This window comes from Colletotrichum aenigma (assembly GCF_013390185.1).
Source record: "Colletotrichum aenigma strain Cg56 chromosome Unknown KSG_Cg56_contig10, whole genome shotgun sequence".
Lineage (NCBI taxonomy): Eukaryota > Fungi > Ascomycota > Sordariomycetes > Glomerellales > Glomerellaceae > Colletotrichum > Colletotrichum aenigma.
This window is the reverse complement of record NW_023500916.1, coordinates 3937880-4073908: the sequence shown is the minus strand read 5'-3', so window position 1 is coordinate 4073908 and position 136029 is coordinate 3937880. Positions and strand designations below refer to the sequence as shown.

Sequence of the window (136029 nt, the reverse complement as noted above, 5' to 3'; positions counted from 1 at the left end):
AAGGCGGTCGCCGTAGTGGTGCTGTAGCTCGCTAATATGGAGCAGTATAAGCCTTCCCGTCTTCGCGGAGCGGGGCCACCGGCTGGTGTCCATAAAGCAGGTCGCTGCCCCGGCTGGAGCGAGGTCTAGTACGGCTGGGTCGATATAGGGCCACGCCCCAGCCAGAAGGCTGTCGATGGTGCCTAGCGGCCGGAGCACCGTCTTCGGCAGGTGGCGCTCATGCCCGGTGAAGATATACCCACCAAGCCGGTCAAGTACTGCAACAGCCTCAGAGTGTGCGAGGTCTAGGCCGCGCTCGCCGCCAGCAACGTAACGCCGTTCCATCTCACAGATAGCAAGCTCAAACAGGCGGCAGTAGGCTGACATGATACGGGGGAAGATTCCGACTGGTATAGACCGAAAGATGTGGACATACGACTCATGCTCTGTGAGGAAGAAGCGCATGAGTTGGAAAATAGGGCGAATAACGTTCTCGAATGTGCGCTCAACGCTGTCCATATGTCGTATATTGAGTGATACAACCTGCTCCATCCGGTATGCTACCTCATCCTTCTCGATAGCGATGTCCAGCTGCCTACGCTCTCGCGCAAATGGCTTAGACTCCTCAGGCTGCTCAGGCGTGAGGTCGCCACGGATACAACGTAGCAGCCTCTCCCGCCTGTCTCTTGTGTACGACATGGCGGATGTGTGTGACGTTGGGGCTGTTAGCGCTGCTGTCGCGTACCCCTTCGTTGCGAGGAGGGCGCTGGCGCTGTGGCGCACGCTTCTCTTGATGTTGGAGTAGCCCTGGAAGTAGCCGAACGACAGCACGTCTGCGCCCTCATTGCGGTCGCTCATATTCCCCTGTATAGCGGTGTAGAGCGAGTTGAGGAAGGCGGGCGGCTGGCTGGATGAGAAGTTTCCATACGTTGGGTGGAAGGCCTGCGGGTAGAAGGTGTAGTCGCGGTTACCAGGGTACTCTCGCGCCACCATGTTCCGGTCGGCGAGGAGGCAGCGCGTCTGCGAGCTACCCGACTCGCTGTTGATACAGACTGCAAGGGCGTACGATATAGCACTGATACTGCTGAGATCAAAGCGGGCGTCGAGCTCTATAATCATCCTCTGCAGGTCCCTGCTCTCCCTGAGCATCTGCTGGTACTCCCGGCCGTCCACTGCATCGCTGTGTGTTCTTTGTTCATCGTTAAGAGAGAGCTCTTCAATGTCCTGCTGAACATTTCCATCTCTAGGGCCCTGCTCCCCGCCCTCCTCCTCCTCCTCCTCCTCCTCCTCCTCATAGGGTATATGCCTCTCGCGCGGCAGGTCGTAGATGCTATCGCTGACCTGAATCTCGATATTCGCGCCGTAGTCATACGCGTGGAACGCCGGCTCGTGGCGTCGCCAGAATGAATTGTGGTTGTGGTTGCTGGCCCAGACAGCCCAACCGTCCATGAACTGCTGCTGGAAGACCTGCCACTTAGCTGAGCTTATACGCTGAGTGCTCTTTGTCCCCAACCGCCAGCAGGCCTCAACCCCCTCGCCAAGCAGCTGCGGCGACTGGAAGACGCCCACGATATATGCAGCCAGCTCGCGGGCTAACCCAGCCGGCATCCCGCTCTTCTCTGAGGCCGTCTGTCTCTCGCGCGGGCCCCCGCCCCTGGAGGTCGGCTCGTGCGCCACGGGGTGCATGACGACGAACCAGACCTCTCGGGTACCAGCCTTGGCGACCCTGAACGTGCGCCCGGTGATATCGAACGGGATGCCGCCGATATGCTTTGCGCTATAGGGCGCTGCGTATGACTCAAGAGAGAACTCGATGTTGTCGAAGACGGGCCCGTCGCTTTTCGTGATGGGGCTGCGTGGCTTGCCGACGATGCTGAAGAAGTCAAGGAAGAACTGCGGGAAGAAGGCGTCCGTGGCCTTCGCTGGCGCGCTACCTCCAGCGCGAGACCCAAAGTCAATAGTGTGCTTCTCCTGTAGCATCTTGATAGCATCGGCTGGCTCGAAATCACTTCGGAGGACCTTTTCGATGAAGCGTCTAGCTGAGGAGAGGGGTGAGAGGCGTTAGCATATTCTTCTCATAGCTAGTTTAATTCCTTCCGCATATATACCTCGGAACCGGTGGTGCCCTGAGGAGTGGTCCACAGCCCAACGGTGGCCGTCCCACCCATTGTCGCCTTCATCCTCATGTTGGCGGGTTGAGTCCTGGTTGTGGGCGAAGGGATCGTTATTATGGTCCAGGCTAGAGGTATCCTCTGCATCGGGTAGGCCATCACTATCTACTAGCGACTCGGTGATAACATCTCCCTCATAGATTAAAGACATCTTAATGTAGCTGCGGTGGGATGCTAGGTGTTACTATTCACGGTCTTGGGTGTGCGTAATGTATGTAGGTGCTAGGTGAGGTCTCTTGTACTATACTTTCTAGGGATTCTATGTAGGACTACCTATATATCATCTACTAGGAGATTACTTACCAACCACTTATCTATTAGGGTATTGACTACTGCTTGTTGTCCTGCTCCCCGTGTAACTCTCACCCACTATAAGTCCAGGAGGGCAGATATGCAGCATGTGCCGCCTGTGTTTTATCGGGGAGAGTGGAGGAATCCTCTTTCCCTCTTACTAGACTAAAGCCCTATTAAGACAGCTTGATATCATGTCAATAAAAACAAAACCTCGAATTGGTCTGACATTCGTCTGCCTAAGAATGTACGGTCTGCACAAATGCCCTCCCGGGCGTGAAGCTGATGATGACGACCTCAATAAGGGATGGACTGGGGCACATCTGGAATTGGGGGCCCACTTAGTGTGAAACTAGGCAACCTTCTTTGTATGTGCCCGCCGGGCGCAGGTATTTGCTGAGGCATCTTCTATTGGCTATGTTTCAAACGGGCAGGCTTGCAGCGTTCTTCAGAACAACTTTCCCAAACGAATTGTCTATGTAAGGTATGCAAGGGATCCCCAGGCCTGCAGACGCGACCACGACTGCTACTATACTGCTGCTCTGGCTGGTTTCCTAGCTCTAGGCCCCAGCTTCCAGCGTGGAACTGGTTTCTGGCTGGCGGTGGTCGCTGGCGCCTTGGGCGAAGGCAGAGGGCGCCACTGTTGATGTGACGGCGGCGGCGGGGAAGGGGAGGAGGGGGAGGAGGGGGAGGAGGGAATACTGTTACGGCGCCTGGGCTGTGAAACACCTCGAGCATCGTCGTCGTCATCATCATCATTGCTATTGTTGTTGCTGCTGCTCTGTTGGCGCTGGCGCGCAGACTGCTTAGTGGTGATGGCGGGCGCGTCCTGTGTCGGCTGGTCCTCGTCGCCAGGGCAGTCCAGCGCTGCTGCAGATCCGTTGGAGGGCGTGAGGTAGGCGTTTACGAGCTCCTCCACCTTCTGCTGGGTAGCTTGTCTAGCTGCGACGTCCTGCTGGCCGGCGAGCTTGAACAGATTGGCGCAGAACCCCTGCACGAGGGTAGAGGCCTTGGCCTGGCGCTCGCTCCTCCTTGTTGCGCACTCCGTCGTCCACAACGGGCGTAGCGTGTGGCCCTCCCTGTCGGTTGACTGACGCACCATCTTCAGCAGACGCGCCCACGCCACGTGCTTGAAGCGCTGCCCGTATAAGCCGTCTTCGCTGTCCTGCTCCTCATCGCCTATCGCGTCATCATCCAGGAGTGGGAGCAGCTCCGGCGCCCGGAACTCGGCTAGGTTGTCCCGTACGAAGTCCAGAATACGTCGCTGGAGCTGTACTGCTGCGATCGCGGGGAAGGCCCCGGGAGCCCAGCCCCTATGGGAGGCGAGGTCGTCTAGCGCTATCGACAGGTGCTCCCGGAGGAGGGGCTTATTCCTATCCTTAGGCCTGACGTTGTCGACAGCTGCAGCTTGCTCTGGACTGATCCAGCAGATCACGTGGCAGAGCACGCGGACGGCTATCTGGATCTCCGTCTTCTTGCAGTGGAGGATACGCCTTAGGTCGGGGAACGTAAGCACCAGCGAGTTTGTGATAACATCATGGACGAGGTGGTAGGTGTGATCGTCCATGTTCGCAAGGAACCCGTCGACCCGTGTACGTGCTTCAAGCCCCGCCTGCTGCTGTCCGGACGTGTAGAATACGCTCGTAATATCGGGGGCGGCTTGGCAAGTTGAGAGCCTGTCCCAGTCGGCGGGCGTGATGTAGACCTGCTCGTCCGCGGGTAGGTCGGCTAAAACGCTGAGAACCTCGTTAAGGGCATCAATCCAGTACTCGTCGATGCGGAGGCTAGCAATCCACTCAAAGTATGAAATATTGAAGGTGTCTAACCCCAGCCTTGTGCAGCACCACTGCGTCGTGACAGGCCGCCATCTCTGGTGGTTCCACAACGTAACGAGCCTCCGCGTTGGGAAATGCTTCTCGCCGCCGAGGCGGAGTGCCTCGACGACGTGCTGGTCTACGGCGGCGTCCTCCCCGCCTAGCTGTCCGTCTGCCTGCCCTCCTATGCAGGCGATGGACGCAAGCTGCGTCCAGATCTGCCCGTGATTGTCGGGCAGGCTTGGATCGCGCCTGTTGACGCGGAGCTTGACGTTCAGGTCGCGCGGCAGGCGGTCTTTGGGTTTCCATGTCGTCCGTTAGCCTCTTGTGAACACAGGCTCATGCCTTGAGCTTGGGGGCTATACCTTTGTCATACAGCTCGCACGCCCACCATAGGTCGGAGCCTGGTGCGCCCGTCTCCTTGACGTACTCGCGGAGCGCCTGGATACGGTGCTGGCCGGCCATGACCTCGGCCTGGCCCCCGCTCACTTCGGCCCAGCGTAAAAAGGAGAGCTCGCAAGGACTGTCGTTATCATCGTTGTCGTCCTCTCCGTCGTCCTCCTCTCGCCCCTCTATGCCGCCACCGTCCTGCTGCATAAGGCTGACTGCCTCGGCGCTGCAGAGGACGGTGATCCGGTTCTCCGGCGCCCGCCGTTCCAGCCCGCCGCTCCTGAATGCGTGTAACAGCTCCTGGACGTGGGCTGCGTTAATAGGGCGGTTCCTGCCGACGCTCCAGGCTGTGTCCAGCACGTCGATGGGCATCCTGGCAACGGCGAGGAGGAAAGGTCGCGCCCGTTCTCGCGCGGACGATGTTTCTGTAAAGGGGGAGCTGATCTCATCTTCTCTCCTGGCCCGGACCCGCCTCCTCAGCCCTGATGCTGATGCCGCTGTTGCTGCTTTCTTTCTATCGCCCTCATCACACTTCCTCTTCCGCTTGTCGCTGAGCACTCTGGCCATTGCGGTGATATGCAGTGTATTTTTCAACTGCCGCCTGATAGCCTGTGCTGGCTGTTCCTGTTGTTTCTTCGTTAATTTTCTTGTCTTTCTTGCCCCTGGGGGCTTAGGGATAGGTGGTTAAGGGGGTGGGGGTGCTTGTGATCAGATGAGATGTGTGCACAAATGAGACGGGAAGATGGGATGATGGATGCTTGGAAGGGGTGCGTATTTGGCAGGGCGGCCGGATGCGATTGGTCCGAGGCTGCTGTAGTACACTAATCTTCTATGTTTTTATATGCTAGGTGGGGGACGGCTACGCAGCAGAGGGAGCTGACTCACCCCACCACAGTTAGCGTATTCACGTCCGGTAGCAGCAGCAGCAGCAGCGGCATAACTAACCTCAGGTCATGCTGTAAGGTAATAAACAGATCAGGCGTCGGAATACACCTATGATAGGTGGTGCTATGAACACTTATACGCACTATTAGTCGCCCTCTGGATAAATAGCTGTCCTACCCCCATAATCGCACGTCTTTCATACTCAGGATTGGCGCCCTTAACTGGCTGGGTCACTGGCTGTGCTAGCTCCTGGGACGCCCTGGGTATCTGACGAGTCTAGGGCAATAAGGACAAGCTATGCCTGCCTATACTGCGTATGCTCCCTCCTGTTTTCTAGTTGAGGAACAACTCTGGGGAGAGGTGTTGAACATAGGGTCTGTTGTAAGGTTGGAAATACCCTCCTTAGAGCTGAGGTATCATAGCCCAACCTATGTATGACTATAACTAGAAAGAGAAGTGGTAGTGATCCGGCTACTTGTTTATACGTAATGATATGTAGATATATTTAACCTGCAGTATAGCGCGTCTTATGTTAACCTTTGCTCCCAGATCTTGTCTAGGTGGCGGTGTTGATGATCATACCCTGTAGAACAATAACATTCTAATGTTGTGATAAAATTTCTTAGAAAAAATGTTACCTGTTTATATGATGGCCTGTTTTGCCTGTTTGAGTTCTAGATCACTTTGCTCGCTCCTATCTAAACTATCCCATCTGCCCTTATCCTAGGTAGAACGTTATGCGCAGGGCTATTTGCGATTTGCTTCCCCAAACTCATAATTTCACAGTGATCTGCTCGGCCGGTTGGATACTCAACTAGCTATTACATAATCAACGGCTGTCGGGCCCTGGCTTATTCCGATGGAGTGGGTCGGGACCAACAGGGCCCCGGACCTACCTGAGGTCCTCCCTTGGCTCTCCCTTGCCCATTAACGATGAATTTGCGCTGTCTGAGTTGCACATCTTGCTGTATACCATAAGTAAACATGCTTCCTGTCACCCTTTACAAATGTCTATATACTGACTGAGGCTTTGCGCGGATATCTGCTTACTGGTGCCCTGATATACTCTTTATCTAGGACGATGGAGTTTGTGATGGTTTATCCTATGGTTAGCTGGCCTTCTTGTCTTGCCCCTGCTTGACGCGTTGGTCTCACTCTTAACGCGACATTATACATTAGTCCGCTTCCGGCCAGGGTCTTACTTCTCGCGGACAAACACGCCTAGACCAAACGCGTGGATAGCCAAGGATATCTAACCCTCTTCTATCTCCTACGCGTCCCCCGTTTTCTCTACCCTCAATCTCCTCTTCCTCTATTCATCTGTTCATCTATCTATCGGTGAATATATCTATTGCTACTCCTGCTGAGGCTGTTTATATATATCGTGCTCCCTGTTGGCCAGCTCTATATGCTTACTAGGATTGTCGTTCTATGCTCTATACTATCCTCCTCCTTCTAGGGATTTTGCTATCTTTCGAGCGATTGTATTCCTCCTCTTGGGATAGACAGGACCGGGCTGAGTAGCAACTCATACAGGCTCTGGGAGAGCCATGCAGGTAGGCACATCTTCACTTGAGCGCCTGCGGGGGTTAGCAGTGGGACTAGCCTGCCTAGGCGTCTAGATATCGATGCTAAGGAAGATATAGGTAAGTAAAAGCATAGAAACTTTTACGCTTTCCAAGCGGACGCTGTTGAACGAAGCTTTATGGGAGGCTATCAAACTTCCTAGCATCGGCTGGTTGATGCCCGCGAGGGCGTGGCACTTTCTATGCCCCCAAGGGCATGAGCTGATTGATGCCCCCGAGGGTGTGGCACTTTCTATGCCCCCAAGGGCGTGAGCTGGTTGATGCCCCCGAGGGCATGGCATGGCACTGGTTCCTCTATCAACTTCGCTAGCCTAGTTCACTACTGCTGCTACGACTATCTATTAATCTAACTGTCCATCTTAATACCTTGTGTACCTATATATGTGTTGCTTCGTTGAAATGTCAATAAATATGTCCCGTTTTTTTTCGTTTTGCCTAACCCTACCCTGGCCCGACCCGTCCCGTGGGGCCGCGCTACTCAGCAGAACTGTTGCTGCCTCGCCGCGAGACTGCTGCTGAACTGCATAAGCTCTTGCGCGTAGATCATACCTGCTATCTGCATGCTATGCCCCGCCTGTAAGTCCTACAGGCTGTCCTCAACCTCATCTATCCCCTCTTCTGATCCCACGCTAGCGTCATCTCCACCCAGCCGTCCAAACGACTTGTTTAAGTAGCAGTTAGCGATGCTGATAGCAATATGTCGCTATATGCTCATGTTAACCCAGCATCCCAGCAGTCTCATGCTGGTCTGCTGCATGATCTGCTGTGCTCTGTCTGTCGTCTATATTCGCTCCTCTTTCCACGTCTAGTCGCCCACACTTATGCTCTTATCACCAGCCTCATCTTCATTTGTACTATGATTATTACTATCCCTGATATCTATATTATTGCTATTTTGCTCTTCTGATTTTTTTTTTTTTTTTTTTTTTTTTTTTTTTTTTTAACGCCATGGCGGCAAGGGCGCAGCCGCCCTTGCGGCAGACCTCCCGAAGGGTATGTGGCGTGGAGGGCCGCAGGATCTAGCTATCTACTGTGTAGTACACGCCTCTTCCTAGCGTCCTCCAGATCTTGCCCGAGGGCCACTATGTGTTCTATCCGTCCCTAGTTCCCACTGGTGCCCTAGTTCCGTTATAGCAATCTGCTGTCCTGATAACTATAGGTAGTCTGTTGTTGAGAGGATAGGTTAAGTCCTATCTATTAGTAACGCGGGCAGATCTTCTGGAAGAAGTCTGTCACGTCAAGGAAGGCCTGGAAGCCTTCATAATCGGTGATTAGCCCCTTAAAGTAGCGCTCTAGAGAGCCTATAGGTCCTAGAGGCTCCCTTCGACTATAAGGGTGGAGGATAGGCCACCGTTGCCTCCTCACTAGTGTCTTACGGCAGTAGACCAGGTGGTCTGCCTCTTTAGCCTCCCCGCAGGAGCAGGAAAGCAGTGCTTCTGTGTGGTTAAAGCGTTGATGATACTGTTCGAAGTCTCCGTGGCCTGATCGTGCTGCTAGGAGATGATGAAGGGTAGCTCTTGGTAGAGCTAGTTCAGGAGGGCAGCCAAGGGTGGCCTTAAGCCCCAGCTGGGTATAACAGGGGGGTGCCTCTTTCTTCCACCATTTTCTATGCTGGTGTTGTTTGCGTTCTTGAGCAAGCCGCTTGATCCCTGATAGGGTCGGCAGTAGGCCTCTGGGGACTGGCAGCGTTGTGCCCTCCTTAGCTAAGCTGTCAGCCTCCTCGTTTCCTTTTATCCCTTGGTGCCCTGGGGACCAGTGGGTTTGTATAGTATATATCCTGGCTGCTGCCTGGATCTCTAAGAAGGCAGCTTGTGAGGAGTCTGGGATGTTGCCGCGTATCCCCTGGATGACACTGGTGTTATCAATACAGATATGTATAGGCTGGCCTTGGGAGGTAGGAAGGGCCCTTTGGAGCCCTGCCCTCGCCCCCTCTGCCTCGCCATCAAATACTTCTGCAATGCTGAGACGGCCGCACCCTTGGGCTATCCGTTTGTTTCCGCGGTAGATAACAAAGCCGAATCCCGTAGCCCCATTAGTGGCTTTAGAGCCGTCTGAGTAGATAATCGTATGGTTATCTGGCACAGTCTTAACCCAGTTCTGAAACGCTTTAGCTGCCTTCTCCTTATCCTGGCCAGCTGTAGGGTCTTTTGATCCTGAGAGGTGCTGTGGCTGTAGGAGCATCGGCCTTGGGCACTTAGGTAGGAGGGCTGCTGTTCTTTGAAGCCTTGTTTCCTGCCGCCCTAGCTGTGGAAGCCTAGGGACTAAGGGGTTGTGTTGGTCAACCTTCTGTAGGCGTGTGGCAAAGCGTAGGCGTGCTGCCTCAAGGGCTACTTTTGCTGTAGGCAGGCCAGCATCTCGGAGGAGGCTGCTGGTTGGTGTAGTCCTCCAGACAGGCAGGATAGCCCTTGCTGCTGCTGTGATAACCTTTCTAACACTCCTAACCAGGCCCTTCTGCCTCGTACTGACAGTAGTTACCTGGTTAGTGGTGCTGCTGCTAACTGCAGTGGTGCTGCTGTTCCTAGCTGGCTTACTTAAGCCTGCATACCAGGTCTCAGCTCCGTATAGGACTGTAGGAAGGACACAGGCAATAACAGCTTGGCGTGCTGCAGCTGCTGGGAGCCCTCCTTTTGTGTTTGATAGGTGCTGTAGGAACTGGGCTACCTTCTTTGCTGCCGCTACCTTTGTATCAACATGGTGCCGGAAGGTGAGTTTCCTATCGAACCAGACCCCTAGCCATCGTACAGGCTTAGTTGAGGCCTTGATAGTTAGGTCCCTTGCCTGTATATCTGGTAGGTTATTTGACTGGTTGTGTTTCCTGCTAAAGTGGATTGCTTCACATTTAGCCGGGTCAAATGTAACCTTATTATCAGTGCCCCAGTCTAGGATCTGAGTTATCTCCTGGCTAAGGGCTGCAGTGTTTCCCTCCAGGGAAGGGCCAGTAGCCAGCAGGCCTATATCGTCTGCATAGCTAAACCGTAGCTTCTGATCGTCAGCTAGGATATCGGCTATATAGCAGAAAAAGGATAGGTGATAGTGGCGAGCCTTGCGGCAGTCCGCAGGATAAAGGGAAGTCCTCTGTGGTAGTATCCTCTAACCTTACCCGGGCTGTGCGGCAAGAGGTGAAGTTGAAGATCAGTCTAATCAGACTACTAGGCCAGCCCTGCTGTCGTAGCCTAATAGTAAGTCGATTTCGTAGGACAGAATCAAACGCCCCCTTGACATCCATTGTCGCTAGAGTTGCAGTAAGCCCTGAGTCTAGAGCTCTTTCGATCTCATGGGTTAGACAGGTTGTCAGGTCGACTGCAGCCCTCCCTGGTAATGCCCCAACCTGCTGTGGGCTAGCAACTCCTTCCAGAATGGTGAGATATGCCATCCTCTTTGCTATCAGCCGCTCTAAGCCCTTGCCTAGGCAGGATAAGAGGGCTATTGGGCGCCAGGATCCAGCCTTTGAGAGGTCTGCTTTTCCCGGCTTCTGGATCATAACTACCTCTGCTTTGCGGAAGGTCCTAGGGAAGTAGCCTATCTGAACGCAGGCCTGAAAGAGCTGCTGTATAGGAACACCTATCAGGCCCCAAATGGATTGTAGTAACTTTGTAGTAATCCCATCAATCCCAGGGGTTGTAGCCTTTGTGAGAGTTGCCTGGCGTACTTCCTCAATGTTGACTATCTGCTGCCAGGGTATTAGACGCCTTGGAACTATAGGAATAGCAAATGGGTTCCCATGGAAGTCGTCTGTAGCGTCAAATCTCTCTAGTAGGGCCTTCCGTAAGGCTTGGGCTTTATCATAGCTGTTGTTAAAAGCCTGTCCATCTACCAATAGAGGTGGGGCTTTAACAGCTAGACCAGACTTACGCCAGCTAAGTATCTGATATAAGTTCTGGTTAGACCCAGCCTCCTCAATCTTAGCAGCCCAATAGGCGCGTTTTGCCTTCCTGACTGTGGTCAGAAAGGCCTTCTGCTCCTCTAGGATGGGCGGTGGTATTATTAGCCCAGGTTCTTGGGCTTGCTGACGCCTAGCCTCAATAGCTGCTTGGTGGGCCTCTGAGCACTCCTCTGTCCACCAGGGGGCTCCCCTGCCCTGGTTAGTCCGTCTCTTCCCTACAGCCTGGATAGCTGTAGAGAGGAGGCTGACTAGTTGGGTAGCTAGGGAGTCTATTTCTGCTGAAGTAGGTGTATCCCCTAAGGTAGGCAGGGCTAGGATCCCTACTTTCACTAGGTCGGCTAGCCGGAGTAGGGATGAGTCTGAGACCACAGGGTGGCTAGTCTGACACCTCAAGTCCTGGGTTTTGCTTATAGGTATGGTCGTTATAATAGCTTGGTGATCAGCCCCTGGATGTAGGTGTGGGCTGATGCAGGCCTCTGTAAAGGGGATATTTGAGAAGCTGAGGTCGAGTATATGCCCATGGGTATGGGTTGGAGCCCCAGCTACCCCAATAAAGTTAAGATTACAGCCTTCAGCCCACTCTGCAATATCGTCCCCTCGGTTCCGGCTTTGGGAGCCAGGTTCCCAGGAGGAGTGGCGAGCATTGAGATCCCCAGCAATAAGGGCTCTCTCCGGCGGTTGATAGCTTAGGAGGGTATTTGTTGTGTGGTTTGTGGGTTCACCTGGTGGTCTATAGACGTTTGCAATAGTAATGTCGCCCGCTTTGATCCATAGGATATCCCTTGATAGGGTAGGTCTTTGCTGCTGTATTTGTAACCTTAGACTTTTGTGTGTGTAGGTCATAACCCTAGGCCTTGTGTCCCTGCTGTTCCAGAAGTCAACTGGTACGTAAGAGTTATAGCCTGGGTGTGTGTTGATTTGCATCTTATCTCTATAGCCTATCCAGGGCTCCTGGATCAGTACTATATCGATCTGATCTGCCCAGCAGAGCTCTAGGAGAGCTGTATGAGCTGGGCTGATCTTCCCCACGTTACACTGGGCGACCCGTAGTACCCGTGGGGTAGCCATTTTGAGCCTACGGCTCTGAGTCGAGATCGAGGTGGGTATAGGCATTAATAACGTTGTAGTCAGGCTTCTGTATTACCCTCTGGCTTCTGCTACTGCTTGGAAGCGGGCAGATAGGGCGGTTGGTAAGGGGGAGGGCTTCAGAGTCTTCAGCCTCATCCTCATCCATACTATTGCTGCTTCCAGCTATGCTAGCAGTATCTGCAACAACAATTGAGTCTTGTGTAGGTGTGAGGGGTCGAGGGCGCTTAGATGTAGTGCCCAGCCTGGCCTCTGCTTGCTGTGTGCTGCCTAGGGAGCAGGCCTGGCTAGCTAGGAGGTCATCTGAGGCCTTGCCACCAACCTTCCGGATCCCTCGCAGTTCCTTATAGGTAGGTATAACAAGTTTTCCATTAACTAGTAGCGGTCTGGCTGGGCCTTCTATTTCCTACAGTCCGCAATCCCTAACCTTTTCCCCAAAACAGGGAGAGAGAGTCTACTGGAGCCCTCTCAGTACCTAGGGGTCCTAATAGTCAAAGGGGTAGCCAGCCCCTTTAGCGGGCGTCCAGACCACCGGCTCGCCACCGCCCAGTCCTTAGCCACCCAAATAGAAGTTTGCACCTTAAGCAGGCCGCAAGGGCATATCCCTCTCTAAGCCTACCGACATGCGCGTCCGTCCTCTCGAGCCAAACACACCCCTTCTCAGGTCCTCCCCTACGTCCAGTCCACAATAGCGACACCCTACCAGCTTCCAAAGCGCGCGGCGCCATCCCGGCGCGAGCGGTGACCCAAGCGTTCCTCCCGTTATGCTGTGATACCCCGGGTACGATCCGAGTGAGGGCCGGGCCCGGAGGCCGGGCCCTAAGGCGATACCATATCCGACCGGTCCCCCTAGGGGCAATTCTTCAACACCCTCCTTCCTCCAGCAGCCCGAGTGCGAGTCGGGGTTGTTTCCTTTCTGTAGCCTGCTGCTCGAATGTGTTTGCTACGGCCCACTGGTTGTCCGAGGGCACAACCCCCCGGGCCAGCTTCCCGTTACCCGCCGCCGTCTCCGACCGTGCTTCCAGCCTCACAGCTGGTTTTCGGCAGGCCGACTATGTCTTGCCCTAGGCTGTCCTGAGGGCTACCCAGCCGGCGTAGCCTCCATCTATCCCATGACTAACCCGCCTCAGTGTCTGTCTGTCTGGAGGTATTTCCCAGATCTGGGAGGCGTGAGGGTGCCCTGTCTCTGCCCCGAGAAGCAGTGTCGGGTGGTTTTTACCTAGTTCCCTCGAAATTGGGCAGCTTCGCGTTCGCATTTCGGTTTTCGGTCTCTCGATATCTGTCGATTTTGCTGGTGTTTTGGTGGTTGGTGGCGCGTGTGAAAATTTTTGTGCGACGCCAAAATCCCTCACTTCTGGTCCGATCCCGCCCTTCCGCCGCACCAGAAAAACTTCGTGCGCAGCGCCCGCCACCACTTGCACTTGCGCGCCGTAACGTCTCTGCACTGGCTCTACCTTTAGAAAAGATAGGTTCCCAGGCGGCACCACGAGGAGGTTGCAGAGTCCGAATTTCGCCGCCCTGCTCTTCTGATCCTGCCGCTGCGCTGCTGGCTTCTGAGTCCCTCTGCCAGATGATGTCGTCTGCCTATATGAACGCGCTATACCTGCTGGCCTCATGCATAATGCCCTACACCTCCTGCCAGAACGGCAAGATAAGCCAAAGATACTATATAATAAGCTTGCTAACCTCCCTCAGGAGATATCAGTAGATCACCTTCGCCTGCCCAGTCATCTGGTATCCTTTATAGTATGCTGTGATGAAGCATAACATTTTGTCGTGCACTATGATATTACAGACGCCCCTATTAACTGTGTTGACCGTCTGCAGACCTGCAAGCTTGCTCGCCCACGCCAGCTGTCCGCCGAGCATGTGCAGAAGCATCCACAGTCGCTCGCAGAGTTGTTTAAACGTCCTACTAAACTCCTATACAGCTGACGGCTGGAATAGCTGGTCTGTCGCCCTGCAACTGTTGCCTAAGCTGCTGCTGGGCGGCGAAATTCGGACTCTGCAACCTCCTCGTGGTGCCGCCTGGGAACCTATCTTTTCTAAAGGTAGAGCCAGTGCAGAGACGTTACGGCGCGCAAGTGCAAGTGGTGGCGGGCGCTGCGCACGAAGTTTTTCTGGTGCGGCGGAAGGGCGGGATCGGACCAGAAGTGAGGGATTTTGGCGTCGCACAAAAATTTTCACACGCGCCACCAACCACCAAAACACCAGCAAAATCGACAGATATCGAGAGACCGAAAACCGAAATGCGAACGCGAAGCTGCCCAATTTCGAGGGAACTAGGTAAAAACCACCCGACACTGCTTCTCGGGGCAGAGACAGGGCACCCTCACGCCTCCCAGATCTGGGAAATACCTCCAGACAGACAGACACTGAGGCGGGTTAGTCATGGGATAGATGGAGGCTACGCCGGCTGGGTAGCCCTCAGGACAGCCTAGGGCAAGACATGGTCGGCCTGCCGAAAACCAGCTGTGAGGCTGGAAGCACGGTCGGAGACGGCGGCGGGTAACGGGAAGCTGGCCCGGGGGGTTGTGCCCTCGGACAACCAGTGGGCCGTAGCAAACACATTCGAGCAGCAGGCTACAGAAAGGAAACAACCCCGACTCGCACTCGGGCTGCTGGAGGAAGGAGGGTGTTGAAGAATTGCCCCTAGGGGGACCGGTCGGATATGGTATCGCCTTAGGGCCCGGCCTCCGGGCCCGGCCCTCACTCGGATCGTACCCGGGGTATCACGGCATAACGGGAGGAACGCTTGGGTCACCGCTCGCGCCGGGATGGCGCCGCGCGCTTTGGAAGCTGGTAGGGTGTCGCTATTGTGGACTGGACGTAGGGGAGGACCTGAGAAGGGGTGTGTTTGGCTCGAGAGGACGGACGCGCATGTCGGTAGGCTTAGAGAGGGATATGCCCTTGCGGCCTGCTTAAGGTGCAAACTTCTATTTGGGTGGCTAAGGACTGGGCGGTGGCGAGCCGGTGGTCTGGACGCCCGCTAAAGGGGCTGGCTACCCCTTTGACTATTAGGACCCCTAGGTACTGAGAGGGCTCCAGTAGACTCTCTCTCCCTGTTTTGGGGAAAAGGTTAGGGATTGCGGACTGTAGGAAATAGAAGTCTCAGCATTGCAGAAGTATTTGATGGCGAGGCAGAGGGGGCGAGGGCAGGGCTCCAAAGGGCCCTTCCTACCTCCCAAGGCCAGCCTATACATATCTGTATTGATAACACCAGTGTCATCCAGGGGATACGCGGCAACATCCCAGACTCCTCACAAGCTGCCTTCTTAGAGATCCAGGCAGCAGCCAGGATATATACTATACAAACCCACTGGTCCCCAGGGCACCAAGGGATAAAAGGAAACGAGGAGGCTGACAGCTTAGCTAAGGAGGGCACAACGCTGCCAGTCCCCAGAGGCCTACTGCCGACCCTATCAGGGATCAAGCGGCTTGCTCAAGAACGCAAACAACACCAGCATAGAAAATGGTGGAAGAAAGAGGCACCCCCCTGTTATACCCAGCTGGGGCTTAAGGCCACCCTTGGCTGCCCTCCTGAACTAGCTCTACCAAGAGCTACCCTTCATCATCTCCTAGCAGCACGATCAGGCCACGGAGACTTCGAACAGTATCATCAACGCTTTAACCACACAGAAGCACTGCTTTCCTGCTCCTGCGGGGAGGCTAAAGAGGCAGACCACCTGGTCTACTGCCGTAAGACACTAGTGAGGAGGCAACGGTGGCCTATCCTCCACCCTTATAGTCGAAGGGAGCCTCTAGGACCTATAGGCTCTCTAGAGCGCTACTTTAAGGGGCTAATCACCGATTATGAAGGCTTCCAGGCCTTCCTTGACGTGACAGACTTCTTCCAGAAGATCTGCCCGCGTTACTAATAGATAGGACTTAACCTATCCTCTCAACAACAGACTACCTATAGTTATCAGGACAGCAGATTGCTATAACGGAACTAGGGCACCAGTGGGAACTAGGGACGGATAGAACACATAGTGGCCCTCGGGCAAGATCTGGAGGACGCTAGGAAGAGGCGTGTACTACACAGTAGATAGCTAGATCCTGCGGCCCTCCACGCCACATACCCTTCGGGAGGTCTGCCGCAAGGGCGGCTGCGCCCTTGCCGCCATGGCGTTAAAAAGGAAAAAAAAAAAAAAAAAAAAAAAATAAGCTGCTGCTCAGTCCCCACCGTTCTGCAGCAGCAGGTGACTGCGCCAGCCGCATAAACAGCTATCTGTCCCCAGCAGAAACCTAGCTGTTGCGGTCGTCAGTGAGAAATGAGTACCTAGGCTTTATCTCGCTGTGGTCGTCTTTAATTGACAACTATAGGATAGCTGGCAGTTGTGACTGCATATCGCTTTTAGGACCGTCTGCCAAACCTAAATCCTCTGTCGCTGTCAGCTCTGCGAGCAGCTCCTACGTCTCTCAGACCAGCTTATATAGTGCGTCTGACAGCTGCCCTATTGTGAACCATACCCGCCTATATAACATACGATCGCTAACCCAGTTGATAACACCAGCTGCTGCTGTGTTATATTAGATGTGCATCCTATACGTCTGCGTCTCAAGAATCCAGTCTATCAGCATCAGCTCCACATCCTTATCGCTTATCGTCTGCGTTATAAACCGCCGCACTTTCGCCTGCATATGCTGGAATAAACTCTGCGCTACATCCTCTACTTTATCTTTCCCCAGAGACCTTTCCAGCTTAGCAACCTTATCGTTACGCTTGGTGTATGCCTGATGGATCACTAATATACGCGCTATCTTAATGATAGCTGAGTACTTCATTATGTAGTCTATGATCTGGACCCAGCTGCTATTCTCAGCAATCCCTATCACCGCAAGAGTGCTGAGAAGAGCACTGCTGTAGTCTCCGCCCTTCAGCTGGTGGTCCAGCATGCTGATGAGCATGTTGAGTGCTGTGCGTTCCAGCTTCTCCTGCGTTTGATGCCCCATCCCTATGCTGGCTGCTTCCGCCATCTGCTCGAATAAGTCCCACGCCTCTCCCTGTGACAGCGTCAGTTTATATGGCGGCCGCTTGTCGTCGTCTATTTCCTACGTGTGGAACCAGACGCATAACAGACTTAGCCACACGCCCTTATATCTCGCCTATATGTCGTCCTCTATGCGGTTGTCGAACGGCCTCCTTGGTTTGATGTGCGCTTCTGTACGCTGCGCCTCAAACAGCACGGCTAGCCTGACGGTATTAGGAGCAGACGTTACTTGAGCCTGGTCTAGCACGCGGTCGACCGTCGCCTATATCGCCTGAAGCACGACCTTATCTTTATTGATGGGAGCTGTTGTGTTGAAGAGTGCGCTGGCACTGAGCCCTTTTAAGTGCACCGCCCATCCTACACAGGCCAGCCACAGGCTGGGCTTAAGTCTTTCGTTAGCGACGCGGATCAGCTTGTTGTGGCTTATCTTCACACGTTCTGCTTGGACTTTCTGGAGATCTCAAACGCAGTCCACCGCCTGTTGAGCCGGGCTTCTATTTGGAGCGCTTTATAGAGACTTATCGGCTGTTTGTCCCCAGGCCACCTCGAACCATCGCTTGCCACGCTGGGATGCGCAGAATCTCTAACATTACACGCCAACTGTCCACAGCACGCTCCTGACCTCGCTCGCCTGGCCTCTCACATCGCCGCCTCTCTTTCGAGCATTAACCTATCTATATTCCTTGCGGCAATAGGCTTGGATCGTTTGAATCCGCTGGCATATGAAACTGCACGCATTGCAACAGATTCTGTTTGTGACTAGCGGCGCGATATGGGGAATCAGCTCTGTTGTGGGGGCTGGATACTGGATGTTACTGAGTTGGTCCTGAGTTCGAATAATTCCGTGGATTCCCGTTATATAGGCGTATATGCTGTTCCTCTCTGCTGGTTTTAAGAGCGGATGGCGCGTTCTCAGATGCGAAGCGACTTCGTCTGTAATAACTGCGTATTGACATTCTTTGCATACTGCGAGCGAGAAGTTAGTAAGAATCATAAGTGGATCTATAGCCTCGTCCAGTCTTAGAGTGCAATTATGAGCGAAGTTGGAAATTGTTCATATTTTCTAGCAGAAGAACGTTGAAAATGTCTTATTTAACCCTTTTGATAAAGTATGCTAACTATTAGGTTACTATAGGTTACTATTGGAACAAAATTCATGAATTTGATGATTCAATTAGGTTGAAATAAGCTGGCGCTGGTGTTATCTGGATCATGGTGTCTCCCTGGAATGCTTACATAAGTTAGTAGTTAATAATACTGTTGTTAATTAGTCTGGACTGAGTGGGTCACTGTCAGCAGTTTAAGATCGTTCAAACCTGGATTAAATATTTATCAATTCAACTGGGTGTTCTATAGGCCAGAAACTCGGTCAAAAAGAATAACTCACTGTTATCTTCAAGTGCATCTATAATACAGACATTTTGGGCGCAGAAAGTTCAATAAATGATACTCGGCAAGATTTCAATGAATCTTACCCCCAGTCTTCGCGGACCCACTCTTTTTTGGGTGGCAGTTTCGATGAATGATACAATCATTCATCGTTGCCAGTATGTTAGGTGATGTCGTCTGCCCATATGAACGCGCTGTATGCGCTGGCCTCGTTCATAATGCCCTGCACCTCCTGCCAGAACGGCAAGATAAGCTATAGATACCATACTATAAGCTTGCCAACCTCCCTCAGCAGATACCAGTGGATCACTTTCGCCTGCCTGGTCGTCCTATACCCTTTATAGTACGCTATAATAAAGCATAACATCTTATTATGCACTAGTATGTTGCAGACGCCCCTATTAACTGTGTTAACCGTCTGCAGACCGGCAAGCTTGCTCGCCTGCGCCAGCTGCCCGCCGAGCATGTGCAGAAGCATCCACAGTTGCTCGCAGAGTCGTTCGAACGTCCTCCCGAACTCTTGCACGGCTGACGGCTGGAATAGCTGGTCTGTCGTCCTGCGACTATTGCCTGTGCTGCTAAGTCCCCACTATTCCGCAGCGGCAGGTGACTGCGCTAGCCGCATAAACAGCTATCTATCCCTGGTGGAGACCTAGCTGTTGCGGTCGTCAGCGAGAAATGAGTACCTAGGCTTTGTCTTGCTGTGGTTGTCTTTAATTGATAACTATAGGATGGCTGGTAGTTATAACCAGATGTCGCTTTTAGGACCGTCTGGCAAAGCTGAATCCTCTGTCGCCGTCAGCCCTGCAAGCATCTCCTACGTCTCCCAGACCAGCTTATACAGTACGTCTGACAGCTGCCCTATTATGAACTATACCTATCTGTATGATATGCGATCACCTAACCAGTCTATAACGCCAGCTGCTGCTATGTTATATTAGATATGCATTCTATACGTCTGCGTCTTGAGAATCCAGTCTATTAGTGTCAGCTCTACATCCTTATCGCCTGTCGTCCGCATTATAAACCGCCATACCTTCGCCCGCATATGCTGGAACAAACTCCACGCTGCATCCTCTGCTTCATCCTTCCCTAGAGATGTTTCCAGCTTAGCGACCTCGTCATAACGTTTAGTGTATGCCTGATGGATCACCAGCATGCGCACCACCTTAACCACAGCTGAGTACTTCGTCGTGTAGTCTGTGATCTGAACCCAGCCGCCATCCTCAGTGATGCCTATCACCGCAAGTGCGCTGAGAAGAGCACTGCTGTAGTCTCCACCCTTCAGCTGGTGGTCCAGCATGCTGATGAGCATGTTAAGTGCTGCGCGTTCCAGCTTCTCCTGCGTTTGATCCTCCATACCTATGCTGGCTGCTTCTGCTATCTGCTCGAATAAGTCCCACGCTTCTGCCTGTAACGGCGTTAGTTTATACAGTGGCCGCTTATCGTCGTCTATTTCCTGCGTGTGGAACCAGACATACAGCAGATATAGCCACACGCCCTTATATCTCGCCCATATGTCGTCCTCTATGCGGTTGTTGAACGGCCGCCTTAGCTTGACGTGCGCTTCTGTACGCTGCGCCTCAAACAGCACAGCCAGCCTAATAGTGTTAGGCGCAGATGTTGCTCAAGCCTGGTCCAGCATGCGCTCAACTGTCGCCCACATCGCCTGAAGCACAACCTCATCTTTATTAATAGGAGCTGTTGTGTTGAAGAGTGCGCTGGCACTAAGCCCTTTTAAGTGTACCGCCCATCCCACACAGGCTAGCCACAGGCTGGGCTCTAACCTTTCGTTAGCGACGCAGATTAGCTTATCGTGGCTGGTCTTCACACGTTCTGCTTAGACTTTCTGGAGATCTTGAACGCAGTCTACAGCCTGCCGGCCTAGGCTTCTGTTTGGAGCGGCTTGCAGAGACTTATGGGCTGTCTGTCCCCAGGCCACCTCAAACCATCCGCTCGCAGCCTGAGTTAAGAAAAACCGCTGGCATAGCACCCCTGTTATCCACAGCAAATCCCTAACTGTGGTGGCTTTCTTGCGAACATCACCCCCCTTCTGCTAATCATTCTCCTATCTGTGTTCTGCCCGACAATGCTCCTATATGTTTCGCACGCGGCGGCAAACATAACAGCATGCGTGGCAGCGTAAACTATCTGTTTAGGGCGGTGCGATATAGGCAACTGGCTCGACTGTGGGGTCTGGGTATTAGAACGACTCCAAATCGGCCTGGCTGCAGATGATGCTTAGGATGTTGCCGACCAATCTAGCCACTTTTCCCCTGGCCTCGGCGGTGATTAACCGATAGTGGTTTCGCAGATATACTGCGACTTTGTTTGCTACTACTGCATACTGACATAATATGCATATCAGAATAGAATACTGCGCGTTATGGACGAATAGCTCCATATTTAGCTATACGGATGGCTTGCTTTGGTCTGCTACTATTAAATAATTCCTCCTGTCCTCTTTTTATAACCTCACCTTCCTGCCCCTTAATTCCACATACTTTCTCCTTGATCTACTTTCAACCCTGCCTGCGTTCCATCGGTCGGTCGGGCTCTCTAGCCTAGCTGAATTCCCTGTTATATGATTAGCTACTTGATGTGGGGTTTAGGACCACATCACAAAAACATCTACTACCCTATTCACCAATTTCTAGACTCATATTGTTAACTATAACACTGGGAACTAGATGGTTAGAATCGCCTTCATTCAAGCTTTAATTGCATCCGACTTTCATGTATTTTACTACTGGAAAGCTCAACAGCTTCTACGCTGCTAGAAAACAACGGCTTCTACTCCCTGTCTGCATGGACCCACTTAATTTTTGGTGAGGGTTTCAACGGCTTCTACTTGAAGCCGTCGTTGCCAGTATGTTAGGGTTTTCAGTCAAATTCTTCGCATCACGTCCGAGGAATGTGCCACGAACCTACTCACCGGTCTGGTAGAGGTTTCCGCTATGAACGAGAAAGACGGCAAGTTCTGGAGTTGTATTGACAGCAAGGGATCATTGATTGAAAACAAGCCCACTTGGACTGCTGATCAAATCCAGCAAGTCGAGGAGCATACATGGAAGATCGCAGATACGGCTGTTACTTCATCCCCTTCCGAATGATTCGCTTGATTTTTGGAAAATTTGATTTCTGTCACCGGCTACATAGCTTTCCGGCGCGGCCGTATCAATCACACGAAGATCCCTGAATGTTGTCCCACAACCTGTGACGCTTCCGACTTGATTTCCATTATCGGGGGCTCTCCCGTTCACTTCTGCTTGAGTGAAACCAGGCTTCCAAGCTGGCGTAGGGCGATGACTGGTGCCATGTGTCATTGCGTCGGGTCCGAGTTTACCAACGCTATGAATGTCAGCGGAGAATGGCAAACCTGGGTACAGGAGGCCAATTGTTATAGCCTCAAGCGCAGCAACGTTAACCCGTCACTCAGATGCAGAGAATATGGCGCCGATCCGCGAGGGTTCTCAAAAGTTCCTTTGATCTCGATTATTCCTTGCCGATAATCGAAATGAGGGGATGGATCATGTTGATCCACTTCACTGAATATGGGATAACTGTTAGTGACGACACCTTCACTAAGTATCACGTTGCTTTACGGTTGCAACCCTTTCATGGTTCGCCTGCAGGTGCTTCTGGGGCTTCGTGGGTCCAATATCTGGTCGGCTAGCCTAACGACATATATCCAGCAATTGTGATTTCAGACACTGTTTTCACAAGTGAGTCTATTGCAGTCTATTCGCAAATGCCAAAGTACTTTAGGTGGGCTTCGGCAAGGCTGCACAAGACTTAAAGCGTAAACTTACTTAGAATACTAGAAATTATACAGGGCGAGATAAGCTAAGGCTTTTTACCAATGAGGTCTAAAATAGGAACGGGAACAGATGGACCTAGCCGAACACTGTCAGCAGGGCATCTCCGTACTCCTCATAAGATGAATTCATCTTCTCAATGTCATAGTCATTCCAGTAGCCCCCTCCTGCGACATCGTACTGCTGTTCCCATGTTGAAAACCTTCCTTGTGCTTGGTCTGGGGTTACTCCTTGTGATGGCTTCGCATCGTTTATAACCCACACCAAGGGGATTACCTTAGCACCAAGTGTTGTTTGCCAACTTCCCGGATTGTTGCCCGCTCCTCCATCATACACTTGTAGGTAAACCCGATCGAACAGGCCGGCCTCAGCAGCGTCAATCTGACTCTTTATGGTGGCCCAAAAGCCACTGTTTGTGTATGGCGCGATGGAGTACCGATAGCCGATCGTGCCGAGAAGCTGAGCGAAGCTAACAGTGCTTGCAACATCATATACGCCTTCGTCGTCGTTGTTGAACGCATCAAGATTCCATTCTGTCTTCAAAGTTTGGAAACCCTGATACAAGACAGAGTCAGATCCGGTTCCATTGCTGTTGATAAGGCTCCGAATATTCTGGAAGGTGGTGTCGTGGGACACCAAGGATATCTCGACTCGGTTGATGTGGGTAGTTCCTGTTTTGAAGGAGCGGATCTTTTCGGATAACGCTTCTCCTCCCACGTATGATCCGGCTGTCACTACCGGAGCATCGACAGCTTCTCCAGCATCTCCCGTGGAGTAATACACCAAATCTCCAGTTTCAAGAACGCCAATCCTGAATATGAGCAACGTATCGAATCCAGCGGTTTTCAAAGCTGATGTATTAGATTGAAGGACGTCTTTGAATAAATAGATGCTCTTGACATTGCCATCAGATTGGCATAATGCTTTAAGGGGAGCAAGAATCAACGCGAAAACTACATATATCCGCGCGTAAACAGTCGCTTTGACAAAATCGCGCATTTTGACGAGGTGGATGCTATTGTTCGGCGCAAAGGAGAGACGCAGGACAATTGGCAGAGTCGCTGGGCTCCAACACGCCCTTTAAGTTTTTTGTAAAGTGCCTGCAAGTTCGGACTTTGTCAAGCCACTTAGCTAACGTTCCCTTGCTGTAACGTAGCAACAAACGTTCTGACCAAGGAAGCAGCCAAGAAAGTGATGATGATTGATTGACCCCTCACCGACAGCATTTGGGCGACATCCACCCCCCAATGTGGGGCCGAAGACTTGCGAACATGACCTGAGCGGTTTGGGTGACTCGGAAATCCTGCACAGGGATTTAGCAACGAACGGAGAAATTTCGTGGCATCTTTAATATGCTGGTCTTATAGGAATCATTCGGGGAGCTAGGCCCGCCAGAATGCACCGATCGTGGCGTGCTAGTTCGGAGATGCAACGTGAGATTTGTCAAAACCCCGCGGCATGATGTGACCTTCCGAGAATGGCCGTGTGAGCCGAAGACCCCCAGGCCATTGCATCAAGTGAACATGGTATCTCATCGTCAATTAGCCAAGCCATAACGATGATGGAAACCGAATGGCGGAGAAGCATGGCAAGTACCAACACCAGACCGGTCAAAACTTGGCTGGTCGGAACTTCAAGCTGGTCACTATTCCGACGCCACTCAACCACCAAACATGGTCAGCTAATGCCGTTTGAACAAGAGTGAGATTTCTTTTCTAGGATGACGATTGCATGCGATAGGCGTTTGAACTCGTGGAGCCTCCCAGTATGCGCGGTGCGACCTGCGCCAGTGAAGTCACCTGCGGTCTGGTTTCGGATCGTTGTGTGCATGCTCGCGATATGTAGGTGGTTTTCAACGGGTAGAGTGCGCATTCCCAGTATCAACTTTTCAAAATGACGCTTTGATTCATTGTTAACTTGTGGACGAAGGGATGACCGAGGCTTGCGGTCCTGAGCATCAGCTAATAACTGATACATTGCAAGGAAAGTTCCTCGAATGATGATGACTATTGAATCAGGGTCAATGATTAACGCGGGCCTCCAAAGCATAACAGATGTTCCAACTTGCGCGTAGAAATTTGTCTAGCCTTGCTTTGATCTTTCAGGTTGTGACATTGCATCGTGGAGCAGGCTGATCACTCCCAACATGTGAAATGACATTAAATTAGACCCCAAATGTCGCGATTTTGAGCCATGAATTGAAGGATGTTTCGACACACATTTGCTAAAGTATTGGGCTGGTAAAACAGAACAACAGGTTTCAAAACTTTGGAAGGTTGCTCCTAGCAAGACAAGCGTCTCACAAACAACACAAATCCAGGCATTAGAAGACTAGTTGATCTTTGCAGATGGAAGCGCTATCTATGGTTACCATGCTCACTTTTGATTCCAGATTGCTTAACAGGATACAACAAAGACCAGGGGTGTATTAGCATGCATTTGACATATCTTTGCCGGAGGGGTGCAAGTCAACTTGAGATCCATTGTGAGGATAACCAGACATCATCACCACAAAGGCGTAGTCGTTCCATCAACCTGTTATCGGCAAATGTAAGTCGATCACCCTGGACAGTCATTTGAACCTGCTAAAAGTAAAAGCTCAAGTACAAGCTGACTTGGCCTCCTGGTGTAGTCAATTTCGCTGGGTGTGAAATTTTCAAGTCGCGCCTTCCTTGTGCTCCTTTTGGGCCTACCTCCTTCGTTCCTTCCACTTTCCTCTTGGCCAACTCACCTGGCCCAATCTCGAAAATCTCTGCAACCCTTCCCACAAAAACTGTTTCTCAGTTGTTCTGCATCTATGCCGCCTCCTTCCCTACTCAGCAATCCGTCGACTGTCGCGCGTCGTTCGCCCAGGCCCGTGAGCTCACCCTCGTTGGCAATTATCGCCGCCACCTTACATTCCTTCGCTCTCTATCTCATTCAACTCGCTCCCAAGGTCCAGCTAGAAGCCGGCGTCAGAACCGTTCGCTGGACAGCATCATAATACGACGGCGTCTCGGACAAAACATCACGGTCTCTGATATCGCCTGCCATGTCGCCATGTACTACTCCCACCTATCCCTCGTCCGAATCGCATCTAACCAAGAACCACAGACGTCAAAGTATCAGTGTCTCGCCGACAAAAGGATGCCTCTGTCACCCCGGCTGTCAGCCCTCGTCGCAGTCCCCGTCATCGCGTCACTAAGCCAGAGTACAACATCGGCAGACTTTTCAGCAAGACGAGCTACTCGCAATCTCCTCCGAAGGCTGCCAAAGACACGCCTTCCTTGAAGAAGGAAGAATCGCAGAGTCCTTTGAAATCTGGATTCATCGACGCCGAGCATCAGAACGCCCCGGCCAGGGATCTCATCACCATCAACTGTGTTTGTCGGAAGCCGAATGCTGGGAAGCCTTACCTCTTCACCAAGTGTGGTCATGTAGGTCTGCTACCGAGCTCGCAACATCCAGCCACTAACTCGGATAGGCTGCCTGCCAATCCTGCCTGGACAACCGTGGAACCTGCTGTGGCAAGGTGCAGAACGTGCAGCTCAACTACCAGGCTGGCGAGTCAAGCTGCGTTATTTGCCGCGAGGATGACAAGCACATCTGGTGCGTGTTGATCTGCGGTACGTTTACATCCTGCAATCGTTACTACCATGTTCTGACATGTCCCTTCCACAGGTCACCGATCCTGCAAGCAATGCTTCGGAAACATCTCCGCTGACCCAAACCTTCGAAGCTGCCCGATTTGTCGCAAGAGCTTCCAAGTGGGATACATCGTCGCTGCCGATGCCGACCCGCTTCACTGAGCAACGTATCCACCCGAACACCTGGCTTTATTTTCTCCTCGAGATCGCTGGCTCTTTGCGCGAGTGTCTCGACGCGTACCAAAATCACGACATCTCATACCTTACGGATGCTTTTTGCCACTATGTATACTTTGCTCATTCCAGCGTCGGCATGCGATGCATTTTTGAGCGATTTGGCCTCGAGGGTTGCTTTTGCATTTTTTTTCTGTCAATGGTGTTTCAAACCATCTTGGGCATCAAGCACGGATTTGGATTGATTGTTCCAAGGCTGGCTGGGGAGAGGTTGACAGGGTAATTACACCTAACGGATTTCATGCGGGCAATTGTTTCTTTGTTGTTGTTGTTGTTGTATTTAACGCCGTGGCGGCAAGGGCGCAGCCGCCCTTGCGGCCGACCTCCCGAGGGGTATATGGCGTGGAGGGCCGCAGGCTCAAGCTATATACTCTACAGTACACGCCTCTTCCTAACGTCCTCCAAATCTTGACCATAGGCTACTATGTGTTCTATCCGTCCCTAGTTCCCGCTGGTTCCCTGGTTCCGTTATACTCGTCAGTTCCTCTACGAGGGGGGGGTTCGTTACTAAGGCCTAGGTTCAGACCTAGGCCCTAGTACCGCGGGCAGATCTTCCGGAAGAAGTCTGTCACGCAGAGAAAGGCCTGGAAGCCTTCATGATCAGTGATTAGCCCCTTGTAGTATCGATCCAGAGATCCTATTGGTCCTATAGGCTCCTGTGGACTAGAGGGGTGGAGGGTGGGCCACTGAAGCCTCCTCGCTAAGGTCTTTCGGCAGTAGACTAGGTGGTCTGCCTCCTTTGCCTCCCCACAGGAGCAGGTAAGCAGTGCTTCTGTATGGTTAAAGCGTTGATGGTATTGTTCGAAGTCTCCATGGCCTGACCGGGCTGCTAGGAGATGATGGAGTATAGCCTGTGGCAGGGCTAGTTCAGGGGGGCAGGCAAGGGAAGCCTTAAGCCCTAGTTGGGTATAGCGGGGTGTTGCCTCTTGCTTCCACCATTTTCTATACTGGCGGCATATACGTTCTCTAGCTAGCCGTTTGATCCCTGACAGGGTGGCTAGTTGGCCCCTAGGGGCTGGCAGGGTTGTGCCCTCCTTGGCTAGGCTGTCTGCTTCCTCGTTCCCTTTGATGCCTTCATGCCCTGGGGACCAATGGGTTCGTATGTCATACATCCTAGCTGCCTCTTGGATCTCAAGGAAGGCCGCTTGTGAGGAGTCTGGGACCCTGCCTCGGATCCCCTGGATAACGCTGGTATTATCGATACAGATGTGTATAGGCTGGCCCTGGGAGGTAAGGAGGGCCCGTCGGAGCCCTGCCCTCGCCCCCTCAGCCTCCCCATCAAACACTTCTGCTAAGCCGAGGCGGCCGCAGCCCTGGGCTATACGTTTGTTCTTACGGTATATAACAAAGCCAAACCCTGTAGCGCCATCAGGGGCCTTAGAGCCGTCTGAGTAGATAATAGTATGCTTATCTGGCACAGTCTTAAGCCAGGCCTGGAAGATCCTTGCTGCTACTTCCTTCGTCTGTGTGACTATAGGGTGGTGAGACCCTGGGGGGTATTGCGGCTGTAGGAGTGCTGGCCTTGGGCACCTAGGTAAGAGGCCAGCTGTTCTTTGGAGCCTGGTCTGCTGCCGCCCTGGCTGTAGAAGCCTTGGGACCAAGGGGTGTTGTTGGTCAACCTTCTGTAGGCGTGCAGCGAAGCGTAGTCGCGCTGCCTCAAGGGCCACCTCTGCTGTTGGTAGGCCAGCATCTCGGATGAGGGCACTGGTTGGTGTGGTCCTCCAGACAGGTAGGATAGCCCTTGCTGCTGCTGTAATAACTCTTCCAACTCTACAGGCTAAACCCTTCTGCCCTGTGCCGACTATACTGGTGCTGCTGTTCAGGGCTGGTCTGGTCAAGCCTGCATACCAGGCCTCAGCTCCATATAGGGCTATTGGGAGGGCGCAAGCAATAGCTGCTTTTCGAACTGCAGCTGCTGGGAGCCCCCCTTTTGTGTTTGTAAGGTGCTGTAGGAAATAGGCTACCTTCTTTGCTGCTGCTACCTTTATTCCTACATGGTGTTGGAAGGTGAGTCTCCTATCAAACCAGACCCCTAACCATCTTATAGGCTTTATTGAGGCCTTGATAGTTAGGCCTCTGGCTTGGATATCTGGTAGGTCTGTTGTCTGTTTATGTTTTCTGCTGAAGTGGATTGCCTCACACTTAGCTGGGTCAAAGGCGACTTTATTTTCTGTTCCCCAGCTGAGGATACTAGTGATCTCCTGGCCTAGGGCTGTAGCGTTCTCTTCTAGCGAGGGGCTAGTAGCTACTAAGCCTATATCATCTGCATAGCCAAACCGTAGCTTCCGATCATCAGCTAGGATATCAGCTATATAGAGCAGGAAGAGGATAGGGGATAGTGGAGAGCCTTGCGGTAGTCCACAGGATAGAGGGAAGTCCTCTGTAGTAGTGTCCTCTAGCCTGACGCGGGCTGTTCGGCTAGAAGTGAAGGTGTAGATCAGTCTGATCAGGCTACTAGGCCAGCCCTGCTGTCGTAGCCTGACAATAAGTCGGTTTCGTAAGACGGAATCAAAAGCCCCCTTGACGTCCATTGTTGCTAGCGTCGCGGTAAGCCCTGTATCTAGAGCCCTCTCAATCTCATGGGTGAGACAGGTTGTCAGGTCGACTGCAGCCCTCCCTGGTAGGGCTCCAACCTGCTGTGGGCTGGCAACCCCTTCTAGGATAGTGAGGTAGGCCATCCTCTTTGCTATCAGCCGCTCTAAGCCTTTGCCTAAGCAGGACAGCAGGGATATTGGGCGCCAAGACCCAGTCTTAGAGAAGTCTGTTTTCCCTGGCTTCTGGATCATAACAATTTCCGCATTGCGGAAGGGTCTAGGGAAGTAGCCTACTTGAACGCAGGCCTGGAAGAGCTGTTGTATAGGCCTAGCTACTAATCCCCAGGTGCATTGTAGCAACTTTGTAGTAATCTTATCAGTCCCAGGGGTTGTAGTTTTTGTCAGAGTAGCCTGGCGTACTTCCTCTATGCTAACTGTATTCTGCCAGGGTATAATACGACTTATAACTACTGGGGTAGCAAAAGGGTTCCCAGATAGGTCGTCTGTAGCACTAAATCGCTCTAGTAGAGCCTTCCGCAAGGCTTGGGCTTTATCGTGGGTATTGCTGATCGTCTGCCCTCCCACTATTAGAGGCGGAGCTTTGACTGCTAGGCTAGACTTCCGCCAGCCTATAATTTTATATAGGTCTTGGTCTGTCTTAGCCTCTTCGATCTTAGCAGTCCAGTAGGTGCGTTTCGCCCTTCTCACAGTTGTTAGGAAGACCTTTTGCTCCTCTAGGATAGGGGGGGGTATGACCAGCCCAGGTTCTTGGGCCTGTTGGCGCCTAGCCTTAATAGCAGCTTGGTGGGCTACTGAGCATTCTTCTGTCCACCAGGGGGCTCCCCTACCCTGATTAGTCCGTCTCTTGCCTACAGCTTGAATAGCTGTATGGAAGAGGCTGACCAGTTGGGCAGCTAGGGTGTCCAGCTCTGCTGGGCTGGGCAGTTCCCCTAGAATAGGTAAGGCTGCAGCCCCAGCCTTTACCAGGTCGATCAGCCGTGGTAGGGCTGACTCTGGGACTGAGAGCTGGTTAGCCTGGCGTCCCTGTTCCTGGGCCCTGCTCATAGGGATAATTGTTGTGATGGCTTCGTGGTCAGCCCCTGGGTGTAAGTGTGGGCTGATATAAGCCTCAGTAAAGGGAATATTTGAGAGGGTTAGGTCGAGGGTATGCCCGTGGGTATGGGTAGGGGCCCCAACCTCCCCAATAAACAGAAGATCATAGCCTTCCGCCCATTCTGCAATATCGTCTCCTCGATTCCAGCTAGGGGACCCAGGTTCCCAAGAGGAGTGGCGGGCATTAAGGTCCCCAGCGATAAGGGCTCTCTCTGGCGGTTGATAATCTAAAAGGAGGCTGGTTGCTTGGTTTATAGGCTCATCTGGCGGCCTATAAATGTTCATAATAGTGAGGTCGCCAGCTTTCACCCATAAGATATCTCTTGATTGGGTAGGTCCTTGTTGCTGTATTTGCAGCCTTAGACCTTTGCGTATGTAGGTCATAACCCTAGGCCTTGTGTCTCTACTGTTCCAGAAGTCAACTGGTACGTAGGAGTTAAAGCCTGGGTGTGTATTAATCTGCATCTTATCTCTATAGCCTATCCAGGGTTCCTGGATCAGAACTATGTCGATCTGATCTGCCCAGCAGAGCTCTAAGAGGGCTGTATGGGCTGGGTTCCTCTTCCCCACATTACACTGGGTAACTCGTAGTACCTGTGGGGTAGCTGGCCTGAGCCTATAGCTCTGAGTCGAGGTCGAGGTGGGTGTAGGCATTAACAACGTTATAGTCAGGCTTCTGGGCTACCCTCTGGCTCCTGCTGCTGCTTGGGAGTGGATAGATAGGGCGGTTAGTTAGGGGGGGGAGGGCTTCAGAGTCTTCAGCCTCATCCTCCTCCATACTGCTGCTCCCAGCTACGCTAGCAGTATCTGCAACAACAATTGAGTCTTGTGTAGGCGTCAGAGGCCGAGGGCGCTTGGATGTAGCGCTTGGCCTAGCCTCAGCTTGCTGCGTGCCGCCTGGGGAGCAGGCCTGGCTTGCCAGGAGATCGTCAGACGCCTTCTCTCCAGCCTTCTGGATCCCTCGCAGTTCCTTCCGGGTTGGAATAGTAAGGTTTCCGTTAACCAGTAGGGGCCTAGCCGGACAGTCTACATGGCTTGCTGGGAAGGGCCCATGACAGTTAGCGCACTTAGGCCTAGCCAGGCAGATCCCAGCCTCATGAGTATCTAGGGGTTTGCTACAGTTCTCACAGAGGGGTTTCCGGGTGCAGTAGCGGTTTGAGTGAAAGCCTTGGCAGCCAGGGGAGTGTCTTTTGGGGGCATGTTTTCTTGGGGGAAGCAGACGGGCAGGGCCTGACTGTCCAAACAGGCGGAAGCCTTCCTTAACCCCTTGAGGGAGGGCGATAATCAGGCTTTGCGTAGCTGTGGCTATATCAGGGCTATCCCGGGTTGGGCGCCAAAAGAGGGGCCTTTGCTTTGTCTTCAAGAAGACCTCTTCCTCTATTTCAGATTCTATACCAACCCTACTACCATCAAGGCTAGTAAAGTAGAGGGGGCAGAATGGGACGATATACTGATACCACTTAGTAGGCACCTCAACCTTCTCAGCTGTAAGGCAGTTTTTGATCTCAGGGGCTCTCTGAAGAAGTAAGGCCTGGATCTCCTTATTCTGGGGCTGAAGTGAGAAGCCTGTAGCAGTATGGCGGACCTCAACTAGGTCTTGCGGCTGTAAGTTAAGCTCCTTTGTTACCACCATCTTAACTGAGTGAGGGGCTAGGGTTCTGGAGGTAGGGATGTGTTCTGTAGGGAGCCGAACTAGTAGGCGGAGGTCCTGGGTCTGTTTAGGCTGGCGCATGCGGCTGGTGTCCCGCCGGCCCGTTACTGGGTACAGCCTGGGGCCGGAGCCGGGGCCGGAGCCGGGGCCGGGGCCGCTAGCGTTAGAGTCGCTGGCTGCCTGGGCATATGTTTTTCCAGTGCCGGGTCCAGGGGTGGGTCCGGAGATTTCTGCGATTGCAAACCGAGTAAAGGTATCGATAAGGTCCTGCGCCGTAGCCTTCAGTCGTGCTGGGGCCGTCCCAATGAGGGCATCTAAGCCTTTGGCGAGGAGGTCTAGGGCCTCATCTCGGAGGGCCCGACCCTCTCGAGCCTGCTGGAGGGCGGCGGCGGCCGATCGTGGCCCCCTTCCCAAGGGCCGGATAGGGGGGGGCGTGAGGCCCCTCGGTCGTGGAGGTAAGGAGGTAGGGGGAGGAGGGGTCCGGGGGAGGCTATGCATAGAGGATGAGAGGCCCCTGGGGGCCCGCGAGGGGCCCGCGGCTGGCTGCGAGGCCATCGCGGGCGAGGGTTCTGGTTGTGTGGGATGGGTTTGGTAGTGTTAGTGTTGATGTGGCGGACCCAGCGCGGCACTAACAGTGGGTGCCGGTGGGGTGGTATGTAGGAGGGAAGCTGCAAAAAAAAAAAAAAAAAAAAAAAAAAATTGTTTCTTGCCAATCAGGATGTTTTTCTTTTTCGTTCCTCGGCTAGTTTAGAGGTTGCAGGCCTTCCCGGCCATAGATATCAAGGAAAAGTTATTGATTTTATTCGCAAGTATCCTTTCGCCCTCTGTTCCGCGACATTCCTTTGCGTACTGGCAATGATCTTTCATCCTACTGGCGGGCCATTGGCAGTTCAGCGGCTCTTTTTGACCGATGTTGTCTTTTCTAGCGAGCGCTTGCCTGATATTCTGTTACGAGAGAAGGTTTATTAAAGTCATACCTCTTCGATATATCCAACACTTGTTTCAGTGTCGCGCCTTCGCACCCTTTCATTGAACGGAGAATGTTTCCCCTATTGACGTCTTTGTACCGTCTGAGGCAATCATCTCTCACCTCATAAAAACACAGCTATGCCAGCATGCTGTAGACGACAACGTGGGCTCGATGTTGGCTTGGCTAATTGCACAGCACCATATCAAGATCAAACTTCGTCATTTCATTCCACATTCACATGTCTGTAATTTTAGTTGTATCAGGTGTCTGCTCGATGCCTTTCGTTTCCCTTTAACTTCGTTGCTGGAATCCTGCCGCTATGATACTCTTTGGCGGCTCAGGAAGTGATTTTTCACTGACCGAAAGACCACCGTCCTTCTGCTAGCAATGTTTATTCCCTACTAGTACCCAAAGGCCTCGGATATTCAAAGAAAGCAGCACTTTGAAGTTAATTCCTAGTCAATTCTTCCAAGGTGATCTGTGATGAGCTTCAATCTCTCGCATCCTCACTCCTATAGAAGGTCTCGTCCTTAATGTTCTTCTTTCCTTCCGTACTTTTCGCTTATGACGTCCTCCGTGTCTGCTTTCCGTCTTCCTTCAGATGCGCTGGTAAAATCGAAACCTGTCTTTTTTGCAGCGCAGGCCTCTCCGTTTCCGACATATCCAAAATTCCACTTGCTTCTTGGCCCAGCCCAACGACATGCCTTTATAATATCGTTCGGCCACCGCAATGTCGGAGGAAATGTCCTGTGGCTCCATAAATGGGCGCAGGGGTGAAGCTTTCTCCAACCCTTGGGAGGGTGGGATGGAATCCTTTTCGTTCCTGGGGCCTTGAATGCATCGCTGGATTACCCTATTTGAGATGTTTGCATCTGTACCAGTGGCTAATTCGTCCATCTTCGCATCAACCAATTTTTCCAGGAGAAAGGGAATACCAAATGATTGCCTGGCATTTGGTAAGCGGATTTCTTCCCAAAATGGCTCTTTGCCGAAGTTGCCTACCTATCTTTCCGACTACCACGTAATCTTTGCCGGCATTTCCTGTTGTTATTTCCGTGCAACAGAATTGACCATAAATTAAGAAAGAACGAGTTGGATTAAAGCTCAGTCATTTCTATTTGAAGTCCCTGTACTGTTGCACAGTTCCAGGGGCCCAGGTGGCTTCATGATGTCTCACTTAGGGGAACTGCGGCCTTTTAATTCCTCCGATAATCGACACCACCGACACTTCTGACGCCAATCCTAGGTGGTGACTGTTGTGAAATTGTGACATCCAGAGTGTGACATCCCGAGACATCATGATAAACCCCTGCGTTTCCATCTGAGCAGCCTGTCGATCCTATTTCGGTAAGAGTTAAAGGCAGCCAAATGCGAGCGATCGTAAGGCAGTAAAACTCGCCGACAACCTAGTATCACACGCCATTTTCTCTCAGTCATACAATGGTTAGGGGGTAATCCCCTGTGCGTAGGACTACATGGCCTCATCATTACATGAAGTCAAAATTGTTCCGAACGAAACGACGCTCCTTCTTGAGTGTGGATCAAATAAAACACTTGAGACCAGAGGAGTCTAACCTTGGAGAAGGTCGTTCCTATGCCCCGTGAAAATTGGTATTATGTCGATACACAGACCATCATCAACGAGTGTGTAGAAGCTTTATGTCCACTTGCTGGAGGGTGCCATTTCTCGATGGGGACGTTTCTCAGCAACTTTGGGTGGTTTCGGCACTGTGTGTGGTAGGCGAAATGGGTCTCATTGATGACCATCCCAAATCGGAAAATGCTTCTCTCTTTTCACGACAACCAACTGCAGAGATTATAGAATTTTGCTGCGCGGGGTCAATGCTTTATGCAGGGGACTTTTGCAAACTGCACGGGTGATTATTAACGAAAACGTTTGGTAAGACTGCAGATCTTGCCTCTAGGAGGCTACCAGTGCGTGTCGAGCTCTTAGGCTTAGCGTTCTCGCAGAGGCCGGAACGCCAGCCAAGGCCAAGTTTTCTAAGTTATCATGAACATCCTATGGTCAACGCAGTGATCGGAGCATCTTGACTTCGGGTTCATAGGTAGTGAAGCAATCAGGATGAGTTCTCTGATTTGTTTTGCGAGCAGTTGAAGTTGGTCCCATTTTCTTCCGGCGGAAAGAGCTCCAGCTCATCGTGCGTACTACGTACGACGTCCGGGCTGTACATCCCCACGTACCTTATGTTGCGGGTGATCATTAGAAGAAGATGATGAAGAAAGGTGTTGCAGATGGGACGGTGCACTCACAAATTAAGTCAATGACAGATGCCGGGGTATGACTGACATCTGCTAGAGCAGCCCCTGAAGCTTTTCAGGTCCTTGTAATGGCGTTCGCTAGGTCGCTCGGCATGGTTTGACGACAGGCACCTCAAAGATTTGAACTTGTCAAGGCCTGCTACGAGCGATAGTCAGCATGGCGAACAACAAGAAATGTCATCGAAGGCCGTTTCCAAAGCAAAGCGCCTGGTCTGGATTGCTCGTGACGCAAAATTGAACTCCAATGTGCTCCTGCTCGGATACGTAGCTGGACGCCTGATGTGCCACTTATGGTCTTGGACCGCAAGTTACGGACAGCAAGAAACGCAACACCAACGCCTACTCGCACTAGCGATACGGGAGGCCTCTAGTCCTGCGAAAGCCATACCGTCAAAAGGGCAAGTGAGCATGTTAGACAATCACATAAATGAAGTTAATTGGGCAAGTTGGAAAACATGTAAACTTGAAACGTTGTCTTTCTCTGGACATTGTTGCTTATTAAGTCATGGGATCCAATCCTGATATTGATAGCACCGCTTCATAGTTGTGACTGACGCGGTCGACCGCAAATATAGACGCTCATGTGCAGACGCAGTCTAGGGAAGCTGTAACTGGATGTGGCACTGCTGGTCAAACAAGAAGAGAGAAGAATACCGGCTTCGAGATAACATACTCTCGCAATCACCTCGGTTCAAGTGCTATGAGACGGTTTAGAGGATAACTAAAAAGCGTTGGACTGAATGTGAGATCTAAACTATTCACTGTACGCTTGCCTAAGGGGTTATTGGTTCTGTATTAAGACGAAATCTTGTGTAAGATAATCACCTGTTGCCGCAATAACATGTCATAGTCAAAAGGCAACGAACATCGTGTTATTTGATTGTCTATTGTCAGTACATCATCAGATGTTCCATTTAGGACGTGTTATTTCAGGTTATTTACACCTTCCAGTTGAACATGACGCGTAAGGTCCTTCCATGGACACAAAAGGAGAACGGGAAACGGGAGAGAAGATGCTGTATTTTCCATGCTTCGGTTTGCTTCCTGACATGAGCATGCGTCCTTTCGACTCGAGGGCATAATTGCGCTGCATCCTAGCCTGGGCGTCTTTGCGCGGCCTCCAACCGCGATTTGGAGCTAATGGAGACTCAGAGACAATCTGGAAGAGCCTATGACGGCTTCCAACCCCGTTCCATGGATCACGCACCTCTCCTCAACCTTTCAGCCATATGTTCCTCCTGGTCGTCTTCGGTGATTTCGCATTCTGGCTCATACTTGTCATACCCCCGAAATCTCACATCCGCAGCTTGCCAAGTCTTAGGAAGGTTGCTCTGCTGCGAACTGTTCAATCTTTTCGGGCTCGAAGCGTCAATTTGACGAGTTGGGGCTTGCGCAGCACAACTGTCATGGTCCCGATTTAACGACACATTGAACCTTTCCAGCGTGAATTGCCGCGGCAAATTTGATGATAGGCTTCCGTCCGGTAAGAAGTTCTCTTTGAATGGTAGATCGACCGGGCGCGGAGCTGATTGTTGGAAACAGTCGCGAAGCACGCCTATTTTTGAAGTATGTTTTTCGTATTGATTTTCGTTCAGTTTCTCGTGAGGGGAGCTTTGAATCGATGCGACCATTTGAGGACGCAGTATTCTCCAGGTAGTTTCCTTGGATTGCAATGTGTCTTCATCGCACCCGGCAGAGTTGGAGAGGCTTCCTTCGGCTTTGATATCAGGAGCGAGACGCTTCGGCAGATTTGGTTTCAAGCCGGCGACCCGTTTCTCACGTGCATTGGGATTCTGTGCGGCGTGAGACCTGATCTTCGTGCGGAAGAGTCGCGCTTCTTTCGGGTGGGAAATGGACAGAAACTGAAAGACCTGCTGACCAGACTCGCTCGTCGATTTCTTCTTCTTCTTGCTGGGAGCTTGGTGCTGGTACTCGGTATCTGGCGAACCTTTGCTTGAATCTGGCCCCCAACTCTCGTTGCCGTTTGTTCGTGTTTGCTGATAGTTCTCTGCTCCCTTTGTTTCATTCACGAACAAGGCATCTCTGACAGGATCGAAAAATGGTCGACGAGACGTTGGACTCTGCCTAACGATCTGGGCCTCCATGATGACCCTGCGTAGCGGGGGGGTGCCAATCGGGTTTGTCGTCTTCGCATAGCTGCCTTCGTCGTGGTCGTGGAAATTTGTTCGTGACGTACTCCGAGTAGACGGATAGATCTTGGCCGGCACGACAAGCGGAGGCAAGATTCTTTCATTAAAATTGCGTACGCATTGTGATTCTTCTGACCAAGACAAAGGGCGCGGCAGATGTCGAGAATTCCCCCCGTGCTCCATTAACAGCGTGTCTCCACTTGTCCGTGGGGATCGCAAACCAGGTAAAATGACGGAGTAGCTGAGGGGTAATGGGCCGGGGTGCTGGCTCTGAGCAAAACCGGACACTGCCAAGGTTGCTTTCGTCGAGCGAGTTTGTTGGTGTGACCAAAACGATTCTTTGAACAACCTGAAGAGCACAATATTGTTCGAGGGATTCTGGAAGTCTGCCTCCCTGTTAGACGTGAATGGATATCAGCCACCAGAAATTAGAAGGGAATTAATCTTGGGTGATTATGCGCTCACTCAATGACTGTGAGACTTGACTGACTGAGCTGTTGCAGTTGCACGTCGCCTGGTGGCTCACCAGTCGAAAACCGTGGCACCCCTGATTGGGCTTCAGTTGCATCGACCTCCACGTTTTTTCGGGTGAGTGCTTGGTAAAACTGCGGAATCACTGCAGGCTGCAGCTCCTTCGTCTCATGTATCGTTCTACGACCTGAAGTCTCGGCTTATCTTATCTCAGTTGCTTGTGCATCGAGAGGAGAAGTGGTGCTCGCTTGCGGGTTGCACTGGCCATGCATGCATGTTCACGAGGAAGTCAGTTTTAGGGGTACACCGCCATGGGCGCAGCGTTGCAAGTTCAATGATGGATGAAATTTATGCATCCCAACGGTCGAATTTACGCCGAAACGAATCTTTAGAGCGAAACAGGACGTACGAGATGGAAGATCTCCGGTCGGCGAGCCTGGACACGAGACCGGGCACTGCTTTGCGCATAAGCTGCAAAAAAGCAATGGATCCCTGCATTTTCTACTTTCTATCCTGCTGCTCATTTGTCTCTGATCTCTCGCTTAAGCAAATTCATAAGCGCCAAGCGTGTGTTCGCCATTTCGGCCGGCATTGAATATTCTGGATTCAGCAAATGACTGTATTCGTACGGCATACTTGCACAAAACAGTTGACCCCCCTTTCCCATGCAGCTGAGACTTAAAGCAACGCCTGTCGTTCTGACGCGAGGTGAAGTGAATAATCGCCCGGTTGACACGCCAGGGACATATGGTATCCGGCCCTGGTCGTAGCCAGATGAAGGGGCGGCCCCGAATCACACTGCACGCCTTGGACAATATCCCCATTTCTGTACCACCTGGGTAGACGTTAAGTTATGCACAGAGGCCAAACGGGACCGTCCCCTACAAGCATGTGTCCTAACTGTTACGACCGCTACAGTTGGTCACTGTAGGATTGTAACTATATAATGCAGAACAGGGGATAATGACAGCGGATTTGTCATTAGCGAAGCTTTTGCTTTGTGCCACAGTTGGTTGCCCTGACCCGCTCGTAACACTAACAATTACAAATCCGCTAATTAATGTTACGGGTCCCCTGCTACGCGGGCTCGGCATGCAAAACTACTCAACACGGAAAGCACACGAGAATCTAAAGATCAAGACGGAGTCACTACAAGACGAAGATTCTTAGTTGCGGGGTAGAAGATTTATTCAATTGTTGGCCAAATCTGGGCACAAGCAAAGCAGGTATGGCCGATATAACCACCTCAGCCGGGCAAGTAAGGACGAACCAGTTCATTTTCTGGGGACCTTCGGTATTCGGTATTCAGTGGTAAGATGCCGGTTCCATACACAATTCCCCGGGTTTGTGTCATTCATCATGTATTCGGGTGCTCATGTGCGTGGCAAACGTCATGGCTACGCCGCAAATGGCCCAACGAGGCCAGGTTCACTTAGTTTCTTACAACTCTCGCCGGGATTCCTTACACACCAAATGGCTTTAGCACTCAACGTAGTTGCAGGGCTTCGCCTCAAATTAGGTTGGGTCTAGGAAACGGTGGCCGTGATCACAAGCTAAATTGAATTGCCAATTGAACACACACTCCGCGTTTGTTGCCTTCTAGGTGAGTTGTTCAATACGGCAGCTTTAGGTCCAGATGCGTCTGAAAGTCGTTGCCTGTCATCTGACAACTGCATATCACGAGACGTCAGCGTCAGCGTCAACGTCAGCAACGTCGGGTACGCACTTTAGGCATCAGGATCTAGCGATCAGATCCCAAAGTGTTTGACTGCTGCCTGGTAATGAAATTATTATAAAGACTAAAAGAAGACATCATTTCGACTATAGAAAAGCTTTCTAGCATGCCAGATACTCCATTAAATGAATAGAAAACCGCAACATCCCGAAGACTACCACAATGACAGTAACCGAAGTAGGGTGCATGGGTGTTAAGCCCGGTTTGAGCCCCATGGACGACTCTACACCAGAGGGATCGTTTCTCTCAGGAGCGTGCAGGGCTGTGACGGTTGCAGAGGGAGGGCCTTATCGTGCATTCTGGGGCACGGAGATTGAGAATCCATTGCTGTTGTGGGGATTCTTCGACTTTGACTCGGTTGAACACCATGAAGTGTTTGCGAAGCTGTAAGTTGCACTACAGGAAGCGCTGAAAAATGTTTGAGACTGATAAAATTGGGCCAATCTTAGCCACGGCGTCGAAATTGTGAAGGACTTGCCTGCTTTGCTTACCCATGGGGAGTTCGTTAAGCACTTGTCTTTCACGCCTTCTTCTTCAGTCGCGCTTCAATGCCCTGTGACCGAGCTCGTTCTCGTGCACTTCCCCGGAGATGTCTCTGCAGAGGTGAGGGCAGAGTCGACTATAAGTGTCAGACAAATTTTTGCAGACAACTTCCAAACGTGTGTTGAAGTTACTGCCGTCAGCTGGGGATGGAGCGTGGAGAACGACTTCCCAATAAGAGGTCAAAGTGGTGATACGGGTGCGGTTCTTGCAGCTATGATAGGTTGGGGCAGTGCTGACGGGCAACGAGTCTTCTACCAGACGGAGATAGGGGAGAGGGCGAGACTTGGTATGAACTCGATTCAGGGCGCTATCACGGTGACCGGAGTTTCTATTCGCTGCCGGTACTCAGAGAGGAAATAAGAACGACAGAAGAGTAATGATACAATAAGGACCTGTCAAAAAGGTCTATCTGGCGTATTTCAATTCCACTCAGCCAGGTTATATGCCTGTTTAGAAAAGCTGATCCAGTCACTCACTTGATTAATTTTAACCTGGCGACTAAAACCAGTTGATCGAGTACCACTTCATGTTAGGTCAAATTACTCTCGCAAAGTATTACGATGGGTTTTGGTTGTCAACCATTGCGTGTTCTCGAAGAGAGTCTGGACATTGAGAATCTGGAGTACCCCGAAGATAGCGAAAACGTGAAGAGGTTGAGGAACCGGTAGAGCAAAGGGCCACGCTACCCTGGAGGCAAATAGCCAGAAGACTTACTGAAAAGGGACAGTCGTGTGACCAGCCCCCAGTCATCACGCCTGGCCTGCCTTTGGGGAATATTCCGTCCTAAACGTCAGTCGACAACCCGGCGCCGCTTACCAACGGACCGCGGTTGGTCCAGTTATTTATCGAGAGTTGGAAGTGGTCAAAGAAATGCCGGTAATTACGGATGCAGCACCGAAACCGAGCGCCCTGACATAATTGAACCGTATCCACACCTAGTCGACGTAGCACGTATTGTGGTAGGTGCCGGCGTAGGTTTTCTTCATAACCTTACTGTCGCCCATTGAAACTGATACATTTCCCGATTACTAGATAACATCAGGTGGCCCATCTGTAGGTAAAACCCGAGGCACACTGTTGGGGCGGTACTCCGTCAGGCAGGTTGGGACTTGGGCCGCGGCGGGAGTGGGAATCCACAATGTCAAAGATGTTCAAATTGCGGATAGAATGAAGGAGTAAAAAAACAGGATTTATCTGAACGACTTGTTTATTGCATAAGCCGTGACGATTGCTCCAGACCGGCTCATAGGTGGCCCAGTGTTCTTCATCTATGAAGACCAGTGCATAGTAGGATGATTATCAAGCGAACTGATTTCAGCTTTGGACCTGTACGCGTGGCTTTTTGCTTGAGATCGAATGTTGTCTTTCAGATTCAGTCTGGCATGCATTGATTCACTGCCGGCCGTATCCACCACCACACGACGTGTGTTACCGGTCCACAACACCCCTTTGATTGCCAGACTTGCTGCACGAACTTCTTGTGGGAGATGGTGCCTCATGGTATCGTGCTGTAACACTCTGGGCCCAAGCATTTAGCACTCGTGTAACCCATGAGACGAATGGCACTGGCTGTTTGCGGCGCAAGCGAACAAACCCCGATGAAGCAAGTTTCCATCCATTGAAGCATACATGATCTTCTTTTTCTCTCTAATCCTTACGGGTATATTCATACCATCGAGAAAAGATTTAAAGCTAGATGTTGCGGTGAACTTATTAACAGCTCCAGTTCTGAGCCAGACTTTGACTCATTTCCAATCATGCTTCTTGTGTTTGTTTTGTACGCAGTCATCTCCTTTTTCGTCGTTTCAATCACAGGAAGAAGTCCAGGCAATGGGGCTTCAACTAATGGGCAAGCAACAATGGGTTCCCGAATGCAGACTCGAGCAGGCGGGCATCAACCTCACAACTTTACATCGCTTGGGACCACGGTCACCATAAGATCTCCCTCCCATGCCTCATCAGTCTCCCGCCCTATTCTTGTTCGCCAGACAGCTGTCACTCCGCCAATATACTTTCCCGGATCTGCCACGCCGCTAATGGAACAAGCGAGACGGTGCCATAACGAAGCCGACTTCCCAGGGCACGCTGATATTCGTTCCCGAAAGCAGGAGGATGGCGTCGCCGCCTTTTGCAGATCCGAGAAGGGCAGGACTATTCTGAGAAGGAGTGTACACGGCGCTGAGCCCTATCCGGCTATTCGATTTCGTCACTCGGATCGATGGAGAATCAAACATGATTTCAAAGTTGAATGGCAGCCGGGGTGCGACACGGGGGAAATTAGCCAAGACATACAGCGGCCGCTTGGTGATGAGAGTCCAACATGTTACAATCTCATGAGGGCAAATTACTTGAATTGTGAGTGTTTCAGGTGCGGTTTTCTCGAGAAACTCAGCTGACTTTCAATTTCAGGCAACAATGGCGGCGTAGGCGGCAGCGTCCAAGTCGGGTGTTTGATATACACGTATAATGGAGGCAAAGATGGCGCATATTATTAGCAAATGAATCAATCTGCCCATTGATGATGGACTTGGCACTTCCTAACATGGAAATTCTCTTCGCCAACTTTGGCTTCAAAACTCATACTGTTAATTTCAATATTTGTATCAGAACTCCAGACCACGATGAGGTTTTTAATGATTTGGCGATATGCAACGTACAATACAGAATCAAATCATACTCTTCCCCAGTAAAATAAGTCATAGCGAGCAAAAGAAAAATCTTTCAGCGATTGTTCAAGCCCGAAAAGCGTCTCATGAACAGGCCTTCAGAAGGGTGTAGCAAATCCACGCTGGGAACACTCTTAACCCCAGGTCTCTTCTCTATTTCCCATAACCGTCGAAGTCCTTGCCGCAAGCCACCGACGGTGCCATTTTCTGGTGAAGCGATCATCGTCATGGATGTCAGTATCATTCTTCTCACAGCCTTGATTCGTGCATCGTAAACACGATGACTGCCTTCAAAGCAAGCCGTGTCGTACTCGAGCCGTATTAAGAGCGTATCATCGTCATATGCCAGGCACTCCACCATCAACTTGAACTTTGCGCCGTCACTCCATACCAGCTGTGGTTCGACACCATCACCCCAAACTGCATTATCCCAAGGACCACATCTGCTCTGCTGCGTGTTGTTGGATCCATTACAGCGAGCATCGTGGAATGAAGTGACACAGTCGAAGATTGGGTGATTGGGAATTTGGCTTCCGGAATCGATGCCCAAATATTCCAGCAGCTGGTCCCACGGGACTGCGTGGGCCAAAGCACCTTGAGATGAGTCTTGAACGGTATGAAGGTAAGACCTCAGAGTCGACGTGGTATCAACATGATGTACACGAACTGGCAGCGGCTCCAGGAACAACCCCACAGCCTCCATGTCCGCTTCGGAATGCCGATTGAGGAAAGGTGCGCCCAATGTCACATCAATCTTTTCGTCCTCGATTGTGACGGCCGCAGCGACTGCAGCAATCAGCAACTGCTGTAGGGTCACCCGGCACTCTCGCACGCAGGCTTGCATGCGGTGCCATAGGGAGACAGACACGCGTCCCACGAGTGATTTACCCCGGTAATCAACTCGTTCAATGTCATTTCCCAGATAAGGATGGCGCTTGTTCTTCACTCCATCCAAGTAAGCCGACCAGAACGCGACACATGATTCGTCAGATGAAATCTGCCTGCCGCACACTTCTGGCGGCGATTTTGGGGGGGAAGGAGGAACCAATGGTCCACGATGATATTCGGTGGCCACCTCTTTGAGGACGATACCCAGGGTGGTGTAATCACACACAATGTGCGACCAAATAGCAATTATTGCATTGCGCGTCATTGTGACCCGGACAGGGGGCGACGTGCTCAGGTCGAAATTCCGATTCAATTCCCTGCGGATGTTGAGACGGCGCCGTCTGTTCACACGCGGAGGAGACAAAGACAAGACTCGCCGCAAGCCGAAACCGTCATGTTGCACATACCGAGATCGGAAGATGAGATGTCGTGCCAGCACAGCGTTCCATGCTTTAGCTAATTTCGGGCCGTCGATACTTGCGGAGTATTGAGCAACCCAGCTTACGTTGAAAGCCGAAGTGCCAGATCTTAGTTGATATTTTCTCCACCATTCTCTTTCGATCGGGCGGGGGTCAAAGGCTCCAAGCCAGGCATCATTTCTTCCCTCGGCCGCCATAGGGGGCAGGGACATCTTGTCCATCTTGTCAATTGCGGCTGCAAACTCCCGCAGAGTTGGGATATTCATTATCATTCGGAGCGTGATGAGAACTCCGAAGACGGATTTCAACTTGGCTGCTAGTCGCAGCTGCTGTAGGGAGTGCCCGCCTAGCTGTATGAAATTCGAGTCGGGGCCGATTCGAGGGGACAGAGCTTCGTTCTCCAGAATTTGAGCCCAGATGGCAGCGACAACAGCCTCTGTTCGAGTGGTTGAAGAAATTTCGTTTGTTTCCGGCCGATTTTGATGACAGATGCTTGAGTCGTTGACCAGTTGCACAATAGTACGATAGTCCACTTTCATGTTTGAGGTCATCGGAAGCTGACGAGTAACTAAAGTGTGCTTGGGTATCGCAAATGGGGGAAGAGCGTCACGAATAGCCATTCGCATTCCTGCGAGATCTCCACAATTTGTTTGGATCATACAAATCAGTTGATCGCCTTGAGTTGTCACAGCCACGGCGCTGGCTCCATGCTGCTGACCACAAGCACGTAGAATACGGGCTTCCAGGTCTTCAAGATCCACTCTGAATCCCTGAAGCTTGGTCTGACGGTCCGCGCGACCCAGGAAAACGATATCGCCGGAATCGTCCCAATAGCCCCGATCTCCAGTCTGGTACATGGACTCTCCCGACTTCATGAATGGGTCAGGAAGGAAGCGCTCGGCAGTGATTTCTGGTTGCCCGATGTATCCGATGGCAACCTGGACGCCCGCGAGGTAAATGTCGCCGACCACACCTGGAGGAGCCAGTCGCTTGCATTTGTCTAATATATATCCTGGTGGTTGGGTTTGGCTTCCCAATCGTGACTGTCTGGCCCGGTCGTAGTTGCTTGATCGTGGCGCCACAAGTTGCCTCTGTTGGCCCATACATGTTGTACACGGTCTTACTGGAAGCCCATGTGTCGCACACAGTCTGCGGTACTATTTCGCCGACCAGATACACAGTCCTTAGCTGTGGGAAATCGTCCGGGTCCAGCACAGATGCCAAAGATGGGGTAAGAATGGCACAATCAACAGCATAAAGATGATGTACACTTGCTGGACTGTCCGTCTCCCGCAGAACGAGTGTAGCTCCGTATGAAAGGGCTGAAAACAGTTCATGTATGGCACCGTCAAAAGCCAAGGACATGACTTGTGCAATCCTGACCCCAACGGATGCACCCAAGCGGACTTCCAGGTTTCTTTGGAAAGCGACAAGACCTCGATGTGTGCATATGACGCCTTTAGGCTTGCCGGTTGAGCCGGACGTAAAGCAGAGGTACGCCTTGTCTGCTGGTCGAGGTGCCGTCCTCATTGGAAAATGAAAATCATAGCACAACGTCGCCTCCACATCTTCCATGGCGGCGGCAACGTTTATTACAATTTCAGCTGCAGCCGGTATACTGGCAGTTGAGCGCTTGTCTGTAGATAGAAAAACCCGTGCAGTTGATGCCTCAAAAAGGGATTCGCGGTACCTTTGAGGATGCGATCTGTCCAAAGGGCAATAGATGCCTCCAGCTCGTAGTATGCCATAAATGGACACAACCCAGTTGACGGAACCATCTGCGTGCACGGCAACTACCTCTTGAGGTTGTATCACTTGAATAAGTTTTGAAGCGACGCAGCCAGAAAGTCTCTCTAGCTCACAATAGGTGATCGTTTGATCTCCGCACTCGACGGCGATCGCGCCAGGGTAATGTGTTGAAATGTCCTCAAATAACGTCACAAGATCGTCTCTGACGGATGGAACTGTCGTTTCGAATGACTTCCAGTTGCCCATCAAGCCCAAACTCCGTCCGCACGTCTGCAGCACAAGTTGTAATGACTCCAGACTTGCCTCGGTGCGGGAAAGTGACAAGAGCGATGCTCTGAAAATGCTTGCAAGTGTTTCCATCGCCTTCGTGGTATAGCGCTCAGCAGAGTATTGGATGACCATGCCACCTCCATCTTCTTTGACGATGGCGTTGAGAGGCAAGTTCGTTGTGTGTTTGTAAAAGGACTGTTCAACCCCAGCACCCTTGACCCAGGATTCGGGATTGGGTGTGAAAGCCATCAAATTTCCCCTTACTCTAGAGAATCCGTTATTTGGCGTGGTCCATGAAAAATAAGATAACCGCTGGATTCGAGCAAAAACATCCTCTACCAGCTTTCGAGATGAAGATTGCCAGTCAAGATCGACCTGGAGTGGCAATGTGTTCACCATGGGGCCTATTGTGTCGAAGATACCGGCAAGCCCAATGTTGCGGCCCGACACAACTGCGCCGATGACAACACTGTCCGAACTTGCGTAAAGCCCGAGGCAAACTGCCCAGGCAGCATAGAAGAAGGCGGCCGGAGTGACACCGCAGGACTGTGCTGCAACCTTAACAGCAGCATGATCGGTGGGAGCAAGTTCGACAGGAACCTGCATCTCGTCCCTCTTGCCCCAAACATTGTTGGTGAATACAGAAGCGTTTGGTGCATTTGCAATGAGGAGCTCATCGTAAGCTGTTGCTAACTTGATACTTTGCTCCGCCCAAAATAGATCTCCCTCGGCCTTTCGACTCAATCTCAATTCTTGTTGAAATCGACAGAGATCTACGTAGGCCGGCCCAGGGTGCGCGGGTACAGGTTTCCCGGACGCCATTTGGTGCACTTTCTGGACCAAGAGGCCGGCAGACCAGCCATCAATCAAAGCGTGATGAATCGCCCAGATCACAGCGGCTTTACTATCAGCTGGTCGTCTCGTACGGTAGTGTAGAACGGTAAATCGCAGGCCGAAATCGACTCCATTGTTGTCGGGCCAAGGCATTCCTGGCCCAGTTGCTTGAAGCAACGCGTTCCTGTAGGCTGTTCGGCTCTTTGTTTTGAACTCTCGCCAGCAAAGTCGAGGACGAATCTCCTGTCCATCGTCTGGGATACGGTACGCTGTTTGGAAAATAGGTTCTGCTCTGCAAGCTTTCATCCAGGCTTCTCTGAGACGGAAAATATGGCTCGGATTGTGGATCTCGCTGTAGTAGATTATGTTCGCTCCGGGTGATTCCAGACTCCCATGAACAAGAGAAATTTGAATATCTGACATGTCGCATACTGTATGGTTGCCGGTGCAGAACTCGTCTGTGAAAGTCAGGATAGGGCGTAGCCTGCCGGCGTTGGATTCCAAGGACTCGTCGATTGCGTTGCGTAAACTGGACTCGTTTCTGTTTTCGCGCCATAATGCAGCTTTTTCGTCAAGTCGACTTCTGCTGCCGACCTCCCGAAAGTGTTCTCTTGGTCTCGTGGGCTCGTTGTCGCGAATACTTGCATCGTGGCCGGTCCGAATTTGCGGGTGCTTGCCGTTGTTGCAGACAGATACTGGTCGGCATTGCCGCAGCAATTCTGTAACAGAGCCGCTCGAGAGAACACGATCAACGGGGACAAAGATATCATTCCGCTTGCACTCCATACAAAATCGAAGAGCAGCCATGGAGTCTCCGCCATTGGTAGTGAAACTCTGGTCCTGGAGGATCGATTCCACACCCACTCGCAACACCGTTGCTAGTAGTTGTAGGCCTGTTGTATAATCCATTCTAAAAGTTTCTGATAAGAAGAACTTCCTTCAGAGTCGTATTGCAACCTCGCGATATCAGCAGTTGAGCCTTCGAAAACCAAAAGCATGTTTTCGAATGGCTTTTCTGACACTCTCGCAGTAATCCTACCCGATTTGAGTCGTTCACTTCCGGACGCCGCCATAATTGCCACGAAACAGTGCTTTTTTACTGAATGTAGAAAGGGATGAAGGGACGATATCCGGCAGTCCGATGGTGCCACCGGAGGACTCTTCGACTGCCTAAACCGGTAGCCACGTTAGGTGGGTAAGCCATAAGGTTTATCAACTGGCCTTCGCCGTAATCGCGATCGCTCGATTCATGATTCCGCCTGTATGGGTGGGCTCGCGTGCTTGATCCCGTCCAAAATGTGCCAAATTCCCACATTAACATCTTGACGTCTAGATGTCTGCACATCGTCCTATCTTTGACAACAATTTGACAGAAACGTTTCATGTCCTTGACACGGCGGCGGATTCAGCTGAACCTCTCAAACAACACCACGAAACGGGTCTATATTTTTCGCCGCCTTCGGAATTGACTGCCGAGTTGAGTGGACTTCCCCAGCGGGAGGCCCCTGGGGGTTGCCGTCCTTGGAGCGCTAGTGTGGTCGTGGAAACTGGTAAAGGTCAGCCGTCTCGCCGTCAGGACTCCGGTAAGGTCAACAATTATCCGAAGCAGGCGCATACACTCGATACTACAAGATGCAAGGCTACATCAAATACACCAAAGACTGTGATGACAACAAGTCGGAATCCGCTCGTCTGCATGATCAGCACGATGTGCTTTTGCACGCCATGGGTGACCGAGCCATTCTTGCTCCCGTCGACTTCTCTCGGCGATACTTGCGAATCTTAGATTCCGGCGCCGGCGATGGTCGCTGGTTATTGGACCTGCGACAGTACTTGGACGCAAATGGAGCCGACGCTGGCACCTACCATTATGTCGGGACCGACATCAATCCTAGTCTTTATCCCAAGTCACCACCCCCACACATTGAATTTTTTAATCAGTCCATCCTTGAATCTTTCCCAACTAAGTGGCACGGGACCTTCGATATTGTACATCAGCGCCTAGTCATGGCGGCAGTGGCGCCTCCAGCGACAACCATTACCTCTGTCGTTGCCGAATTAGGAGGCTTGCTCCGTCCTGGGGGTTGGTTGCAACTTGTGGAGCTTGACAATGACTGTACCTCTGAGAATGGGCCGGCGTTACGGCGATTGTTGTATTATCACCAGCAGAATTCGGAAGCAGGCGGCCTCGGCCCAAATCTTTCGGTCCACCTCAAGACTGCCATGGAAAACATCGACCTTGAGAATGTAAAGCAGCATTCGGTAGACGTCTTTTACGGGGCGAAGAATCGAGGAGGTGAGGACCTCAAGGCGAAGAGTACTAGGAGTCTATCGCAAGTCGTAGGACCAGTTTTGGCCCAAGCCAGGGGTATGAATACCATTTTCTTACGTCACAACACCATGTCGAATTCATCTAACGAAAACAGTGGCTTCACCTAACACTTATATCAAGTCTGATGAGATAACATTGCCTTCCCAACTGCAGCAGGAAGTCCAGGAAGTCGGGGCTCGACTACGTTTTACTGTAGTCTACGGGCAGAGACGCATCACATCCTGACACATGTGGGCCCCAGGCAACCAAACCTAAGTTAATATCAACTATTGTACATATAAAGTCATTGCTGTAGGCTGTGAAATTTGTTTTCAATTTAGGCTTCATGGCACGAACTCGTCCGTCACGACTTGAGAGAAATTTCCTCTCGGTTCGTCTGGTTGTAACTACTCTCCCAGGTTCAGTTCTGGATAGTCGGGTACTTTCCATCCGCCTTTATCCTCCGGCATCAGTCTATTCACCATCTCGTTTATCCTGAGGAAAGATAGAGCTCCAAGCAGTCGATTGGCCGTCCACACGCTCCATGGACTTTCCAAGTAAATCATCCCAGGCCCGCTCAATGGTAACTTCTGGGCCTCGCTGATAAATGGTCGCAAAATCTTTTCATAAGATTGTAGGGCGGCACTGAGATTGTTCCCATGTTCGTGTCTGGTGATCTCACCGGCTAGGACGTAGGCGCCAACAATACCACATGCTGTACCCATGCCACTCATCGGACTTGGACAGTATGCAGCGTCTCCAAGCAAGGTGACTCTGCCCTGAGACCAACTTTTCATCTTGATTTGTCCTAGTCGTTGAGCATAAAAGTCATCAGTGTTCAAGAGTCCTCTAATCAGGCGTTCCGATTGCCATCCTGTATTTTTGAATGTTTCTGCCCAGAGCTGCTTTTGCATATCGATGGTGCCAGTGGTTAAGCCTCGCCAGGATGAAGCATTTCCCATAATTCCGAGGTATCCTTGAGCGGAAGGCCTCCCTCCTGTACGTATGGACATAAATCGCCGGTTCGGTACCAAGCAGGCCTGTGCTGTGGGAGTGTCGTTCCGGTCCCCGGGCATGCTGAAAAACGCAAAGTTCACCCCGGAGAACTCGAAGACCTCGCTGCTTGAATCCTGGCCGAAGGCAAGTCGTCGAGTCTTGGAAGACTGGCCGTCCGCTCCGACTACCAAGTCAAATCTCTCCACCTTCCCGTCAGAGAGCGTCACGCTCACGCCGTCTTCGAACTGTTGTATATCTGTCGCATACGTGCCGAATTTGTATGTCAGACCTCCTTGAGCCCTTGCAATGCGTGCTTGCTGAAGAGAAGCTTGGTATATCACGTCCACAAGATCACCTCGCATGATTTCATACTCGCTGGTAAAGGCCTGTCGGCCCTTGCCTGAGTCGTTCTTTCCAAACACAGCCCACTGCTTGCCAGAGCGGGCGTCAACAAAGGCGATGCCGTCCTCGGCAACGGCGCGAGCTTTGATGGCATTCAAAAGTCCCAGCTTCTGCATAACCGGAATACCCTGCCCACGCAAATCTATCTGTTGTCCTCCCTTGCGTAAAGTTGGCGAACGTTCGATAATCGTAACATGATGTAGTGGGTTTGCGCGAAGCAGAAAAAGCGAGAGAGATGGGCCGGCCACCCCGGCTCCTGAAATGAGTATTTTCAAAGGCATTTTGTCGGTTTTATGAATTGGAGCTATGTTATGGATAACGATGCCCTCGATCTGCCGTGTTCGGGCTTGCTTCTACCAAATTCCAAACTTCAGGGTCATTTTGCTGCCCATATGTATAGCTCCATGGAGCTGCCCATGCCTTGCTGTGAAATCTAGATCGTTTTCGTCATCCCATTTACGCAGCAGTTGAGACATGAAAAGTACGGGAAATAGCGTAATGCAGAGGTGCACAGTTGTCATCTGTACCTTTCGCCATGGACATCCGCAAAATGTACTTTCGGGTAGACGGACGTTGTGAAACCTTTTAGCGCCGGCTGTTATGTTGGCTTGACACAGACGTCTTGAGCTTCATATCGTAGTAATCATCTGCTGTCTGACTGAGACCGCATTGCGTGATGGCGCACAGGTGACAGCGTGGCGAACCTTGATTGAGCATTTGAGTTCATCTGATGGCTTCAAACGTGCGCAGGATCATACAGCAAAGTGCAATTCGATGTAATTCGACAGTTGATAATGTTCACACCACGAACTCTCGTTCTTAATATTGCTGATTCTCCGTTAAACGTGCACCACTGGATTCTTGCAGTCGTCACCACCAACACATTTTGCTCAGCATGGCACCATCCGACTCCAATATGCCAAACGGCACCAGCGATCGAAACAATACGGTGGAAAAGCTTACGTCTCTGAGAGGAGCTCTGTCAGATCTAATCAGCACATTGAAAGAGCCAGCGACGCAGGTAGAGCTCAATGCCACACTCCACGATCCGGAGGCTCTGCCGCATAGGGAGATTGGAACGATAGCGGCACAAGTGGTAGATATCCTAGATGACGCCAAACAGATGCTGCAACCATCGCAACTGGTTCTTGCAGATCACTTCATGGGTTTGTTCCCATCTTTGTCATTTACAAAGTCGTTACTGATCTGTCTTGCCTTAGGTTATTACCTGAGTAGTAAATCCCTCGTCGCTGCAGTCTCATTCAAGATTCCAGACATTCTTGGCCAGCACCCCGGTTTGACAGTTTCTCAGCTAGCGGAGAGCGCTGGGGCTCGTGAGGACCGGTTGCGACCTGTGATGAGATTGCTATACAACAACGGCCTGTTCGTCTACGATGCCGCAAGTGACACTTATACCAACAATTCGCGGTCCAATCTCCTGAAATCCGATCACTGGACTCAGTGGCATACCTGGGTGGAGTTGTATGCTACTGAATTCTATGACATGGCACGCGGCATTCCAGATTCACTACGCACTGATTCCACCCGCACCGCAGCTCAGATCAACTACGACACTGATGACGATATTTTTACCTATTTTCAAAAGCGTGGTTGGTTACCGCGGGTGCACCGAGCCTTCAACGCAAGTCAAATTGCGCAGGCAGCTGGGATTCTCGCCGACTACCCCTGGCATCACGTGGCCGACCGAGTGATACTGGACATCGGCGGCGGCGGTGGCGCACTTCTTGCTTCTTTACTACGAGAATATCCGACTAGTGAGTGGTCATCATGTTTTCCTTTCACGCGTTGGGGGCTAGTCCCGGCCAACTATGCCTCTCAACGGAAATGAGTTCCATCTGACCATGACCTTAGTGAGAGGCGGAATCTTGGACCTACCTGCCGTCATAGATCACACTCGACCATTTTTCCACTCTGATGATGGTCAATTCTCCGATGTCGGCGATCGTGTATCAGCAGAAGATCTTGTTGCAGGAGACTTTCTCGCCGGTCCGATTCCCCGTTATGAGGTTTACGTCATGAAGTGGTGTCTACATAACTGGCTCGATCCAGACGTCAAGAGAATTCTTCAAAACATACGCGATGCCATAGTAGTTCAGGAAAAGTCTAGATTAGTGGTGCTAGATGCGGTGTTGCAAGATGGGGCAATGGGGAGGTTGGCGCAGTATGGGGACGTACAGATGCTGATGACTGCTAAAGGACGTGAGCGGACTGAGAAAGAATGGAGGCAACTGGCTGAAACTTCTGGCTGGAAGGTGCAGAGCATATACATCCTGAGAAACGCCTGGGTTAGTGCGATTGAACTCAGGCCATGAACGAGCTATGTCTGAGAGACTTTGAAACCTCGTTTCGCAGCAACAGTCTACAGTTATCACATTTGAATTTCCAGCATAAGTCATAATGTTTGTGAAAGTTCCCCATGTCTACCTGGAACTTCAACAGGCACCGAAAACTGTGTGGGATGCAATTTGATTTCGGCATCCAGAGTGCGTCATGTTTGAAGCGGTGGTTGTCCCACAATAGTTGTTCAGACGATCTCGAACAGAACCTTATCCGCATGCGAAAATCTTAAATCGTCTGAAAAGAAACGGCACTCACACAAATTCTCTTCAATGCGGCAAGTATGGGGAATTCCGGACTTTCAGCGGTCATGGGGAATCCGTCAGTATTTTGACTTGCCCGAATAGGAAGCCTGGTCGTGAGATTGAGCCGGACTCACCTAGAAATGTCACGTTCTGTTTTTGAAGGCATAGCTCGGTAGTTCTGTGGGAAGAATTGTGGATGGAGTCAAACAAGATATGTCCATTGACTACAATTGCGTCGATGATGATCATGAGCCTTTCAGTACAGAATGTTGCAATCATATGCACCCTAGCACTTATCGCGGGGATTTTGGATGTTCTTTTCCGCAGAAGATCTACGCAATGGTCACGAACTCTACTTTCCAAGATAATCAATGTAAGTAGCCTTGGACTTGGAGTGGCAATCTAATTAACACGAAATAGCAATTTCTAGAGTTGCGGTTTCCCGTGTTGAATATCGCTGGCAAACGCACCACAATCCCTTCCTGTCCCTACGTGTGGCCAAACGGACAAGGAGATACTGCGAAATTTCTACACGGTATTGAGAATTCCAAAGATTGGAGGGAGCAGCATGGGGGCGTGTACCGCATCTGGTCTGGGATGCAGCCGGAAATGTGCGTCTGCTTTCCTCTTTTTTGGGGCATTACTTACATTTGAGTCCGCCAGTGTGTTGACAAGACCTCATCAGCTCCAGGAGGTGTTCAAAGATTCGGACAAGCATTCTAAGGCGCCGGCAAACAACTCTGGTTTCTACATGAACCAACTTTTGGGTCAGTGTCTTGGACTGATCAGCGGATCAGACTGGCGAGCCGTGCGCGGCGCAATGGAAGCTCCTTTCCAGCGCAACCATGTGGCCTCGCAAGTTGAAAACTTCCAGCGCCTTGTGCAGCAGCACTTTGCAGACTTACATGCTCAAGTCGAGAGCAATTTGGCGAATGGATTATTGCACCCTGTCAACGATCTGGCGATGCTGCCTTTCCGGATCATTGCTGAAATGGTATGATGTTTCCCGTTTGCCATTATTACATGTACCTGCCATCGACTTCCGGCTGGATCTCCGGGTCTAACGTACATCTCCCATCAAGTGGAGACGTTTTCAATGCAATATCCGCAGAAACAAAGACCAAGTTCTGACATGAAGTTACTTCCAGTTTTATGGTCGGCTCCCGCCTGAAGTTATCAAGTTGCTGGAAGACCTGGTGCCCCTTCGCACTCACATATTCAACGATCATGTCATACGAGGAGGCTTATACAGATTCTCTTGGGCTCGCTTCTTTCCTACTGCCGCGAATGCCGAAATCGCGAGGTTCAAGTCGTCGTGGAAAGAGTTCAACCAGATGGCTTTGGCATATGCGCTTCAGGAAAGGGGTCCGCCACCGCCTATTATCGCCATGTACGATGCTGTAGCCACGGGCAATATGAATGAGGACCAACTACTGCAGACATTGGACGAGTCCCTTTTCGCCAACTTGGACGTAACCGTCGGTGGATTATCGTGGGTGCCCGTCTTCTTGGCGGCCCATCAACATGACCAGGAGCGCTTGAGGAACGAAATCGACGCAGCGTGCAGCCATGAGAAGGATACTAAAGCATTCGCCCGCTACCTCAGCGAGGGGCGTTCTACGTTTCTAGCCGGCTGCACCCTCGAGTCAAGTCGCCTGCGACCTTTAGCTGCATTCACCGTTCCGCAAGCAGCACCAACTTCGCGTCGAATTGACATTGCGCCCGGGAAAGCATACGTGATACCTGCTGGCACCAGCTTTGTTGTGGATACGTACGCCCTCAACGTGCGCAACGAGGCGTGGGCACCTGACAATGAGCACTTTCGCCCGGATCGGTTTTTGAACAACACATACAAGGACACTCGGGCAAGACGATACTTGTTCTGGAGGTTCGGCTTTGGCCCGAGGCAGTGTTTGGGACGGTACGCCGCTGACTTGATGATCAGAATGATTGTGGCGCACCTCGCACGCAACTACCATCTAGACCTCTTGCCTTCCGAAAAAGGCACTGACTATAACAGTTGGTCGAGAAGTCAAGAGTCATGGATCACCCACCCTGATTTAATATTGCGTTGCGTACAAAGAACTCGGATTCACAATCGCTGAGATATAGCCGCAATAAAACGTCAGACTTCTGCAATAACCGAAGCATGTTCTATGATCCTCTTGCCGCAGTGTAGACTGCATCGCCCTCCAAATTCATGAGCTCATCACATGTTCACTCTGTAGAAGCTGCCCCACCTCCGCTGCACACTGATCACAGGAACCTCAACCTTCGGTCGGCTATGTGGTCTCTGTCACAAGAAGTTATGGGGAGTAGAAGCACTTTGTTGAATTTGATAGAGTCATCCTAGGTAGCTATTTTGATTTCCAACATGGCACAATTTGCCATGAAAAGTAGGCTTCGTCCCGTCATTGAAAGTGGACAATGACCGTCCGTTCCCGTCAGGCTGTAGGCGTTCACAACCGTACCTTACTATTGCCGTCGGTACTGAAGACTGCTGAAGGTGTCAAACTCAAATTCGTTACAACGGAAAACTTGGAATCCACGTACGTTGTCGTGTTAAACGTCATTTAGCATCTGCACCAAGGAGCAGGGTCGCCGCCGGGCCAAACGCAGCATCCGGCTCCACACTGGGCGGAGAGAACCCATCGGTTGCCGTTGCAGACTGCGATCTGATTGAAGTCGTTGGTGCAGTCATAGGCTGCGCCACTGCAAGAGCTTCCGATAGTCGCCGTGGCAGAGCTGACGGCGACAAAAGAAGCAAGAACGGAAACAACTTGGAGGAGCTGCATGGCTGCGATTTACTTGACAATGAAGTTGAGGAGTAATGTGTATGTAATGTGTGGCTTATGGAGATGATCGGTCTCCTTTGCGGAAACATCGCAGCTTATTTATACTTCAAAATGCTAGTGTATAATCGACAGCCTCCGCAAGCTTCATTGTAGAAGCCTGGTCTCAAACACAGATGGCAGGCTAGGCCCGCCCAGCCAGTATTGTGTACGTGGGACTTTTGCGGCAGGGGCAATTCTAGACTCTGGACTTTGAGTAAGATGCCGGGCTTGAAGGAATTGCACGATGCTACGATGACTGCCAGGAATTACCGTCAGTCCCTCAAGCAGAACCCAATGGCGGCCGATACAATCCCCGCAACATGTGGGCTATGTAGATGTAAGTGGAAGCGATCAACCACTTAGCACAAAGTCCCCTTGGACAACTTAGTGGGACTCAGGATGCCTGGATGTCCGTAAGCCAATAAAGATTCAGACACCGTAGTAAACTCAATCCCACTCACATGTTGTCATCGTTCACTGAGACCCCTGGAACCAAAAGCCCGGCAGAGTACGAAGTACACAATTTGTTCACCGCATACTTGCGCTTCCCATTCAAGGCCGAGCGTTGCCGCAAATATTGGGTGACATGAAAATTTCCACCTCAAGCAACGCTACTCTCATCCGTCGAGATCTACGGACTCAAACCTGGGTTGTTATATTAGATTTGAGCTGCACCCTTTCGCGCTTTCAAATCATCAACTCATTAGTTTGCCTCCCATGTTTCGACACCGGAGCTCCTCCTGTGGCTTCAATGATGAATGCTCAAGAGCTCGCATCAATTTCCACGCTGACTCTCGTACAAAGTGCGGGTCCTTAATAGGCACCTGTTCCGGCAGTGATCGGCACGTTGTGCACAAACAAGTCTGCGGTGTACTTCAGCAGGCAGAAGCGAACAAGACACGTACGTCGTGTTGCTTTTACGACATGATCCTTCAGGGCTGAAATGCACTAGTGCGATCCTACGGCCCGGCACATTCAAACCATGTCTACTCGGCAGCGTGCCATTGGCGGTTGCGGGGCTCAGTGGTGCGGGAGTTCCTGAATTGACCTGCGCCGAACATCCGACCGCCGAACACCCGACACAGCCTGAGCTGACATTTGGAGCTTTAAACAAAAGTACTAAACTGAACTCCACACAACCAAAGTCCCAAAAGCATGTCCATTCAACTGGCGATCCATGCATTCCATGCTAGGCACGAATAAAGATTCCCCTGGACGCTCGGATGCTCCGGCTGAGGTCTCGACGTCCAAACCCACTCTGAGACCTTTGATGACAGGTTATTAAATGTCAAATTCACCCGTATTCGTTGGTCGAGATTTGTCTGTTAAAATTGGTGTTTTTATTTTGACTTGGTTTTTGTTGTTGTTGTTTTTCGGAGAAGACGAAGCGTACTGGTTGCTATAATGACTGAGAACGTGTCAATTCATATACCCATCTACTTGTTTCGTCACCCGACTGCGCCCTCTGCTATCTCCCTCTAAGGAATTCTAAGACCTGCACCAATATATGTATTGCGAAATCTGGTGACTTGAGCAGCGTCATGAGCTCTGTTCTAAGTGCTTAATAATGATTCCGGGTTGCATTTTCCAAACTCTCATCGTCAATTTTTTGCCTCAGTCTTGTGTTGTTATTGCAGAATGAAAAGCCTAGATCGGAATCATATTCCCATAGTTCATAACTTCATACATCATACAGGAATGAGTTGAATGAGAAGGCCAGTCATTAACTAGCCATTTTCTGATTTTACAAGTGACACTACATAGAGGTTTCTGCTCATTAGAGTCGCCAAGTGGCATGTTGCCGCATGCACCTTGGAGCACGCTGATCATATATGTTGACATGCCCGACATGAAGCTCCACGCTAGCTTTTATGGGCTCTACAGTAGACGAGCGCAATAGGGAGAGCTGTCTAAGCCGCCGCGTGAGAGAATAGCCTTAACTGATAGATCAATCCATGATTTAATGTTAATCACGCACGAAATGATTGAGTCTGCGTTGGGTTAGCGGCAGTATACCTAGCCAAAGAACGTTAGAATCGTCTTTTAATCTATTAAGATAGCCTTAGGTGCCCAGCTAATTGTCAACAACTAGCTTTCGACTTGCGTACGGTTTCTTTTTAGTTTTGGTTTTATTTCTTTACTCTAGCTCTAATAACCTGTGAACAAGTATCTTCTCAGGGATAGCAGTATTAATCTTGGATGCAATGATCCTTTTCCTGCAATTACGGGGCACACAACATTGTCTCCAATTTTGCCCGGGGTCGATGTTCCACGATTTTGCCTTGACATGAGTGGCTCAATACACAAACCTGACGGTGTACCTTACCGAATAAAGGAAGCGTCGGGATTGGAGGCAGCTTTCAACTGGGTATTTCCTAATGCTGTGGCTGGTTTTCTTAGTTATATGCTGCTCACCTAAGCATTCTTGGCGTGCTCTAACTTAGATCAGCTCGTGAAGTTTCGCGCTTGAGACATCGAATTTGCGCCGTCGCCAACGGTCCTCGTACATCATCGACTAAGGTACATGAAACACTTAGCGCCCGGTTGAAAATTTGTGTAATGACAGAACGCCACAGGGGACCGAACTTGGTGGTTGGGGGAATTACGTATGTTCGTCTCTCGACGTATATGTAGGACGACACCTCCCGTCGCATATGTCCTACGATTATCCCGCAACCTTTCCATCTAAACTTCTTTACTGTGATCTCTTCACGACGCATCCCTTTCTACTTTACCCGAAGTCAGCCTAGAAGCTCATGCAAACAGCCACTCGACAAACGCCCAATACCCCAAGCTCAATCTGCCCGGTTCTTTTCCAGAATGAAAGCCGCATCGCCTGTCCCAGGTTTGCCGTTCGAAATTGTTTTGGCTATAGTTGGGGTAATTCAGGATGTCTCTACTCTAAGTGCCGTGTCCCAGACTTGTCACGATCTGTACGAGGCGGCGTCACTGCTGCTGTACCGAAATGGACTAGCCAGAGACGACACGGAAGTTCAGAGTAGCATCAATATCCACACAAACTACGACATTGAGGAAATTCCCCGCGACTATACGCTCAAGCCTTACGCAAATCCTATCGTTCTCTGGGCGGCAGCTGCAGATCCCGTCGTTGGCCTGCCGGTTCTTGAGAAGGTTTTGTCCCTTCGACCTTTGCATTTGTGGGCGACATTCCACCTCCCTGGGCACACCTGTGAACCACATTGGCCCTGGCCTACCAACACAGAAGAGCCATTGTCAGCTGGTCGTATCACGTCATTGCACGTCGCTGCCTCAGTGGGAAATTTTGCAACCGTTTATTGGCTGTTAGAAGACCATCTTTCGCGAAGTACGCCCGGTCTCGAAGTCACAGCCACTTATGCTTGCATGTGCCCATCTTCTCACCTGAATATTCTACGACAAAACCATGGGCTCCTTGATGCAGAAGACTGCCCCGACGCCACCCCTCTTTATCTAGCGCTGGCGCATGGACATATTGATGTGGCTAGATTATTGATCCTTTGCGGTGCCAATTGGTCTGGATTCACGGACGGCTGTCATGGTGTGACAGGCTTGATGATGATTGCCTCGAATGGCCAGGTGGAACTTTTGAAGTGGCTGTTTGACAATGGGCTGCTCACCAAGCAGGCTGTGGAGCACGAAGACAATATGGGTTTCACCGCCGAAGACTACGTCTGTAGTTGCGACAGCGAAGTAGAGAGGGGTGTGATGAAATCTTGGTTAACCGAAATAAGGACAGGACTTAAGATCGACAAGTCTTTAGACGTTTCATGCGGCATATCAGATTTGTTCTTGGGCAAAGACGAAAGCTCGCCAACGCAAAAGAGCATGACAAGTCCCGAAGGCCTCGTTGATTAGGATTGAATCCGAATGACTCAAGTGCTAGATACGGTAGATAGGACTTTGCAAGCCAGACCATAATTCACGCGGCTCTGTAGATCCTAACCCATTCCTACATGCCTCCCGACTGTGGTGATTGTAACAGCTCGCCGCCGTAGGGTATTGTAATCAACACTGCCCGCAACTTAGTAACGCACTACTGAAGTTACCTTAGTTGCCTGATCTCATCATATGTGCTGGGTATGATCATTACTGGCCGGCTCTAGTCCATCCCCGAATGCCAACTGTTGGACTCGGAGAATCTGACCAATCCCCTCCCAAGTATACAGAGACTCATAGTTAACTTTCCAGGCTTAGCTGCTTCAGCCCGATGTCCAACCGGGCTTGTAAAATACCTTTTTCGCAAGCCCTTGATTCTCTGCAGTAAATTGTACGAATGCGCAGTATAAGTTGCTGGACGTGTGGATGTGCGGAGGTTGTGAACTTCTGATCTGTCCGTAGACTGCTGCGTCTTAACAGCACCGACATCGGCTGGAGTCTGTGTGCTCCACCCCGCCGAAAGCGCCGCGCATCTGTTGTTATCATGGCTCCGCCAATCTCCGTGCTATGATTGGCTTTCAAGGCAAGGAGCCCCGTGCCGCTGATAACGCCCGGCTCCAAGATGACAGCATCAGGACCCCTCAGACCCATAGAATAGTTGTCCCCTTCTGTCTTTGGCATCATCCGCATCTTTCTGGCTTCCGTCACAATATTGAGGCCACCACGCGGGAAAACCTTGCGCGATGTCGGACAAGACCGTCACAAACGATATCGCGGTGGCAACCGGCCGTCTTGGCGGCAGACGTCCTATCACAAGACAGCGCAGGGGCTGTTTAACTTGTCGTCGAAGGTAAGTAAGTCTGCATATCTGGTCGTCGTCTGGGTGCGGTGCTAAAATTCTCAAGAAAAAAGAAATGCCACGAGCAGTACCCAGTCTGCAGTCATTGCCTTCGTTTAAACCTGGTTTGTCGATGGGAGGGGCCTCGCGAGGTGACTGTTGGCACGGAATCCTTCAAATCGACATCGTCTGTCAGCAGTGCCAACTCCAGCTTGAGCAGTGGCCCACATCTTGTTGATTTCAACCAACTGGGAGTTTATGCGTTGCCTAAATATGGTCCAAGCCCCTGTGGCTGGGCAGGAGAGGATGATTTCATTAGCAGCCGACGAATGATGCTCCGGTATTACACAACATCGTTGGTTTTTATGTTGACGAACAATTTGCATAATAACTGCTTCTTATCCGGTATGTTCCAAAGTGAATATTGTGAGTTCGATATTAATGTTGGACAGTCTTGCTACCAATGGCCTTTGAATGCCCCTCGTTGATGTACGCCTTGGCTGCTAGTTCATCAGCTCACTTGGCACTCCAAGATGACATCTTCCAAGTTAGGGCCTTGCAGCATCGCGGAAATGCGATGGCTGAACTTAAGAGCTCTATGACGAAAGGCTCACTCACGCGCGAAATGAGGCTGGCTACGACATTGGTCCTATGTTCCATGGAGTCTATCTCTTCTGGCATAGATGACTGGATACATCATCTCTCTGGCGCCGCTGCATGCCTCAATGAATGCAACAATATGGATACCGCTTCGTCAATCGATGGTCAAGCCTTAATCGGGGATGATATAAAAGCATTGTCCCAAACCTATGAGGGTCGATGGCTTCTCCGAAACTTTGCGTATCACGACATCATCATGAGTGTATCACTCAATTGCAACCCCCATCTTGCCGGAGATTATTGGCTCTCATCAGAAGACTATGATGTGGCGGACCCGTATTTTGGACATGCCGCAGAAATCATCCATCTAATTGGAGAAACCAGTCACTTAAACCAGGATTTCTCGATGGCTTCACAGGAAGCCACACTGTCAGGCAATACACTATCGGGGGTTTCCGATGCAACAGCTCTAATGGCAGATCTATGCTGTAAAGCAAGGCGCTTAGAGACGAAGCTTCAGGACTGGAAGTGCCCGTCTCAGTCACAGGACGCATCCTTAATCATCTTAGCCGATGCTTATCGACATGCTGCTCTCATTTACTTGTATCGTGTTCTTCGAAAGCACATTACCTCTCACCCGGAGTCGTTTGAGTCAAATTTATCAGAATCTGTGACCGCCATTTGCAAAATCTCCAGGGAAATACCCAAGGGTTGCTATGCAGAGACCTCCATGATATTTCCTCTGTTTATGGCCGGTGGTGAAGCGACTTCACAAGCGGAAATTGCCACAGTTCGAGAAGGATTTGCTTCGCTTAACCATCGTCGGCGGTTTCGCAACGTGGACGCGTGTGTTTCAGTTTTGGAGGAGGTTTGGATGTGCACCGGAGCAGGGTCTGGAAGATTTAAGATGGACTGGATGGATGTCGCAAGGACACGAGGCTGGAAACTTGCCCTTTTTTGAAGCCACAGTGTGATTTGGAATGTAAGTTTGCGCAATGCACTGCATCAAGCGGGCAATTTTTTGTTTCTGTACGTTTAGCTCCATGTATTTGATATGATATAACTGAAAATTCCCACAAGGTCTCGTAATGACTGGACGAAATATCGAGGTGCATAATTACACATGTATGTGGTAAAATGATCACAGGCGTGACGCACTAGCAGCACTTGAAAGTGACTCCAAAACCTCAGAAGCTGCTCGCTCACCGCTCCTAACCGCACCCTCCATATACCCCTTCCATTCTCCCGCAGTCTCGGTACCGGCAAAATGCAGGTTTCCACTTGGCTTTCTGAAAGAATCGCCACCGAGTGCGTCAAGAACGCCAGGCGCAAGAGACGTACACGGGCAGCCCCATCCGGACCACTCGTCGTTGACCCATTCATAAGCGGACATGCCAACAAACTGGTTATGAATACCTTCGTGACCAAAGAGCTGCTCTAACTGATTCAGCAACCTCTTCTCCCTGTCACTTTGTTCAAGTGCAGACCAAGCTCTGCCAGCATCACCGGCAAGGAAACATGTAAGCACGTGCTTGCCGTCGATTGGAATGCTGGTATCGCGAATGACGCTTGCAGGCCCCACGAATGATTGTGCGAGACCACAAAACCCCTTTTCAACCCAGAACGGCACTTTGAACTCCATCATTGCTTTCGTATAGTAGCCATAAGTCAGAGAATCGATCCAAGCCTGCTTGGAAAGCGGCAAGGGTGGCTCGAATGAGATGCTCTTGAGAGCTGGGCCTGGAATAGTTGTGATCACCTTGCGTGCTGCCAATACCCCTTTCTCTGTCTCAACCTTCACTCCTTGGTGACCATCAGAGATCACGGCACGGACGGGTTGATTGAGGCGCACTACTCCGTCAGGGAGAGAGGAGGCCAGGCCCTTGGCAAAATGCTGCGTGCCTTGGCGTACGCGGAGATGCTGGCCACCACCCTTGCGATCGGAGCGCATCTGCAAAAGTCCACCACCAGATTTGCAGTAGTTGAGGAAGAAAAGAGCCGATATATCGGTCGCCTCCTGACCAAGCATCGCGCGGGTCCATACATTGGCCGTTGCAATTGCAGTCTCGCTGGCGCCCCGAGAGCGCAAGTATGCGTCAACGGTGAGACTATCCAAGCTCGTGTTCGTTGGCTTCCAAGTGTCTACGGCTTGACAGTCGGCTTCGACCATGTCACGAACGGCGCTGAGGTGTTGACGAGTAATCTCATCAAACTGCTGGCGATTAGTATCGTGCCACGAAGATATGATTGGCATTCAAACGAGCAGAGGTCTTACCTTGGGAAGCTCCCCATACGGGAACGGCGAGCAAACTCCGTCAAAGTCCTGAATGACCACGTTGCCGTTCGTGTTCTGCTCAATCAACTCGGCCCCATATTGCTTTGCCAACGCATACATCCTGTGTTGGTTGGTGTCGTTGATCCATGCAGCACCAAGGTCAACTACTCCGGGCTGGCTTTGCTTTAGAGGCTGACTCCAAGTCTTTCCGCCAACGCGGTCTCTTGCTTCAAGGACGATGCAAGAGAGGCCGGCGCGTGTGATGTCGCGCGCAGCGCTTAAACCAGCGAGCCCGGCACCGATGATAACGACGTCGACTGACTCCGATGATTCCCGCAAAGTCGCTCTGTCCAAAGGCACCGAGGGCTCGGGAACTGCGATTACGGCGTCAATCTCGAACTTCCATGTCGGCATTGCCAGCTTAGGCACCGGCACGAGAGTCATTGCTGGCCGATGGCCGGCGAGGAAACGTTGGATGTGGCGAACGTGTTTGCGTTTGGTGCTATCATAGTCGACGATGTACAGTGTGAGCTTAGCAATGTCTTTGATAGATGCACCAGCAATGAGAATGATCTTGCGCAAGTTGAGGAGAGCGAGGTGGATCTGGGACTCGTAGTCGTCGGGGACTTGCCCGTCTACGGTCGAGCCGGACTGGCCGGCCACGTGAATAAGTTTCGATGATGAAGTCACAGTCGCTGGCGCAAAGTATGCCGACGATGTGTTGTTGAGATCGAGCGTGCGAATAGACGGAGCCATGATGATTTGGATGAAGGACCGCAGGATGTATTATCACCACAAGTTTCCAGTGAGTAATGAAGACGCTCAGGTTTACAACCTTAGGTTCGATTTCAGAAGGTGTTCGGCCCCGACTTTTGTACTTTTCCTGCTATTATCAGTCGTGTAATGCTGTTGAGATGTTGGCTCACAGCTTCGTTCTTGGCTCCTTGTCGCTCGGCTTTCCACCGGGCAACCTTATCTTCTTACCCCACTTCAGCGTGTGAGACCATTCATCTCTTTCACCGTCCCGCTCAAGACTTCACACCAGCCATCCCCGCATTTGGCCGAGCCAATGATTGAAATCTCACTGGCTGACGCCGGTTCTGGGATGTCACTTGTGGCGCCGGGGAAGTGGGGCGGCGCATCTGCACGGCGCTCCCGGCGGGGTGGGGCCTGCAGCATGAGATGTCCTCCGGTTTGTCCCCGACATGGACGGTACCGGCGATAAGCGAATCAGCCGATCTCGGTGCCATCACAAGTGTTCAGGCGCGTTCGTAGTATCGCTCCGGATGGGATCCGTTCATAAGACCCGGCCTGCGATGACCGCTTTGCGCAAGCCCTTCGCTTTGACGGAGGAAAGTAACGTTTGATTCTCACGCAGAGTTGACAGAACACTATGCCTTTCAAACCCCAGCTCCAAGACGAGTCGTTGCTCATTGGAAGAAACTTCATCAATGGCCATTGGGTGAATTCCGTCTCTGACAAAACGTTCAATGTCACAGGTGAGTTCATATATGCGTTTTCCCCCGCTGCTCCTACGGGCTACCAGAGAGTCCTGCCTTGCCCCCCATTCGCAGTGTTCTTCGGCAGCTGACCATGGATCAGATCCCGCTACGGGCGAGCTGATCGGCTCGTGCCCTGAGTCTGTGTCTGAAGATGCGGAGCGCGCCATTCTCTCGGCAGCTGCGGCGCTGCCGGCTTGGAGATCTCGATCCGGTCGAGATCGAGCGCGCATACTTCGTCGATGGTATGACCTGATCATGGAGAACAAGGCCGACTTAGCCACCTTGATTACTTGGGAAAACGGCAAAGCAAAGGCAGATGCGGCTGGCGAGGTGGTCTTTGCTGCAAGCTTTCTGGAATGGTTTGCCGAAGAAGCAGCACGAATCTATGGAGACGTGATACCCCACAGTAACCCAAACATGAGAGTGTCTGTGACGAAAGAGCCGGTCGGTGTTTGTGGCCTCATCACTCCGTACGTATGGTCTTCCGTTTGCACGATATGTTGAAGGGATTGTGCTGATCGACTGATGGAATAGCTGGAACTTTCCTGCGGCGATGGTCACAAGGAAGCTAGCGCCAGCATTGGCTGCCGGCTGTACTGTAGTGGTGAAGACTGCTGGCGAGACACCATTCACTGCCAATGCTGTCATGCAGCTTGGTCAACGGGCGGGTGTGCCAAAGGGCGTAGTCAACATCATCTCGGCCCTCGAAAACACTCCGGAGATCGGGGCGACATTGTGCCAATCTGAGATCGTCCGTAAAATCTCCTTCACGGGATCAACACGTGTCGGTAAGCTTCTCATGCAACAGTCCAGTCAGACGTTGAAGAAGATGAGCCTGGAGCTAGGTGGCAATGCGCCTTTTCTGGTGTTTGAAGATGCGGACCTGGATCTCGCAGTAGCTGGTGTAATTGCAAGCAAGTTTAAGTCATCGGGACAAACATGCGTCTGCGCGAATCGAGTATTTGTGCAAGTAGGTATACACAAGGCGTTTGTTTCCAAGTTGAAGGAGGAAATGAGCAAGTTCAAAGTTGGCTACGGCTTCGACGGGGAAGTCACTCATGGACCTCTCATCAGCGCCGAAGCTGCTCAGAGGGTTGCGGGTCTCGTTCACGACGCTGTTCAGGGAGGCGGCTGTGTCGAAATCGGAGGGAAAGCACGGCCGGATCTTGGTAGGTTTCCGGACAGCGATCCCAATACCAAGAATGGATACTCACTTCGCTCACCAGGACCAAATTTCTTCGAGCCCACCGTCATAACGAATCTTAAACCGAACATGAGGATTTTGGAGGAGGAAATATTCGGCCCGGTGGCTCCCATCTTGTCATTTGAGACGGAGGAAGAGGTGGTTGATGCTGCCAACCGGTGTGACGTGGGCCTCGCATCTTACATCTTCACCAACGACCTCAACCGTGCGACGCGGGTGTCGGAATTGCTGCAGTTTGGAATGGTGGCCTTAAACACCGGGGTCATTTCCGATGCAGCCGCTCCGTAGGCGTCCCCGATGCCGATTCTATTTTGACTTTTGGCTGACTCGGGATTAGGTTCGGGGGTATTAAACACTCTGGGATTGGGCGAGAAGGGAGCAAATACGGCATTGAGGACTACTTGACGACGAAAACTCTGGTGACGGGCAATGTGCGGGTAGCCCATAGATCGCATCTGTAGGGAGAAAGAGACGAAGTATGAATTGAAGCGTTGCTCTTTGCCTCGAGCTGATGATTCACTGTTGAGACCTTGACGAGAATTTGGCTGACGCAGCGACTTGACGGAGCAAAGGGTCCGCCAGAGGATTCTGTGGTTATGTCAGCAGGAAGACGGACGGCTTAGATAATGTCCGCTCACGTGATGGAGCATCGAGACCCACCGTCCGGTCCTTCCGACATTCGACCGGGCAGCCCATGCCGCAGATTTTCCTCAGGCGGCCGTGTTGGGAATAGTGTCAGGGGCACTCTGCCAAATCCGAGGATGCCTCACTTGAGTCAGCCCGAATCAGCTGGCATCACCCCAGTGCATCACGAACGCGAAACCGCAGGGCTTCGTCCCAAGTCCAGAACCCGGCGCCCATCATTGCTTGATACGGCCGACCCGAAGAACAAGTTGGGGAAAAATAGATGAGACCAACCTTATGAGAATAGATGAGACCAACACGGCCCATCGTCTGAACTCTTTTGAACAGTCGACAGCCGCTGCCGCCGCCCCCAGGACCAGGACCAGCCTGCCTACGGATATAGCCTCCAGGCGTTGCGCGCTGCAATGCAAACATGATCCCACGAGGAATGGGGGCGCGTCTGGACGTGCAACCACTGACCAGAGACTGCCGCCCTTACCCCCTATGCCCCCAATGCAATGGCCCAGCCATCTGCAAGACAAGACGCAAGACAACTGGCATCCAGACTTCAGTGGCCATGCAGACACGAAGAGGGACAAACAGAGACCGTCTTGGGCCGGCCGCATCGCAATGACCCCGCCAACAAATCGCGCCGGCGCTGGCCGGCGAGTGGTGAGCAGACAACACCTCCCCAGAATCCGACGCGACAGGGTTTATGAGTCCGCGGGCTGGGCAGAATCACAACTCGGCGATTTTTCTCTTACAAGGTCAATCCATCCCCATCGTCTCGCGCAAACCCAAAAGGGGGACTTTTCTACCGATTCCACCGAATCGAGACGGCGAGAATGCAGAGGATTTCAAGGTTGGTCCGTAGGGTGATCAGGCCCGTCATTTATTGGCTACGCGGGCGGCTAAAGCCTTCGCCCACCACCTCCTGGATCCAATCAATGACCATCCCAATTTCCAGTGGCTGCGAATGATGAGAAAATAACCTTATGCACCCTCCAGGGATCATGCATGAGTCCAGCGCGACCGACCAACAGGACTGCCCTACCTGAGGTTGTTATCTTGACATTTACCCGTGCGAAAACACTCGCCTCGCCCTACCTTGCTTGCCCTCATCCTGTCGCCATGCCGGACGAACATGGCATAAAGGGGCCACCAGCTCGTCCAAAGTTGCATTAATGTTCCCAACCGTCCCCGCTGCGGCTGTCCTCCATGAATCCTCACTTATCTAGCCCAGAATCCCCTTCGTTTTTGTCTCCTAGTCTCTAGAACACGTTTCTCATTCCACGCCAGTCGTTACTCTCACAAATTCCCTTCTCTTTGCAGCCAGCCAAACAAACCAAGGCGCAATGTTGCCCACACTGAACCCCACAGCGCCGGCCTTCAGCCCTCCTGTGTCGATCCCCCAGCTCGCCTCCCCTTTCATCTCCACATCCGGTGCCGCCTCCGATTCCGACCCTGACTTGCTCGGCCTTGACCTCGATCTGGACCTAGACTCCGAACTCGATGGGCCTCTCTCACCATCTTCTGAGGCCGGTAGAGTAGCTTCCGCACTCATCGGCGAGTCGCTCTTCAAGGCCGTGTTCGAAGCCCCGTCATCTCCGTATTCACCAGTCGTCGACGCCGACGACGACGATTACTTCACCCAACTCCCTTCATCTCCGCAAACCACGTCATCAACTCCAGGATCCGGCCGTGACATCTGGAGCCCGACTTCGGCCTTCCGCTCGACTTCTGAAGTCAACTCTCCTTTCTCATCAGTTGCGTCGCTTGCCGACAAGGAGACATGGTGCGCAGGCGAGCTTCCAAGCTCTCCGGCGGAGGCAGAGATGGCATGGGGTGAGGACTGGGCTCACGACGACGATGTTTACCTCGGCCAAGGCAGTAGCCCGGAGCCGTTCAGCACAATGCCTGCGCCTGCCGAAGCATCCTTGAAGGTCGCGCCCGCGGCGATGGCGCCTGGAGTCATACTTACTCCCATCCGAATCCAACAGCTCCAACAGATTCAACAACTTCAGCAGCAGCAATTGTGGCAGCAACAGATGCAATACCAAGTCCCAATAATGACTCCCGTCCTTCAGGCTCAGGCTCAATCTCAATTCATCCTGCCGTCCATGCAGTTCATAACTGTGCCCTCGGCACCAAGCACACCAAGCCCACCAAGAGTCGGGCTCGCTCCTCTTTGGCCTCTCCTCTCTGCGCTGCATCGCAACCTGGCGCGCAGCAGACCCGATCTCTACGGCGCAACCTACCTTGGACCTATGTCTTGAAGCGATGAGCGGTCGTCAAGGAGACAGCAGAGTCTCTAACATGGACACCACAAAGCCGCCGGTCCGGAGCATTCCGCTCGCGAAGCCGGTGTGCGGTGATGGAACGAGGGCGCCGCAGATGGTGAGGCCACCAGTCAGTATTGGCTACCACGAAAAACGGTGCGAGCACTACTTCTCAGTCACACACATGACCTGTGCAGCAGGCAGGCAGATGGGACGACAACGCCAGTGCCCTCCCGAGAACACAGGGTCTGCCCAGCAGCCAGGAGGATTTGAATCTCGCCGCACACCAATGGCCGGCCGATGGACAGCTGGAAGCGCACCAACGTAGCCCAAGAGGCCGAAAGAGACTGCGCCAGGCCGCATTTATAGATACTGATATTCTTCATGATTGATTGTGGTGGACAACGGGACATTGCTACCAGATAAATGGTCGCGAAGGGCGATGATGGCTCGCCGAGCAAGTCCCGCGATCAAACATGTGTCTTTGTGATAGGCTAGTACTACTTTTAGTGATACATAATCAACTTCTTTTCGACTAGCATATCGTTTGATGTCGTGCAGAGCCTCTTTGACAACCACTGCCTCAGTGAGCGTGTCCTGGCGAGGAAGTAGCCGATGGGCTTTGGCTGCACTTTCCTTGCACCTTGCATTTAATCCAACCAAGCCGCCTGCCACCATTTGTCCGATAATAACGGAAGGAGGTACCTTCCGACCTACTTCATCTAGCTAGGCAGTCCCAAGTGTCTCTTTTCACCACCTTACTCAAAACCTCCTCCTTCAACACCTACCCACCCATCCGCTCCGTCATTTGACAACTCACATCTCTCGAACGACGACCGCGATGAGCCCTCGCGAGACCTTCGCTTCGTACCCGCGCAAGGTATGCGAGAATCCGTCGCCAAAAATCTCCTTGTTGGGTATTTTCGGCTAATACTGCCAGTAGGCCATGACCGAGGCACCTCCTGCCCATGCGACCGGGATCTTCGACACCTCGTCGGCGGCTGGCCTACAAGCACAGCCTGCTTCTGACCAAGATATCGAATCGCGGGGTACTCATCACCACTTTCATCTTGCAGCAACCACTGTCGATGATCCACTACTGACCGACGCCGCAGACGTCGCAGGCCCTGCCCACCGCGATCGGCCCAACGAAGAGGAAAGCGCAAGCGCCAACCCGGCAACCACCATTTCCGTGGAATCCAACGACTCGACTGGAGGCACCGAGAGTTCCGTACATCTCACTCCCACCCCTGCACGCAACATAGCAGATTCGAGGACTTCGCGGGAAGTTTCTCCTGGCAGAAGTATTTTCGACCGCCTCGGCCTCAATGCTACGCCAGGATCGCCTTTGCAAGACCCAAGTGGCAGTGGTCCTATGCTGGAGAATAGCCCCAACGATGCGGTTGAGACCTCCGTCTCTGTTTTCGCTGATACTCTTCTTGACTTCGGATTGGTTTGCGGTCGACGTATCGGACTACTTGAGGGGACCAAGATCCTCGTCGAGACGCGGATGATGGACCTTAGGGCTGAAATGGACAAGGCCTGGTCAAGCATCAAAGAAGGCCGGAACTGCGAGAGAGGTTTCGATGCTATTGAGTCTGACCTCAAGCTACTGGCAGAGGCGAAAAGTGACGTCGATGAGGCTGTGCAAGACGCCGAAAACGAGTTCCAAACATATCGTTTGGCTTTCATTGACAAAGTGCAAGCAGCGAGCAGACATTTGGCACAGGTCTAGGTAGATATTTCACGCGTGTCGTCATTTTGGTATTGGGCACTCGACCATGTCCGGGTTGCAGGACGGAGGCTTTGCTGGGAATATAGCCTGTGCGTATAAGAGGTTGAAGCAAAATACGTCTGTCAAACTTGGCTTCTGGAGGAACGCGTCAAAAAGCCCTCACGAATACAGCGGCGATACCGCCTTTAAGATGATGATGAGAGTGTTCAACGTGCTTCTCTTTGGTTTTTCTGTCTGTCTATTTGTGGGTCTGCCTTGATAGTCTCGCCGGTTGACTCCTTGATCGTTTCCAATTTGGACACGCTCGGATCGGCAACATCGTCTAACGGCCTCCACTTTGTGTGTCGTTGAAAACTTTGTTGCCGGGACGCATTATCAAGACCAAAGTGTCGTGATGTTTAAGTTGGAGAGATGGCTGACATGCGACAACGCCCCAGCAAGATGAGGGTTCGGAGTTGCAGATAAAAAGGATCCTTGGACCTGGGCCAGTTGTTGTAGAAGCCAAGGCGCACTTCGGCACTACCCAACTACCAAGGGCGATTCGGGCCTAAGACGACATCCGACTTCACATACCTAAAGCCATCTACATGGACAGATGGTTTCCCTAAGGAAGGAATTCAGACTTCCTTGCAACAAGATTGAGGAGACCTCGCCTCACGCAGCTTGACGGGTAGCGATGAGACATGCTCACTTTCTAAGTTTCTATAGAAGACATGCACGAGCGACTAATCGCCCAATGGCGCAGGTGAGCGGTAATGCAGCTGACGATAGGTCCCTTTAACCATTACCGTCTTTACGAGATCGCTCGATGTCACCTGTAGATGTAGTAGTCGCCGAGTTGGAGGCTCTACGGAAAGGTCCAGCACATGACAGTACCCTCTTCGCAGTCGAATGACCCGCGCTTCACTCCAGCTCGACTTCTATGGAGCATTGGGTATGACGAAAGACCTCCAATCCCGTCGTTCGATGTTTTCTCTGATAGTTGTTCCAAAGACAGACGCATGGGACTTCTCGAGCTCGGGTCACGGCATCCAGCGAGCGGTGTGCCTTCCACTTTTTCGCGATGTCGGTCAAGGAACATAAGCACGAAATCGCGCGGTACATCTTGGCAAGAATCTGAACGAAGGAAAACTTACGGATGCCGCAATACCTCCAGGCCGTCTGGTGGCATTACCAATGTGGACGTTGTGGGTGGTCTACTCGATCGGTGCAATGTCGGTCTTCTTACGGTTCTCAAAGTCCGGCGTCATGTAGAGTCCGCCCATACTACCGAGAGCCGACAAGTGCTGACGTCGACATCGTGCAAGCGCATCATTGTCAGCAGGAGACGATATGGACTGAGAAACAGTAGTTTATATCGAGTCGTTCATCTCAAGACCTCATTAGGTCATTGCGAAAGCTACCAAACTCTGTCACTAAACTTTCTACAATAGTCCTCTGTCATATGCCACGGAAATGATTTTGACTTTCGTTCCGCTGCTTGCGGCGACATCGGCAGTCTATATACTGATCAAACTCTACCAGGTTTGCCTTGGACAATCACAAACTTAATATCTTTCTTCTGACCTTCCTCAGATGTTCACCAACCCCTTGAACGCAATCCCCGGTCCTTGGTACGCGAAATTCACCGGCTTGCCTGGCACTATCGCGACCCTCAAGCGGCAGCAAGTTCAGTATTACCACCGTCTGCACCAACAGTATGGCCCCTTTGTACGTGCATCACCAGGCCAGGTCTTTGTGTCAGACGTGAAGGCCTTCAAGACCATCCACAAGGTCGGAAGCCAGTTTACGAAAGCCGAATACTACCACTACTTCGGGCCAACCGAGGCCGGCAGCCCTCCGTACGGCTTGTTCCAAATGACCGACCAGCATGCCCACTCTCAGAGACGCAAGCTCCTGGGTAGAGGCTTCACATCCTCCTCACTCCGTGCAGACTGGGAAGACATGGTGCGTGAGAAGGTCACAATGGCCCTCGAGGGCATGATCATCGACGCAAAGATTGCCAGCGGTGAAGTAGATATGCGCAAGTGGTGGATTCTCATGGCATGCGATGTTGTCTCGAAGCTCATGTTTGGAGAGTCTTTTGACGCTTTGAAGGCCGGAAAGGTAGGACATCGCCGATCCTCTCAACCGGGCTTCAGTCTGACGAGTTTGTGTAGGAAGACCCATGGTTCGAGGAGGTCAACTTCGCCAACACCGCGGCCTTCACCGCATTGTCTTTCCCATGGCTTTATGCGGTCACCAAACGCCTTCCTTTCATTGGAAGTCTGAGAATGTTCAGCTCCCACAAGGTGCTGCTTGACAAGGGCCGTATCGCCGTCAAGAACAGCAAGCAAGCAGCGGCGTCGCAGGCCTCGAATCTCTTCTCCAAAGTCCTCTTCCAAGCAGAGAAGGACGAAGGTTCTCTCACAGACATGGACATCTGCGTCGAAGCTGCAGCCTTCATGATCGCCGGTACCGATACCACTTCTAACACCTTGACGTACGGTATTTGGGCTGTCTTGTTGCGCCCGGAGCTGCAGACTGCTTTGGAGAATGAAGTTCTTGGGCTTAGTGACGATTTCACTGATGCGGAATTGGAGAGGCTTCCCGTACTTCACGCTGTGATAGAAGAGACTTTGCGACTCTATGGGGCCGCGCCTACCCCACTTCCGCGTGTCGTTCCTACGGGAGGCATCCAGCTTGGCGGCTACCATCTCCCCGCTGGAACGGATGTTGCAACCCAATCGTGGACTTTGCATCGAGACCCGGAGAACTTCAGCGATCCCGAAAGGTAGGAGTTGGTCCCTGCCGGCATGATTTCAAGCATTAACACGATTCCAGCTTTGACTACTCTCGATGGATGCCTGACGGGGAGAGCACCAACTCGGAGACCGCCAAGGCCGCGTTCACGCCGTTCGGAGCGGGGTCTCGAGTGTGCATTGGTAGGCACTTGGCAGAAATGGAGCTTCGCTATGGAATCACCATGTTCTTCCGCAAGTTCCAAGGCGCCAGGCTTTCGCCGGCGACAACGCCCGAGAGCATGGAGATGGATAACTTGGTCCTGATTGAGCCGCGGGGCAAGACGTGCAAGGTTATTCTCTCGCATAAGCGATAGTACGCAGGTACATTTACAGCAGCAAAGACTCGTTCTGACGAAGGAGAGGTTGCAACTCGTGTCTCGCCAGTTTGGTTCGATGGATCCCCAAGTACTCAAGTGCCACATGTGATTAGACACGTCGCGCTGATTAATAGATACATGTGCACGAGTGAAAGATTGAAAAGAATTAGTCTAGATATTGAAATCCTTGGTGATCGCCTGCATGTCTCGCGTCTTGCCGCAGGGCCGAAGATCGAGGTGTGTACACCATCGCGGGGTCCGCACGACACCATGCGCCCCTTCAAGTCTGTGTTTCTCGCCAAGTAGCCGCCACCTCTTCACAAGGCCCGTCAAAATCAGCCCAGTCAAGTCTGCTCCATTTCTCGGGGTTCTCAGAGGCCTGAACGAAGTGATTGATTGCTAGGACGGCCTGCGAAGCCCACTTCTCGGGGCTCACACGTCCTACACCCGTCGCCAGCGGAGTCATGAGCACGCTGCGAATCTCCTCGCCCTCTGCGGTCTTGCCTTCTCGGACGTCGCGGTTATGGTTGTCGATGGCGCAAAGCAAGCTCCACATACATTCATACACGATTTCCCGGTCCCAGGTGACGTTCGTGGGCGTTCGCATCGTAGGGCAGAGCGCGACGCGACGAGTGCCCCAGACGTTGCGAGAGCGGGCGCGAAACTTGTCGGGGATGCGGACCAGCGTGCATGTGCCAGGGGGCGCGAAGCCGCGCCATTGTTCATAAAGCTGTCGCTGGGCGACGTGCGTCAGGGCGAGGTAGTCGTCGCGGGGCGACAGGGCGCGAGAGATGGCATCGTCGAATGCGCCGTCGAGGCGGCCGTACGAATTGGCAGGGGATACGATGGTGTCGAATTGAACATCTTCTGATAGATAAATGAGAGGGCACTCGTGAACTTGGACGGAAACCGACTCATGCAGCTCCCAAATCTTGCGTGCTTTGGCGAAGGCGACAGCGAACTGCTTTTCCATGCAGAGAAGCTGGATCTGAGGGACGTGGGAGATCTTTGCAGTCGTCATCGTGAATTGAGAAGAGTTGAAGAAAAGGTTCATTCAGTGATAGTAGCTCCTTGGCTACTTCTCATCAATGTTAGCTACCAATATTCGGTTCTCACAGAGGCCAATTCATACGGCTGCCTAGTCACACCGTGGCTGCCTGCCAATGGCTTGGATTGTCAGCAGCCTTCAGTGGTCATAACAGTACGCAAAATACAGGTCGAAAGCGCATCTGTCCAAATGCATTTACTACCAGGGAAGCAAACGTTTTTGAATTGTGGGAGACGCGTCGGGTGAAATTCGAACGAAGAAGACAAAAAGAAGACAAACATTGAAGGCAGAAAGTGGATGATTGCGGAAGACAAAAATGTTCCGAAACCGAGAATCGAACTCGGGGCTATGCCTAACCTCTCATCCGAGTTGAGAGGGCATCATGTTGGCCACTACACCATATCGGATGTGGATATCAGAATGGACGGTAGCCCAACCCAAGACCCGCAGCGTGGGCGGTCGGCTGGGCCACGAACTCCTCCTGAACGCGATAGTAGCAGCACGCTGGGTGAACATCAGGTAGTTGACGCGAAGCGAAACGGGTATTTCAAAGACAATTAGGCTTTCTTACCCGATCACGAATATGGTCTTCTGAGGCGCGAAGGACGAACGTGACGCAACTTGCGAGCCTGAGGCCTCACAGTTGTGTCGAGGCAGGATCCATGGACGTGGAGTGAGGTAGGTATGTAGCCAGGAAAAACGTTGACAATTCCATTCATGAACCATCATAAGTCTTTCGGGGATATTGCTTGGTATCTCCAGGGCGCTGAAAAGACATGCATAGAGTGGCTCGTTGAGTTATTCTCCTGGAGGTCCATCACGTCAGGAAGCCACCTCGACCTCAAGGTTGACGAAATTGCCGAAGCTTTACCGCCGTGACCATTACTAATCCCCAGCGGCTCCCGCCGGGATGAACGGCTTTTGCCTTTGATGCCGCCTCTCACGTTCATCCCATCAAGTCTATCAATCGAATTATCGCAATGGCTCACCACCCGTCTTTTACTCTCGCCGGCCTCTGTGAGTGACGATCTCCCCGATTGCCATCAGTGCATATGCCTAACTTGGTTTTCAGTGGCCGTCGGCGGCACTGCCGGCTTCCTGAAGACGCAGTCCAAGCCGTCGCTCATCGCGGGTCTTGGACTTGGAGCCGCCTACGCGTGCTCTGGTAAGTCGCGGAGTGTTCCCCGTCACAGCTGGTAAGCAAGAAGTAATGCTCGGTCAGGTTACCTCCTCAAGGAGAACAAGGACTACGGCGCGGAGCTCGCTCTCGGAAACAGCATCGTGCTGCTTGGCGCCGGCGCCTCCAGGGCCATCAAGACTGGAGGAAAAGCGCCCATACCACTGGCCCTCACATTTGCCGGTGCAGCGGCGACTTTCTACTATCAGAAGAAGTACCGGGAGTTCAAGTTCGGGGTCTGAATCACAAGAATTGTTCTGTATGAGTATGTGTAGGTGAAGGTTTTCACGAGGATGCACATGAAGAATATCCCCTCGCAAGTTTTTCCAGTCATCCTGTGCATCGGTCTGGCTGCAGCTTTCGTTTGAAGGATAGATCCGAGATCTTCTGCCAGATCTCTTGCTGCTACAACAGCACTGGTATAGTTTGAGAGGCCATCCGAGTACCTTAGCCGAAGGTCACATGTGGACACGAAGAATATGCGAAGCTGGCATGCGGGGAAGCGTCGGCTGCAAACAAGATGCTGTCCACGCAATAGTTCGGGCGACTCGGGCAAGTCGGTTCACGACGACAACTACGGAAAGCGCTGAGAGGTCGGTGTCGGCATTCGGTGCAGCAAGCTGTCTCCCCGCCGATGCGACAACCGACAAACATGTTGCCCGACGCATTATTATCGAGCCAGAGGTGGCCTGACGTGGGCTCCTTTTATTGTCGTCATCGAAGATCGAAGATCGAAGGTCTTCCGGTGTGCTGTGGTAGGAGCGTCGATGGTTTCGCCGACTGTTTGTCGGTTCCCAAGCCAGCGAAATCGCACGTGGCTCCAACGCGACGCAGGACTTCGGCTTCAATTGCTTATCTGTCATTTCGTCGGAAGTCGATTCGCGCTCGGTGTTCCAAAAAAGCCGCTCGAAGTGCATATCAACAATCAAGACTTCGGTCGTGGGCTGGTCGGTTCAGTGGGGATTTGGGGTGCATTCGACGAGCGCACGACGGTCAAGCCGTTTCGAAGAGGAGCGGAGGTCGGGGTACATCGGACCTCTCGACCGTTTCGGCATTGGTTGGTTGCAAAGGGTCCGGCGCCGAAAAAAGGTGCGAGGACCGAGGAGTCGAAAGATGCAAGATCGGCAGGGCGCCTGGAGCACTCACCGGACACAGGAAAACCCGAGAATCCCACGGAGGAACATCGGCAAAGCACAAGACGCCCAGGGCTGACGGCGCTAGTCCCTTTCAGGCGACTTGGAATGCTAGGCCGCTGTGGATCCATCGGCGCCGATACCCGGAATCATCGGACGGGGTTGCGCTTTCCAAGAGAGTGCAGTGTGAACATGATCAGCATGTGTTCCCTTCTCCCAGTCTTCTCGAGACAAATTTTAGCTATTCTTTTCGTATCAATACCATGATGAATTGGACGAAGATGGCAGCTTCAGAAGGGAAGACCGGGCAATGGAGGGCCTCTAGGAAATAGGAAAGGAAAGAGATCTCGGGAAGTCCAGACTGGTCCTGCCCAAAGACGGACCTTCTTTCTGCAGTATACCTAAGCTAAGCTAAGGTACCTTAAGGAAGGTAACAACTTGGGTGCTTTCTTCTCACGACATGACAGCCTCCGAGAGTACCTGCACTGTACCGGCAGGAACGAGACGAGAGCCTTCCTCCTCAGTGCCAGCAGGAACTACCTTACTGCAAGATGCAACTGCCTTGGATCCTGCCCCCAGGGGTCCTTCCATTTCCACATGACTATCCCATACCTTACCTTATGTGAGCTTTTCATTTCTCGGACGACGTGGTAAATCTCAGCTTCCACTGCGCATCCCCCTTCCGAGACCCCGTATCCGCAACCTGGCCCATGCTGCACACCGTGGGATCGCGACCACGAGCTGGAGTCAACGAAAATGAAGTGGGATACCCCCTCAAAGGTCCGTGGCAACGGCGATTTGGCGCTTCCCACACCAGAGTCTTTGTCGACGCCCAAATCCCAGCTGAGAGAGCCTTCCAATGATGACACCAATGGTTCTCAAGCAGGTATGCCTTGTTTCTCGCCTTCATACGACACCTTTCCGTGAATGCTGACAACGGTGATGCCGCACCAGACGATTCAACCTACTACGCCTTCCAAAGCATCCGCAGCCACCGAAAAGTCGACACTCTCGATGGCACCGACGCCTTTGAGATGCTTGTTCAATGGGAAGATAACTCGACAACATGGGAGTCTGAGGAGTGCCTCCATCAAGACGCCAAGTCTGCTGTCTTTGAGTATTGGGCTTCCCAAGGTGGCAGGCACCTCTTCATGAATAACGACGGGATGTGGTTGGTGCACGAGATCATGGACTTCGGGGCTTCGCGAGCTGGTGATGATCGATATTTGGTCGAGTGGGTGGGACATCCGAAGCACACATGGGAGCCAGCGAGCCTACTTCCGGCCCATCTAATTGACGAATATTGGGCTCGGCGGGAGGAACAGTCCGGAAAGCGACCTACAAGAATGAGGCGTGACGCAAGGCTGTCGCTCCTGCGAGGCAAGTTGAACAGCGAGGCTTCCCGAATCGAGAAGCAACAGGCAGACAAGGACAACGACTGGATGCCGAAAATCCCCGACTATGTTCAGGATTAACAGCTTTAGGGGTGCCAGGGAACTTATCTTACTACAGGGATTTTAATTTCTACAGGCGCCCATACGGGCCAGATCGCGCATCGTGTCTTTGCGCAGACGCATATCTTCATATGAGGGGCTGTGGGAGAACCATGGAGCGGAATGCGATTTTCGCTGTCGCCGCCACGTTCAGAGCAGATGGAACTTTTATAGTCAACAGCGTCGATACGAGGTGGTTTCCACTTGCTTTCGAAATATAAATACATACACCGCATTGACTTGATCCCGGCTTGTTATTTTCTTCTCCTGTGATATTGGCCGCGACTCTTATCATGACAAGAAGTGAACGATCACCGATGTGATTAGGGACCATCGTAGAATCTAATATCTAAATTTGTCTAGAAATCTATGCCTGGAAAACAAATCTGCTTGCCAGACACACCGCCAAATTTAATACTGAGAATCGGCCAATATAAGGCACCAACCACAAACTCCTTCTACCGACGCCCATATTCCCACAATTTCACCCTCCAGCACTAGTAGGGCTTTTGGCCAACGCTTCATCAAGTTAGTGGGAAATCCCAAGGCAAATGAATGGCGGGAACTTACATGTTGCCGGCTGGTGAGTAGCGAGCGACCACATAGGTCTTACCCGAGGCAGACTGCGCAGTAGCCATTCCAACCTTGGTGGTAGTCTTCCAGACGCATTGAGCTGGATGCTGTCAGCAAGGTGCTCTTCGTTGAGATGACAGCTGCTCTTGGAAGATGTAACTTACTGTAGTGACCATAGTCTGAGAACTGCTTTCCGTTCGAGCTGGCCAGAGGGATAGCCTGCCCGGTGTAGTATTGCTTCTCGTTGAGCCACCAGGTGGTAGCAGCAGCATACGGGAGGCTGCCGCTGCCATACTGGTAGTAGAGGTTCTCGCCTTCATTCCCTCTGTTCGCGTCGTGCTGTAGCTTGTCGATGCTCGCGAGGGTCTTGGCGTATACTTGAGCGTCGTTGGCAAGACCGGCGTCCCAGGTCAAAGGTGAACATCCAACAAGCTTTCGCGCCTCATTGTGAAGGTTTACGGCATTCTGCTGGTCAGCGGTGATGCCCGGAATCGATGTAGGCGAGGTTATAGAGGTGGCGGAAGCAGTTCTGCTGCTGGACGATCTAGTGCTGGATGTTCTGCTAATGGTCGAGTTGGCCAATCCCGTTGAGCTGGTCAACTTGACCGTGGTTGTGAGGATGGAAGTGGATCGGATGATGGTGGTCTTGTCGAAGATGGCGGGAGTGCCGGCTGCCGGGAGCAGACTTTGGACATCAACAAGAACAGGGGCTTGCGCCGTGACGCTGGTAGCAAGCAGAGCCGCTGAGAGAGTTACACTGGTCGAGAAACGCATGGTGGACAGAATTATCTAATCTCCGGGATTCGAAAGTCGGGTAAATGTCGAAAGGAAATGAAAGAACAAGAAAATGGTCCCTGCCAGATGCAAAGTTGAAGGATACCCGTAAAATAACTGGGAAGATGGACACGATGTGTCAAGGGAGAGTAGCAAAGGCGAGCTGGAGAACTGAAGAGAATCCCTTGAACCTGGATGTTCCAGCTGCCCTATATATCATTCCATGTTTCCCAAGTGCCCTTCGAGTTCTCCAGGAAAGGCCGGTATTTTTGCCGTTTTCGTCCCCATCTTATTCGAGACCATTGGCCATTCTTTGACGCTCAAGCCACGACATCAGGTAATTAAACAGTAAGACAGAGTGTCTCGCTTTGGTGCGGCAGGACGGCAGTCAAGCCCCCTCAGCCTCACCCCATCTAGCCCACGAGCTCTTTGTTGAATATGCGAAACACCTTTCGTCGCTTTTGGAAGACTTGAGGGATTTTGTCCGCATGGCCCAGAACTACGCAGTAAAACCACGCAACCGCAGTGTTTGCAGCCATTCGTGATCAAGATGCTGCAAGCCCAGACAGCTTCAGCGCGCCTCCGTCGGAAGAGTTCAATTGCCCCTGATCGCCCAGACACACGCATTCCAGCGATTCTTATCGCCCGTCAGTGGCGGCAGAGTCAGCGCAGTATCATATGGCCCGGGCAGTTTCAAAACAGAGGTGTCTGTGATTTTATCGGCATGTAAGGGGCGTAGAAATGCAATCTTGTCTCCCCGTCATCTCCCCCTCTCTTGGCAATAAGCTCTTGAACATCGATAACCTTATTCGCCAAGTACGAAGTCGGCGATGATAATTTGTGCAACGTCAGCTCCACCGTGATCCGCATCTCGTTTTGACCGGCATCTGCTCCTCCTGACTAGCTCAGGGAAGCTCTCCGGCTTTCGTGCGATGTCGACGCGTCAAACCTTTGGCGGCCTTATTCGCACTTGGCGATCTTCAGCGACGTGTATCCTGCCGACCGGTGATAACGCTAACCTTTAGTAATTGTTGACAGCTGATGGCGCGAAGGAACGCACGCCGAGCTGCGAAGGAGCAGAACATGCCAACCCCATCCCACGAGCGTTTCCCAGACGGATTGTGTTGCGTTTCGGGGGCCGCGCCAAGCTAAGCGCCCGGCAACACCGCAATCCCGACCGCCCACGATGATGGAATAGCATTTACTCGAGTTTGGCCGTCGGCACAGCAGTATTTCCCAAATTGTCTTGTCAAGTCTCCAACCAGTCAGCATCAATGCATGTGCAACGTGCTGTCCATGCTTGTGCTCCGCGTCTCAGCTGTGGAACATAAAAAAACTCGTGCAACACACGTCATCGATATGATCCTGTAGCGATTCCAACGCTCACAAGAGAGAAATCCGGGCCTTTCAACTGCAACTCATAGTTGCTGCTGCGAGATTGACCGACAAACTTCATGATCATGGATATGAGATGTCAAGTCTGTCGACTTTCAGGGTCCAGTGGTGGCAGAATCTAGCTGCTATTCCAGGAACATGGACGAGCTAGGTTGTACCGATCCAAGCCTCACCTTGAGTTCTAAGCCGCGGGACCATCCGTAGCTTCTCATGGTCCGAGTGGCTAACAGGCCAAATCCTCGTTGAAGCGTACTACGGAGACGCTAGAAACAGCCTCTGCTGACGCGGCTGCGGCCTCAGAGAAAACCTTTTTGTTCATTGTGTAACTTCTTTTGACTCTCTCCGAACATCAAGAGCTCTCACCTGGACAATGGCTTTAAAAACCTTGCGTCGTTCGCCACGTCAGCTCATGTCTATGGCAAAGCGCCGGCCGATCGAGTGCGTGTTGTCAAACTGTTCGACGTAGGACGTTGCAGTCAGTGGCTCTTCTTCACTTCCGGCTTCAGACATCAAGTGCTGACCCAATACCCAAATGTAGATCTTATTCGATGCGAATCGACACGGATGTGCGTCAGACTTGGCAGCGACAACTGCTCATCGCTCGTGTACCAAACCCCTTTTGTCAACGGCTTTTCAACTGTGAATTGGTGGGCGGAAGAGTAAGCCGCCCTCGACTGTGCTGGCCGGTGTTCTCGCCGGTCCTCGTCAACTCAGCGAATGCCGAGTCACAAGAAGCAGTTGCCAGCAGCCAGTCCAACCGGGTGCTCCGTCACGCGCATACTACGATCAAAGCATAGAACCCAGCCAATTAGGGGGTCAGTCTAGGGTTTCCTCTTCGGGACATTACCGGGCAAAAGGCTCCCACTTCCGGCGTAGACGCCGGAAGTGGGGGGTTGCTAGCCGAGACACTTTAGACCAAGGGAACCCTGAAATGCGAACCGGCCGTTATACATCGCCAGGAAGAACCTTCAGTTGAAGTACGGAAGTTTTTTTCCAGCGAGGAGACCTTATTTGCATACATGGTTGAACGTTTGCCAGTCGCTGGAGTATGACTTTCATGAACCTACGGCGGTCAGAAAACCAGGGTGCATTGGCAGGATGAGGTCAACGGCTAGGCAGCGTTCAGCTGAGAAGCTGAAGCCCACTGAGATCCAATCTAAACCGGCTAGACTGTATTCTTCAGCTGCCAGCCTGCCAGTGGAGCAAGGTGTACCAAGACATTTCTTACCCCTCGAAGTTGCCGAGCGCAAATAGTCTAGACCATGTTCTTTGTTCTCCGACGATTCTTGATCTCACTCCGGATGCGGAGATCACGTCCCGTAACACAGCTCAAAACCCTTTCTCGGGCCGGAAAATAAAATGATCATCCGGCAATCGTCATCGGCTCAGTCAAAACAGTCCGGAACAGTAGCACTAATCTCATCAGGAGATTCTTGGCTAAGAAAGTTACGTCAGAACGTGTCTTCATGCAGCTCAACATCGTGAGGACCAGGGAGATTGTGACATCCTCAAAAAATAACAGCGATGATCAGTATGAGGCTTGAACTCATGACCTTGGCATTACTCAACATGTTAGATGACATATTAGTACCACGCTCTGACCAACTGAGCTAACCGACCAGGTTGATACCCGCTTGAGTGGATGTTGATGCTCCACGGCTTCCACTCGAGCCTTGAGATTGCATCTGCTTCCATGCATCAGCCATTGGACTCTCAATGATTCGCTCATGATTAGCTGATTCTGGAACCCTTTAGAGGCCGAAACTGCGTACCAGCAGGGGGTGGTCAGTAATTAAGAAGAGAGAAAGAGAAAAGGAAGCAGCTTCACTAAATTGGTCGCCTGGCTGAAGCTATCCACTACTTATAGAAAAGAAATCAACGTATATCGATTGAAAATGAAGTTGATAAAAACAATCATCCAATGATTCACATCAGTATTAATCACGCTAGGCTTAACTTGAAGACTTAAGAGGCAACGGCTGCATCCCACATAATGAGTGCAAATTTGAGGATAATATTCAGATTCAAGTAACTATTCTATGCATGGCACTCGCCTTGCAACGTCGACCGGAACAAGCCGACTAAATGCGTGTGTGCCGAAAGGCAGGGTCCTATGCCGTGGCTCCAATACTACTTTTGACGCGGCTGTACGATCCGTAACATGTACATCAAAGTCCCGCAGTAATGCCCAGACCGAGACCAAAATGGTGTTTTTAGCTAAAGTTTCACCCGGGCATCTCCATGCGCCGCCCCCGAAAGGAAACCAATGCCCTCGAAGACCACTTATGCTTAGTGTTGCTGTTGAGTCATCTGTCGTCGTCTTCGTGTCCGAGATGATGGGGAATTGATCAGCAAGTGGGTAATTGTCTGCTTTACGGAGAGGTCCGCTACCGGGGTCATCTGGATAATCCAGAAACCGCTCAGCCCAGAAAGTGTCAACAGGATGCTTCGGGACACCGTCAACAACAGCTCCTTCGTTCCAAAATGTCGTGTCAAGTCCACCAAGCCAGCTTGCTGTCATCGTAACAGTACCAGCTTGGTGTGAACCGAATCCAGTTTGAGGAGATGTACGGCCTGTAGCGCCAGCAACTTGAAGTCTGAGTGTCTCCCGATAGACGGAGTTGAGGAGGGGAGCGCTCCCCAGACTGGGAAGATCCAGGTGAGCTAGATTGTCCATTGAAAGTTCATGGCGCATACGATACATGAGCGACTCGTCCGAAAGCGTGTGCAGAATCATCCATGCTGCCGCTGGTATTGTGTTTGCGGTTGTTCTGTGAGTCCGGTAAGCAGGTAAACGGAAGTCAGGACCAATTCTATGGAACAAACTTACACAAACAGGTAACCCAGGAGAGCTGAAGCAATTCCTTCATCCGAAAATCCAAGCTTTTCGTGTCGTTGTACCATTCTTCGGATATAGAGAGTCCCCCAGACTGGTTCATACTCCCCACAGTCGAGATAACCTTCGTCTGAGGAATCATGCTTAGCCGTGCATTGAATGCGCCACGCGTGGAGATTTTGAAGCATCTTGTCTCTCTTCTGATACTTTGTCGGAAACAGCCACCTTGGGAGTTGGCGGGAGATGACGGGAAACGCATCATAAAACTCCCAGAAATCTTGACAGAATGAAGGACAAATCTTGAAAATCATCTCCCCGTAAAGAGCTTTCACTTCGGCTTTGAAGATGGAGTCCCTGATGAAGGTGTAGAGATCCGGGATATGGGTAGTTGGAGCATCGAGTAGTTGTCCTTGGAGTTCGTTGCAGAAGTTGTTCTCGAATCTTTTCATGATGGCCTTCAGACTATCGCCGTTGAGAAATGAAGTGAAATCCCTTCGCTGATGTTCAATGATTCTCCGCGATGGGTCTACATGATTGGTTCGGTGGCCTTCGCTGTGGTGAAGCTCGAACCTGGTGACATGTCCGTGATCGAATACAGCATGGTCCTTGGCCGTCAACCCGAAGAAAACTGTCAAAGCGTCAAACAATCCAGGAACGGGAACATATTCCTTTGATTGTCGGAACAATGCTCGTGTGCCCTCTCCAGGCAGAGCTATGCTTAGGTTTCTACCGGGCAGAGACACAGGGAAAACCTGGCGACACCCGTCTCTGCGGAAGTAATCAGAAAGATAGCTTTTAGTCAAAGCCTTGAGAGTTAAACGTACTGGAGCCTACGGAGGAAGCTTTCCGTAGCAAAAGCCAATGCAAGTGGATCCGTAATGAAGGAAAGACTCGTAGGGAACTTGATGATATTACGTTCACCTCCACCCTTCATCCGCAGGCCTTTTCGGTTGAGCGAGGAATACAAGAGGTATGTGAAGACTAAAGGAATGGCAAGTACCAGACCGTGACCGAGGAAGCGTCCCAGTAATTGGGTAGCAACATGGCCAACAGCAGGGCTGACTGTGACCTGCGAGGCAATGTATTGAGAAAGCATGTTACTGTTAATGAAAGGTTGGATTGTTCGGTTGACGACGAGAAAGACCCAAACTGTCAGGCATTTCACACGAAGCAGCTGTAACACAGCGTCTCTGTAATCCTTTTAAATATGCAATGCACGGCAGACCGCCAAGCCGGTCCGAAATAAGAAGCAACAGGGCAAACACGGCCTCTTCCTACCCATCCAATAATCTGACTTTCATTTGCGTTTGCTGTGATTGGGGGCCCGAAAGCAACTCGAAGCCAAACGCACATGCCACTCGGATGCAGATGGCGCTGGCATGCCTGTCCGTGTAATTGGGCTGCCAAGTCTCTTTGTACCTTGGAAAAGACATCACCATGCATTGGGCCAACCAATACCCATGAATCGACCGGAGCTACACCCCGAATTAGGATATATGTCGTCCACAAACAGTGGCTTATCCCTCAACCCCCCCAACGTGAGATTCTCGTCGGCTGGGATCGAGACAATGACAACAACCCATGGTGTTGATTGTGTGAGTGCCTTGAGGTCCAACAGCATGGAACCGAGAGTGAAGGAAAATTTTATTAGCCTGACTTGTTCCCCCTCCCTTGGCCACTTCCGACTGCTTCGTATCAATCATTCGGGGTTAATCGCGTTGGACCTTCCGCCCCGCAATCATTCCCACCATCTTTTCCTCTGTGCAACTACATATGCAAAAGTCGTAAGCGCCCGATACCACCCCCGGGAGGGCTGTGAGGCTCTGCGGACGTTGGGGGCTCCTCTGCGCCGTGCTATGTGCCGCGGTAAGCTGAATGCCAGCACATGTAGCGCGCAATTGGCTGCCATTTTGGTGACACGTCGTGTGGAATGTCGTAGTTAATATTGAAAATTGCCCCCAGTACGTCTTTTGTCCCTTTCGGGTGCAAGTTCAGGTCAATCAGCAGCCGTCGAGCATTTCCAGTCATATTGGTTGCCCAGTCCCTTCCGTAGACACGAGACTGAAGTGATGGGCGGTGGCTGCAGTATGTCACATGCATTGCAAACGTCGCGTGTAATATGGCATCAACGCCGAGCCGGATCTGAGGGTCCTGCAGCCATAACGGCACGAGCAGCGGGCTCTCGGGTCCTCTTGTGGCCAGTGGCTTTTCGGGTGGCTTGCCGGTGACCCCTTCTGCGTAGGACACGTAGATCAGATCCCTGCCATGCTGGCCACTTGCCAGTGGACTGCGCCGTGGTCGGAACTTGGCAACTGTCGAGGTTCCAACGGGCGGTTGCGCCAACAAGGCCAACAGGTCCAACACGGGCTCCCGGTCAATCATGTCCAGGAGCCGGGCACACATTCTGCAGCAAACAAGCAACGGATTATCGGCCGTAACAACGGCCGTAAAGCATGTCTGCCGACAGTCCTAGTTCGCGTTGTGCGACATTTAATCGTTTTGAATGGATCATCTGTCTCTTCCATTTTACACCGCTAGAGTGATTCGAACTGGTGTGGTGTTTCGACTGTGACAGGAAATCGAGATAGTGGGTGTGTTGAATGTTACCATGTTTTCGTGCAGGACAAGTCGACACGTTGCCGGTCGATAATCAGCTCAGTATGCAGTTGCTGAGCTGGAAAAAAGCCAACGAACGAAACCAACACATCATTGTTGGAAGCGCGCGCTGCAAGATGCCTGCTCTTATCTCGAGCATATTCCCTTTTTGTAGTTGTTGACAGGGGTTTTGGACCAAAACTGTGTTGGTTAAAACCCCACCACCCATCTACGGTGGCACAAAATGCAGTTGCTAAGTTCGTCTCATCTGAGGAGTAGGAATGTGCGCCGCACGCCGCACGCATGCTTTGCCCCTTGGGAAAATGGACGCACGTAAACCGGCTTTTCTTTTGAGATGGTGCACCTCAGTGACATCGTCATTATCTACCCTGCAGATGCCTTCTGTTGCATGAAGGATTGCGGCGCAAGATCAACCACCCCCACTAAGCTGAAGATCCCTACATCTAAAGACCTTGCAGGCATCCTTCCCATAGACTTTGAACAAAGAACTACCGTATTTTCTCAGTTTGCCCGCTTCAGCCTTTCGAATATCCGTGCGGCTGATATGGCATATGGACCAACACGTACGAATCAAGGTCACTTGGGGTCTTTTGGACGGGTACCATCCTAGCACGACTGTGGCAAAAGACTCGGATCGGAAGTTGAGGGGAAGAACAAGATGTATCGTTGTGCCGAAATGAAACCTGGTCCGCCCACGTACAGTTGTGCAGTCTCAGCTCCACGCAGAGTTGAAGACTCGGCAAAACGCTGGGGCAAACCCCTTGTTGACGAAACTGGCGGCGAAGCATAGCTTTGTTCACGAGTTAGCTGCACATGGCAAATGATCTATTTCCAAAGCCAAAACGGAAACAGCTTCAGTTGCGAGGCCAAGCTTGAGTTTTCAGAGCCTAGCCTTGACACTTTTTGCCAAGTGAGGGAAGTGCTCCAGATTCAGGTCAACAGCACTCGCCACTGCTTGCCCGAGGTGCAAGCACCGGCGAAATCTGGGCTCTGGTAGCCCAGTTGGCAAACAATCCCCCAGAAAGCCAATTTTCCCATGTAGAAAAGGCTCCGCTGAGCAATGTCTTGGTCAAGCAAACATTGCGTAAATGGTCGATCCGGGTTGTGACGTCGCTTTCTCACACCACGGATGCTCTTCGTCTGCAAGTCATGACCAATGATTGGACTGTCGGCTAACTGAAGTTGGCTGGTTATCTGCCTAAAGTAACAGCGCGATGGTCTCGAAGGTCACTCGTGCGAATCCCACTGATCGCCGGGCCAAACATGTTTAGCTTACCATGCACCCGGAACCACCTCTCATGAGTCGGGTGGAGGGACAGTATAATCATCGGCAAAGGCCCTGAAGGCCGTTCGCAATAGATCAAAGTTGGCCAAAAACGACAATCATTCGATGATCTATCTAGCCAGTCCTGTAACTCCGGATGTCTTTTCACGATCCGTTATCCTCTCTAGTGGAATGTCGCCCGTCACCCATTCCCTGACGTCTTGTGAGGCTACCTTCCCACTTCTTTCCACGTGAACTTCTCTTTTCACATGTATTCCATCCTCCGCACCAAGATCTCTGCGAGACCCAGAGCTTTCGTTATTCACGTACAACTCGTCGGTGGATCCCTGCAGACTATTCCCGTCCCCAAGGCGTTCAAAGGAACCATCGAGGTCATCATCATTGGAGCCTTTGCGGTGTCCCACCCCACGATTGGATATCTTTCCAATCGTCACGAGGGTGTTGAAGTTTTTCGAGTTGCCGGACTTAGCCGCTCCGCTGGGCCTCGAGTTGTATCGGTCTCCGGAGCTCACGACGCTGACAACGCCACCGAGAAAGCGACGGAAGAGAGGGGCGCATGGCGGGAGGCATGCGCCAATGATAGCAAGGCATGTTTCGATTGCAGACGCCGCATGAGGAATGATTACGGTCTGACTGATGTTGTTTCCAGTTGCTCCTTCTCCAGGTCGATAGATGATAAAGAGAACCAGTCGGGCAATCGAGGCGAGGACGACGCTGTGGGTAATCGCGTCAGCTTGCATCCACCACAAATGACGCATAACCTTGGATCATACCTGCCACCAAGTAGAAAGACGCCTGTGATGGCGAGCTTCTTCTCGCGTCCCATTTGTAGTCTCCAGACTTCGTGAATTGGGACAGCTACCGTAAGAATGTCGAAGACGATGTTTGGTACAGTGATGCCAATGTAGAATTTGCTCGAGTCGATGCATGTGCCAGGGATCGTTTGGTCCCAGAATCTCGCGATGGGTGTACAGGAAAAGACTGGAGCAAGACTAGATCAGTAAACCGTTGACCACTTCATTCTTAGCCGGTTTGCGGAGTACTCACTACTGACGCCGACCACAGCAATTCCCCACCCAATGAGTCCGAAAGCGATTGCCCACACGCAGTACCGCAAGATCTTCGAAGCCGAGAAGATACGGTAGAACATGGTAAGCACAGCCAGTTTCGATAGGGGGCATGCAATTCCGTATGCTATCTCAATGGAGAGAATACACTGTGAGGTCAGACGATTGAGTTGCACCAGCAGACGTATGAAATACCTTGAGAAAGGCAGAGACTCCGCCGGGGAATTCTGTCAAGATCTGGGTCATTTCTGTTCCAAGCCCATAATTCACCGCTGGGTCCGAAAATCAGCATTCTCTTCTGAAGTTTATGTGTTAATCGCGAAGCCAAAATCACGTACCGATGCCTTCGCTGATAAGCATGATGTGGTTCGCGATCTTCGCAATCAAAAGAGTCAGTTTAAGGTCGCGACAAACTAGTGCAGAGGAGGTCTGAGCATACCAACGCCGCAATGGCAATATGTTCGTCAAACGTCCATGGTGATTTGGTAACGACTCGGGCAGAATAAATTCGCAACCCGACCAGAAGGGTTGCAATTACGCTGAAGACCGCATGCGGAACAATCAGAATAGAAGCAACACTGTTTTCCGAAGAGTACGTCACGTCGTCCATGGTGAAATCCGACTGCCTGAAGACATTAGACGGTTAAGAAAAAACAAGGAGTGAACAAAATGCTCCGAAGCTAGATTCCTTAGAGAGATGCAGCTAGCCCTTTCATATAACTCAAGCGAAAACATGGGTTCTAACCCGGCAGTCGAAGGTGGAATCTTCTGCAACAGTTCTTCATACGGACAGACAGGGAACCGTAGTTGGACGCCGTACCTTGCATGAGTCGTCACACTCGCTGGAAACGTGATCCCTCCATTGCCATAGTAAGTTGTGCATCCCACGAACATTAACAGCAGTAGTAAAGTGAATATCTGCTCATGTCGGCCGCAGGGCTCCACGATTGACACTCATGAACACCCACAGAGACTCCACCCAATCAATCCGTACGGCCACTAAACTTCACCCGCTAGGATCCTTCCGACAACGTAGGGAGCCCATGACTCGCTCAGCTACAAAACTGTTGGTTGGAGTTCTGTTCGCTCGAATACAAGACGTCCAATTCGAATCCGCCTCCACCTTCCGAAGAACCGGATGCCGGGGAGCCCAGTAAGAAGATCGGGATGTAGAGTAACATTGAGCTTCATAATAGTTCCCACAACAGGCCACTTGTTGCATCCTCGACCGTCACGAAGCCCCGCAAACGCGAGAGACTCGCACTCAATAAAGGATGGTCTGCCCTCAATACAAAGTCCCGGCGCCCTCACTCACGAAGTTGCCAGGGTCTGCTCACAACAACCGAGATTTACAGTTTTTCAACCCAACCTTTCGCATAGCAACGCCAAAAGAACCGTCAATCATGCCCGCGGTTAAAGCTCCCAGGTCACTGGGCGTCGTCTTCGTTCACGGTGGCTTCCACAAGTCTTCATGTTTTGACTTGGCCAGGGCACAGCTCGAGGCCGCTGGTTTCTCTCCCATCATCGGAGTTGACCTCCCTAGTGTTGGCAATGACCCCAAGGTCACACTGGACGACGATGCGCGCAAGATCCAGACCGATCTCGACTCTTACCTTGACGAGGGTAAAGAGTTTCTCGCCCTTGCACACTCTTATGGCGGAACGCCATTGACCATCGCGTCAAAGGGCTACTCGGTAGCCGAGAGAGCCGCACAATCGAAGAAGGGTGGCATCCGCGCAGTCGTCTACGTGACCGCCAACATGCCTCCTAAGAAGGGAGCCAGCGCCCTCAGCGTTTTGCCTCCTGGACTGGACATTGTCGATGTCGCTGACGGCCTCGTCACGGCAAACTCCAAGGCTAAGGGTGCTTTCTACGGACCTGATATGCCCGACGAGCTTGCGGACAAGTGCATGGCGGCTTTGTTGCCCCAGTCTCAGGAGGCACTATTCGGCGGCGCTTCTGTTGGCCTGGACGAGCTGACAGTTCCCGCTTACTACATCTTTTGCGAAAAGGACCAGACAATTCCTCCCACGACACAAGAGCAGATCATTGCCACCATACCGACGCTCAAGAGGGTGCTTCGCAATCCCGGTGGCCACTCTGCCTTCATCACCGAGGTCGACAAATTCGTGGAGCAGGTCACTGAAATTGCGGATGAGGTTGAGAGAGATGGGGAAGTCAAAGCGTGATGTGGAAACCAAAGCTTGGGTTACATGGCTCCGTAAAGCCGCTTCGGCTATCGTCGCCAGACGCCGATTGCGAATGAATCGTAGTCGGGCGATCAAATGCCACAGAACAATGTCGAAACTGCTACGTAGATGACTCGGTCAAATGAATCAATTCAGTAAGATACCAATATACCGAATCACTCGTGTGGAAGTTGTAGAAATATCTCATGGCTTCGACTCTCATCATTGCCAATTCCTCTTTCTCCGTTAAACGTGCTACCTAAGCCCGTCGGTAGCTCTGGGTTTGGAGGAGCCATTGATACTTTTGCCGTGCCGGGGCAAATTTCCCTTGTTGCGCACGAATCGGAAACGACTCCGAAGTGGTCCAACTCGGTATGCTCAATAATACGGCAAGTTGTTTAGTTATCGTCCCGAGCTTTGTCAACTGCTGTGTTCGAGATTCTCTTTTCTGCAGCACTTATGTTGATGTTGTGCCTTTCCCCAGAGTCCACCTCAAGGCCCAACATTCGATCCGTCAAGTCGCCTAACGCCACCTTGGCTGTCGGGTCTCTCAGTGAGCTCGGACGCCTTATTGTCGTGGTATGAGTTTTGTTCACTCTCCCGCTCCCCTTGTTCTGTTTATTCATGAATGATTCGAAGCTCCGGGAGCCATATCTCGGTGAATACTCCAGCAAGGAATCAGCCGACCGATATGCAGGGCTTCGAAGAAATGGAGGACGCTTGCACTTGGATGCCGGGACGTTTGATATGCTTCTGTTGGGTGCCGCCCGTTGAGGCAGTTGAATCAAGTCGACGGACGTGATGTTGCCAGATTGTCGCTGTCGGTCAGCGGTCGAGCAAGCGACCGCGGAAGGGTGATCTTCGATGTCAGGTACCGCTTTCTCGCTTTGATTTCGCTATCGCCAAGCACGTTAACCATCGACAGCTAATACATGGCATCTTGCCGGGCCTCACCGCTGGCAAGTCGTCCATCATCAAGGTCCCTACAGGTCCTGCACAAAGCAGCCTATCGCACAAATCTCAAACGATGTCATGCTCGCCGAGAAGGGAAGTGAGGAGTTTCAAAGCATAGAAGCAACCAAATATTGAAAGGACGCGGTCCAACTTACGCCTCAAATGCAGTCAAGAGTCACGCGGCACTTATGCGCTGACAATCTGCAGAAGAAGACATCTGTGAGTGGATGGGACTGCCAAGGGCGGCACATCGCATTCCCGCGTTCTGTGCTTTTACGCAATCCTGCCGCAGCCAGGCCGGCATGGCCGCTCGAGAGACCGACGCATGCAGCTAACGTTGCTGACTTCACATCACACTTTCCTTGGCGCTGGCAATTGGGCCACTCAGAAGCGGACAGACAAGACTCAAGTGTGGGGGCGACTTGGAGGTTGAAGAGGCACAGCATCCAGGATGCGACTGTTGCTAAATTTGTTGCCTTCTGAGGAGGCAGATAGGCTATAGTTGGGACTGGGGTGATTGGCATATCGAGAGAAGAATAGCCAGGCATGCTGAGCATCATTCGATCTCAGATGGCCCAAAAAGATCAAGATAGCGGCTGATGGAGTGACGTGTCGCCAAAGAAGTTGTCGGTTTTTTCGATGACATGTTTTTCCCGCCATGGAATTCGCGGAGGCGTGGTGGCTGCATGATGGGGGTTGATGCGCGGCTGGGCGCTTACGGGTGCCAGCCAACAGCATTGGTTTTTCAGGTGAGCCCCGGCAACGCCTACCTCCATAAGGCCGGCGATTCTCGTGGTTCTTTACAGGTGGTTACGCAGCACAGCTCGTCAACTATTGTGGAACTCTAACGAAACGGGGACTAAGATAGACAAGGTTTTTACATAGAAACTGGGGAATGTCAGTCGCTTCATACGAATGGCTTCTCCTCAAGATAATAGGATTAGCCTCAACATGTTACATCGAAAACCGAGTTATGCAGCCGTCATAACTGTGATTTGGGACAGCCATGCAGATATCTTGCTTCAAACAGAAGGGACTGGAGCTGCAGTGGAGTATGTTGTGTTGCATAACTTGTAGGATTCTGATGCTCCCACACCGAGCTTCTATTTCCATGCTCCAAACGCTGATGATGTCTTTAACTATGACTGTGGGTGTCTGTTTACCACGCCGCAAACGCTGTGTAAAATGCACGCCATAAACTCCTGCTAACCATTGATAAAGATAAGCGCGAATTCATGCATTGCGTTCTCTCCAAACTTCTCAAAAAGCCTGCTGTTCAGAGTGCCCCTGTCCCTTCACAAAGCGCGCAGCTTCTCCCCTCCAATGATATCTACTAGCAGTGCCATGTGTTTACCTTACGCCACATACCTTCTAGCCTGTTTACGCGGGGTTGAACCTCGCGATCGCGCCGTATCCCAAGTCGGCCCGGCATTGGGGACACAGCGTGTTTCCTGGCTGGCTGGAGAGCCGAAGATAGCAAGACTGGCACATGGTGTGACCTGGGAGTGGTGGCTGGAGTCAGTGATTTTATCCGACTCGACAGAAACATCTACCACTTACCGCACTTGAAGATCAAGATAGGGTTGGTATCCTCGCAGATAGGACATTCGGCGCCTTCGGGAGGATAGCAGAGTACCATGCTCTGGTCACGATCACAGCATCGTCCAGACTTGCGAGCGCAGTCGCCACAAGCCATCTAACAAGACAAGATTAGGTCTTTTCCAAAGTCATGATTCGGAGTGAATGCGGCTCTGTATGACTTACATGGCGGCACCCCGCGAAATAGAACTTTCTCGGGACGTTAACGGCGCAGACACAATTCCGAAAGGCCTCGTCGCTACCGGCATTAGGTCGTTGCATGTCGATTGTAAGCCACGAGCGCAAGTCCTCGTGCAGGGTAATGCCTCGACGGATCCAATGGGTTGGCATTATCTGATCGAGGACCGAGAGCGACTGCGTGATGCTCAAAATTGTGGAAAACCGGACGTCCTCATTGTTTTGGGTGGCGATGGGATGGATCTGTGCCATTGCCATCATGTTAGGTCTGTCATTGCGGGTGGCAACGTTCCCGACCTCCGCTGCGTGGCCAGGCGTTCGAAGACTGAGGGGATGTTGACGCTGGCGATCAGACCGGGGCGCTGGCAAAGGCGCTGGCAAAGGCGCTGGCAAAGGCGCTGGCAAAGGCGAAGAATCGAAAGACTCTGGAATTGGGCTCGAGAAGTGGGCAAGCATTGGCGCAGACGACGATGCTTGCAAGGCCGGCTGAGTTGGTGCGGTTGATCGAGGTTGGGGGGTTGCTGGAGGCATCTGGGCCCGAGATTCTGCCATGCTATCAATAGCAGACCGTGAACTGATGAATTCTACCTCGTCGTCTTCATTTCCCCGTGAATAATTTCTCTCAACGGCAGAGTGTCGGCCGAAGACAGGAATGGGAGCGGGGGAGGAAATGCGAGACCGCCGTGGAGCATTTGTGCCACGACTCCGAAAGACAGATTCCAAGTGGAGGAAATCTTCCTGCGATATGGTTCTCCCCAGGACTTCAATGCGAGGGTCAGGAACACGTTGAGGTTGGATCAGGGAACCTCGATCACCCTCTCTGCGGATCAGACGACGACGTCGCTTGGAGGATGGAGTGTCAATGGCAGACTCTTCATCGCCATCCTGGAGATCAAGTCCTCTCTTGGGCTGCCTGTGACTGGACATAAAGTCGCTCGTTGGTTGAGGCTGGGAAGGTGCGGGATGTCGGTCGATGCTGCTACCAACAAGCTGGTCCAGTCGGGCCGTAGGTCGTGGTGCGTTAAGCTGAGACAGTCTAGGCAGATATGTTGCATCGATCCTCGTGGGTGCCATGGATGCGGCGGACAGAGTCCAGTCCCTGGGCTGGGGTGGCGAGCGATCCATCTCGTTGGTCGTGGTGCCTATCTCGGCAGTGTTGGAGTCAAAGCTGCACGTCTCAGCAATAAGTGAGGGAGAGGAGAGATGGCAGTCCTGCACCGAGAGTCTTGATACTGGCTGTTGTGAAAAGGCGGTTGTTGATGTTGGGGGAAGAAGTCAGCCCGGAGGTGTGTCGTCGTTGGAGTAGGTAGAAAATGGTCGCAGGCAGTCACAAGGCGGGTGCCTGCTTGACTTGTAGTGTCGGTGTTCTGGTAGGTGCGGCCCTTTCTTCTGTCCGTCGACGGTTGGCAAGAGCTACCTTCCTTCGAGAGTCGATTGGTTGTGATGAAGAACGACGGCGACGAGAGGTGTCAACCTTGTGTTGTCGACGAAATGCAGCGGTCAGTTACTACTGCTGGGGAAAGTGTCAAGTTGGTAGTCTTCAGTCCTTTTCACGTTGCTGGAAGTAGTTCATTGAACCGTGGACAATACCCGTCGTGTGCGCTCAGAGGCTCTTCTGGCCGTAGGTTACCTGGAATCGTGTTTCCCCAAGCTGCAGTGATCTATCAGTAAAGGCGACGCCGGTGGCTGAACGCAGATTCAATTAGGCAACAACTGCGATTGGCGGCGGTATCGGCGGTGACTAAACTGATTCAGGGCTATTTGAGCCCGAAACGCCCCAGTTGGCAATGAAAAAGAAGGCAACACATCAGTTATATGAGAGAGACATCTCGTCAACGTCATATCGGACATTTGTCTTGGATCTAACCAAGATCCAAACAAAAGCCAGCAGATGGGTGATTCTCTATGTCTTAACATTCATCTATCTACCTTGAGATCTGCGGAACTTGAGTTAAAGTCAGAGTCTTGCTTGATCTCCCGCAGGAGCAAGGAGTACGCAGTTGAGTACTGTCTTTCATACCTACGTGTGCCCACTATGCGATCGGGAGGAACCCGAAGGATTTAAGCTGCTTGACGTGTCGGCATATGGGCACAGTCAACGGAGAGAGTGTCGATTGGTAAACTGCAGTGCGATGCCTGTTTTGGGATGCATACTCAAGACATAGCAATTGAACCATGCAATCTCGGTCTTTTTGACACGTGCGGACACACTAGGCTTGTCTTGCGTTTCTTTCCAAATAAAGCATCACCAAAAATTTAAGTATTTGTGTTGTTTTAATCTCGCTTCTATGGTCTTCCTGCCTCCGGCCAAAGATCTAAAGACACTCACGCCTTCCATCGGTGGCTTTGGTGTGCTTACTTCCTACGGAAGTTGAAGAAGGTTGAAAACATGCGGTCCTTCTGTCCCGGAGTAAATTCGTTCGTGCTGGTTGACCAAGTCAGTCACAATTCAAGGCAATATCAAGAGAGGAGCATTTTACCAAGCATCATCAGTATAGCCCATGTAGTTGTGAATGGGATCCAAACCGGGTTGGTTTGGGCAAGAGTCGGAACCCTCGGGACAGCCAAAGATCTGGGTGAGCTGCGCTGGCGTGTCTGAAACAAAGTCGCCCGGCTCCGAGCAGCCACCGGCGAAGGTGTGGTTCAGACCAAACCAATGGCCACTCTCGTGAACCGCAAGATGGCCAAGGCTCCACGACTCGAAAGCGCCCTGCTCAGCGGTGAAGCCTGGCATAGTCATTGCGCTCAGCTGGCATGAATCCTTCCAAAAGGTCAACTCGTCGGTTTCGGCGAGAGGCGTAGGCCACTGGCAGTAGCCTGTAGCACCCGGCGAGTAACTGCTGAAGAAGTACAGGTTCAAAGCATCATATCCGCCCTTGCGAGTCGCCTTCAGATACGTATTGTACTCTTCCTCGTGATAAACCCAGCCCTTGTCAGGGCCCTCGTTGATGAGGAAAGCGGAACCGGTCAGGTTGTCGACCGTACGCTCAGTCGAGTTGAGCACAAGGTTGATGTCGTACCTAGCGAAGGCCTCGTGGAGAACCTTCCATTGCGCATCGACGATCTCGTCCGTGATCAGGTCCGCTTCTTCCTCGGTGCTGGCGAGATGGAAATTAACGTCGACAGTGAAGTTGCTCGGGAAGTTCTGACGGCGAACAGCCTTTTCCGCGTATTGGATGGCCGGGTCTTGAATAGCGCCCTCGTCGGAGACGAGGCACCCTCGGCGAGCTACGGGCTGCGCCAAAGAGCTGACTGCGGCGGCACTGGTGAGGCCAAAAGAGGCCAGTCCTATAATAAGACCCTTCATGATCGCAGCAAGATTGTCAGCTTTGGAGTTGCTGATGACGATGAACAGTCTCGGTTGCTTGTTATCAACAACGCGGGCTTACCGGCTTTTTATCGACAACAAATTTCCCCATGTTTTCCTTGGCTTGATGCAATCTACGGATGCTGAAGGTCGGGTCCACTTTGTTCGTATTGATGGCCGTTTCCCACTTATCTTGCTTGGCGATTGGCCCATTTCAGCGGTTCACCAACTATTTTCAGTTGCTGTGCCCGGGATCCCTGTCTACGCGGTCGGTAGCGGGAGCTGGAAGGCCAAGCGCCCGGCATCAGAGCCGTTGATCACCTTCCATTGCGGAGTTAAGAGAACTACCTTCCCTAATCAGCATAAGCTATCCCGGAAGCGACGTAGAAAGTCTCGGTTTCGCGACGATATGGTAATCCCTCAGTCCGGAAGTCAAAGCCATCGTCGCACAAAACTGACGCAACAATCTGCTCTTTACCAGAACTCGGTAGAACGATCGGTGACTGAACCTCAGGTACCGCCTAGCAGGGATAATATCGAGATTGTCGCCGATTGAAATGCGATAAGGACAAGCTTAATCGACGTCACCCCATAAAAGACTAGACTCCGGAGTCTCGACCGGCGCGGAAGTGTGGATCACTGCCGTAGCCGGTCGATCCCAGACTCGGCGACGGTGAGCGGGGACGTAGCGAAGATCAATATGCTGGACTCGCCTCCATTTGAACACACACAGGTAGACTCATTCGGTCGATGTAGGTTTTAGGTCATTTTGCCTGGAGGGTAACAACCATCCATTAAAGTTCCACAAAAGTCTTGGCAAGTTGCCTAGGATCATTAATATGGCACCGGCTTGCAAGCGCTGCTGATAAAATAGCTAATCATGTTGATGAACTAAGGCAGACAAGATACATACAGTACACAAGTTCACTTCCAGTCCAAAATGCAGGGTGTGTCCGATATCCAACGATCAATCTATTCCGTATTCCTTTTCTAGGCTTGAAGTGTTCTAAAAAATTAACTGCCTCTTGCTTTCAAGACCAGAATTCAAAGTACATCCAACTCTTCCAATGGCTATTCATAGAAGCCCTCCAAGTTCTAGGTTCTTTTGACTACCTGGCTGCATCTCCTTCAGTATCCAACACAGCAGCCCTACTTTCATCACCTCACAACGGGTAAATGAACTTTTGATTCTGGCGATCCGTCAGATCGAGATCTTCCTTGTGCACATGGACAACCCTGTCCCCAGTGTTCAGGACATCGTTGTCGTCCGAACTTCCATCAGCATCCAGGTTAGCCTGCCTGCGTCGATTCTCGCGGACGAGATACCAGCGGATGACAAGGCACATGGCAGGTGATATGAACCAAAATGCAGTCATGAAAGCCCATGGTAGAGTGTATCTTGGTTTGTACTTGGGTTGCCAAAACCTGAAGAACATCGTTAGCGGCTTTTCTGCTGGAGAGCCTAGCGGCGACTTACTCGGGCGAAATCATATTTGCAGCCGATGCAGCAACCACACAGGTTGACATAACGGTAAGCTTCTTCGTATACCCGGTCGTGGCGGTACCAGCCCAAGAAAGACCGAGCAGATAGGACGGCTTGAATGTTGAAATCTGAGTGCCAACAACGAGCGCGATCTTGTTGGACCAAGGGGCTGCAAGCTGTGAAGGAGTCAGAAGACGGAAAGCAAAGTCATGGAATCGAAGCCTCACCTCAATTATGCCCCCAACGAAACATGGGATGTACGATATCGCGCAGGTATAGCCAGTGCCAAGTCGAGTCCCATAAAGCATAGCGGCAGACACAAGAACAAGAAATGAACCAATCAACGGCTTGGCAATATTGAAAAGCGCGCTCTCTGCTGGCGTAAAGCCAAAACCAACGATAATAAGAGGAAGCTGCTGCGAGGTGTTGTTCGGAAGTTCGTTGAAGAACATATGGAATCTGCATTGCCATCAGTGAGTTAAAAGACAATAGACAGGTGATAACCCACATGAAAAGCCAACTTTTGGGGTCTGTAAACGCTTCTCGAACTTGCGACCACTTCCACGTCGAATTCTTGATGCCCGATTGTGTGTCGCGGATCGCTTTGATTGTGTGTACCTTCTCTGCAGTCGAGAGCCATTTCGCCTCCACGGGTGAGTTTGGCAGGAAAAAAGCCAGCGGGACTGTCATGATAAAGGTTAGGATCACACATATAATGTGCAACCACTTCCACGACGACAGCCCGCCAATCAGTGTATGAGCATCATCGAGGAGGATCAGCTTGTAAGCAACCATGGTGAGAAGTACGTTTGCGAAGCTGCCCGAAGCCCACCAAAGAAGCTGAACCCAAGGACTTTTCTTTGGAGAAAAGAATGCCTGATGAAGGATGGTGGTGCTCGGTACAATCTGAGACTCGGTCTGTTTTGATCAGTTAGTCGGACTGTGCTCATACACAGATTCCAAAGCAAGGGACACTCGCCATGCCCAACAGAAACCGCAAGGCTATCATCTGGCCTCCTGTCTTGACAAGTACATGCATTGCGAGCAATAGAGCCCAAAGCAATAGCGATCCAACGATGAACTGTTTCTGGCCAGTTCTCTGCGACAACCATGCTCCTGGCCAAAGAGCAATAAGATAGCCAGTATAAAACACCACAAAAAGGTCATTGTACTGTTTCTTCGTCATGTCGACATCCTTAAAGATCCCCATAGTGCTAGCTTGCGACAGTGTGGACTTGTCCAGGTGGATCAGGAAGGCGATCCACCAGGTCTGACCAAGCAGAAACCAGAAGTTCTTGCGCACAAGCTTACCTTCCATCTCCGCAGTGAAAGATCCGGCTTCCTCCTTATTGAGGTTGTAGAAGAGTGTGGTATCGTCGACTTCATCCTTACTGACGGCATGCTCATGCCTACCCTGTCCGTTGCCATTGTCGGATGGCTTCACGTCGAGAGGAATGCCATCGTTGGAAGTGTGGACGATCTTCTCGTTGGGGTCGTCTTCCTCAAGACCTCTGTCTCTAGTCATGACGGCGGTGGTATGAGCGGAAGTAACAAAGTGGGGTTGAGAAGCCGACGGAGGTTTGCTGCTGACGTTTTTGCCTCTCAAGCACTGCTAAGGACGAGTGAAGACGCCACAGAGCGGGTGATGAATGCGGCTTATAACGCAGCATGATTCCTGTTGACTTCTGTTGGAAGCTCGTCTCACCCCTGACCTGTTTGCCTCCGGGACCCTCATCCTTCAGATGCGTCTCCGCTTCGCGCTCCTTTTGCCCTTCTCGTCAACTTAATATCCGCAAGGGTGCTTGCTGCGTCAAGACGTCGAACCAGAGCCAACAGTTGCATCTCGGATAAAGCGGCACATGCTTTGCCAGGGGCAGTGTCTTATTTCGACGTCTCTCTCTGTGGCCAAGAACGAACGCCAAGAAATCCATCGCAGCCCTCCTTGGCAGTTCAGGACATCAAGGTTGCTCCTGTGTCATGCAGGACGCGCGGATCTCACTAAATTTCCTATCCAGGCAACAAATCACAACGAGCTGAAGACGAAGTTGGGAAGCTCTTCCGTCCTTAACGGAGAATCAGACGTTCTTGGCCAGCGGCTCGAAGCGGCGCGGCATACTTGGCTTTTGACGAGCTCAGATGAGATATATCACAACAGCAAACGACTCATGGTTCCTGCGAGAATTACGTCTGTCGGTACAGCCCCACATGCAGGATAACCGCACGATGAGAGGTTACAGGCCACTGAGGGGAGGGATCTCGGGAATTGACATCATGCAACTGTGTTTACTCGCTGTCAGGCACAGAGATCAAGGCGCACAGCAACGTAGAAATTATCGGACTGTATCTTCTCAGTACATTCATTGGTTCGAACTGCCAATGTTTCGGGGGCCCTTGGGTCCCTCCTCAAGCCCGTTCCCTCTGCGCGCTGTCTCTCTCCATCGCCAGTAAGGGCGCATAAATGAGCTGCTCTGCTCATCATTCAGCAGAATATCGGCAGCGTGCTAAAATAGCAAATCAGCAGTGATTGAATGACATGGATATTTGAAGTACTCACTTCACCTAGAACGGGGAGAAACTTGGCTCCGTGTCCACTTCCGCCAGTGCAGACGAACACGGAGTTATCGGCGTAATTCGGCACGTAGTCAATCTAGCACACGGCCCAAATCAGCAAGACCGAGCAATTTATCCTACTTCAAAATCACTTACCACAAAAGAGTTGTCAAGTGAATCAGTGTACCAACACATCTTTGTTGAATAAAAATCTTGTTCCTTGAAGTCCGGGAGGAAAATGGATACGAACGGCTTGATAGCCTCTCTGGCTCTGTCCGGTACAACACGAGAATCAGCGGGCGACATGGGCACAGACCATTTCCCGTCCTGCGTGAAGCCAGCATCAGGGGGGGCAGGCTGGAAGTTCGTGAACTGGAGAGTTGTCAATTCCAAGACCCTTCACAAGTATTGCAAGCATTTACATACCTTAACGCCCCTGTAGCCGATCTTTATGAGGCCGTCAGATGTCCGAGGAAATACATAGATACTTCCGATGTCTTTGCCATCGACAGTCCGGGCAGCGCTCTTCCAAGTGATCACAGGAAAACGCTCAGGCGAGTACTTATCCCAGAGCCGCTCGTCATCCTTGTCGACCTTGAAGGTGACGACGCTTCCGGCTGAGGACTCCAGGTGGTACGACATCTCGGGCAATAGTTGCGTGGAGAAAGATCCGGCTGCCAGAAACATTGGTCACTGCAACTGTTGAATTGTGAAGAGCGAACTTACCAGCAATGACCACAACATCGGCCTTGTGAACAGCCCCATCCTTGGTCTTCAGGCCAATAGCCCTTTTCGTAGATGACTCCGGGACGTTCTCCTCTATGAGACTCCCAAAACCACCTTTCTGGGGCCCAAAGTGAAATACGACGCCCTGGCGTTCAGCTACCTTGTAGAAGTAAGCGCAAGCTTCACTGCACTTAGTGAAACCAGCCGTAGAGTCAAGAACTGCCTCAAAGCTCTGACTCGAAGATGAATCCGGGATAGCAAATTCAAGGAGCTTCGAGTCCCAACCGCGCTCAGTGGCACGCTGGCGGTCAATGGGATCACTTTTGACAAATTGTGTATCACGTAGCCCGTCACGTTCAAAATTACGCAGAGTCTCACGCTCCAGTGCACCAAGATCGTCGTCGGGTTGGACGCGAAGCATGCCGCAGCCGCTGAATAAGTCAGACCTATCTTCTTCATTCTTTTCTTCGCGGCGTAATTCGTTAATTTTCTCCCAGGCGCTGCGACTCTCAAGCGCTAGGCGTTGATAGTGGATGCTCTTTCCGTAAGATGCTCGAAACTGCAATTTAGATAATTGTTAATTGCTACATGTCACACATTAGAGCGAGTGCGCAGGGAACCTACGATCTTGTTATGGTCCACGGAAGCTGCCTGGGTACTGTGAGCGAAATCGGGCGAGTATCCCGACTCATCGTATTGATGTCTGTCAAAGACATGAACCCGATTTCCGGCTATCTTTCATCAGCTCTCACAAGTCATAGGTTTTTTGTTCGGGAGAAGGCGCCAAGACTCACGCTTCTTGCTGAGGGCAACCGCCAGCGATAGCCCGAATATGCCCGCTAAACAGGTCGTTAGTAAGTCTGCGGGCCTATATGGTCACTGCATTCTGCCTACCACCGACAATAGCAATTGACTTTGGTTCCGACATGATATCTCAATGCGCAAATAACTTCACAGAGATCGGGTAATCGTTGCGTATCATGTTGGTTTGGCAGGGCGCGGGGAAGAGCACCTTATCATTAGTCAGTTAACCCCGAGCTCCGAAGTCGCAGACCGACGCAGCATTTCGGGAAACTGTTTATCTCCCAAGGTGTTTGGCGATCTGCGGGGACCCAACGTGCCACTTTCGCTCAGATGATGGTTGCATTTGACCTGCCCAATGAGGTAACGCTGTTCAGAAGGATCCCAGAAGGATCTCAGGACCACTGAGATTGACAGGCGTTACGGCAACAAAAAGCGAAAGGCCAGATGTGATGAGCGTGCGGATCAATAACGGCATCGCAATCAAGACACGTTTGATGTTAAGGAACCAATTAACAAATTTTTGCCGAAGACCAGACTTTGTATTCGCATGCTTGTAATCCAGCTCACAGCTGTGACTTTCGCACAAACCCTACATCTAATCAATGAATCCACTGGCCCATCCACTCTTGGTACAATTTCTTCGCCTCATGGACCATTCCCAACTCAAGTAGCAACTGAAAAGAGCCTCTGACGGAAGAATAAAGCGAGGAACTTATCCAAGCATGAGTCAGAGCCGTATGCTCGTCGATAAAGATCGTGCTCTTCTTCTGTGAAGCTAACAAAACGATCACTCCAATCTCCGCCACGATAGTTTGTGATCCTGATTCGTTCAATCCATACACGGGATAGTACAAAGCTCCGACGGCCTAATCGAGTCACGGTGAAAGTAACAGCCATACTGGTGTAGTCGTAGTCCTTAGACTCCAACGTTCTGTTCGCCGCGCCGGGATACCATTACAGACGTGTTCAACTGTTGCCGGCTTCGTCATGAACCGGTTCCAACTTCCGGATTTTGCGGTTCAAGATCAGTCTGTCTGAGACATGGGGAATGAAAGCGCCGACATGCGGTTGAAGCCTTTGTCGACACACTTCCACTCAGTCTCACCGAGAGTCTCGTCAGACCCGCCAAGAGCTAAGTTGGAGTTGTGCACCATCTCATCCCAGATGACATCGTAGTCAGTTGAAGTCCAGATTGCATCTGTGACATTCTCATCTGCATTTAGACGGTTGCGCAGCAGCGACTGCTCGCTTCAATCATCGTAGCCTAGGTCGATCACTTGCTTGTGAGCCCCCCAAATATCAGCTTGTATCTCCTTGATGAGAGTCTCGTTGTCCAAGACTTTTTTCATTTCTTTCTCAGTGTTGTTACATTCCGCCGATGCCATGACTGGTGGAGCACCGAGGCTTGGATCTTTCGCAATCTCAGCGCGGGTAGGCACCCTGCCATCCGGATGTCTGCCCGTCCCAAAGGCGAGTAGTTCGTTAGGATGGTGCTGGATCCATGTAATAAAGTCGATTATGTACTTCTCGTCGCTTTCGTTCATTCTATCGAGGAGGTCGGCGAGTTGAAAACTCATGCGGAGATCAGAGTACGCGTGCGTGGAATTGTCGCTCTTGTATGTGACTTGGTAAGGTAATCTCATCGGGCCCATCTCGGCGAACTCTTCCGTATCATCGACGAATACTGTGCGAAAGCGTCCTCCAACACGATCGCTGGCTTCAATGATTTCCCAATTATGGACGCCGATACTGTCCAGCATCAAGGCAGTAGCGAGGCCTGAGATGCCACCTCCAACAATAACAATTGAGGCTTTGTGACTCTTGCGGGCGGTGAAGTTTTCAAGGTGGTCTGCAACTTGATGAAACCAATGGAATCGAAGTCTTACAAAAGGGGTCTTCTTTCCAAAGGGGTGTTCTGAGGTGCTACTCTTCCAAGAGCAGATGGGCAGAGTGAGACTAAGAAGAGGGCAGAGCCTAGGAAAGACGAAATCTATGTCATTTTGTCGTGCGACAAGTTCTGCCTTCGCGGCAAGGGCTATAAAGTAATGCTGGCGCTGCAGGCGTGGTTGACGTCATCAAGCAAGGCCTCGCAGACGTGGCTGCCCGTTGTCTGAATGGTCGGCAAGCAATATCTTGACACTTCCAACATCGCCTCGCCATTCTCGTCATCAACTTAGCTTCCAGCGGTCAACTCAGATGTTGATCTCTCGCATGGGCTCAGTGAGACAGATCCCTGAAGTATACGGATACATTTCGCAGGGTGAAGAATTTCAGGTTCGAATGGACGCTCATTGCAGCAGCGACTGCGGTCCATCTTAGCCTGCCGAAACTTAATTGCGCTCGAGGCGAAAAATAGTTGTATCGTTCAAGGCATCACTAACGATTGACGAAATACCTACTCTCGTAAATTTCGGGTGCTGTTGCTCAATGGCCATCCGGGTTCCATTGATGCAGTGGTGATCACAAGCCATCAAGGTTGACTTACAAGGGCGTCTGCAGATTTCAACCTCACCAGTACCACGTAGCATCTCAGGGAAGCACTCGGGTTATTCATCAAATGGGGTGTGCACTCGCGTCCGAAATCGCTCACTTAATTTCTTTCGTTCAGGGGCATTGCCAACCCTCTTGGGTCCACCCATGAAGGAAGAATGATTGTCTCCAGGCTGCCGCCTATTCTACATCTTCATCAATTAGCATACCGTTGAGTCTTCTTTTGTCCTAGTTGGAGCGTTGCCTTCGGAAACTTTGAGACAGCCTGAAGGTCTGGGGTTGCATTCGACGAATCATGGTAGTCGATGCGCACACGGGATTCTACCCAGTTTCCGAAACTGGTGATCAGAAACTTCTCGCCAAACGACGATGTCTCCGAAGACGGCCTTTTCATCAATCTCTTTTGAATTCGTTTCTAGAATGTCCAGGTTCTTGGATACTTCTATGGGTCTGTCAGTAGACGCGCACTGTCATCCCTTCTTAGTTTGGTTTGTCCAGACTCCAGCCAGCATGCGGAAGACCCAGGCCGGATCCCTCATAGCATCTCAAGCTCGAGTCGTGCTCTTATCTTCTTCGTTGAACCTCATTCAAGAAACGTCACAGCAAGTCAACGTCACGTCTGCTCCAGCTCTTCTGGTGGATCACTACACTCAGTATGCAGGTTGCAAAGCGATATCCAAGCAGCCTTCGCCGAGTCGGTTTTCCAACATGATTATGGCGCGTACTCTGTGCTACCAGCAAGTGCTGTTGTTCACTTACTCATACAGCTGCTCTCCTTAGCATGTGCCTGGCCTCACAATTTTGCGTCACTGAGTTTGGACTGTCCTTTCCATTCATGAGCTATCGAACGCCGATGCAGGTCCTGTTTTGTACGTATGGATAAGACATCCTGTCAGGTGAACGCATTGTACAGCGGTAGTATCAAGGTCTTCGTCAAACCACAGGTGAACGGCAAGTACAAGATTAATTGTGTGAGCTCCCTCTCAGCCAGAGACCATACCAATGCACTCCAACTTCGTTACTTTAAATTTAATTTCGCATTCATGCGACCTCTTTCTCCTTTATTTGTCATTAGGAATCACTACTATTTCTACTGGGGATTGAACCAGGGTGTGCCAACAGTTGTCGCCACGTCTGCTCCCAGAAGATGATGAATTTGAATTCCAGGATGGTAGTTGTTCCACCACAGGCAGCTGACGCCGTCCTCGTTTGTACAAATCGCGTCTGGCGCTCCGTATTCTTGTGGGTTCGCAATCGCAGGTTCATATGACTTCGAAGGTCTGACCAGCCAGGCTTGAGCATCCGGATGGGCTATTTTAAACTTTTGAAAGTTCTTTTCCAATATCTCATTGTAGAGCTTGACAGCAGCCGCAACCTTTGCGTTGCTTTCTGGGCCTTTTTCGATCATCAAAGGAGTGAGTTGCTGGGCTATTGCAGATAATTAGCGGGATTTCGTGATTGACAGCAATTCCATAGTCAGCGGTGGTTTTTTGTCATTGCCGTCATTAGCAACTCAATGAAATTAACTTACGAGCACATGTGAGAAACACAAAATTTCGGGCACCGGCATCGTACAGGCGCTGAGTCTGTTCGAAGTAACGGGCAGAAACCTTTGGGTACAGGAAGGATGTGTCGTTTCTGTCAAAAGACTGGCCAACGTCGTTGTTGGCGATCCAGATCCCAATCAGAACGTCATCCCAGGACCATGGGGTTTCCTGGTGGACGTATGCATCGTAAAAGGTGTCGACCTGGTCCACGTAGGTCGCAATACCTTCCGTGTATGTTGGAATAAGTGTGTTGTCTGTCGTAGCACCTCCTACAGCCAGATTATAGGCTAAGATCGTTGTGTGATTAAACTCCGCGATATCAAACCCTAGCCAGTTCAGGCCGTCAGTCGTCGTTGATCCAGGAAAAGAGGGATTTCCAATAGGATTCTTGCTCGAGGGAGCGGTGCCGTTGACAGAAAACCCGGTCTGCGTAGTAGAGCTCCCGCTAAAACTTTGTCAGCCAAATCTAGATGAAGGCGAGTCGATAAATCAAGTCTTAGAGTGTATGAGGGACAACTTTGCAAGGTTACGAAGTATTTACTACCTTCTAGATCAGAGCGCGGGACCGGAGAAGAGGCTGCTTTTGTCACAAGAAGCGACACAGCGAAACGGGAAAGATTGTGACCGAGCATAATGGCAGAACAAATTGCTTGGGCTCTCCGCTAATCGATCAAATTTATAAACTCCGAAGCATGAATTGGTGAATGCCGGAGCCTACCTGGGGAGTTAACAAGCTTATATATGCACCGTATCAGACTATTTCTTCTTGCCATGTCCACTTCCTCCCCATTCCGCACAAAAGCCGTCACTGGGCCTCAGTTCGGGTTGCCGTCGAGGAACTCCCTGGAACCTGGCCGTCTCTTGCACCTGTCAGGCGCGTTGAGATTGAACTACCCCACCACCGTCCACAAACCGAACACCAGGTGCATGCAGTGCCTAAATCCGGGGTGGTCCAATGACAACCACAGCCAAATCCCTGTTCAGAGAAGCTCTGCTCCATTGATGATCTCGCCATCTGCATTGCGACATCAGAAGACGCAGACGGTAAGTTTCCTTTCTCAATAAGGCAGAGCGCGTATTCGCTCACCTTCGGTTTCCAATTTTGAGGCCCGAGGAGGTGCAGGTGATGCGCGAAATGGGCACTGGGCTCGAGAGATTGGGGTTGTTGGAGTTGCGGGGGTCAGATCTGCCTTCCGCACAAACTATGTGCGCTGTGGATGCTTCTTTCTAGCTAATGGCTCACTCGTACTTGATGAATACAGGACTGGTGATGACCTTCCCTCCACCATACTCTCTGCCCACAAAGTACACCGCCCGGTCACCACCACTACCAGACTCTGCCTTCACTGTGAAGCTGCCTTCAACTCTTTTGGGCAATGGAACATCCAACAGACCATCGATGGACACAAAGAGGTCAGCACCGCCCACTATGTCGTCGCGCACCCCTCCTTCCTGAGTCAAGTCCTTTGCCGTTGCAACCAAGTTGAACCGAGGTTGCGGGTTGTGGGGGTTTCCTTTGAGGGCGTCACCAACTTTGACGTATCCACCTAAATGGCCCGATACGCTGATAGTAGAGGGGGTTCCCGATGTGTCATCAAGGAAAATGTCAACACCATCGAAATCTCCGCTGGTTCGGGTCTCGAAGATCACCTAGTTTTGGGAAAGTTGCTTGATCTCATCTTCGGCGTTGTGAAGCACGCCCCCGAAAGGTCGAACATGCGAGATTACCGCCCCGGGGAGAATTGATCCGTGCCAGACAGCCTCACGATATCTGTCGTAAACGCGAGCCCCTCCCCAATTCACGCGAATCTTTCTAGGAGTTGATGCCGTGGCGTGAGTTTCTGCTTCTTTCTGGAGATCCCGGTGGAGAATGCGACCACTCGCATCCCAAGCCTCGATGGAAGAGTACCCTCCCGCACCAAAGAAGCTGTACCTGAGAACGAGTTCCTCATTATCCTTCACAAACACATCATCGCCTTGAAGATGTCCCTTGTCGGTGCGTACGATCCCAACTAAGCGTTCGCCTGTTGTCGCAAACGTACGCCTTGCCCGTAAGGCCTTCGCAACCTCACCACGCTCCAGCTTGTCGGCCAAGACGCCGGTCAATCCACCCTTCGTGCCAAAGACGGCAGTTCCGGGTACCCCGCCTCCACATCGACCCCGGTGCTCATCCGAATTGGCGGAAACGCCGAGTTTCCAGCCCCGTTTCACGGCGTCGCGAAGAAGCCACTCGAATAACCCCCAAGCGCTGCCAATTTCGAGAAGACGTTCCAACTGGGAATGGTGCCAGGCTAGGTTGCATCGACGACCGCCAACGTGGGGGATCAAAAGGTGGCTTTCAGGTGAATGAGCGTAAGTCGCGTAGACTTCATCCAGTGGCCAAGCGCCGGGTATCAGCTCTGCCGGTCCGTCCTCGTTCCACTCGAAGCTACGAGCTACATTCCCTTTCTTGTCAAAAGGGAACTCGGGTTGACTCGTCTTCGGGTCATCGAGTAAGACGACATTGTGATCACCTGAATCAAATCAGTCTTCCTTCGTAAGAGCACAACAACATTCGAATCAGGTTTACTCACCCCCAGCGGCTGAGTTGCCACACCATTCTGTCCCAGGGAATACGACAAATTCGCCGGGCGAATTAACTCTCTTAATGATCTCAAGCGTGTGCTCCCACTTCTCTTTGGTAATGTTGAAATCATTAGCAGTGTATCCGACGACGTCAAGGCCGGCAATTTCTTTGGCGTAAGAGAAGTTGTATGTGGTCGGGTTGGTGCCGACAGTGTCATCGGAGTGAACGTGAAGATCAGAGTACAACGGCCGAGGGATGGGTAGAGAGGCATCGACAGATACATAGTCTGTAGCTGTGGCAATGACAGATCCCTCACCATCAATTACTGCCACGACGAGATCGTAGTCCCCATCTTTGACGAACTCGTATGTGCCATTCATCACCGTCCATCCCTGAGCTGCGAAAGGCAAGGTTTTAGTCTGGACAACCTCTGCCTTGGAGCCAACTTTGATCAATCTGACTTCAGCTTTCAGATTCCCGAGGTCTGCTGTCGCATTGCCCCAGATGTCCTCGGTATGGACGTGAAGGGGGGCGGGAACGCCGGGCCTAACAACTCGGGGAGTTATGGTCTTGACTCTAGCAACTTGTCCTGATTTGATTGGAAAACCAATGTCAGGCTTGATGGGAGCGAATCTTGAAGTTCCGACTGGATCAATATACCACCTCATCAAGAACTTGTCTTCGACGAATGTTTGAACTCGGGTACCCCGCGATCCCCATCGTCTGTCGCCAATTCGAATAGTAATCTTATCTCCGGGGTTCATGTAACCGTCGACAATGTCAACGATGATGGCCTTTTGGAATGGTCGCTCATGGCCCTTTTGGTCGAAACGAGCAGCCAGTGATTGTACTGTCGCCGCTGCTTGCCCTTCGTGGAGAGGGCCTGGCGTGTATTCTACCGATACGTAGTTGTCTTCCTTTGGGTCGGAAGTCTGAAACAGCGCCCAGTCCGAGTAGAACTTGAAGGTTCCTTTGATCCAAGCTCCATCAGCAAGGCCACTGGCACCAACCGTGTATTCCACGATGAGTTCAGTCCATTGCCCAGCAATGAGAGTCTTTGTGTTACACTCAAGACTACCCAAGAATGGCAAGCCTTTCGTGTGACGGTAAAGTCCCTTCGGAGCGAAGTAATTGCCCGCGAGATCTGTGAGCTCCTCGTCGGACAAGGTTTTCATCGTGGCGATGGGTTTTGATGGATGCAAAATGCACGAACGGAAGGCGCGACCGCACGAATGACATTTAGATCAATTTCATCTAGCTAGGCTAGTGCCCTTTGTATCACTAAGTTTATTGGGGATGCTTGCATGCCGGAGGTTCTCCGACGCAGATGTGTCCCGAGTGGAGTGTTGGGTGATCGAAACCGCCGGGAAGATGACGTGCTCGGGCGGATTTCCCACTCCAAACTGTCAACGGCAGTAATATGCCCGACGTTGGCATTGTTCCCGTACCTTTTCGTCGAGTTCTATTTGAACAATTTAATAAAGCTTGTGCCGCAGCAAAGTAAGCAAACACAATACAAGTCCAATCAGTGGCAGTTCTAGCCTAAGGTACTTCAAGTCGCTGCGTCCATTTGGGACTATCGCGTACTTCTGCGCTACTCCAACATCCATCTCGGAGATTATTGCCTTTCCACGTGGTGATTTATTCGCTATTGAAACATGACCAACGCCTAGGTGCCAAAGCCTGATGCGTAGGCACCGACGATGATACTCCACACCAAGCCCGCAATATCGCTCCTTCCCAGTTGTCTCTTGTCGAGCTTGCTGGCCTGATAAGACTTATGTTCGGACCCAGTGATTCGGATCTTCTCCGCAGATCCAGTATGGTGTGCTCGGTTTCGTCTGGGTCAAGAGAAAGCCCTGCAGAAGGATGACGCTGAATTCCGAACTGGAGTACTGGAAACAACCAGCCATTTTTGTTGCTACTTCATGTTTCTCGGTTCAAGCAAATCGAGTATCAACTTGATGAGGTCTTTCCGAACGAAAACATCAACCCCTCGTTGACATCATGGGCACCGCAGACATCGTCTCGTTAGATCGTTCCCCTTCCGCGAATCTCGTCGATGGCGACACGAAGCAGGTTTCATCGCCGGTCGATTGGACGGAGGACGAAGAGACGAAAGCGAAATGGAAGTGAGTGTTGAAGTCGCACACCTATATCTAGAATTCTTGGGTCTAACATGTGAACTAATACAGGTTAGATTTGATCATTATGCCACTCCTGACACTCGGCTTCTTCTGCTTGCGTGCGTACGAACGATAGCCCCTAAAGTCCACTGCCATCTGACGTAAAATATGACTGCAGAACTCGATCGAGGCAATATCGCGAACGCAATAACAGATACCTTCATGGAAGACGTAGGCATCACGCAATTCCAATTCAATGTTGGCCAACAACTGCTGTCCATTGGGATTGTTCTCTTCGAGATTCCGTCAAACATGATTTTGTACAAGGTTGGACCGGGAAAGTGGTTGACCCTTCAGTTATTTTTCTTCGGTTTGGTCAGTACGTTCCAAGCCTTCCAGCACAACTATGCCGGCTACCTTGCGACCCGGTTTCTCCTTGGAGTTTCTGAAAGTGGTTACATCCCTGGCGGTCTCTGGACCTTGTCAACATGGTACACACGCAAAGAGACTGCCAAACGGGTTATGATATTTTTCTTTGGCAACCAACTGGGCCAGGCCTGTGCAAAGCTAATTGCATATGGAATCCTACATATGAAGGGAGTAGCCGGGTATCCTGGCTGGTCCTGGCTTTTCATCGTGATGGGAGCCTTCACTATTGCCAGCGGCATAGTACTAGGATTTTGTCTCCCAGACGCATTCCATAACCCGCATAGCTGGTTTTTGCCACAAGTCAACATCTTTACGGAACGAGAGCTTCACATCTTGCAGACGCGCTTGCGCATCGATGATCCCAAGAAAAAGAACAAGAAGCAACATATTGGGATGGCTGCTTTTAAAAAGGCTGTGAGTCTTCCTGCATCGCCCACTGTAATTCTATGATAGCATTACTAACTGTTGCAGTTCTCCAACTGGCGCATATGGATGCATGTTTTCATCACTCTCGGCAACAACGGACCTTTTAGAGGTTTCGACACCTATGGTCCAACCATCATCAGAAGCTTCGGCTTTCCCTCACTTACGAGTAATGCTTTGGCTGCTGTGGGATTGTTCCTTCAAGTACCAGTCTCTTTTGGCTTCAGCTACGTTTCCGACCGGTTGTAAGTAATGTCTTGTCACGTTATACCTAGTTGGAGGGCGCGGGTGCTAATTCCTGGTTTCAGTAACAAGCGAGGCGAGACTACAATACTGGCAGTCGCAATGCACATGTTCGGCTACATTCTAAACCGCATTTTCACGGAGATCAACAAGCGAGGTGTGCGGTATTTTGGAGTCGTCTGGACGCAGACGTTTGCCTCATTCCCGCACCCCCTCAATATCACGTGGATGTCGCTGACTTGCACTGACCCGGAAGAGAGATCATTGGCTATGGCGATGTGAGTTGTCCAGCTTCGTCACTGAAGATAATTCGGGGTGCTGATTTTTACTTTCAAGGATTATCATGAGCGCGAACATTGCAGCAATTTATGGAGCGCAACTTTTCCAGGCTGATGACAAGCCTCTTTACCGCAGAGCTTTCGACTCCAACATAGGGATTCTCGCTTTTGCATTTGTTTTGGCGTGTGTCAGATATGGTCATGAGGTTTACCAAGAGCGAAGGGTTCAATGAGAGTTATGAGCGTACAAGGACACCAGAATAGCCGGCTTACAAGGGTTTTGGACAGCTCTACGCGAAATCTACAGTACATGATGCATATTCCTTCAGTACCTTATCCGATGCTCAATACATACGTTTCCTGCATTCAGTTTCGACTCAGAATGCCGCTGGACCTTCTCCATCGAAGAAGACCTCATCAAGGACACTCAACATGACTTTCATGCCCTCCCACTGCTCCGTCACACTACCACGAATCTGCTCTGGTGGCAATACGAACCCGAAATCACCAGTGTCCCGCAACTCGATCAAGTATGACCATTGAGCTTTGCCAACGGCGTAAGCATAGTCGAAGCTTGCTCCAGTCGTAGGATACAGAGTCGCGCAACTTGGGCCATACGTGAAGGTGACACCCTCAACCTCCCGAATGGCATCCGAGGCTAGCTGAGCAAGCTTGATGTGCTGGCCAAGAGTATCAATGTAGTAGGTGCAGTTGTAGCCGACGGGGGTCAGAAAGTACTGGCTGTAGCTGTGCCAGTCGATGTAGAGTTTCAGCCCACTTGTGTCTCGCAAAGTGTCCACAAGCTTGTGCAATCCTTCCATCTCCGGGGTGTCGCCTGCCTCGATGCCTTTGTATGTTTGAGAACAAGGGTCCGTAGAAGCCCCAAGAGGATTAGCATCCCATTTGTACGGCCAATTGCGGTTGATGTCGCGACCATAACACGTCGAGTTGGTTGAGGTTGGGGCTGGTTGGCGATTCTTCCGCCACAATCGTTCCGTTGTCTGAGTGTACACAAATCCATCCTGTCGAGGTGTCAGATCACAGACTGCTTCATTTGAGCTTGAGATTTCCTACCGGGTTGACAAACGGGAACACCCAAAAGTCATAATTATCCACGAAAGCAGTCGTGGTGTTGTCAACGCCATATCCCTGGATTAATTGCAACGTGAGATACTCCACAACCTGTCGTCCATGACCTTAGCATTTCCACGGTGGCTTTTTGGCGCGTTAGCTTACCGGCGCTACTATCCATTCTCTGGCATGGACAGTACCGTGCCAAAGCACGGCCGGTTTTCCCGGTCCGTCCGAACCCCAGAAGTGAATGCCAAAGATGTCTCTGCCTTCGAAAGAAGTCCCCGACGAGACTATCTCCGAGTTATTAGGAAAGGCATCGTGGAGTGCCTCGAAGTATGCCTTATGGTCGTCATAAGGGTGGTAGCTGTCGTACCACTCGAGATCGTCGATTTGTCTCTTCCAGGTGGTCCCTGTAGCTGACTCGGAGGCAATTGATACTGCCAAGTTCTCGTGCATCACATGGTATTCAAGACCCAAAGTTTGAAGCCTTTCGATCTGGTTTGGCGCAATAGCGATGTCGATGTGCTTGTTCACTACCGTGTTCCACTCATCATACTTGATGGATGACAACTTGTCCAGAACGGCAGCTGAAATAGCGCCTGTCATGACGCGAAGTACTTGGTAGCCATCGTAGGAGACTGGACTGCTCGCCGACACCAAACCACCAATTAAGGCGAACAAGGCGAGAGGATGCATAATCATTGAGCTGTAACAAGAAGACTGCAGAGATGGAGAAACCAAGACCTCTGTGCTTCGGACGTATGGTCTGGGTTTATCTATGTCCATTCATGCGAGCGACATTCTCTGCATTTCGGCGTCATCGCAACCCAAGAAAGCTTCACAAATGCGTGCTCCGATGTGTCCCCTCAATATTTGGAGAACGTTGCACTCAACTCTCTTGGATTACGTTTGCGCCTTCCGAATCAATTTTAGATAGCACTTGGCAGGCTTGGCATGCCTTATCATTGAGTTCGTGCCAGTAATATTTTCCTCCGTTTCTAAATGCCGATATTGCGATTAGGCAGTGCAACTGACATTATATGTTCCGCCTACGATCCTGACATGCCTTGAAATCTGGGCGTAAGCGTCGTTACATCTAAGATCGTTCATTGAGTAGACGACGTCATTTAACAAAAACAAAGGTCACCTCATGGATTGCTCTTCCATTGTACTTGGTGGATTCTAGGCAGAGGTCAAGCATGTCATAGAAGATAACAAGTCACTTCGGGATATCTTGAGCGAATAATTGACACACTGCAACACGAAGCATCAAAGCGATGGCTTCTTCATCTTTCGATGCATCCCTCTAAGATCCAGTCATGATAGGCTATGGTGTTTGGGCACCCTTTGGTTCCTAAGAGGTGAGGTTTTGTTGTCACATCTTCTGAAATAGTTCTTTGACGGTGATGACCAGATCAAAGAAGCCATGCATCATGTTTTGACTACCGACGCATCGAAAGTCGCATTCGCAAAGGGCTTGCCTGTTCCCCGACCTTTGTCCCCAAAATCTGCGGGAATCTTCAAGAGCTTTCAAAGCCAATGGCTTCCATCGTCCTTCGTATCAAGGGTTTATTGACTCAAGACTAGTGACCAGCGGGCTGCGTCTGGGCTTGTCTGGGCTTGTCTGTAATTGACTGGAAGAACTTCCACGCAGAATCTCTGAGACGCAACGACGCAGTACCATTTCGATTTTGAGCTACCGTCTCCCCCAGGTCCCATTGCTGGAACTTCTCGATTATCTTTAAAACTTGCACTTGGGCTCATGAGTCTCGCAAATCTCCATACAGCAACCCAGACACGCCGACCACAACTTTCGATCCATTCCTTGTTGTGATTGCAAATATGTCTTCAGATTCGGGCACGATGTATTCAGCAGCTTCCGACGACGAGAGCAGTCATCATGGGAGTCACGGTATATCTCATACGGAGCTAGCTGATATTGTGGCTCAGATGGATCATCTCAACCTGGACCCAAAACAGCAAGGCCGTGACGAGGTCCTGTCAAGCCCTCTTCTCACAGTGCCCGTCATCAATACTTCCCCTCCTTCGCAATGCGGTCTCTTCGGTATAAGCCTCTCCGAGGATTCGCTCGCCACTGGGGTCACCAGAGTGGACTCCAGGATCTTTCACAACGTAGCCTGTCCCTCAAGCGTCTTCATTTGCGGTAGTCAAGGTTCCGGAAAGAGCAACACGCTTGCATGCCTTTTGGAGAACTGCTTGCTCTCTAGCTACTTGGGCAAGTTGACTCTCCCCCTCACTGGAATTATCTTCCACTATGACAGCTTCGTGTCGGACTCGGGTGGTCTCCCGTGCGAGGCGGCTTTTCTTGCATCCAACAAGGACGTTTCAGTCAGGGTATTGTGTGCCCCTACTAACGTTCGCACCATCGAGGTAATCATAGAATCTTATGATCCACTATGGCAGCTTTGTTTTCTAACCAACGTCTTGGCAGAGAATCTACAGCGGCATTTCAAATCTCAAGATTGAGCCTTTGAGGCTCAGCGACCGAGACCTCAACACCAAGCGCATGAATGACCTAATGGCAGTTGGAGAGGGCACCATGCCACTGTACATGCACGTCATCAACCGGATCTTGCGAGAGATGCGCATTGAGCAGCAGAATCTTGGCGTCCCTTTCAAGTACAAAACCTTCAAGAAGCGTTTGAGCGAGGCGGACTTGACCCCAGCACAGAGAAGTCCATTGAGTCAGCGCCTCGATACCCTTGAAAGCTTCATGTTGGGAGGCACGGGTAAGGTTACCAAGACTAGTATCGACTGGACGCCTAAGGTAATCATCACTCTTCATGATTGACGGCACTATTCCCTTCTTCATATGGCTAATGATTTGTCGCAGTCGGGTCAACTGACCGTCGTCGATTTGTCTTGCCCGTGTGTTACGCCAGAGCTGGCCTGCTCTCTATTCAACATCTGCCTGTCCCTCTTCCTGGAGCAGCAATCTCCCGTTGGAAAGGTGGTTGCTCTTGACGAGGCGCACAAGTACATGAAGGAATCCGATGAGAGTCAGACTCTCACCAACTCATTGCTGGAAACCATCCGCCTGCAGCGCCATCTTGGCGTCCGAGTGTTCATCTCAACTCAAGAGCCCACGGTTTCTACCAAGCTTCTCGACCTGTGTTCCATGACGATTGTACATCGATTCACCTCACCTGACTGGCTTCGGACCTTACGCCAACACTTGGCTGGTGTCTCTTCCATGTCGGTGATGATGGCCGGTGAGGAGGAGTCAAGTCATGCAGTTGCGCCCATCGCAGTGGGAACAAAAGATCCTGCGTTGGAGCTCTTTGGTATGATCGTGTCGTTGCGCACTGGACAGGCACTTGTATTTGCTCCGAGCACGGTTCTCGGCTTACGGAATGAGCGGAATGTAGTTGTCCTGCAGCGACTGGCTCATCGGGCTCTTCGTGTCAAGGTTCGGTCCCGCCTGACCAAAGACGGGGGAAAGACTGTCATGGCCTGAGTTTTGCATGAGGTTTGCAGTTTACCTTGTCCACTGTAGCGAGAGATGCCATGTTGATCACGTTTTGGGAAGCGGGGCTTGGGGATGCGGCTAGAATAAGTTCAACATCCAGATTTATTATTCATGAGACAAAGTTCGAGTTTTGCAGTCTAAGCAGGCATATGACGATATTCTGATACTTGAGCAAGCATCGGCCGAAAACCTATGAATGTTATTGTTTTCGTTCGTCATGACCATTGGCGTCATTAACACGTATGCTCTGAAATGGCGTCCCCCGGGAAGGCAGGGCTCCCATTAACTGAGCCGGCTTGCAGACTGGTAGCTACACCATAGAACACCATCTTCATTGCGGATACCCAGGTCTGAGATAAATGGTCAGCAACCGTCGCTATGGTACAGCATGGAACATAGGTGCATGTCAACTGACTGAGGTTGATGGTCGTTCTCTTCAAGTTGCAGTAACACTGCATGATAAACTTGTCTCCCTCCGTGTCTATAATTTGGCAGCCATTGCAGTCGTAATCGAATCCACCGCTGTCTTTGTTAGCACTCCATTGTAGTACGTTCCGTGAGAAAGAAATTGGACTTACTTTTGCATCCACGCCAGATCGCCGTTCAGGTTTCCAAGGCATTTGTCGAGTTCCATCCTGTTGGCAACTTTGTCCCCCGATTTGGGGTGGCAATTCGCATAGAGGTCGACGTAAAAGCTGCCATCTCTTCCTCCCCGGTTGACTTTTAGTTCAATGTTTTCGCAAGTTCGCTTGAACCAGTGGCCTTTAGGATCGCCTGGAACTGCAGCAACGGCGACGGTCAATGTAGCGATGATGGAAGTCAACTTCATGTTGGTAGTATGAACGAGGTGGAACCAGGAAGGATGTGATTTTCTGGGACAGTGTGCCAGTGTCCAGGACTGACACTAAGGCATAGCGTGCAAGTGGGAGATTTCAACCAATAAAGTCTACGAGCCCTTGGTTGTAATCTTTGTCTAGAGTCCAGAGTAAGCAATGGGAATGGGGAGAGTCAGGGTCTCGAGTATCACGAGGTGAACAAACCCGCGCATCAGTGTTTATTGTCACTGGCTTTACCCAAACACCACCATTTGTGACCGTCCATTGAGGGTGGAAGTCAAGCAATAAGCGAAATACGGCTCGCTGACATCATGGCGCTGTGTCTACTCGGTCATTTATCCACCAACCTGCAGACTCGATGCATCATGTGTCCTACTCAAGGCTCAGCTACCTTTGTCCCAGCCTTGGAGTTTGCCGCCATTCCCTGATACGAGACCCAACAGTGAAGATTGTGCAACCAACAAAGTGACCGAAACAATCATTACCCGCTGCCAAACTAGAGCGCTGACCTTCTGCTCCATCTCCACAAACAAGCACGAACGCTGTTCTTGTAGCGAGGGAAGCAGCTGCACAAACACAAGCTTACATCTCTCTTCCGAACATCGGTTTTCACATCAAAACCAATGCGCAAAAGTTGTGTGACGTCAATCCACCACCGTCGAATCGCGAATATGTACGCCGCGTTGGCAGCGATAAATGAATCCACGCAGTTTGCTAGCCGGCGAGAAGTTTGGGAATGCGGACGCCGCCATAATGAGCAATATCGAAGATCTTGCGAAAGATTGCACAACAAAAGACATATTTGAGTCGATTGACACATTCATTAGAATAGGTAGACATGTTCGGTCATCGTCATGCCGCCAGCATCAAGCACATGTTGACGGGGTCGGCTAAAGTCCGGGCACATGAACCACGGTGGCGATGATGGCGAAAACGAGTCATTTTCAGACCGCCAATCGCTCGGCAAAAATGGAGCCGAAGGGGGAAAACAGACTCCTGTCGGTGTCTCCCTTGCGGACGGCGCCGTCTCTTCGCGGCGGTCTGTTTCAGTCAAAGAAACATGGACCAAAAGATGACAAAACAAGACGCAGCCAATGATGGGTCAATTTGAGAACTGTCCCAGACACGTGTTGAAAGGAAACGACGGGACGCGGTTATCGGAGGGCCGTGCGAAGCCTTTTCTTGTCTCTCTTGTTATCTTACGTCTTAATTACTCACTCACAGAAACTCACAGCTGACGGTCTGACAGACAGGCAGCCTCACCGAAACTAGGAGCACACAAAATGTCGACTTTCCGGGGGCGACTTGCACTCCGTTCTCGAGTGGATCTCACATGCGCCCCTTCCAGTGTATCCGGGGTAAATCGAGATGACACCGATGAATACTATGGAGAAGCGGCCAGTGACATTTCCTCTGCAGTGAGTGACTGACACGCCGGGCCACTGGCGCGGGAGCACAAGCCACGTCGACACACAAAAAGTGCAGTCTGGGCCCCAGGATAGGGCAGCCAAAAATTTTCACGATACCCTCATTTGGGAAAGCGGGTCTCCGTCCCCGTCCCCCCCGTCCCGCCATCCGTGTCTAGGCCATATCTCTCGTGTGCTTGCCCAAAAGGGTGCGAATAATGCGTAGGTAATGAATAAGCTAAACCACCGTCCACCTAGCGCGTGATGGCTTTTTCTTCTCCCAACTCGTGAATCTCATCTTATCCACTCCCGACAACTCATCATCCATCCACATCACCACCACCGCCAACACCAGCGCGACGGCACTGGAGACGGGCCACACAAATGAGGCCGGCCGCACACCCCGCGCCGCCATCGAGCAGCCTCCCACCGCTGCGGACTCTCGACACCCTCACCGAGTCTGACATCACCGCCGCCCTCCACTCCCTCTCGACAATCTACTGCTCACTGCCCGTCTCCGTCGCCTTCCAGCTCAACCCGGACCACAAATTGCCTCACCATGCCTCGCCCGCAGTCGACTCCGGTTACGTATCCGAGACCGACGACGACCATGAAGAGGTCGACGGCGTAGACCACCACATCGCCGCCCTCCGCGTCGACGCCTTCGAACGCAGCTTCGTCGAGCGCTGGCTGACCGGCTTCATCGCCCGCGCCGAGACCCTCTCCTGCTTTGAGTCCGAGGAAGCCTGCCAGCTCGCCTTGGACCAGGCCTCCTGCGTCCTTGAGTCCTTTTTTGCGCCTGCGGAGGACAATGAGGCCGAGGATGAGAAGGACCAGGACTACACGCGCGACTTTTCCTTTGAGCTTTCGCTTCCCGAGAAAGAGAGCCGCGTCCCCGTCACTGTGCGCCTCAACGACCGGCTTGCAGGCACGAACTCCGCCGACCCTGATGATGTCGGCCTGCAAAGCTGGGGTGCATCCATCGTGCTCTCGGACTTGATGTGCGCGGACCCGGCCCGCTTCGGCCTGACTCAACCCAGTCTCGGCTCGTCGCCGCGCATCATCGAACTCGGCGCCGGCACGGGTCTGGTCAGCTTGGTGCTCGGGAACATGCTGCCTCACCTCGGCGCGCCAGAGTCAACCATCGTCGCGACCGACTACCACCCAGCAGTGCTCGAGAATCTCAAGGCCAATGTTGCCATCAACTCTCCTTCGGCGGCGAAGGCAAGCCTCATCCAGACGACGACTCTGGATTGGTCTGCGCCTGACCTGCGCGCACCCCTGGATACCCCGGCGGAGATACTCATTGCCACGGATGTCATCTATGCTCCGGAGCACGCGACGTGGTTGAGAGATTGCGCGACGCAGCTACTCGCATCGGGCGGGGTTTTCTGGCTGCTGGTGACTGTTCGCCGGAACGGCAAGTTCAACGGGGTCAGCGACACGGTGGAGGGCGCGTTTACGGCGAGTGATCGCCCGCGCGGTGAGGATGGCAAGCAGCTGACCATCTTGTATAACGAAATCATTGAGAAGCGCAAGGAGGTCGGGCGTGGCGACGAGAGCGGCTACAAGCTTCTGAGGATCGGATGGGCTTAGACTAGACACAATTATAGAGGCGGGCATAGCATAGACACGAGGCACGAGACACCACATTAGACAGACGTAGACCATAGAACCTGCAAAGACCATAGAAGGCACATCGAATCCCTTTCGGTAGGGGACAATTGGGAAATCGTAATTCCACAACTTTCAAGTCAACATGCTCAATGAGGTGCCATGTGCCTATTCAATATCCATGTATTTCTGTTTTCATACGTATACGAGTGAGAAGGGATCCGAAACGCCAAATAAGGTATGCTTGCTAGGGAATCGCGAGGCTATGCCTGAAGAGCCTCTAAAGAAAGGAAACAAAGATAGAAACAACAGGTATGAAGTGGCCTGGCATCCATAACCACGGCCCGTGTGCGTTTGCCTCGCCAACCCTCATTTACTCCAATCCTCTGAACCTCCTGTTAAACTCCTCCACCGCGACAGCCACCATCTTGTACAGGAAGGCACGCCCGCTCTCGTCGCCGACGGGGATGAATGGACCATTTGTGCCGCCTCTGAGGGTTAGGCTCAGGCCCGTTCGCTCCTTTGCGATTGTCTGAACGTCCTTGAGAGGCACGTCCCACTCTGATGTCAGACGCCGGCTGCGAATAAGCAGAATCCGGGCGTACGTGACCATGACCACCATGTCTTCGCGAGGCAGCTCAAGGTGTGCAATGTAGTTCTCGTTGAAGTACTTTCCGTTGTCGACTTGCTTCAGCCAGGACTGGCCGAGAGCTTCACGGGCATTGTACGGGCGCACGATGCCGTCAGACGGCACGAAGCGCGCAGGGCGAACACGGTCGAGTTCTGAGCCATCAAAGACGGTCGTCGTGTTTCGAATACCCTCAGAAACGTTCGAGGCCATGTCCAAGACGCCAATAGCGGGCTTGGTTGCAAATCCAACGACTCCCTTGCCGATACCCTTGAAGAATCCGAGCGCTCCCTCCTGCTCCGCGCCTTCGAGCGGCTTGCGCACCAGGCCACCAACTCCGGATGCAGCACTTGTGAAAAGGGAGTTTGCACCTGTGGTGACACCGTATAGGGCGTGCTTGGGGCGGTTTCGGGCGCGGGTGATGCGGCGTCGATCTTGGAATTGCTTGTCGAGGGTTGCAGCTGCGAGACCCTTGGACAGACTGCCGGTGAACTTGGAAAAGGAATCAGAGAAGCCATAAACAGACTTCTTCACCAGTGATGCAGCACCCTTGGCAACGCCGATTCCGAAGTCTTCGGGCTTGTCCGACAGGATGAGTCCTTGGTAGGGCTCGTAAAAGACATCAGTCAATCCTGAGCTGATGTTGTTGAACAGGCCCACAGGGTTACCCAGGAAGTCGGCAGAGCCTAGAATCTTGTGGATTTGGTAGAGCACCTCCTGACTGTAGTGATTCGAGATGTTTTGGGTTAGAGCAGGAACCGACACTCGAACATTGTCAAGCATAAGAGCATTGAGACGAATGGGTGCATCGTTGACGTTTCCGATAGCCATCGTCATGACATTGAGGAAGAACATCAATGGGTTGCGCGACGATGTCTTGTCTTCGGCATTGACACGCTCCGTGCGCATGAAGGAGAGGTCGAGTTGCATGGGCTGGATGTTCAGTAACTCGAAGTAGATATCCTGGCCAGATTGTTGCTGATTCGGCTCCGGAATGTCGAGCTCTTCGTCGCAGAGCTTGCCCTCCTCATTGCTGTCAGACCATGCAGCTCCAGGAATGTTTGAAAAGTCAAGAACAGCATAGACGAAATCCTCATCCAGTTCAATCGTCATCTGCTGCATCAAAACGGTGGCATATTTGATGTACAGCACACCATAGGAATCATCCTTCACGCGGGTGACCATGGCGTGAATCGAGGGGTGCGCGTCGACTTCTTGAGCTCTCTTCGGGACGACGCTAGGGTACAGGATCATCGGGAACAGGCCGCCGTAAAGCTGATTATCGATCTGAATCCACTTCACTGAGAAGCTGACCGTCTGAGTGAGCGGCGCGTCATGGTAGCGAAGGGAGACATCTCTGAAGGTGACGTAGGCGAGCTCCTTCAGCTGCGAATTGATGAGTGAGATTCCGATACCCGAAAGCTTCAGCTGGGCTCGGAATGTCGCAGTCGTCTCCTGATCCTTGACCTCGAATCCATCGGTGCTGGTACGAGCGCCAGACTTGGACTTTTGCCTGTAAAGACTCTTGGATTGTCGGAAGTTGGACAGGATCAAAGTCTGAGTCGGACCGTCGGCGGCGACATTGATGTCGATAATCTTCTGCTGCCCAGACGCAGAGGTGAACTTCATTGGAATCTGATTACCGATCTCAGCCAGCTTGACGTGTCGCTCCTTGCCATTGACGTTGATGATGATCTCGCGGAACTTGGCGGCAGGGAAATCCCAAGCGTAAGGCATGATGCTGCGCGGAGGCAAACGGTACTTGATGGGTCTCCACCCGGATCTGTCCTCAACGCCATCATCCTCCAGGCTAGGGTTCGCTTGGTAAAAGGTGAACTCGGTGTCACTCTCATTCCTCATCTGGTAGGGCCAATTCTTGGTCTCCATGCTGAGATGCAAGAAGACTGTGGCTCCCTCCATCAAGATTTCGGCGCGGATCAGTCGTTGCCTCTGCCCTGCCTTCGCGATCTTGATGTGGGTCGTGCCAATGTCAGAGATGTTGAAAGGAGAAGTCCACTGGTTATTCATCCCGGGATGGCAGAGGGAGAGTTGCTTGACGGCAGTCTTCTGCATGAAGTGCAGAGGCTGGTGCGCGCCAGGTTTGAGAGTCATGAATCCCGATGAGCTAGACTCTCTGACATTGATCTCCTCGCCAAGCTTGTTTTCCAGGACGAATCGCGGTGCCAGGGTGACAACCTTGGTCATCTTGTACTTGCCCTCACCCGCCTCAGTGGTGATTCCGATGTGTACTTCAGTGTTTCGAGAAGGAGAGGGTAACACCACCTCGGTTGTACTGCCAATAGCGTCGAAGCTCTGCGGCTTGCTCCATTCCGAGTCGGCAATCTGCAACAGCGTGCGGTTCCTATGGTCGTCGTTGCCGAAGGAAAACATAAACGGCGTTGCCTTGGGGCGGTCTCTTTCAGACCTGTTGTAGGACAACGTGGATTGGCCTGCGGCTGGTCGAGCTCCTTGCAAGAACCCCTTTGCGCGAATCTGCATGTCCAGGCCAGTCTTGTTCAGGATGATGTAGGGGCTGTAGACCGTTACTCGGAATGCACCTCCACTGTTGGGAATCTTGTGGTAGTGCAGTTTCAGGTTGAGTTGGAGGCCATCGGAATCCTTGCAGAGAAGCTTGTCTTCCTTTTTGAAATCGTCCGACTGCCCAGAGTTGATAATGGCAAAGTCGCTGGGCTTGAATACAGTGTCTTGCATGTCGACGCTGAGAAGAAGAAGATGGGAAAGCTCAACGACGTGTACCGGACTAAGGCCACCCTTGCGAAGGAAGTTTGCCCAGTCTTTCTTGGTGTTCTTGTCGTAGATGCGGTACTTGAAGTCGTACGGCAACAAGTTCTCGAGGATCACTGGTGGCGACAACTTGATGCGCATGTAAGGATAGTTCCTGTAGGGTCATTAGAAGAGTGATGTAAGGAGTGTCTTGAGAACTTACTTGGTCAATGGGTTGGATCTGTCAAATGTAGCGTTCAGTTGGAAGTAGAAGGGATCTCCGTTTTCGCCCTTGCAGACCATCGTTCTTGTAGGTCGCTTCAACAAGTCTCGCCACCAAAGGGTCTCCGACGACCAAGCATAGCCAAATCCGGAGTCGGGACGCACAAGGAGGGACTTGAGGAATGCGGCTCCGACGGGCGCCGGCCGGCTTTCGCCTGGGGCAATCTTTTCGATCTTGAGGAGATGCCCCTCTTGTGCGTCGTAGACACCCAATTCAACGGGAATTTGGGTCTCGTTCTCCACGACAAGAGGTGATCGAAGGGTGACATACTTGACGTTGTCCTTGCCAAGGGTAACTTCAACAAGGAGACGATGCAAGATGTTGTCAGTCTTGGGTTTGAGACCGTAGATTGCCTCTCCCTCGCGGTTCAACCTGACGTTTTTGACTGGGTCGAAGCCACTGCCTTCTAGGTGGATGCCGACACTACCGGTGCTGCTCTCGGATGAGAGATTCTCACGCATTTTCTCCCAAGGCTCGAAGCTCCATGGTACCTCTTGACCGTCTTCTAGACGGGCCGTCATATTGTCGTCCGTAGTCGAGCTCTTTGACTGCACCACCACATCAAATCCAGTGTAGTTCCTAATTCGATACGGCGCATCGACGCCGCGCGGCTTGCCAAGGACGTCCTCGTCTTTGCTGAGGAAAGCAAAGGATTTGGACGCCAAAGCGATGGTGGCGGTTGTCAAAGTAACATCAAAGACCTTCTTGGAGGCGACATCAATGGACATTAGACCAGACTGAGCATCCTTGGCCATTCCGATACCAACTTGCCAGGGTTCAAGAAGTGGCTCCCATGCGGACTTGGAGAAGTTGTAGACGTTCGTGTATAAGTCGATAGCAGTCTCAGCCTTGAGATTTGAAGACCAGTCTTCGGCCGTGGCGGTGAAGTTCTTGATTCCAAGATCGAGGATAGGAAGTTCGTGAACGTCGCCTATAAGGACAACGCGAATCCCTTCAATTGTCGCAGACAGCTCTTCGTGCCGCTTGGGTGGCTGCTGGACCGCCGTTCCGTGAGGATCACTGTTCGCTTGTCTAGCCTGAGATGCTGCAATCTTTTGCGTCTGTGTCTTCGACATCATGGTCTTGTTCGCAATGGTTGACGGTCCCTTGCCGCTGGCTGTTCGCTGCTTAAGACCAGCTTGGCGTAGCTGTCTCGCCTTCTCATCTGCGGCCGATGACGACGACTTCGGGTCTTTCGGTTGCTGGTCAGAGAGCTCTGTGGCTTTGCTGGCAATCTGGAGTGCGAGTAGGATATCTCGGAGAGACAGACGAAGAATCAACGGCTCAATGTCAGCATGGATGCTAGTGATGTTCGGCTTCGAGCTATCCATGGACATTTGGACGGAAAAGTCATCGATAATCCGAAGTCGGGAATCCTCAAAGCGGTCCATGCGGCAGAGGAACATGCCAATCTCGGATACTTGGAATGTCAAGGCATGCTGTTGGGACAACAGGACTTGCTTGGTGCCAAGAACGATGGCCTCGGAGCTCGAGCTGAGAGGGTTGGCGATCAGGATGACTTGAGCGTCGACGATGTTTACCCTGTAGGCGATGCTCATGGTGGTCTGGGGTTTCTCGTCTCCGCCATCTTGGGTCTCCTCCTGTTCGTTCTTGCTGCTCTTCTGCGATCGGGCCTTTGACCAAGTAACCTGCATCGAGTCTGCGTCCGCATCGGACTCGTCAGGAGTGTCGATCAATAACGACTCATCGTCGACAATCGAAGGTTCCTCGGGCTGTAGACCAACCATGACGAAGTTCTGGATAGCGAAGAGATAGTCGAGGGCGAAGATGATTCGGGGGCTGTCGATAGTAACGATGGCGATGAGGTTCCTGTCCTGTCCGCCAGACATTGTGATGCTCGCCATGAGCTGCTGCACCTCCTTGTTGGACGATGTCATGATTCGCCGGAACTTATTAGTGTCCCTCGGGCGGCTGTCATAGATGGTGAACGAGTGGATAAGGAACTCGCCCTCAAGAGACCCGTCATTAAGCATCCGCGTCTTCATTTTGGTGACGTCCAGGGAAAAGCGCGACAGGCTGGCATCTTCAAGCTTGCCGACTGGCTTTTCGTCAGGCGCCAAAATCAGCTCCATACCAATAGTGTTGACTTGGAAGACCAGGTCAAGCTTCGTCCATGTTTTGTCTTTGGGTGAAAGTTCAGGCCCGAGGTCAACTAGTTGCTGCTCATCGCCCTTGCTCTTATCAATTGGCATTGACTTCGCCCTTTGAAGAGTGTCTTTGTCTACCTCGCGCTCGGCTTCTTGGTTCTGCTCGTCGGTATCGCCGGCAAACGCCGCCGGAACGGACTTGGAGATCTCCATCAAGAAGCGGAGTTGATACTGTGTGAGTTTGAGATTGAAATCAGACATGCTGCCCTCAATTTCCAGTTCGGGGCGCTTCGTGCCGTATTGATGCTCCGCGTACGTGACGTTGAAGCCCAAATCAACCTTGTCAATCAGCTCCAGCTCTTCGGAGAGATCTCCCGGGTAGTTGAAGTCAGAAGTGAGGCGGATGTTTCGGATACCAGCGTTGATCTTGGTTGCTATTTGGGAGTTCTCGGAGTCATCCAAAGGAGCGAACTTGTTTTGTGCATAAATCTCTCCCAAGTATGCAGTGACAACGTCACGCTTGGGCTGGCCGTGGTTAACCACACGAGGGAAGACCACGATTGGAGTCTTGACAACCACATCGTACTTGAATCTGGACGTGCTCTGTTGGATTTGGTTGGCCTGGTTTGCGGCGGCTTGACGAGCAGCATTGTAGATGGCTTGCATCTTGCCAAACTTGACCAAAAACTGGATGATCTTCCTGAATGGCTCTTCAAGGAAGTTCAGCTTCACTGATCCAGCCCGAAGATAGACCGACGAGTCATATCCAGGGTACGCCTTCTTGTTGGTAGCGTCGAAGGTCTCGTATCTGAAATCAGCCAGTTCGTCACCTTGGATGGAGATGAGTTGCCTCAAGTTAGACCCCTCGGATACGCCTTGGTTAATGTCGTCGACCAAGTTGAGGTTGCCCAGCTTGGCATTCACCCGCATTGTCTTGCCCAAGAGGAAAACCCCGACGTCGGCGTGGTTGAAAGACAACGTAGCCAAGCGAATTCCGTCATTGTTGAGGATCAGCCGGATACTCTTAAGGTCCACCTTGACCCTGATCGAGCCTGAATTTGCAGGTGCATCCTCAGGGGGGCTGTCGATTGCGATCTCGACATCTTCCTCGCTGTCATCCTCCGAATCGGAAATTGCCTTCTGCTCTTGAGGCGTTGCCGCTTCGTTGTTGTTACCGGTGAATGTTGCCAAGATGAAGTCCAACAGAGTCAAGAGCGTTTTCCGAGTCACGACTAGATTGATGGTGGAGATCGCAGCTGTGACGTTCGTCTCCACGCCTTCGTACACTGGCATGAACTCTGGTGAAAGGCGATTAACCTTTGTGAATTTCACACTAACGAGACTGCGGTTCTGCTCGTGATCATCAGGGTCCCCTGATGACACGATCGACTTGAACTCCGCCGAGGGATTGTCGACGAAATCATCGATAGTGACCGACCCAAGAGACACTTCAGCTGACATGTCGTATGGTCGCAGGTAGAACAGAAGATCAAAGTTTTCGGCGACAAGCTCGACAAGTAGCGCGTCGGGCTTCTTTTTGTCTGGGTCACTACGGTATAGAGAGCCCTTGAGGGTATCGACCTTGAACTTGAACTCGAAAGAGCGCTGCTGTAGCTTGAGCTGTTCCTTATTGTCTCGGCCGCCGTCGGCATCCTCGAACTCATCACTGTCTTCGTCATCGTCGTCAATCACAATCGCAGTCTGTTGCTGCATGAAGGGGAATTGTGCTGATTTGCGGCGGGAAGACTCTTTACGAGAGCGAGATCGAGTCGATGCGGTGCTCAAGCCACGAGGTCTAGTCGTCACAGCGGAGCTCTGTGAGTCTTTGATCTGCTCCGGTTGATCGTTATCCTGGTTGAACTTGGGGATGGCGACGTCAATGATCCGCATCAAGTTCTTGTACTTGGTATCCGACACGGTTGCGTGCAGTAGCGGCAAGTGGCCGGACACCTTGAGCTTGGTCAAGTTTGGAGCCTTGGGGAGGATAGAAGTTTCAACCACAAAGTCGACATTGATGCGCTCCACCACATGGAGATGTTGTGTGTCATCTTTCTCGGCTAGCTGAGCCTTTGTAACCTCGATGGATGGTCCTATCAGTACCTGAGTGGAGGAGAGCTTGACCAAGAATTTGTCGTACATGACGGACTCCAACCGCTTGAAGTCTTCGTCCGTGTATGATTGTCGCTGTTTGGATTGGATCTGCTTCATGGTGTTTTGATCAACCAGTTCGCTGTTGACGCTGATGTGACCGGCATCCAGAATCAGACAAGTGGACTCCTTGACGTTAATGCTGACTGGTACGATAATGAGAGGGGCCTGAAGGTCGAGCTGGGCGTTGATGGTCTTGTGTTCCTCGAGGGCGAACTCAAGACCAGCCCGTGTCTGCTCCCTGAAGGTTTCTACCGTGGCACCGGCGGTCTCCATGAGGGCGGTGATGGACTCCATGTGCCTCTCTGGAGGTCTGAAGAAGTCGGCAACGCCAACCACGAAGTTCGGGTTCCACACAATCTCCAAAGGTTTGAGAGAGCCGGACAGTGCTATGTCGCCCTCCTTATCGATAGGGTTCTGTTCAACCTCGAAGTGGAAGAAGGGTTCATCCTCGTTGTCCTCCAACTCTTCAATGGTCAGCTGTTTGTGCTCGTGGACTTCAGGTGCATCCTTGACGCGAACAATCTCGGGGAAGAGGGAGTCGGGAGTGGTGCCATCGTTGACACGGAGGCCACCCAGGCTGACGTCGGCAAGGAAAGAGTCGGGGCGTTGTAAGACCTTGGCCTTGAACACGTCGAAGTGAAGACTAAGGAGGTCACTTCTTTTGCCATTGTGGCTTTTCTTGAGAGTGAAGCTTCCTGTGCTCAGCCATGCTTCAACCTGCATCTTGACGGTGTCTCGAGGTACGTCAACGGATTCGGCGATAGCTGTCTTCTCGTCCCAATCGATAGCGTCGTAAAGCTCTTTGCGTTGCTCCTCTGTGATCTGCGTGTTCTCGTCGTCGTTCTGAGGTTCCGGTTGCTTCGCGCCGCCACCCCAGACCCAGGACACCCAGCCTTGTTGTTGTTGCTTAGAGGGCTGTTTTTTTAGGGCTTCAGCGTTCTCCTTTTTGAGTTGGTTTCGTGCCAAGGATCGCCAGAACCGCAAGTCTTCGTAGTCGAGCTTCCACTCGAGTTTGGTAATGTCGTCGCCTTCTTGCGAGGACAGCTGTTGCTGCTGTTTCCTCTTCTTGAACAGCTCGATGTAGCGCTTGCGATCGTCGCGCCGTTCGCGGAAGTAGTCCCATGACCACCTGCGGTTCTTCTCGTGAATCTTGCTGAGCACCGCATCTCCGGCGAACTTGAGCCATGCTCTGGGATCCTCCTTTGGTGTGACGCCCTTTGGCTGGAACTTCTTGTATTCCTGGTGTCGGATGAAGTAATGGAAGAGGTCCACCATCATCAGGCCATCACGGTATTGGTCGTCATCGATGACCAGGCCGATCTCCTCGAATAGCAAGCTTGCCTTGGCTTTGGGTACGTGAATGTCACCCGTCTTGTCGAGAACTATCTTAGCCTTTCCGTTGACAGGACGTAGGATGAATTGGTGGTTGAGCTTCGTATCCTCTGTCGACCCAATCAAGCTCTTAAACTTGCTAACCATCTCGTCGTGGGGCATGGGCTCGTCGTCGTCGGTGGTGATCTCTCGTCCCGGGCCAAGCAGCTCTGTGTCTGTGTTCCAGTAGACAGCAAGGGCGCCGAGGGTGGCGAGCTTGTGGGTGCTCTTGGTGGAATCTTGGATGAAGGTTGGTTTCCACTCGCCGTTGGTACTGATCGCGCTGAACTCCTCCAGCGTGACACCAAGAGCAAAGGGGTGGCCAGGTGCAGAGATGGAGTCTTCGTATCTGATGTGGATGTTCTTGACCGTGACTTGCAGGTTGTCGACGATCTTGGTGACCAGGCTCTGCGTGAAGCTCTGGCTCTTTTGCTGCTCCTCTTGGCTCATGCCCTCTTGTGATCTCTCTTTGAGGAGTTCGGCCGAGTCGAGTTTCTCCATCTTGATTCTCTGTTTTCTGCGCTCCTCCTCGTCCTCATCGTAGGCAGCTTCCTCCCTTGGAGAGGCAAGCAGGAAGACATCTTCGATAAAGACCTTGACGGGGGCTCCACGGAGGTTGGACCACGGGATGATGAGGGTCAACTCGCCGAGGTGGCCTTCCATGACATTGATGGGAAGCTTCAGCTGGTCGAGGGCCTCCCTCCGCAGCTCGAGGTTCCTGAGCTTGACATCGCCAGACCAGATACCGACCTTGAGCTGTGCTGGGTCGAAGTTCTTGACGTACATGCCCAGAAACCTGTTGAGCAGGCCGGCAACGAGTCCCTCCAACATGGTGTATGTATGGCGCCGTGACCCTGGCGAGGGAAACTCAGTGTTGGGTATCTATCGTGGTGCCGCCGTTAGAGGCATGGATAGGGAGGGAGAGCGTCGGAGGGCCGTAGAGCTCGATCGGGGCAGGCGGGTCAGGTCCGGAGGGGCTCTGCGGGCATGAAAGGATAGTCGGATTCGGGATATGGGAGACGGGGGTCGTGAATCAGGTCGTAGTCGTGATAATATTGGGCTGGGTATCTTTTTTTTTTTTCTCCGAGGGACAGGTAATGTCGACGGTGGCTCGTCGATGGGGCGTGCTGCCGTGTGCCGCTCGCCGTGTCTCCGGAGGTGGGATGACAACTAAGCGAAAGTTGCCAAGTCGAGGAACTGTATAACGTCGACCTCGACAAGGACAGATTTGTCGGCAGGTATGTTGCGTGCGATGTTGGGGCTGGAAGGCAACGAGCGACAGGGTTGGGGTTTGGTGTCGAGCTGGGTGCTTGTGCATGATGACGCTGCCTGATTCTCGATTCTCCCCCGCAGTGCAGTGCCAAAAACAGGCCGCCAGCTTGGCCCAGACTGTGGCGCTCGAAGCGTTGAGCCACGGTGGGGTAGGTCTACTGCAGCTTTGCTGGAAGCAGTTAGCGCCGCGGGGCACGTACTCTTGTCGGCTGGGAAGGGGCACATGAGGCGGCTGCAAGTAGGCCTCACAACTTCCTCGAACAATTTTCCAAAATCGACCAAAGACGCCGTCATATAATCCAACACTCATATTGAATTGTAAGATTTTTCGATGATTTTACCGACCACCCCGCGGCGAGCAGTGGCAGCTAAACATTCCCACCAGGCAGCAGACTGGAGAAGCTTGGGCTATTCTCTACTAATGTCACACCCACCCCGGCAGCTGTTCGTCCAATGCGGAGCCTCTGGCCCGGGCGTGGACATGGGCCAGGTCTCCACATTACGTCACCACGACCAGCGCGAATCCAGAGCTCCCAGCCAGGTGCGCACCTCCATCGCTGCAGCAGTAGCAGCAGCAGTAGCAGGAGCAGTAGCAGCTGTGTTCCGGCTGCCCTGTGATACCGGATGGGCTGGGCCAGGCCTGGCTGGATGGCTGGATGGCTGGACCACCTAATTAGATCGGCCTTGATCGAAAAGCAGAGGGGAAAGCTGCTGTTGCTGCCCTGCTTCTGCCGTGCCAGTTATCCGATGGGCGGGACTTGCCTTACATCAATGTGAAGCAATCGGCAGCTACCCTGCCGGGCCTTGGTCTAGAGACGAGACACTCAAATAAATTCCTTCTTCACTGCTTGGCTCGTCATTTCCCCAAAACCTGCACCAGCGACTGAACACGTTTTTTATCCGCTGTTAGAAGCAATTGCCCAATTGACAGACATCCGGGTACACGATCAACGCGTTCGACCTTCCAAGACTCTCACTTTCCTCTTCTATCGCTCCTGAAAGAACCGACCACCTTCACGATGCTTCGCTCCTCGCGACAGCTTTTGCGTCTGGCCCCGCGCTCAGCGGCGGCTCCTTCAGCAGCTTCTCCCGCCTCCTTCTCCACGAGAGCCTCGCCCTCTGCTCTTCAAAGCTCCAGGAGGCCTTCGGTGGCTCTCCAAGCCCGGCTCTCCCCGCTGTCACTCGTTGCCCGCTACACAAACTCTCCGTATGACAAGATCGACAAGAAAGCCGAGGCAGAGATAGCAAAGAAGAAGCTCGAATCGGATCCGGAGCACGTCTCGACCGAGTCCTCAACGCGCCATGTCTTTGAGCCTGCGCCTGCCAATCCCGAGCGCGACCAGGATCTCCAAAAGGGATTGAAAGAGGAATTGGTGCGTCCACATCCGCGATCCATCAGTTTCAACCACTGACAAAGGTCTTCCAGAACATCGTCAAAGACACTTTTAACTTGAGCGAAGTTCCCAGGGAACCGTATGCTCTTGGTCTGGCTGGCACCCTGCCCTACCTGGCAACTTCGTTGAGCACCATGTATCTCAGCTGGGATATCAATCTTGAGTGGCCGTCGACTTCGACCTTTGCAAACAACATCTACATGAACCAGGAGTCTGCGCAGTACTGGCTCAGCTTGCTTGAGCCCATTCAACTTGGCTACGGAGCCATCATCATCTCCTTCCTCGGCGCTGTTCACTGGGTAAGCCCAAGCGCACCACCCCAATATTGGAGCAGAAAGATTAACCAAGTTGCAGGGAATGGAATACTCCGAAAAGACCCCTTCGGCGACTCGTACAAAGTTCCGCTACGGCATGGGTGTTCTCGCTCCCATGCTCGCCTGGCCGACTCTCCTCATGCCGATCGAATATGCCCTAACTGCCCAATTCGGTGCATTCACCTTCCTCTATCTCGCAGACACTCGTGCGAAGAACAGGGGCTGGACCCCGCAGTGGTACGGAACATACCGCTTCATCTTGACTGCCATAGTTGGTGTCTCTATCTTCATCAGCTTGGTTGGCCGCACCAAGATTGGAAACGCTCAGCCTCACATTGGTCAAGAACTTGCCGAGAGCAAACACTGGGCCAAGACCGACAAGTCCCGCGATTGGGACAAGTTGGAGGAGGAGGAGCGTGAGAGGATCAAGAAGGAGAAGGAGGAAAAGAAGAAGAAGGAAGAGAAGAAGGCTAAGAAGGGCGGCAAGAGCAAGAAGGAGGAAAAGGGCGCTGAGAAGAAGGACGACTCGGACGAAAAAAAGGACGACTCTGAAGAGGATGAGTCAAACTCTGAGTCGGAGTCCAAGGATGAGTCCAAGGATGGCTCCGAGGACGAGAAGAGCGACGAAGGCAAGGATGAGAAGAAGGAGAAGTCCAAGGGCAAAGAAGAGAAGTCTAGTGGCGAAGAGGATGACAGCAAGGATGAGAAGAAGGATACTGAGAAGGAAGACAAGAAGGACGAGGCCAAGGGCGAGAAGAAGGACAAGGACGACAAGGAGGGCAAGAAGGAGAAGAAGGAGTAAGGCTCCCGCGTAGTAGCAGGGAGGTTATTCCCTTTGTCAGCATGTACCGAGCGACATTTCAGCAAGTCATTTTCACCGATTGGGTCCGGCGTCAAGATCGCGATCATATGAGCTACTAGCAAGCCATTTATCATGTTATCGTTGTTTTCCCAATTGCGTATGCTTCTGCTGTCTGATACGCTCCAACCCAAATGGCCCATCACCATGGTTGAGTTGATGCTGAACCGTCTTAGAGGATGACCTACCTACGTGGTTTGGGTAAAGTCGGGAAGGCGTCCCACCAAACCTACGCCCTCGCGATGCCCTTAAACCTGGCAGACGAGTACCTGCGACGTATGGTATGGCCAACTGGCCAGATGGCGTAGGCTTTCATCGCCAGGACCTTGAGGCTCAAGAAGTTGCATATATGAATCAATCGTCTGTTAGTTGATGATCCAAAACTGGCGAGTTGAAGCCAAACCCCATCGTCGACAACCACGTAATCTGAGCAAGTTTCAACAAAAGCCCATCAACCGAAACAAGCACTCGGAGACCCCGACGCACTGGCTCTCCTCAACATCTCCCCAGCCTGCCATTTCAATCTTTACCCCGGACTCTGCAGCCGACGCGCGGCTGATGTTGGACACGTCGAAACAGTGACAGGCCTCCGGCTGGCAGGAGCGCGTCCGAGCACCGGACATCCGACTCTGCGAGGCGGCCAGCGCATTGGGAGGACAACTCAGCAAACGGTGCTATCCTGATCCTGAGAACCTAGAAACGGTGGAAGGAATGAGGAAGCTGAAGGCGACAATGGGAGACCTGGCAGGCTTCGTGAACTCTGCATCTGCCGTCCCTTCCGACGGCGAAACGGAGCCCGCCGGTGCGTCCACGTCCCCACTCCTCCGCTCGCCGACCCTCCACTCCTCCGATCCGCCCGATCCGTCCATCGGGCCCACTTGCGAAGCCATCCAGCTCCGAGGCTCGCCGACCATTAATACAGCGTGATATCCCCCGACCGAACTTTCCGGCTGCACTAAGAACATGGAGAAACCAAGGAATGAAGGCATGTCCAAAGGCCCCACCGCACCGTTTTTTTGTAATCCTGCCTCAAAATTCCCACTCCAGTTTGTCGTCGATTGCGCCGATTAGATTCGGCACGGATTCCACAGAAGGTTCTGGGGTTTCAAAGCACTGCGCGAGGCACGGTCTCGGCGGGTATTCCATCGTCTTGCGCTGCAGACGAACCTGAAGAATGCATTAACGCTGCCTGTCTCCCAGCCACGGAGCACCTGGTCCGAGTTCGTCGCAGCTTTTTCCGTGCCTACTCTACTTGTTGCGTCCCCCACGATCCAGCTGCTATTTTCATGATGGCGAGGCAAAGTCTTAGTTAGAGTGCAGAGAAGCATCGTGCCGCCTCGTCCTGGCAATGCAATTTACCCCCCCCCCCCCCCCCAGCCCAGTGCCCCTCTCCGGAATGCGCTCCGATCGGCGTCAGCACCAGCGAAAGGCTTCCAGCACCGCCTACCGCCGTCTAATTCCTCCAAATCATCACGAGACGGGGTTACCTCCTCTAGTAAACCGTAGCACCGCGCGAGGCGACACCATCAATCTCATCATGCAAACTGCTGAGTCGTATCTCCAATTCTAGCGCATTCCTCTCAGGACTTTGCTGCCAAAGTAGCATGATCAGCACCAAT

The 136029-nt window shown here is 51.9% G+C and overlaps 35 protein-coding genes across 35 annotated transcripts in view; 16 read left to right on the top strand and 19 right to left on the bottom strand.

Annotated features, from left to right (window-relative positions):
• The window catches only part of CGCA056_v014945 (uncharacterized protein), a gene marked incomplete at both ends in the record, with an annotated part of 3701 nt that extends 1400 nt beyond the window's left edge, over window positions 1-2301 (bottom strand). The window contains 2 exons of the mRNA XM_037330187.1: window positions 1-2018; window positions 2088-2301. The exon at window positions 1-2018 is cut by the window's left edge and continues 1111 nt beyond it. Coding sequence (XP_037171572.1) covers window positions 1-2018; window positions 2088-2301 — 2232 coding nt within the window. The remainder of the gene's footprint in view (window positions 2019-2087) is intronic.
• Window positions 2302-2970: 669 nt separating this feature from the next.
• Window positions 2971-5212, bottom strand: CGCA056_v014944 (uncharacterized protein; the record flags this gene model as incomplete). The annotated part of the gene is made up of 2 exons (XM_037330186.1): window positions 2971-4550; window positions 4621-5212. 2 exons carry the CDS (start codon window positions 5210-5212, stop codon window positions 2971-2973), a joined length of 2172 nt encoding a protein of 723 aa, XP_037172266.1.
• A 3101-nt stretch (window positions 5213-8313) lies between these two features.
• gag-pol-0 (Gag-Pol polyprotein) lies at window positions 8314-9297 on the bottom strand (the record flags this gene model as incomplete). The annotated part of the gene is made up of 1 exon (XM_037330185.1): window positions 8314-9297. The coding sequence occupies one exon, from the start codon at window positions 9295-9297 to the stop codon at window positions 8314-8316; it is 984 nt and encodes a 327-aa protein (XP_037171568.1).
• Window positions 9298-22364: 13067 nt separating this feature from the next.
• On the bottom strand, window positions 22365-23285 carry CGCA056_v014942 (uncharacterized protein; the record flags this gene model as incomplete). The annotated part of the gene is made up of 1 exon (XM_037330184.1): window positions 22365-23285. The coding sequence occupies one exon, from the start codon at window positions 23283-23285 to the stop codon at window positions 22365-22367; it is 921 nt and encodes a 306-aa protein (XP_037171569.1).
• Window positions 23286-25317: 2032 nt separating this feature from the next.
• On the top strand, window positions 25318-26074 carry CGCA056_v014941 (uncharacterized protein; the record flags this gene model as incomplete). Its single annotated transcript, XM_037330183.1, has 4 exons — window positions 25318-25327; window positions 25380-25702; window positions 25750-25891; window positions 25947-26074. 4 exons carry the CDS (start codon window positions 25318-25320, stop codon window positions 26072-26074), a joined length of 603 nt encoding a protein of 200 aa, XP_037171570.1.
• A 605-nt stretch (window positions 26075-26679) lies between these two features.
• Window positions 26680-28677, bottom strand: RTase-6 (putative RNA-directed DNA polymerase from transposon BS; the record flags this gene model as incomplete). Its single annotated transcript, XM_037330182.1, has 1 exon — window positions 26680-28677. One exon carries the CDS (start codon window positions 28675-28677, stop codon window positions 26680-26682), a length of 1998 nt encoding a protein of 665 aa, XP_037171571.1.
• A 10535-nt stretch (window positions 28678-39212) lies between these two features.
• Window positions 39213-39953, top strand: CGCA056_v014939 (uncharacterized protein; the record flags this gene model as incomplete). The annotated part of the gene is made up of 2 exons (XM_037330181.1): window positions 39213-39436; window positions 39500-39953. 2 exons carry the CDS (start codon window positions 39213-39215, stop codon window positions 39951-39953), a joined length of 678 nt encoding a protein of 225 aa, XP_037172101.1.
• Window positions 39954-42314: 2361 nt separating this feature from the next.
• aclP (Nonribosomal peptide synthetase aclP) lies at window positions 42315-47226 on the bottom strand (the record flags this gene model as incomplete). Its single annotated transcript, XM_037330180.1, has 4 exons — window positions 42315-43045; window positions 43555-43603; window positions 43653-44539; window positions 45429-47226. 4 exons carry the CDS (start codon window positions 47224-47226, stop codon window positions 42315-42317), a joined length of 3465 nt encoding a protein of 1154 aa, XP_037172100.1.
• Window positions 47227-48051: 825 nt separating this feature from the next.
• sirN (N-methyltransferase sirN) lies at window positions 48052-48793 on the top strand (the record flags this gene model as incomplete). Its single annotated transcript, XM_037330179.1, has 2 exons — window positions 48052-48736; window positions 48786-48793. 2 exons carry the CDS (start codon window positions 48052-48054, stop codon window positions 48791-48793), a joined length of 693 nt encoding a protein of 230 aa, XP_037172093.1.
• A 344-nt stretch (window positions 48794-49137) lies between these two features.
• On the bottom strand, window positions 49138-50244 carry CGCA056_v014936 (Uncharacterized protein; the record flags this gene model as incomplete). The annotated part of the gene is made up of 1 exon (XM_037330178.1): window positions 49138-50244. The coding sequence occupies one exon, from the start codon at window positions 50242-50244 to the stop codon at window positions 49138-49140; it is 1107 nt and encodes a 368-aa protein (XP_037172092.1).
• Window positions 50245-51023: 779 nt separating this feature from the next.
• aclM (O-methyltransferase aclM) lies at window positions 51024-55562 on the top strand (the record flags this gene model as incomplete). The annotated part of the gene is made up of 6 exons (XM_037330177.1): window positions 51024-51294; window positions 51349-51903; window positions 52001-52434; window positions 53417-53725; window positions 53880-54750; window positions 55309-55562. The coding sequence occupies 6 exons, from the start codon at window positions 51024-51026 to the stop codon at window positions 55560-55562; spliced, it is 2694 nt and encodes an 897-aa protein (XP_037172095.1).
• A 4102-nt stretch (window positions 55563-59664) lies between these two features.
• CGCA056_v014934 (uncharacterized protein) lies at window positions 59665-60131 on the bottom strand (the record flags this gene model as incomplete). Its single annotated transcript, XM_037330176.1, has 2 exons — window positions 59665-59933; window positions 59990-60131. 2 exons carry the CDS (start codon window positions 60129-60131, stop codon window positions 59665-59667), a joined length of 411 nt encoding a protein of 136 aa, XP_037172094.1.
• Window positions 60132-60184: 53 nt separating this feature from the next.
• ARA1-1 (L-arabinose-responsive transcription regulator ARA1) lies at window positions 60185-61840 on the top strand (the record flags this gene model as incomplete). Its single annotated transcript, XM_037330175.1, has 3 exons — window positions 60185-60291; window positions 60347-60684; window positions 60732-61840. 3 exons carry the CDS (start codon window positions 60185-60187, stop codon window positions 61838-61840), a joined length of 1554 nt encoding a protein of 517 aa, XP_037172097.1.
• A 180-nt stretch (window positions 61841-62020) lies between these two features.
• Window positions 62021-63910, bottom strand: CGCA056_v014932 (Amine oxidase; the record flags this gene model as incomplete). The annotated part of the gene is made up of 2 exons (XM_037330174.1): window positions 62021-63091; window positions 63155-63910. The coding sequence occupies 2 exons, from the start codon at window positions 63908-63910 to the stop codon at window positions 62021-62023; spliced, it is 1827 nt and encodes a 608-aa protein (XP_037172096.1).
• A 637-nt stretch (window positions 63911-64547) lies between these two features.
• CGCA056_v014931 (putative succinate-semialdehyde dehydrogenase) lies at window positions 64548-66148 on the top strand (the record flags this gene model as incomplete). The annotated part of the gene is made up of 4 exons (XM_037330173.1): window positions 64548-64653; window positions 64757-65126; window positions 65191-65825; window positions 65883-66148. The coding sequence occupies 4 exons, from the start codon at window positions 64548-64550 to the stop codon at window positions 66146-66148; spliced, it is 1377 nt and encodes a 458-aa protein (XP_037172099.1).
• Window positions 66149-67839: 1691 nt separating this feature from the next.
• Window positions 67840-68760, top strand: CGCA056_v014930 (uncharacterized protein; the record flags this gene model as incomplete). Its single annotated transcript, XM_037330172.1, has 1 exon — window positions 67840-68760. One exon carries the CDS (start codon window positions 67840-67842, stop codon window positions 68758-68760), a length of 921 nt encoding a protein of 306 aa, XP_037172098.1.
• An 844-nt stretch (window positions 68761-69604) lies between these two features.
• On the top strand, window positions 69605-70498 carry CGCA056_v014929 (uncharacterized protein; the record flags this gene model as incomplete). The annotated part of the gene is made up of 2 exons (XM_037330171.1): window positions 69605-69643; window positions 69707-70498. The coding sequence occupies 2 exons, from the start codon at window positions 69605-69607 to the stop codon at window positions 70496-70498; spliced, it is 831 nt and encodes a 276-aa protein (XP_037171533.1).
• Window positions 70499-71953: 1455 nt separating this feature from the next.
• On the top strand, window positions 71954-73595 carry cypX-1 (Cytochrome P450 monooxygenase cypX; the record flags this gene model as incomplete). Its single annotated transcript, XM_037330170.1, has 4 exons — window positions 71954-72022; window positions 72074-72604; window positions 72658-73271; window positions 73322-73595. 4 exons carry the CDS (start codon window positions 71954-71956, stop codon window positions 73593-73595), a joined length of 1488 nt encoding a protein of 495 aa, XP_037171649.1.
• A 283-nt stretch (window positions 73596-73878) lies between these two features.
• CGCA056_v014927 (uncharacterized protein) lies at window positions 73879-74619 on the bottom strand (the record flags this gene model as incomplete). Its single annotated transcript, XM_037330169.1, has 1 exon — window positions 73879-74619. One exon carries the CDS (start codon window positions 74617-74619, stop codon window positions 73879-73881), a length of 741 nt encoding a protein of 246 aa, XP_037171539.1.
• Window positions 74620-75626: 1007 nt separating this feature from the next.
• Window positions 75627-76065, top strand: CGCA056_v014926 (TMEM14 protein-like protein; the record flags this gene model as incomplete). The annotated part of the gene is made up of 3 exons (XM_037330168.1): window positions 75627-75663; window positions 75719-75811; window positions 75869-76065. 3 exons carry the CDS (start codon window positions 75627-75629, stop codon window positions 76063-76065), a joined length of 327 nt encoding a protein of 108 aa, XP_037171540.1.
• A 1647-nt stretch (window positions 76066-77712) lies between these two features.
• On the top strand, window positions 77713-78431 carry CGCA056_v014925 (uncharacterized protein; the record flags this gene model as incomplete). Its single annotated transcript, XM_037330167.1, has 2 exons — window positions 77713-77842; window positions 77911-78431. The coding sequence occupies 2 exons, from the start codon at window positions 77713-77715 to the stop codon at window positions 78429-78431; spliced, it is 651 nt and encodes a 216-aa protein (XP_037171537.1).
• A 515-nt stretch (window positions 78432-78946) lies between these two features.
• PR1C (Pathogenesis-related protein 1C) lies at window positions 78947-79796 on the bottom strand (the record flags this gene model as incomplete). The annotated part of the gene is made up of 3 exons (XM_037330166.1): window positions 78947-78968; window positions 79020-79122; window positions 79187-79796. 3 exons carry the CDS (start codon window positions 79794-79796, stop codon window positions 78947-78949), a joined length of 735 nt encoding a protein of 244 aa, XP_037171538.1.
• Window positions 79797-83708: 3912 nt separating this feature from the next.
• Window positions 83709-85123, bottom strand: CYP7B1-0 (25-hydroxycholesterol 7-alpha-hydroxylase; the record flags this gene model as incomplete). The annotated part of the gene is made up of 4 exons (XM_037330165.1): window positions 83709-83836; window positions 83889-83962; window positions 84022-84795; window positions 84852-85123. The coding sequence occupies 4 exons, from the start codon at window positions 85121-85123 to the stop codon at window positions 83709-83711; spliced, it is 1248 nt and encodes a 415-aa protein (XP_037171536.1).
• A 5275-nt stretch (window positions 85124-90398) lies between these two features.
• MES7 (Methylesterase 7) lies at window positions 90399-91184 on the top strand (the record flags this gene model as incomplete). The annotated part of the gene is made up of 1 exon (XM_037330164.1): window positions 90399-91184. One exon carries the CDS (start codon window positions 90399-90401, stop codon window positions 91182-91184), a length of 786 nt encoding a protein of 261 aa, XP_037171578.1.
• A 5085-nt stretch (window positions 91185-96269) lies between these two features.
• On the bottom strand, window positions 96270-97221 carry CGCA056_v014921 (Extracellular metalloprotease; the record flags this gene model as incomplete). The annotated part of the gene is made up of 2 exons (XM_037330163.1): window positions 96270-96339; window positions 96395-97221. The coding sequence occupies 2 exons, from the start codon at window positions 97219-97221 to the stop codon at window positions 96270-96272; spliced, it is 897 nt and encodes a 298-aa protein (XP_037171534.1).
• A 1163-nt stretch (window positions 97222-98384) lies between these two features.
• Window positions 98385-100229, bottom strand: CGCA056_v014920 (putative transporter; the record flags this gene model as incomplete). Its single annotated transcript, XM_037330162.1, has 5 exons — window positions 98385-98646; window positions 98699-98880; window positions 98932-99163; window positions 99213-99622; window positions 99738-100229. The coding sequence occupies 5 exons, from the start codon at window positions 100227-100229 to the stop codon at window positions 98385-98387; spliced, it is 1578 nt and encodes a 525-aa protein (XP_037171535.1).
• An 832-nt stretch (window positions 100230-101061) lies between these two features.
• fap1-2 (L-pipecolate oxidase) lies at window positions 101062-102908 on the bottom strand (the record flags this gene model as incomplete). The annotated part of the gene is made up of 8 exons (XM_037330161.1): window positions 101062-101205; window positions 101259-101351; window positions 101411-101626; window positions 101681-101928; window positions 101981-102539; window positions 102605-102711; window positions 102775-102819; window positions 102875-102908. The coding sequence occupies 8 exons, from the start codon at window positions 102906-102908 to the stop codon at window positions 101062-101064; spliced, it is 1446 nt and encodes a 481-aa protein (XP_037172050.1).
• A 3456-nt stretch (window positions 102909-106364) lies between these two features.
• aes1-0 (Acetylesterase) lies at window positions 106365-110562 on the bottom strand (the record flags this gene model as incomplete). Its single annotated transcript, XM_037330160.1, has 5 exons — window positions 106365-106702; window positions 106806-107266; window positions 108065-108471; window positions 108538-109334; window positions 109395-110562. The coding sequence occupies 5 exons, from the start codon at window positions 110560-110562 to the stop codon at window positions 106365-106367; spliced, it is 3171 nt and encodes a 1056-aa protein (XP_037171905.1).
• An 832-nt stretch (window positions 110563-111394) lies between these two features.
• CGCA056_v014917 (putative transporter) lies at window positions 111395-113119 on the top strand (the record flags this gene model as incomplete). Its single annotated transcript, XM_037330159.1, has 6 exons — window positions 111395-111519; window positions 111583-111632; window positions 111692-112356; window positions 112414-112610; window positions 112674-112886; window positions 112945-113119. The coding sequence occupies 6 exons, from the start codon at window positions 111395-111397 to the stop codon at window positions 113117-113119; spliced, it is 1425 nt and encodes a 474-aa protein (XP_037172053.1).
• A 144-nt stretch (window positions 113120-113263) lies between these two features.
• CGCA056_v014916 (Metallocarboxypeptidase A-like protein) lies at window positions 113264-114656 on the bottom strand (the record flags this gene model as incomplete). The annotated part of the gene is made up of 3 exons (XM_037330158.1): window positions 113264-113908; window positions 113961-114068; window positions 114123-114656. The coding sequence occupies 3 exons, from the start codon at window positions 114654-114656 to the stop codon at window positions 113264-113266; spliced, it is 1287 nt and encodes a 428-aa protein (XP_037172052.1).
• A 1146-nt stretch (window positions 114657-115802) lies between these two features.
• On the top strand, window positions 115803-117438 carry CGCA056_v014915 (uncharacterized protein; the record flags this gene model as incomplete). The annotated part of the gene is made up of 3 exons (XM_037330157.1): window positions 115803-116351; window positions 116413-116748; window positions 116815-117438. The coding sequence occupies 3 exons, from the start codon at window positions 115803-115805 to the stop codon at window positions 117436-117438; spliced, it is 1509 nt and encodes a 502-aa protein (XP_037172051.1).
• A 294-nt stretch (window positions 117439-117732) lies between these two features.
• On the bottom strand, window positions 117733-118279 carry CGCA056_v014914 (uncharacterized protein; the record flags this gene model as incomplete). The annotated part of the gene is made up of 3 exons (XM_037330156.1): window positions 117733-117800; window positions 117866-117972; window positions 118029-118279. 3 exons carry the CDS (start codon window positions 118277-118279, stop codon window positions 117733-117735), a joined length of 426 nt encoding a protein of 141 aa, XP_037172244.1.
• A 1797-nt stretch (window positions 118280-120076) lies between these two features.
• EFM2-0 (Protein-lysine N-methyltransferase EFM2) lies at window positions 120077-121288 on the top strand (the record flags this gene model as incomplete). The annotated part of the gene is made up of 1 exon (XM_037330155.1): window positions 120077-121288. The coding sequence occupies one exon, from the start codon at window positions 120077-120079 to the stop codon at window positions 121286-121288; it is 1212 nt and encodes a 403-aa protein (XP_037172057.1).
• Window positions 121289-121679: 391 nt separating this feature from the next.
• Window positions 121680-131402, bottom strand: VPS13 (Vacuolar protein sorting-associated protein 13; the record flags this gene model as incomplete). Its single annotated transcript, XM_037330154.1, has 2 exons — window positions 121680-124833; window positions 124882-131402. 2 exons carry the CDS (start codon window positions 131400-131402, stop codon window positions 121680-121682), a joined length of 9675 nt encoding a protein of 3224 aa, XP_037172056.1.
• A 1460-nt stretch (window positions 131403-132862) lies between these two features.
• On the top strand, window positions 132863-134353 carry CGCA056_v014911 (uncharacterized protein; the record flags this gene model as incomplete). Its single annotated transcript, XM_037330153.1, has 3 exons — window positions 132863-133216; window positions 133270-133536; window positions 133592-134353. The coding sequence occupies 3 exons, from the start codon at window positions 132863-132865 to the stop codon at window positions 134351-134353; spliced, it is 1383 nt and encodes a 460-aa protein (XP_037172055.1).
• Between the last annotated feature and the right edge of the window lie 1676 nt (window positions 134354-136029).